General features: G+C 40.9%; 2 protein-coding genes, 2 long non-coding RNA genes and 1 pseudogene across 4 annotated transcripts; 2 read left to right on the plus strand and 3 right to left on the minus strand.

Annotated features, from left to right (window-relative positions):
- Positions 1–16,866: 16,866 nt before the first annotated feature.
- Positions 16,867–21,065, minus strand: LOC148700439 (uncharacterized). The gene is made up of 2 exons (XR_015971946.2): positions 20,787–21,065; positions 16,867–20,576 (listed from the first exon to the last, which is right to left on the minus strand). It is a non-coding gene; the product is annotated as an uncharacterized LOC148700439 (long non-coding RNA).
- Positions 21,066–22,308: 1,243 nt separating this feature from the next.
- LOC103697393 (coiled-coil domain-containing protein SCD2-like) lies at positions 22,309–38,777 on the minus strand. Its single transcript, XM_008779239.6, has 17 exons — positions 38,185–38,777; positions 37,238–37,407; positions 36,474–36,549; positions 36,321–36,362; positions 36,175–36,237; positions 34,032–34,081; positions 33,920–33,947; positions 32,374–32,448; positions 32,115–32,225; positions 31,958–32,018; positions 26,786–26,902; positions 26,539–26,660; positions 26,201–26,270; positions 24,881–24,922; positions 24,492–24,532; positions 23,069–23,195; positions 22,309–22,794 (listed from the first exon to the last, which is right to left on the minus strand). Exons 1-17 carry the CDS (start codon positions 38,548–38,550, stop codon positions 22,688–22,690), a joined length of 1,668 nt encoding a protein of 555 aa, XP_008777461.3. The 5' UTR covers positions 38,551–38,777; the 3' UTR covers positions 22,309–22,687.
- A 17,287-nt stretch (positions 38,778–56,064) lies between these two features.
- On the plus strand, positions 56,065–61,253 carry LOC103697392 (uncharacterized). The gene is made up of 2 exons (XM_008779238.6): positions 56,065–56,893; positions 60,190–61,253. The coding sequence occupies exons 1-2, from the start codon at positions 56,357–56,359 to the stop codon at positions 60,868–60,870; spliced, it is 1,218 nt and encodes a 405-aa protein (XP_008777460.2). The 5' UTR covers positions 56,065–56,356; the 3' UTR covers positions 60,871–61,253.
- Positions 61,254–77,561: 16,308 nt separating this feature from the next.
- LOC120112070 (small nucleolar RNA R71) lies at positions 77,562–77,659 on the plus strand (annotated as a pseudogene).
- An 8,682-nt stretch (positions 77,660–86,341) lies between these two features.
- On the minus strand, positions 86,342–87,910 carry LOC148700440 (uncharacterized). The gene is made up of 4 exons (XR_015971917.2): positions 87,599–87,910; positions 87,360–87,521; positions 87,134–87,264; positions 86,342–87,007 (listed from the first exon to the last, which is right to left on the minus strand). It is a non-coding gene; the product is annotated as an uncharacterized LOC148700440 (long non-coding RNA).
- Between the last annotated feature and the right edge of the window lie 20,957 nt (positions 87,911–108,867).

The following is a 108,867-nucleotide window of genomic DNA, read 5'->3' on the forward strand; positions in this document are numbered from 1 at the left end:
CAAGCCTCATAGCTGAGCAAAATATTGGAATGCAAATAGAGTTGTCAACCAAATCGAGCAGCTAGAGCTTGGCTCTAGGTTCAACTTGAGACAAGCTCAAATCAAGTTTGTTAGAAGCTAACATACCAAGCTTGAGCTAGCAAAACAAGCTCGAAATTATTTCAAGCCAAACCAAAAAAACAGCCTAGCATGATTAGGCTATGTTGTATAAGTCAATATCTTTGATATATCAAGTTATATTAGCTGAGATAATAAGGACAAAATTTTCATGCATATTATATTAGTATGTGCTGATGCAGGTACAACCCAACATTTCCATCAAATTAAACACCTCGATCCCTAAGAAGAAGCAGAAGGGCCATGGAAGAACAGATTTTCAGTAAAATAAATATCTATAAGGGCCATCAAGATGATCACCTTGGTTGCCATCAAATTTTACTAAAACAGATATCAATAAAACATGATTTTTCAAAGAAACAGGTTATGAACAACGGGGAGGCCTATTTTTCGTAAATAGATCACAAAGCATCTCCTTCAAAGTAGGATTCATGCGATGTGTAACACTCTAGTATATTGAAAGCACTAGATCAGAAAGCTTTACAAATGCATGGATCCTTCAATAATAAACTGTATCACCAGAAACTTTGGAAGGTAGTGATAGCAACCAATCCTGCTACTGCAATCCCACAAGCATCTCCTTTCTGGTTTGGAACCTAGCAGGCTTGTCTGGAAACCTAGTGGTGGAAATATTAATTGAAGTAGTCTTGGAGACAGTAACAACCTGCATAAACGAGTTTTAGAGCTTGGAAAATGATAGCATTACCTCCTGGATTATAGAATGTTACAACACGTAACCAGCTCCCATTTTCATAAGGAAGTGATGCCGAACACTTTTGTAAATCGTATTGTTCAACACTTCCACTTGATCATCTAGATTCGCCAAGATTTTTTAACCTTATGAAATGCTTTTTAACTTAAAACATAAAATAATCATCAATAGAAAATAATAAAATTTCAAAAATAATATAATTATTGACTAATATCAATCAAAATCTTTAGAGAAACGAAAGGAATTTTATAATTCCACTAGAAGATGACAGGTGGAACAGGGCAAAATAGGTTTGGCGGGGAGTGAAATAGTCGAATGGATAGTTCGAGATGCAGGCAGCTCCTTTCAGATACACTATTATTTGACTTACTAGACCTGCCACGTCCCATCCATCAATTTCATGTCTCCTTGGCCGCACGCCTTGTTTCCAAGGAATAGATACTCACCAATCTTGACCGTCCATCACCGGACCATCATCACAAACTACAAACAAACGAGCCATATAAATATGGTTCATTTTTGAGTTATTGTTAATGTTTAGGGTTAATGAAACTCCATGTTTAATTAGAGTTAACTTTCTTTCCCTTTTTTAGTCTTTTCTTTTCTAAAATCTATAGATCCCTTTATTGCCACATTTTCCTTTTTACAATGAAAATTATGTGGATGAATATTTTTGCTGTTGAAATTTCTTGTTTTTATATATTGTAACACTATTACTTGTTATGAATTAATAAATGCTTTTCTTTCAGACATCATGTGATCTTAAATTTTCATAAAATAAAAGATTTCTTTACTGACAATATATTTTGTTGCCATTTCAGAGGTAGAAATCAACTTTTCTTGGAAAGATTTTTAAAATAATAAAGTAACACCCTTATTGAAAAAAATAAACCCCGTATAAACCTGGTTATGTGCTGGGTAACAAAAAACAGAAGGGCAATGCTACAGGGAGCAAACCTGTAACCAAAAATCTTGTCGGAGGCACAGGCATGGAGGCCATCGCCCGTACCTGAGAAGAGAAGAGCAATGCTATGGATATCCGAAGGGGAGGGACTAGATGCAGTCAGAGTGAGTTTGGCATGAGCCACCCACATGATATGCAGAGGAGTGGCTGGAATAGATGGATGTTACGTCACTAATGAGAGCAGGGGGTGCGGGTACTAAAGCCCAGCAAGGAGAAATGCCAGCCGAGGAAACCGGAGATAGAACCCCGGGTGAGCGAGATTGGCAGTGAACATCAGGCCACCAGAGTGCCCAGATCTAGAGCATCTCGGTCCACGAGCAAGGAGAGTATAGGAAGGAGGTAAAGGGTGTGTGTTGGGTGGAGTTGAGGCTGCTGGGTATTAAGAAAGGGAGAAGGGTAGGTTGTGTCAGCAGTTGGGATTCCGAGACGGACAGGGGTTGTATCTTTCGTGTGAAAGAAGAAAAGAAGAAATTCATCTCCCTTCGCAGGAATCCACCGTTCGATCATGCCATAGTCGCGTAGAGATCTATTCAAACAGATGAATGAAGTAGTTTGGAGCATGGTATATCGTACCATACCATACCGAACCGGATGGTACCAGGCATACCATACCGATTCGGAATCGGTACCGGTGGCATATCGACGCTCGGTACATCAAAAGAACCGTGTACTATACTAGTGTGGCACCGGTACAGAGTCCGATACTGGCGAACCTTGGTTAGGAGTGCTTTGAGATCTATGCAAATGCAATCCAATGATCGACATTGCGAAAGAAGATTCTTCATTTTGCATGAAAGATACAACTCGGAACCTTTGGGGACTTGTTGGGTGGAGTCGTGGCAGCATGTGTCAGTTTGCAACACTAGCGCGCCACGTCACTAGTAATTTAAAATTTGCTGGTGGTAATAGTGATTTTTAGTTCTTAATAAAAAAAGCCAGAATCATATTCGCTTTTTAATGTATTTTATTTTTTTTTATTTTTTTTGCTTAGGGAAAAAGGAAGAGGGGGGTGAAGAGAACCTCACCTACGTAGCAACCCCCACTGGGCCCCCTCCCTGCTGGAGAGTGTTCGATGCGGGTAGAACATTTTTTACTCAAACTCTCCCCACCCGTGGCAGAGCTCCACCAGCATAGTAGCTCTATCCCCGTGTGAGTACGTCACACCAGCACCAACTAAGTAACGACAGACCAAATAGCAACTTTACCGAGCAAACTAGATGGAGGGCATCCGGTCTCCGCATTTATCGATGCCCGGGTGTTTCGAACCTGGGCCACTCCGGTGAAATCAAAGCCCCGTTCCCACCGTGCTACCACCTCGGTAGTGGTATTTTATTTTAGTTTGTCAAAAAGACAATGAAAAATTTAGGGCCAGCTATTTTTATTTTTTAAAAATTATTTTCATTAATTCAAGAAATCTTTGCTTCCACTATTTTCAAAAATAAGAGATTCAGCTTTTTTACGCCACAACAAACGTTGTCACTACCATCCCCGCTGCCGCCCCACACATCATCTTCACCATCATTTGCATTGTCATAGTCTCCACCAACACCCTGTCACCACTACCACCTCCGCCACCAACCCCACCACCTCCATCACACCATTACTACCATTTCCACTATCTTTGCTGCATCACCAATGCTTCTATCACCACCATCTCCGTCACCATCACTATCATCTATGCCACACCATCACTACCATTGTCACCATCTCTACCACACTGCCAGTCCCTCTTCCCTCTTCCCTCACCAAGCCACCATCATTACTACCACTGGCTTCACTGCCATCATCATATTTTATATTTTTAAAAAAATAATTGACTACACCAAACATATTTATATTTTTCAAAAATAACTAGAAATAAAATTTAAATTTTATTTTTAAAATAGAAAAATAAAAGTGATGCCAAATGCTTCCATCGTGGCTGTTTTGTTAAAAAAAAATGTCAGCAATGTCATTTGAATTAATATTTAGCCATCTATACAATTAGTTTGGAATTTTGCATACAATTATTTTATAAGAAAATGTAGAATAGGGATAACCATGTGGCCATGCCTATGTGAATAGCTGCTGCACAAGTTTTTCCTTTATTTTTTGGCTAAAAGTTTTGGCTGAGGGTATTTTTGTTCATAAAAAGAAAACAAAGCTGAAAAATAATTATGCCAAAAATAGCTTACGACAGCTTTCCCTTGAATTAGTTGCCCAGCATAAGCAAGTTCAGCCAGCATAAGTATCCTAGCTTATGTCTTCCTTTTTCTTCCCTTTTTTTTTTAGGAAAAAAAAACTGTTTGTCAGACACAAGGCTTGTTCCAAGCCTCCTGCCTGATTTATTCCTGAACCCAATGCTGCCCAAAAGAATAATAAGAAGAAAGATAAGTCATTCCAGTAAATTCCCAAAAATCTAAAAATCAATTCATCCATGTAGCAAACAAAGCAAAAATCTTATCCTAGTTCCAGTTAACTTATTGGAAAATTCAAAATAATAATTAAAAAATGACATGAAGCATGGTAATGAACAATGAAGCACCAGTCTCTTATCCATTCGACATGGCACTAATGCATGAATGCAACCTAAAGCCTCATTTAAGATCGGCTAATAAACAAGCCAAGCTTCAACACTGATTAAAGATTTTAAGAATTGATAAAGGAAAGACTAATTACAAGAAGGTAAGGAGGCCAGTGTTAGTATGTTCTCCTGCTTTCTAGGGCTGTTTGGTTGACAAGCTTTGTTAAAACTGGCAAATAAAAAGACTCGACATGAATGTGTTTGACAAAAAAGAAAAAAGGTTTTTTTGGTTCTTTTCCTTAAAACCAATCCTATTTGGTTCTTTTTGATAAAAACTGTCTCGCCAAAATGACAAGTTTATCTTTAAAAAAAAGAGTTTTATGAAGAATAGGTCTCCCCATGTTGTTCATAACCTATTTCACTGAAAATCACGTTTTATTAATATTTGTTTTTAGTAAAATTCGACGGCAACCTTGGTGATCATCTCAGGGGCCCTTATAGATATTTGTTTTACTGAAAATCTGTTATTCTATGGCCCTTCTACTGCTTCTTAGGGCTCGAGGTGCTTATCTCGATGGAAATGTTGGGTTCTACCTATACCAGCACATACCAATATAATATGCGTGAAATTTTAGACCTTATTATCTCAGCTAATATAAATTGGTATATCAAAGATATTGACCAATGTGATATTGTCTCAGCTTAAAAGTTTTTGTTAGTGCTGCAAACAAAATGCATGAACTTTAAGCTGGTTGGACTGGGTTTGTTACATAAAAGGGGTGTTCAGGCTTGTGTTTTTTCCTCGTTATAAACATGAATGAACTTTTTGCCCAGCCAAGCCCAAGCATCTACTTATCTTTGTGAATCATAGAAGAATCATAGACCAACAAAAGTTGGAAAGGAATGAACTTAAAAACAAGGGACCTTGTGTTTGAAAGATAAAAAGGAATGAAGAAGCTTAGAAAGGCTCAGATTTGCCTTTGATCCATCATTCATCTTGGTTAACGACCAAAGACCTCAACCGAAAAGGGCTAGCTATAAAGTTATGAATTGGCATCCTTGGCCCTGCCAGGACTTCCCAAACACAAACCCGATGTGGGACTAAACAAACACCCACATAGATCCTCACATCCTTTTGCTGCACTCCTCTCAACAAGTGACTGCAGAGGTTGTCTGTGAAGAAATAGATCATCCAAGCTACCATGCACCGTTAACGACCATCATTCATCTTTGTTAACGACCAAAGACCTCAACCGAAAAGGGCTAGCTATAAAGTTATGAATTGGCATCCTTGGCCCTGCCAGGACTTCCCAAACACAAACCCGATGTGGGACTAAACAAACACCCACATAGATCCTCACATCCTTTTGCTGCACTCCTCTCAACAAGTGACTGCAGAAGAGGTTGTCTGTGAAGAAATAGATCATCCAAGCTACCATGCACTGTTAACGACCATCGTTCATCTTTGTTAACGACCAAAGACCTCAACCGAAAAGGGCTAGCCATAAAGTTATGAATTGGCATCCTTGGCCCCGCCAGGACCTCCCAAACACACACCCAATGTGGGACTAAACAAACACCCACATAGATCCTCACATCCTTCTGCTGCACTCCTCTCAACAAGTGACTGCAGAGGTTGTCTGTGAAAAAATAGATCATCCAAGCTACCATGCAATGTTGCAAAAGAAAAACAGAGGGAGGAGATGAAAAGAGGTTCCATCAGCATTGCCTCATCAGAAAAGATAGAGCAAGTTAAGGAGAAGAATGAACTCAAAACTGAGAGAACTAAAAATAACAGCCATGTTATATTGTGGATGAGGGCAGCTCTTGGTAGCACCAAGGCACCAACTGACGAACACCTAATTCCACTCCATCAAGGCTCGTAGCTTAGCAAACAGACCTGTCAAAGGAATTCAGCAGCTTGAGCTCGGCTGTAGCTTCAACTTGAGACAATCTCGAATCAAGTTTGGTTAAAAGCTAAACAAACCAAGCTTGAGCCAGCGAAACAACTCGAAATTATTTCAAGCCAGGCCAAAATCAGCCAGGCTTCATTAGGCTTTACTCTATAAGGCTTTATGATAGTCCCTAGACTCTATCACAAGTGCATGGGTCGTGACAAGTAGAACAGGGTAAAAAGAGTATCATTTCCACGAAAAGGTGATTCAAGTACTAATTTATAAATTTCCTATATTATTTAGACGACCCCAAATTGATGTGACTGACTGCAATTTCTTAACCTGAAAAATCAAATATGAAAGGTTCCTAGGGCTTGGATTTCATCAATTGAATTCCTTCAATGAATTTAAATCTGATTGTTCATATTGTGCTAATTACAATGACCGAATCCTTTTTTTTAATGTGATGTCCTCTTTCAAGGTATAATACCTATACCTATATTAATCCTATGTCTACTTTCGTGATCATAGAAATTAATATAAATTCATTATGATCTGTGAAATTCTTGAATATAGGTCACAAGGGTGTGCATTTATTTCTAAACTACACCGCCAATGTTTGATAAATTCACCAACTAATATTGAACTTCAATTTTCGTTACTTCATTCAACATCTTAAGCATGCAATTCATGGCCAGTAAATTGCAAGAATGAAAACCAAAATCATCAAATTGCAATTAACAAAAGATATTCAATACAACCATACTCAATTCATATCAAAAATTCAATGACAACGTCCTAGCCCTAGGATAAGAAAACTAGCAAATCATAACTAATAAATCAATCCAATTATTTCTCAAACATAAATTCGCATTCAACATCCTTAATAACAATTCAACAAATAAAAAAAAATATCAGAGAAAGGAAAATAACTTTGTATTTGCAAAAATCCTTCGTTCCGTTCTTTCTCCCAAAATTTCAGCTTTTTCTTCCTAGAATTCCTGGCTTCTTCCTCTCGGAATTCCAGATTCTCTGAGTTTTTTCTTCTTTATCTCCTTCCATTCCCGTCGTATCTGCTGGCCCTCCTCTTCTCCTCCCAACCGATTCTCCTTTTTTTTTTTTTGAATTTTGAAATAGATTTCCCCCATATCTGTTGGCTGAAATCCGAAATTCTAGGCTGATTTTATGACTCGACTTCCAGCTAGCTTTCGAGAACCAAAACGATAAAATCTGGAGTCGGACCCTTCATGAAAGTTTTAAATCTAGTTCTCAGATTTCCAACGCACCTAGGTTTGCTTTATTCTGACTTATAGAACTCTAGATACAAGCTGAAAACCGAAACAGGGTCTGGGCTGCAGTAAAATTCTGGACAGATTCGGACTTATCCATTTCGGATAAGTTTTGGACTTCAAAACGGCAGAACTTGGTTTTGCGATCTTCATAAAAGTTTTAGGTCTACGTCTTATCTTTCTAGCAAGCCAAACAACACATGAAACGGAGATCTGTAGCTCCACTTAGAACCCAAAAACAGAACAGTGTTCTGGGTTGACTAGACCAGCCCAATTTCAACCGATTCAATAATTAAACACCTGCAAAATACTAAGAATTTTCAAGAATTAAATAAATGTAAAAGCACCTAAATTCTAGACAAATGAGCTAAGAACATACAAAACACTCTAAAACAAAACAATTAAGACTAAGAAATGTGTGAAATAAATTTCCACATCACTTTACTTGGTGTTTTATTTTTATTCTTTGGATCAATTAATAATTCAGGTTTGAACCATGGTCAAACCAAGCTTGAACCAAACTTTAATTCAAACTTGAACCGAGCTTCCCTCAAGCTTGAATTTATTTCAGTGCAATTTAGGATTATCAAGCTTTAGGTTCTTGTTTAGCTTGGTTTGAAATTAAGCTCAAATTGAGCTTCAAATAATGGTAAACAAATTAAGTAAATTTGATATCTAAATTCAAGCTTGAATTTAATTTCAACCCAAGATTGATCAGAATCAGGCTCAATGAAGCTCAGTTTGATTACAACCTAGCTGCAACAGGTTTTTCTCCCATTCAAGGATCACGCTCAGACCAAGCTCGATCAAATTCCTATGCGGTACGTGAGGAAATGGCTCCACCTGGTTTCCCACCAAATAGCAGACCATCCAAGTCATTTCTTGCCAACTGAACAAACAGCACCATATTCAGATGAGGAACTTAAACCATGACAACTTTATGAATTTTTTCTCCCATTCAAGAATTGGAAGGGCATAAGGCTGTCAAGCAAGCGAGCTGTTTGGAGGAAGCAAGGTTTCAGCAATGAAATTTTTCCAATTCTAGCAGACCCGCATCAAAACCGTTATCAACTGTTATGACAGATATAATGGCCACTATATGCCCCATAATATGTGATCTCGAATTTTTAACATTAGAATACAATTAGGGTGAAAGTGGACCGGTTAATATCCATCCAGATCCGTTTTCTTATCAAAATCTCTCCAAATACGGATAAAAAAGTTAAGCACCCGACTAATATCCATATCCATATCTACCAAAGAAAAACTGATATAGATATGGATAGATAACTATCCGATTCATATCCAAATATCCTATTCTATTGATAATCTTATTTAATTTTGCATAGAATTCATAAACCGTTAAGAAAAATGAATGACCACATTAACATGCTATTAAATTGATTTAGCTTCTATTTAGTAATATCTTTAATTCTATGGTCATAAAGTTTAATTATCTGGCTTATATCTGTATAATATCCATATTTTCAGTATCTATTTTGTTTTGTATGTGTTTAAAACAAACATAGATATGAATTTTTGCATCCAACTAACATTCATATTTGTAGTTGTGCTCATCTAATAAAACAAATATAGACATAGATATACCGCTATCTGATCCATATCTGATCCGATTTCAGCCCTAAAAACAATTGTATAACCATATTAACAGAAAATAACAGAAACGAATCAAAGAACAACATTTTACTTTCCAATCATTGTTCATTTACTAAAAGCACTTTTTTTTCAAATGGTACAAGCTCTTTTAGAGAGAAAATCAGTACAACATTTTGAATTTTGAAAACAGTATTTTATTTAGCAGGAAAATGAACACGAGAATAACAACCGTGTTGTGATGAGCCATTGTACCACTAAATAACCAATTGTGCGAGCCCCTATTCATTTTATATATAATTTAATGGAAGGGGCCTAAGATGCTCGCCCATTATAACATTACAACATGCATTATTTTAAACTTTGAGAGGAAGGGTATGATGATAAATATTAATCTAAAAACTATTCAAAATGCTTTAATAGCACAAGATCTTTGCGCCATTTATAAATTTCTTCCCAACATAGAAATCTTTTATTTTCCTAATTTAAGGGCCTTATATATGATATTTTCATAATCACAATCTAGGAAAGGTATAAAAAGGAGTAGAGAATAAGAGTATTAAATTCAGAGAACAAAAAGGAACAAAAATGCTAGTATATCATGCACTAATCTTATAATCTCAGTAAATCCTATAGCCTGTGAATAGAAATCTAGGCTCCTCCTTTGACATGCCAATATTTTTCTTTCAACCATTTACTCGTATATTTGAACTCAAAAGGACAATGGGATGCTATTTGGATGGTAGTTAAAATTCCAAGAAAAATAAAGAAGATAAACATCATTGTGACAAAATCCTATAAAAACATTTAAAATCCATCGAGGAAACAAATCTTCTACAGATCACTTCAGATTTGCATGATTTCATCATAAAAACATCATAAAGAAAAACTAGTATTTCAGGGGGAAAAAAAGAGAATAAACAGGGTACTTATCTCAGAATATAAAAAGAATAGGGACAAGCGGGGAAAGGCTCAGAGTTTCCTTTGATCCACCATCCCTCCATCTGCATTCTTTGCAATAAGTAGCTGCAGAGGTTGTCTATGGAGCAGCAGACTGTCCAAGCTACCTCACAATCATCACCCGAAAAATAGCAATGAAGCCAAAAGAAGTTTCATTATCACTGCCTCCAGAGAAAGGATAGAACAAGATAAATACATATAGGGAGAGGTCTGGGGCTTAGGAGCCTAGTTCAGATGATCTCCAGTTCATGACCTGGGAGACGACCAGCAATACAGAGGGCACTCTAAGAAGTGTTCATCTTATATAGCAAAGAATGGGGCTACTCGGGGGAGCACCACAGCACCAACCCTTATTTATTTTTCCCTAACCCATATTTACTTTCCCAGGAGCTCTCATACCTCAACAAATGACATAAAGGGCTGCAAATGGGTTGGATCAAGTTGGGTCGGGTTAGGATCCAGCTTTGACATTAAGAAAAGAAGAAAAAGAAACCAGTTAACTACAAATCATTCAGATAAGTAATTTCAACATTGAAAATTTTGAAAAAGAAAAAGAAAATTCTGAAAAAGGAGTGGACAAGTGAGCAAGGGCTCAGCTCTTAAAAAAGAAGGGGAGAAGCAGAGGCTCAGATTCACTTTTGGTCTGCCAGATATTGCAGCCACATCACTTTTCTCAATGAATGGCTTGCCGCGGTTGCCTGCAGAGCACCAGGCCATCCAAGCTGACCTGCCACCATTGTTCAGAATGATAGGAGAATGCAGGGCTATGCGATGGTAACTCAGAAAAATCTCTCAAAAAGAGCCACTCAGCTGTCTGGCACCATTCACTTTGATTCATTATGTGGCATACTTCATTAGGATCGTAGTTGTATACTTCGGGGGAAAGAAGGATTCACCCTCCTTCGCACAAATCCACCATTGGATCATTCACTGCTTGCTTTAAGATTTGCTCAAGTGGATGAATGAGAGTTGGGGTTGTATCTTTGGCACAAAAAAATGATTGATCTTCGTTCACGACATTGATCATTGGATTCCACCCCACATAGATCTCAAAGCAATTCGAACTCCACCATCCATCTGCCTACACAGATCTCGAAGAGGCCATTGCGCGATCCAACAGTGGATTCACATGGAGGGAGGTGTATCCTTCTTTCGCGCAAAAGATACAGCCCCCATCCGATGAATGACAAAGTTCAGAGTGCTTTGAGATCTGTGCGATGGGTGATCCAACAGTGGATTTGGCCGAAGGACACAACCAGCCAAGTGACTTTTTGAGTTACAGAACAGTTACCAATCTGGTTTCCTATCCGCACTGCCATCACATAGCTGGTAGGTTCATCATCACTGCCTCTGGATTCTCCCCAGCATCTCAGTAGGTTAGGCAAGGTGACAATTAACCATAAAGCTTGAAGTTTCAAGTCCCCTGATATTTATCATTGAAAATGCATTGTTTCCTATCACATACCCCAGCACATACCTAGGCAGGGTTTGGCCAGACCTCTATGGGTAAAACGAGCATTAAAGCCCCACGCAAATCCGCTACCCCTGTGTATGGCACACAAAACACAGGTTGGCACTCACTCTGGGTATGCAAAGGTGAAGCAACATTTTTTGTTGTTACTTATATGGATGGCTAAGAGTTGTTACTTGGTAGAAGAGGTCAGCTTTTCAAGGCACCAAGCCACAATCCCTTCTGATTTCTCTCCCCAAAGCCTAATTCTTACCAAAAACTTCTACAATCTTTCCAGGGGCACTGTCAAAAAAATGTAGCAGCAATCTGATGAATATAACAAGGAGATGCAGCAGCAGCTTAAAGGTGACAGTGCCATGGACTTCAAGATGGGGACAGCCTTACCAGTAGGGGTGTTGATGGAGGCCAATAACCTGCTAACCTGAAACTTGACCCGACCATATGAATCCACACAAGCATGCGAATATACATACTCGCACACATAAAACATAGATACATATAAATACATGTCTTTGTATATCTGCCATTTTTTTTTCTTTTTGATCATAAAACAATCCCAAAAAAATCAAATAGAGTGCAGTGAAAAACAAAAGCCCTCTTGTTCCACCAAATTCCTATATGTCCTTTGTGGTAGTCTTTTTGCAATATATATTTACTATAATTTAATATTCATACCGAGCTTGGTTATGTAGCATCTTTGTCATAATATCATTCTTCATGTTGTTTGTTGATATGGATGTTTAGGTAGCTGCCCTCTCTTAGATACATTTTTTAAAATTTTTATATCATTATCATATTTCGCGTTTTATAGTTCATTAGGTAGCATTTTAGGTGTACTAAGTAATTTTAGAAGATAGTACAAAAGTGTAACAAACTTGATCGTAAGAAAATATAAAATATATAAATAAATCTATCTCATCTTATAAGCTTAAGCTTTTGAGACAAGTGGTGATTTTAACATGGTATCAGAGCAGAGGTCCTGAGTTTGAACCCTGTCTCCGCACTCTTTAACCCCATTATTAAAAATTTCACATATTGGGCTCACTCATTAATAGGGGTGCAAATGGGTCGGGTCGGATCCCTATAATTTTTAACTCAACGGGATCATTCGAGTCTGGTCCGAGTCGGGTCCGGATCCGATGTTAGCACTTTCTTTGTGCTTTTGGGAAAGAATTTGGGCAAATCTAATTTGGTCATATCATAATTATAAGCTGCTAGGTGACCCATGACTTGAAAGACTTGCAATTAACCTCCAGTCAGAACAGGTGACCCATGACTTCTAACTAAGTCGGTCTACAAGCCAAATTTCATATCACACTATTTTTTATCTATATGACTGATTGGACGGAACTTGGTGTCTCCCTGCTCCCCTCTCAGGAGGACAAAAAAAAATCCCAGACCTTCTTCCAAAATCCAATTCCATTGCAGAAAACTGGCACATGACCCATATTTAGTTCAGTGTTCCCTCACTTTCTCCCTTCAAAAGTTAAAAGAAACAAAAACCAAAAAGCAGAAGGAAAAAGAAAATGCCAGCTACCGAGACACCAGAGGTATTAACAGTGTAATAGATCGAGAGAGAATCCTGACGGGCCGAGGTTCCTTTGGATTCTGTGAACCTATGCTTGTTGCTATCCTTCCACACTTGAACCCTACTCCCCTTAGGGCTTTTCCTCCTCATTGGCTGGCATTTCCCATCCCTTAAAGAATAATAAGGCCATGGGAGCAAGCTAACAAGCTCCTAAGAAACCCATATCTCCTTCCTGTCTGCCTTGAAAACCCGCCATAAATTCACTTAAAAACGACCAATAGTACCACCACCCACACATAAAAAAAAAGACGAGACTCTCTTGCTTGTTATCACAAAGCAAGCTCATTTCTCTGAGCTTTCGCTGGATTTTAGGTGGCTTTGTGCAGCCTTTATCTTGATTTTGTTTCTCTTTATCTGTTTCCATTACCACCAACTCAGTGCTGTTAAAGCCACCTACTTAGCATCATTTCTGGTCCTTAGACAAGCCACCTTCTTTCCAACTCAAACCAGCAGTCTCTCTCTCTCTCTCTCTCTCTCTCCTGGGCCCAAGAGATTTTGAAGCAGAGCACAGCTGTGTGGAGCTCCTGTCTTCTTCTTCTTCTTCTTCTGGCACAAGAACATATCTGAGATAGCTCCCATTCATTAAAGCTTGAGAGCTCATTCTCTTCAGGTGGACAAGTGAGCAAGGGCTCAGCTCTTAAAAAAGAAAGGGAGAAGCAGAGGCTCAGATTCACTTTTGGTCTGTCAGATATTGCAGCCACATCACTTTTCTCAATGAATGGCTTGCCGCGGTTGCCTGCAGAGCAACAGGCCATCCAAGCTGACCTGCCACCATTGTTCAGAATGATAGGAGAATGCAGGGGTATGCGATGGTAACTCAGAAAAATCTCTCAAAAAGAGCCACTCAGCTGTCTGGCACCATTCACTTTGATTCGTTATGTGGCATACTTCATTAGGACCGTAGTTGTATCCTTCGGGGGAAAGAAGGATTGACCCTCCTTCCCACAAATCCACCATTGGATCATTCACTGCTTGCTTTGAGATTTGTTCAAGTGGATGAATGAGGGTTGGGGTTGTATCTTTGGCACAAAAAAATGATTGATCTTCGTTCACGACATTGATCATTGGATTCCACCCCACATAGATCTCAAAGCAATTCGAACTCCACCATCCATCTGCCTACACAGATCTCGAAGAGGCCATTGCGCGATCCAACAGTGGATTCACATGGAGGGAGGTGTATCCTTCTTTCGCGCAAAAGATACAGCCCCCATCCGATGAATGACAAAGTTCAGAGTGCTTTGAGATCTGTGCGATGGGTGATCCAACAGTGGATTTGGCCGAAGGACACAACCAGCCAAGTGACTTTTTGAGTTACAGAACAGTTACCAATCTGGTTTCCTATCCGCACTGCCATCACATAGCTGGTAGGTTCATCATCACTGCCTCTGGATTCTCCCCAGCATCTCAGTAGGTTAGGCAAGGTGACAATTAACCATAAAGCTTGAAGTTTCAAGTCCCCTGATATTTATCATTGAAAATGCATTGTTTCCTATCACATACCCCAGCACATACCTAGGCAGGGTTTGGCCAGACCTCTATGGGTAAAACGAGCATTAAAGCCCCACGCAAATCCGCTACCCCTGTGTATGGCACACAAAACACAGGTTGGCACTCACTCTGGGTATGCAAAGGTGAAGCAACATTTTTTGTTGTTACTTATATGGATGGCTAAGAGTTGTTACTTGGTAGAAGAGGTCAGCTTTTCAAGGCACCAAGCCACAATCCCTTCTGATTTCTCTCCCCAAAGCCTAATTCCTACCAAAAACTTCTACAATCTTTCCAGGGGCACTGTCAGAAAAATGTAGCAGCAATCTGATGAATATAACAAGGAGATGCAGCAGCAGCTTAAAGGTGACAGTGCCATGGACTTCAAGATGGGGACAGCCTTACCATTAGGGGTGTTGATGGAGGCCAATAACCTGCTAACCTGAAACTTGACCCGACCATATGAATCCACACAAGCATGCGAATATACATACCACACATAAAACATAGATACATATAAATACATGTCTTTGTATATCTGCCATTTTTTTTTCTTTTTGATCATAAAACAATACCAAAAAAATCAAATAGAGTGCAGTGAAAAACAAAAGCCCTCTTGTTCCACCAAATTCCTATCTGTCCTTTGTGGTAGTCTCTTTGCAATATATATTTACTATGATTTAATATTCATACCGAGCTTGGTTATGTAGCATCTTTTTCATAATATCATTCTTCATATTGTTTGTTGATATGGATGTTTAGGTAGCTGCCCTCTCTTAGATACATTTTTTAAAATTTTTATATCATTATCATATTTCACATTTTATAGTTCATTAGGTAGCATTTTAGGTGTACTAAGTAATTTTAGAAGATAGTACAAAAGTGTAACAAACTTGATTGTAAGAAAATATAAAATATATAAATAAATCTACCTCATCTTATAAGCTCAAGCTTTTGAGACAAGTGGTGATTTTAACATGGTATCAAAGCAGAGATCCTGAGTTTGAACCCTGTCTCCGCACTCTTTAACCTCATTATTAAAAATTTCACATATTGGGCTCACCCATTATTATAAGGGTGCAAATGGGTCGGGTCGGATCCCTATAATTTTTAACCCAACGGGGTCATTCGAGTCCGGTCCGAGTCGGGTCCGGATCTGATGTTACCACTTTCTTTGTGCTTTTGGGAAAGAATTTGGGCAAATCTAATTTGGTCATATCATAATTATGAGCTGCTAGGTGACCCATGACTTGAAAGACTTGCAATTGACCTCCAGTCAGAACAGATGACCCATGACTTCTAACTAAGTCGGTCTACAAGCCAAATTTCATATCACACTATTTTTATTCTATATGACTGATTGGACGGAACTTGGTGTCTCCCTGCTCCCCTCTCAGGAGGACAAAAAAAAAAATCCCAGACCTTCTTCCAAAATCCAATTCCATTGCAGAAAACTGGCACATGACCCATATTTAGTTCAGTGTTCCCTCACTTTCTCCCTTCAAAAGTTAAAAGAAACAAAAACCAAAAAGCAGAAGGAAAAAGAAAATGCCAGCTACCGAGACACCAGAGGTATTAACAGTGTAATAGATCGAGAGAGAATCCTGAGGGGCCGAGGTTCCTTTGGATTCTGTGAACCTATGCTTGTTGCTATCCTTCCACACTTGAACCCTACTCCCCTTAGGGCTTTTCCTCCTCATTGGCTGGCATTTCCCATCCCTTAAAGAATAATAAGGCCATGGGAGCAAGCTAACAAGCTCCTAAGAAACCCATATCTCCTTCCTGTCTGCCTTGAAAACTCGCCATAAATTCACTTAAAAACGACCAATAGTACCACCACCCACACATAAAAAAAAAAAGAAGAGACTCTCTTGCTTGTTATCACATAGCAAACTCATTTCTCTGAGCTTTCGCTGGATTTTAGGTGGCTTTGTGCAGCCTTTATCTTGATTTTGTTTCTCTTTATCTGTTTCCATTACCACCAACTCAGTGCTGTTAAAGCCACCTACTTAGCATCATTTCTGGTCCTTAGACAAGCCACCTTCTTTCCAACTCAAACCAGCAGTCTCTCTCTCTCTCTCTCTCTTCTGGGCCCAAGAGATTTTGAAGCAGAGCACAGCTGTGTGGAGCTCTTGTCTTCTTCTTCTTCTTCTTCTTGGCACAAGAACATATCTGAGATAGCTACCATTCATTAAAGCTTGAGAGCTCATTCTGTTTTGCTCATTCTCTTCAGGTGGACAAGTGAGCAAGGGCTCAGCTCTTAAAAAAGAAGGGGAGAAGCAGAGGCTCAGATTCACTTTTGGTCTGTCAGATATTGCAGCCACATCACTTTTCTCAATGAATGGCTAGCCGCAGTTGCCTGCAGAGCAACAGGCCATCCAAGCTGACCCGCCACCATTGTTCAGAATGATAGGAGAATGCAGGGCTATGCGATGGTAACTCAGAAAAATCTCTCAAAAAGAGCCACTCAGCTGTCTTGCACCATTCACTTTGATTCATTATATGGCATGCATCACTAGGATCATAGTTGTATCCTTCGGGGGGAAGAAGGATTCACCCTCCTTCGCACAAATCCACCATTGGATCATTCACTGCTTGCTTTGAGATTTGTTCAAGTGGATGAATGAGGATTGGGGTTGTATCTTTGGCACAAAAAAATGATTGATCTTCGTTCACGACATTGATCATTGGATTCCACCCCACATAGATCTCAAAGCAATTCGAACTCCACCATCCATCTGCCTACACAGATCTCGAAGAGGCCATTGCGCGATCCAACAGTGGATTCACATAGAGGGAGGTGAATCCTTCTTTCGCGCAAAAGATACAACCCCCATCCGATGAATGACAAAGTTCAGAGTGCTTTGAGATCTGTGCGATGGGTGATCCAACGGTGGATTTGGCCGAAGGACACAACCAGCCAAGTGACTTTTTGAGTTACAGAACAGTTACCAATCTGGTTTCCTATCCGCACTGCCATCACATAGCTGGTAGGTTCATCATCACTGCCTCTGGATTCTCCCCAGCATCTCAGTAGGTTAGGCAAGGTGACAATTAACCATAAACCTTGAAGTTTCAAGTCCCCTGATATTTATCATTGAAAATGCATTGTTTCCTATCACGTACCCCAGCACATACCTAGGCAGGGTTTGGCCAGACCTCTATGGGTAAAACGAGCATTAAAGCCCCACGCAAATCCGCTACCCCTGTGTATGGCACACAAAACACAGGTTGGCACTCACTCTGGGTGTGAAAGGTGAAGCAACATTTTTTGTTGTTACTTATATGGATGGCTAAGAGTTGTTACTTGGTAAAAGAGGTCAGCTTTTCAAGGCACCGAGCCACAATCCCTTCTGATTTCTCTTCCCAAAGCCTAATTCCTACCAAAAACTTCTACAATCTTTCCAGGGGCACTGTCATCAAAATGTAGCAGCAATCTGATGAATATAACAAGGAGATGCAGCATCAGCTTAAAGGTGACAGTGCCGTGGACTTCAAGATGGGGACAGCCTTACCATTAGGGGTGTTGATGGAGGCCAATAACCTGCTAACCTGAAACTTGACCCGACTATATGAATCCACACAAGCATGCGAATATACATACCACACATAAAACATAGATACATATAAATACATGTCTTTGTATATCTGCCATTTTTTTCTTTTTGATCATAAAACAATACCAAAAAAATCAAATAGAGTGCAGTGAAAAACAAAAGCCCTCTTGTTCCACCAAATTCCTATCTGTCTTTTGTGGTAGTCTTTTTGCAATATATATCTACTATGATTTAATATTCATACTGAGCTTGGTTATGTAGCATCTTTTTCATAATATCATTCTTCATGTTGTTTGTTGATATGGATGTTTAGGTAGCTGCTCTCTCTTAGATACATTTTTTAATATTTTTATATCTTTATCATATTTCGCGTTTTATAGTTATGAGGTAGCATTTTAGGTGTACTAAGTAATTTTAGAAGATAGTACAAAAGTGTAACAAACTTGTTTGTAAGAAAATATAAAATATATAAATAAATCTACCTCATCTTATAAGCTTAAGCTTTTGAGACAAGTGGCGATTTTAACATGATATCAGAGCAGATATCCTGAGTTCGAACCATGTTTCCGTACTCTTTAACCCCATTATTAAAAATTTCACATGTTAGGCTCACCCATTAAATAGGGGTGCAAATGGGTTGGGTCGGGTCGGATCCTTGCCTGTAATTTTTGACCCAATGGGTCATTCAGGTCGGGTCGGGTCGGGTCTAGTTCGATTCGGGTCGGGTCGGGTCCAAGTTGGGTCCGGATCCGATGTTACCACTTTCTTTGTGCTTTTGGGAAGGAATTTGGGCAAATCTAATTTGGTCATATCATAATTATGAGATGCTAGGTGACCCATGACTTGAAAGACTTGCAATTGACCTCCAGTCAGAACAGATGACCCATGACTTCAAACTAAGTCGGTCTACAAGCCAAATTTCATATCACACTATTTTTTATCTATATGACTGATTGGACGGAACTTGGAGTCTCCCTGCTCCCTTCTCTGGAGGACAAAAAAAATCCCAGACCTTCTTCCAAAATCCAATTCCATTGCAGAAAACTGGCACATTACCCATATTTAGTTCAGTGTTCCCTCACTTTCTCCCTTCAAAAGTTAAAAGTTAAAAAATGATATGGAAATAGATAGCTGTCAAGTACACTATTTCAACAAAGATGCATGAATCTAACAAAGATAGACAAGAAGCCTCTTCAGTTTAAAATAATTCTTGAATGGAAGCACGGAAAAGTAATTACTCTAAAAGAAGGGCCCATGAAACTGATTAAATAACTGAGATAGTGCGTGGCAATACCGTTTACCGTGTCAAGCAAGAGCAGAATAGGAAAAGGTTATCCCATGGCACTTCATGGTCAAGGTGAAGGAAAGAATTTGTCCAGAAAGGGACCTCTCTATAAGAGAAAGTACGGGCATTATGGGAAATTCACTCCATCTAATTAATAAAAGTCCCATCCCACCATCTCCCCTTCAAGTGAGTACCCAAGCAGCAACTGCAACATCACAGCACAGCAGCCATTCAACCCCCTCCCTCCTTTTCTCTCTCTACCACCCAAGAGGGGAGAAGAAACCGAGAGGAGAAAACTAAAAGAATCTCCACCCTCCAAGAAGTCCATCTCCAATCCCCCTATCTTTCTTCCCGATGGCCCAGCTGGATCAGGAGTAATGTGAGGGAAGGAAAACCAAAACCAAAACCAAAAAAGAGAAGGGATGAAAGATAAGAGTGGCTTCAGGCGTGTATCAAGACAACCAAATCCCTCCTCTCTCTCTCTCTCTCTCTCTCCACCAAAAACAAAACTACTGTCCCCAACTTCCCAAATTGCCCCTCTGCAGGCCGGGAAACTCTCCACCTCCCTTCCATCAAGGGGGAAGACTCATAGCCAGCTCCTGTTCCTGGGGCCTTTGCTTCCTTTGATCCATCATCTCTTCTTCATCAACCCTGGACTCCTCTCATCGAATGGCTGCAGCGGTTGTCTGCAGAGCAGCAGACCTTCCGAGCTGCCCTGCCACCGTTAGAAGAATCACAGGAGAATACTAAAGAGACGAAGGTTCATCATCACTACCTTGCCCTGTTTGGATACTTCGGAGAAAGGCAAACAAAAGAAGGGGACTTTGGGCAATCTGTCTTCTCTCCTCGAAACCTCCTAATTCAAGAAAGATTCACCTTCATTCGCACGAATCCACCGTTGGATCACCCACCGCACAGATCTCAGAACGCTCCGAGCTCCGTCATTCATCCACCATACATTTGTTTACTAAAGCAGCAGCAGCAGCAGCAGCAACAGTGCCAAACCTTCTAATTCTTCTCTCTCCGGAATCATGCTTTCGGTGCCTGGCGGGTACCCAGCGCGCGAACTAGGAATTAAAACCCCGAATAAACCACATTTCCCACGTCAATGGCGCAAAAAACCCGATCCGACGCTGGGTAACAGAAAAGGGAAAGGTAATGGCTACGGGGACCAGATCTGTTACTAAATAATTTTCTCGAGCGACGCGGGCATGGAGGCCACCGCCGAACGGGAGGAAAAGAGCAATGCTATGGATATCAGGAAGGAAGGGACTGAATCGCCTCACAGACACGTGCCGTTCACGTGATAGAAGGAAAGGGACGGGGAAATGGGTGGATGTTACCTCACTAACCAAAGCAGCAGGCGCCGGTGATGAAGTACGGTGAGAAAAGGCTCCGGCGGCCACCGGAAGTCAGTTACCGCGGCGCAGATGTCCGGCCGACGGGATACCGAGATCTGGCAGCTTCCGGCTCCGGGTCTGAGAGGGAGCGTACAGGGAGGAGGAAGGAAGGCGTGGGGGGCAACTGGAAGAGAAGAAGGGGGATGGAGGAATGGCCTGCAACAAGGGTTTGGGACTTTGGGGATGGTGATGAGCAAACCGAGTCACGTGTCACGTCATGTCAGTTCCGGCACTAGTGCGCCACGTGTGCAAGAAGTAATTTAAAAAATTTTATGATGCTATTCTCTTTATGATTCATGGGGAAGCTAAAATCAGGGTCACTGGGTCACGCTCGCACCCAAGAAGAAAGGGGTAAGAAATAATATTTTATTAGATTTTATTCCAATTTTCCAAAAAATAAAAGTTTAAAAATAATTTATTTAAAACATGTTAACACATATAATTTGAATATTAATTCTTATATATTCAACCATTTTATATAGCTAATTATTTTTTATATTTTTTGTAAGAATCAGCATGAAGAAAGAAAGGTCAAAATCAAACCAAACAAGATCTCATTTGTCTTGGCCAGTTTTCCATCCAACCAAATTAATATAACAATTATGAAGAATAAACCTGCGATGATTCACTTGTAAATTCCCATCATTTCTCATTTTTTTAGAGTAAATTAAGTCAATCAACGATAGGGTCAAGCTATCTCAATCCGCTAAACACTTGGTTTTAGTCTTCAATCAAGTGACTTATGTAAGAATCAGCTTGCAAAGTTTATGTCGCAATTGAATATTTGTTCGGTGCAAGATGTAGGTTTTTTTTTGGAAAAAAAAAAAAAAAAAACATCACCCGCATAACAACCTCCATTGGAGCCTCCAATGCAGGCCACAAGTTTCCGCAAACCCTTCCCGACCCGTGAATTTCTCCACTAATTCATTACCCACGTGTGAGTACATCACCTCGATACCTGCAGACCGCATGACAACTCCATCAAAAAAATGAAATGAAAGGCATCCAATCCTCACATTTAATCGACATTCATGCATTTCAAACTTGGATCACTCTGATGAAATCTTAGTTCCATTCCAACCATATTACCACCTTGGTGGCAAGATGTAAGCTTTTTATATTTTTTCTATTAAACATAGCAAGAACCCTCCAAACTACAGAGGGCAACAAAAGCCACCATACAGAGCTCAAATCAAGGTTTCAATAATTCATTTGCCTAACAAATCCCTTGCTCTTTTCTCCTTCCTCCCCTTGGACCTTTTAATGATCTGAAGGGGGAAAAAAGGTGTAAACTGTTGCAATAAACAGGAACGATCGGCAAATGTCACCTTTTAAAACTCACATCAAATACTCCGGACAAGTCTTCATAGTTACAACCATAACATGGCCTTTTAAGAAAATAAAAAATTTTAGAAATAATGCAAACCACTAGTAAATTCCTTTGCAAATTAGAGACGAAAACAAGTTTAAGAGGAAACAAATGGTCCCTTGACTGCTTATACGACAAGGTAAACAAGGTAGTAAGCGAGGCAATACAGCCATGTCTTTTTGACGAAGATTTAGCCAAGCTGCATGCCGAATAACATGAATAACCATGTGTATGTTTAACAATGATACATAAACCAAAAAGACTGAAGCCTGTCTAAATTACACACATTCACAAGAAATCGACCCATGGATATGGGAGATATTGGCCGCCGACCCCTGATAATTATAGCCATTGGTTATTAACCAGGAAGCCTGCAGCCGCGGAGATATGTGGATCCCTAACCTGGCAAGCTGATGACGGATGCCACAAAATGTAAAATTAACAAACGGAAAGAACAGGAGTTGACAGTCATCACTTAAGAGTTCTCTGTGCCTGAAGAGGCTTGCTCTATATCTCTTCGGGATGCTTCCCACAATTGCTGCTCAATACCCAGCTTTCTCAGCTCTATCAGACCTCTCTCCACTGCAATGATAAAGGCAAAAGATAAGTCATAGGTATCATCTTCACAAGCAATAAATTCCCAAGATGAATGAAGACTATGGTTCCAAAAACTACGAGAACTTAGCAATGCAACCATGCTAACTCAGCGGATAACTGGAAACCATCCCATAACTTTCTGATGAAATATTAAAAATTGAATGAGAATTGTCCAAAAAGATTATCAGGGTGAAAGGCCACATTGGCCCAATAAATAAATAACACTGATTGTTCGATGGCGATGAATGTGAAGATTTACCGTCAACAGCATCATGAGAAGTTGGTGGCTGGCCACTGCGACTGATCCAAAACTGCAGCCTCTCTTCGGCGATATCTTCTTCTATGCCATGGACTTTGGCTCTTCTCCACAAATACACAAGCCATGCCTGCAGAAGGTGCAACATCAACGACTGAAGATAATTAGCATGCATACTGGATTATGAAGAACTACTATCAACAATGGCATTGCCGCAAAAAGTTCACGTAGCAAGCTCCTAAACATCATAAAATTCGTGAGGGCATCACTATAGGGGTTAATATTAATTACAAGCTTGCTATATATATTTCTGAAAGCAATAATAAGATGTAAGTTATAGCAAATCATGAGCACTCAACAATATGATTAAAAAGCATATATTTTAATAGAAGGTCTAGCACATCATGAATGGGCTTTCCAATAAAAGTAAAAATTGCCATATAAGTAACAATGTCCTATTGAAGTTCAAAGCTTATTTACCTCCATCTTGCCAAAAATCAAACTTTAGTAATTATAAATAAATTTGCCGTATTGTTTCATTCAGAATTTGATGACCACAAAGCCTAAATACCAATTTGTGGTCCAAGCCAAACCGGGTCCACAGTTGGAATATTTAAGAATAATACAACTTGGGCTGAACTCACAACATTCAAATTAAGAATAGCAATGTTTCATTTAAATTTGAAGGATCCAGGTTTGATGCCTAAATGAAGCCTCTCACCTTGCATATAAATTTCATACCCACAAATTTGTTTCCTTTGTTTCTTCTAACCTCATTTGTTTAGATCTCGAGATCAAAGGTAAAAATTAAAGGACTAGAGTTTTTAAACTTTTTCATCTGCAAACTAGAATATTGCAATTAAACAGTCATTAGCAGTTGAAATTCCCACAAGATCCTGCATCTAATATGAAATAGATGTATAACTGGAGCATCCACGTTTCATTTAATGTCCATGAGAACTTTGGAAAATATGGTGCTTTTTATCCAAAAAATTAAGGCAATTCAAAATGTACATTCCTTTATATCTATACATGTTTCTTAGCACTTTTTTAATTAGTTTACAACTTTTTTGGACTATAAGCAAAACACTTCACATCAAGTTATTGTTTGGCTAAACCACCATGAACAGTACCTGCAAGCTAAGAATAGAGGGCATGGAAATAAGATGACATAATGAATTTTACAAGCAAAAGTATGTGCTTCTCATTTAACATGGAGATATCCAGTATAAATTTGTTGTAAAAAAGGAGAAAAGCATCAGATCTCAGGGCAGCAGAAAATATAAGAAAATTCAGAACATGGTGAGAGTGAACTGCACAAAGCACAACTATTCTGATAAATAATGAATAATGCTTAGCTACAATAGACCAAAATAAAAGTGATGCACTCAATTGAAGCCTCTCAGAAAGTTCTAAAAAAAAGGACCTGCTTAAAAGTAACATCTTCCGACTCCTCTTGGTTTAGTTCTGCAAGAAATATCAATTTCAGTTAATACCAAGCAACATGCATAGCGAAGTAGAAACTTAAAAAATCAGCCACGTGGATGCTGATGAAAGATAAGCAATTATGGAAGTCAAACAAAACATCATATTTTGAATATGCAATTGTTCGTGCGCAAGCCCATAGACAAGAACTGGCCTGCCCACCAACGACCAACCCACATAAGACATGCACGCACGCACAAAGACACAAGCACACAAATAGGGGTGTGCATGTATATTCAATCCATTAGAAGTGATACGGCAATCCTGTAGGTAAGCACAAAAAACAGTAGCACGTAGTAGTATTTGGGCCAGATAAAACATGGTCTTTACCAAATGACTCCAAGAACTTTGGATCACCAGGTGATTTAAAATCTGCATACACAAAAAATAGGGAAATAGAATGTATTAGTTGTGATAGAAGATAAGAAGCCAGAATATTTAGATTTATTAGAACAGAAGTCTTCCAATATCTGTTGTTACACAATGAAAGAAAAACTGTGTAGTAACAGCCTGTCAGCCTTCGAAATTGGCATATTGTATTAAAAACATCATGAAAGGCATATAGTTGTGTTGAACGACATGTGAGTTATACTCACATGAAGGTAGTTACGAAAATTTTGAGTTAAAAATCAAGCTGCTCCCAAAAATCAATTTGTGAACCCAAAATAATACATCAGAATGTATTGCATTTGTTACTTGGAGATACAAACATTCACTCGCAGCATTTCTAATCTTGAATAGCATTTGCGAGCATAATATCCAATTAGCTACCATGTGGCTTGTGAAATCTCTCAGCAAAGGAGGGGGAAAAACTGGAAAGCTGTCTTTGTATTGACACCGTACTGGTCAAATCAAAGTCATAGCAATATTGCCAACTACACTGATACATGTCAGTATTGTTTATCAATTATCACATATTTGATGGCCTCAGAATATAAGGGGTTTATAATGTACAGGTAATTGATGGTTATCAGCCAATGATTAACAATATACAATGTTCTCTGTTTCTGTGGTGACCGAGACAGTTGAAATCATGGGAAATTGATAGTAATCTACTCATATTCATAGCAGTTGCAGAGTTGTCCGGTATTTTAATATCTAGAGTTATAGGGTCACTTGTTATTGCGGCATAATCCTACACCAGAACATATGCTGGCGAAAAATAAACAGTCCCAAGTCTTGCTTCTTACAGTAAAAGCAGCTACTGAGTGAGAGAACAAGAATCATATCAACACAATGGCATCAACCATAGTGAGCCCTGACTAATTTGATAGACCAAGAGCAATCTTGCATACTAGCCATTTTTCAAGGCTCAGCATTGCAGAACTTGAACCAAATTCAACAAAAACTTGCAAGAAGTCAAGATATTAACTATTTTGTATTACCTTTAAGGCTTTAATAAATCCTGAACTAGAAAATGAGGAAACATGAAGGATAATACAAAGAAAATTTGATCTCTTTCAATCTTAGAAAATAAACTCAAAGATTACCAAATTTTGTGTAGATACTAAAAGAAAAAAAGCAGAAAGAAAGAGTCAGGCAGCAATCAAATAACTGTCAGCCCATGATGGTGCTAGCTTGGCAAGATCAACTGTCCAAAACAAGAAACTGTGCAGAGGCTTGGTGCCATATTCTAAAATATACACAAACCTGAAGACAGTTGTCGAAGCAAATTTGGTCTCCGATGTTGAGCCAGCGCAAGCACAACAGTATCCTCCACCTTCAGGTCAATGTTCAAAAGCATTAAAAAATAGCTTGCAATAAACAGTTGGGAAAACTCGGTAGATGGGACTCAAAAGGTGGAAAGAATGAGCCAGATCTGTGAAGGTTTTAAGAAAGCTAGTTTTTACGTAAGCATAAAGGGATACACATTTAAGAAATATGTGTGCATGTGTGTGTGTTTGTATGCGCGTGTGTGGTACTCTTGAATATGCAAGACTTTGTGTGTGCGTGTGTAGTACTCTTGAATATGCAAGATAAAAGAGGACCTTCAAAGATGCAAGTTCTCTTAGACCCTTCTCAACCGAAAGCATGCTCTCTATGTTGCCTTCTCCTGTTATGTCACTCAAGTCCCGTAGAAGTTTATTTCTTCTCTCAGAATCATCTTCATCTGTTCAATATTTAACAATACAAAAAAAAGAACTTTTGAAATACTTTGTCCTCAAAAAATAATAATAACTTATGATTAGTTGTGATAGTACTAGTAATCATATTACTAGTGATAAATTGGCTTACCTTGGTTCGATGATTCTTCCTTAGCCTTTTGACCAGCAGAAATGACGACTTCAAGAGGAAGAGGTGCTAATGATGACCAGTGCTCATATTTTGATATAGCAATCTCTGGGTAGAGGCCTAAACAATGTATACAATACCAGAACACATGAGGTACGTAATAAACAACAATATGAAGATAAATGAACAGTAGTCCTGGGACATAAACAGAATTGGTTTGACAGATGGTGTAACATTTATCTTTTCCTTGCAATCTTAACACCCTTAGATTTGAATATTATGTTACAAGCCAAGGTTCTCAAAATTGATCCGACCGGAGCACACTGTACCAAACCAATGAACCAATGCAGAACCAAATGGTAAGGATGTTCGGATCACACCAGCACTTGTCGGTTCCAAGCTAATAATTGAAGAGGGAGAGGAGAAAGGGCCTTCCCAACCACTTTCTCCTCTCCTTTTGACCTTCAGACGGCTTGAAAATGTAGAGTAAGCAGAAGGTGAAGGAGGGATTTTGCATGCCAGCATCTCAGATCAAAGAATCATTTTCCCTCTCTTCTCTCCTTTTTTTTAAGCCTAAAACAGGCTGAAAATTGCTAAAACAAGGGGAGGTCATGAATTTTTCTTATATATTTTCGCATGATTTCATGATATGTTATAGATTTAAGAATGATCTACACATTGAAGAAGATATCATGATTTTTTATTGATCTTATCATTTTTAGATTAAAAATATATTTTTGATTTAAAAATAAAAATAATGTTCGAGAAGTAAAAAAAGGTAGCATATCTGGTGGTGCATGTTACATGTTGTCTTTTCTAAGCAAAAAATTTGTTTAAATTTGGGTATGTACCAGAATTTAAGTCCAAATTCAAATAAATTTTAAACATAAGTGGTATTTAAGGCATACCCATGGGCTATCAAATAATGTGGTATCCCTGGTACATTAATCCAAATTAAAATTAAGCTTTCAGGTAATTTATAATTAAATGTTAATTTTCTAATTAAAAAATATTAAAAATATTTCAAAGTTAGAAGAAAAAAAAAATAAAGTTGCTATGCTATGTAGAAGTATTTTTAGAAGAAATTCAGCTATTTTTTGCATTACCATGTAAATTATTAAAATTTTAAGTGTTTAATACTTCAAAATTATTAATTCAACTAAAACATAAAGAAAAATATCGCAACGTGCATTGGTAAATGGGACATATTTTCCAAGACAACATACATAATTTAGATTATTTTATGAATTACTGCATATATTAAGTGAAATTAAATTATAAAAGCCAATAATATGTCTGAAATATGGGATATTTTTTTTATTTTTAAAAGGTAGATCCATTTTATGTAATAAGTGAGGTGATTTATAATGCATGGTCAACTTGCAAAAGTGGATTCAAAAAGGAAAAAGGATAAGGATGCTGCATTGGTTGAGAGCATGATGTAATACTCTCGGGCCAACTATTGGCAGTGAACATTGCGCAATGCAATATGGAGGGCAGGTGAGATGACAAGATTGAAGCAACATTTCGCTTGTGGTTACCCCGATGTGATTGCTTGCAAAATGTTAAAAAAAGTTCGACAGTTGATGAAGCACTTTTATGACTTTACAAAGGGTAGAAAAAAATGCAGAGAAATAGGCAGAGATTGATCATTAGGCAGTCAAACTACCGTCATATCACTCTAGGCATCTAGAGGACTATGAGGCATCAAATCCAGATGACATGGAGAGGTTGCTTTTTGAATGGTCAGTGGCAAAGGAAGGAGGTTGCCAGGCATAGGGTACAATTTGGGCCCTCACAGTATAAGAGGGATTCTGATTCACAGTCCACCAGGTCATATGCAAGCTATAGGAGCAGCCAATCAATGAGAGTTGTTAGTAAGGGTGACAATTGGATAGCATCTACACTTGGGGCTTTTAATAGCAGGAAGAGAAAGAAACCTAAAGATATACCAGCATAGACTACCATTCACGATTTCACCAAATGCCTTCCCAAGCAAAGACTTAACTAAGGATTGATTCTATGTTCATCAAGGATAAGAAAAGGGACATGTGGAGAGCTATTGCTTCTTGGTTCTACTCCAGCCATGCAAATGCCATGGACAATATCCACTACCATTTTACTATCATCTACGCCTAGAAAGCGGGTCAAGATGCTGATCCTCTTGAACAAATGATATCAATGGTGAGTTGCTTGATGGTAATAAGGAAGAGCTGCAGAGATGGATAGCCTCCTATTAGAGCAAGCAGGGCACTTATGGATAGCCATAGATGTACGACTGTTGAACTACACCAAACAAGCGAAGCATCGTCCATTTTTTGACATATTGTGACAAGACATTCTTCCATAAATCAGTTGATTCTAACAAGGTGCAGAACACTCAGTACATCCCGAGCTTGATGAAATTGGTCATTTATCAGATAGAAGAACATGTCTTGTAGATGGTTATTGATATTGGACCATAGTATAAGGCAATCAGAATATTCTGATGATCAAGAGACATTTTCTGGACCCATGTATCGTCCCTATATAGACCCAATAGACATAAACAAGATCTGCTTGATAAAATAGGTAATGAAGATAGCCTAGACCATTACTAAGTTACGTACAACCATACATACACGTTGGCTCTAAGTACACTAGGAGTGACATACTAAGGCCATTGATCACCTTCTTTGCCATGCACTACATTGCATTCGATAGTCTCATTAAGAAAAAGGCATGCCTGTGCCAAATGTTTATGAGGGCAAAGTGGCAGGATAGCAGATATGTCAGTACTAGCACAGAACAGAGCTATATGGAGGGGTTAGCGACAAGCTAGCAGTTCTGGAAGTTGGTTGAGAGAGAGAGGGTACTCACACTTATGTATCTAACTCTTAAGGCTGTGAATAGTGAGAAGTACCCCAATATGGGCTTCTTATATCATATAATGTTGACTGCCAAAGCTAAGATTGGGCAGGCAGATCCAAAGCATGCTGGCAAATAATTAATATCATTAAAAAGAAATGGAATTGCCAAACAGGCAAGGAGTTGCATATAGTAGGTAATCCACGTACAATCCTCAATGCATGTTTATTCTTATAAAATACAATTGTGCAATCCTTTATTTGCTAATTAAATCAATTGCATGTCTTGACAACCTATTACCTTGATCCAAGATATAATATAGAACTATTGACTGCCCTACGTCATGTTATCTACAAGAGCCCAATACCATCACTAAAGCCAGATGCTTGGAGAAGGTAAGTTAAATTTAATGAAAATAATATTTTGTCAATTCAAGTAGAGATATGATGCCATATGTGGAGTGTGTTTCACAAAACTAAACCTTTTAGGGAAGATTCACACAGCTTTAATAAGAAAGCAGCTATATGGCAAGCAAAGAAAATATGGGTGCAAGTTTTTCGGATGCTTTATCATAAATGATGTCTAATATACAATTTATTTAAATGCATTTGTAGATGAATGGTTGTTCTATTTCAATTGTCATCCAAAAAACTCAGGAAGTTAGCAATCCGGATCCTCTCACAAACGAACCCCTTCAATGGTTGCAAGCAAAACTGGTCAACTTTCCCATTAATAGACTACAAACAAAGGAATCACTTGATGCAGAAGAGACTGATGACTTAGTATATGTGCACTACAATCTACAATTTATATTGAAATGCATCCATGAGGCGGAACTAAAATACGATGACCCATTTCATAATGACTTCATGATAAGGATCCCATAATTAGTTGGTTTGAGGACCATCACTAGCAACCGAAGCTTAATGAGCCAGTATCACCTCTCAACTAGCTAGTATCTTAGCAAAGAAAGTTGGGGTGAATGTAGAGTAGTTGGTAGAGCACGCATGTCACGCCCACAACGAACCAATGCCCCGCAGCAGCAGCAACCACAGAGGTTAGGGGAGCCAGGCAAGATCGCAAGACTTCATATTCTAGGTCACCTAGAGATATGAGAGGGAGATGCTAAGGAAAGGTCACCATAACACTTGACCTAGAAGGGGAGGAAGGGCCCGTCAGGATGGTGGGCCTAGTCAAGCCACCCAGCAAAGTTAATCAAGTAGGGGAAGCCAGAGAAAGAAAGTAGATCGTCAAAGTGAAAATAAAAGAAAGATGCAAATTCATTGAAGAGGGTCAATGAGGAGGCTGTTTGTTTAGATCCTAAGACCACTGGACCATCGGACAACCAGTTGCCTAGATCATCTTGCAATATGAGTGACAATGTCAATGACAATCCAAGAGATGATGCATCTGCTGATAGGGAGGTGGTAGTGTAAATGATTTGAGTCTATCCACCAACGAGTTTGGTTTCACTTATGCCACATAGGATGCAAACTACAGTATACAACATAAAGCCTGCGAGGGTACAATAACATACAGAAGACGGGCCTCTCAAGGTGGTTCAGGATCTGACACTGCTTCAACTACTGATGCAGCACATGGAGTAGGATCCTTGAATGTCCAAAGATCCTTATCATACACCGAATGCTATTCTACATAGCCAACATAAGACCCATATGCATATCCTTCATTTGAGGCATTGTATTCAAGTGACTACTACCCTCCATAGCCTCAGCTTGATTACAAATTAGATTCGCTACTGCCGTGATTCGCCATACCACCCCGAATCGCCTGATTCGGGGCATACCAAACCGTATTGGGAGTAGACTGACATAATTCCACCCCCCAGTTCAAGAAACCAGTGAGGGAGGGGGAGAGGGAGACGGGGAGAGAGGAAGAGAGAGAGAGAGAGAGAGAGAGAGAGAGAGGGCGGAAGGGAGGGAGAGGGAGGGCTTGAGGAGGCTGGAGGAGAACTGGAGGAAGGCTCCGCCCTTGGTTCCTCTATTTCGGACGAAACAGAAGCCCCAAAGTTGACATGGGCTACCAACTTGCACAAGGGCCCTTCTTACACTAATGCCAAACAAAGTCGAAAGGTATAATCCCTCAAAATAGTTGTTCAATCAAATTAATTAACCACCTTGCACATGCAGGGGATTCTATGAGAATGCAAAACTAGCAGCACTCATTATATTTATTCGATGAAGATGAGAAGGTATTTATATAATCATCTCAAGGACAAAGAACAAGAAAAGCTCTGAGTTTAGAAAACTACCAGTATATAATCAATAAGTCTTTATACAATGAAAGTGTCATGATGAAGTAGATTACCATGCTTTACAGCTAAACCCCAATACCGTGCAAGCCAGCATCTCTTAAGAACAACCTCTTCCTATAATTTAGAGCACACAAATAGCGTGATTCTAAACAGATGAGCAAGCATATAGGAAAGATAACCAGACGACTAGCTTATGATCAAAGTTCAAACCATCTCTTCTTGTGTTAGAATCATTCTGTGTGTCATTGAGCGTAGAGCCCTGGCTTCCAATTCAGCTTCTCTGAGTTGTCCAATGGCTGTTGCAACCTCCTCTTTAGCAGACTTACACATATGTAGAAGATGCAAAAACCAAAGACAATTGAATAAATTGCCTAATTGCAATAAGTTGTTTAGCAGAGTACAGCACACAGAAGACATGAAAAACCACAGTAAATAGACCTAAATGCCCAATGAAATTTGTGAAAAATACCTCAACTTCTTGTTTAAGTGATGTTATTTCCTCATCTCTCCCATCCTTCATTTGCTTGGTAGCCTTAAGAGCAGCCTGAGGTGAAAGGGAATCAACTTTTGTTAACTCAAGGAAAGATCAGCAGGCCCATAAAAGTAACCACATTTGGCCACTGTTGTATGAGGTTAAACTTCATTTTCTGCTCAAATCATACAACCAAATTTGCTAAACATCATCTTCGCACTAACAAAAATCTATCAGAACAGCAACTGCAATTACAATAATTAAATTGGCAAGTACACTTGAAACTGAAATATCAAAAAAAATGTTGCCAAGCTGAAAATGTCATCAAGACATGGTAATAATATTATCAAAAGAGGGTTCATTCTTTCCCTTGTTCACAAAGCATTTTTCACTTTTAATTTGTAGATAAAACTATAGGACCACTATCAAGATATGCTATACCGTACCAAACCGGACGGTACAGAGTGTACCATTCCATACTAGTTCAGTACGGATATGCTGTATGAGGGGCGCACAGATACTTGGTACGTCGAACCGGCCCCTGTACCGAACATACCGACAGTAACAAGGTGGCACCGGTACGGAGCCTGTTACCAAGGCAGCATACCTCGACCACGATAGTTACCGCATAAAGCACTAGAACCTTATGCCAAGGTATCTTTAGGCATTATTGATTCAACATCAATGCTTTTCAGTAAATTTATTTAACTTGATTGGATATTCACTCGATGTTTGTCCTAGTCCTAATGAGCATTGGATAAAATACAACCCGTAGAGCGTTTGAAGAAGAATTTGTTGAAGAAAGATTTTCACATGTATGGTTTCTTAATTGGAAAGGGATGGCACATCATGACCTTTTCCATGGAGGACTTCTCCACCTGGAGAAACTACTTATCCCCGCCCCTTATGGAAGCTAGCACCTGTCCCCACCACCCCAACAAAAGGAGAAAAAAAAAAGAAAGAAAAGAAAATCCAAGCAATAGAAAATTAGATAGAATAGACAAAATGATCATTTTACTGCCTTGTTGAGAACATAATGACATGTTCTACAAATCTTGATACCAAATTTGAGTATGCTAGTTCCCACAGAAATAAGTCTTGCTAGAGCCATGTAGCCAAGCTAATCCAATAAGGGAGGCAAGTTCTTTTTTTCCTTTTTTATGGATGGATGCACCAGAAACAGAAGAAACTTCCACTTCAAAGACAACATCCATCACAAGCCACTTGTTCATGCCTCGGTCAAGAAGAACATAAACCACAGGTCTCATCAAATAAAGGCCTCCAACAAGCTTTTAGAGCTCCACTAAGCTTTATGTAAAGATATTGCATGGCATACATATCAATTAACAAGGTTGAGAATGAGCCATATCAGAAGTCAATGACATGATCCAAAAATTCACGTAAATTGTATCAAAAGCAAGAACAAGTGACAAACTCAAGCTGATACCTTTAATCTTCTAAAAGAGTTTTACTTATAACTTATCTGGGAACTAAATATTATGCTTGCTATGCTAATTATATACAACTATCACTGCTAAGTTACCTCTCTTTGGCGGAGAGCTGCTTCCTTCCTGCAAATTAATTACCTAGAATGTCATGGTGCGAAGATTAGAGCAATAGGTAGCACATAGGTAAGCACAAAGCCTAAGACCAACCTGCTCAACAATCGAGCTTCCAAAGATACCCCTTCTCCAAGAGCAGCAACCTTCAGAATTAAAATATTCAGTAATGAGAGCATCTTACGCATTGAAGCTAATCATCCATAAATTATAGTAAGCAGGCATATCTTAGATATTTGACAAAATAAAAGATTAAAGATAAAAAAATTGTGATATTCACCACAGCAGTGATTTGAGATGACGAAAGTTGCTATTCAATATGATGTATGTATGCAGGCGCTTTTATTCACTTCTCCCATGTGAATGAGCATCAAGAAGAACATGCATTCATTTTCAACAAAATGATAGGATGGCATGATAGTGAAGCACACGTGCACAGGCCAACAAAAGTTTCAAGTGAAACAAAACAGACATGATTCAACCGGTAAATGAAAAGGAAAAAAAGGTATGGGATTATGATTGCTATAAGCAAAAAAGAAGTTCAAAAGCTGTAACACAAACAAAAGCTGTGATGTACAATGGCAATCTAGAACTCTGTTTATTTCCTTTCATTTTTGGACTCGAGTTTGAGCTTGATGGTTATGAAAGGCTTCTAAATGAGCCTATTTAGTCATTGTTTGCATCAATTATAATTTATACAAACTGCCCCTATCTCTTTGGAAGATCACCATGGCATTCTACATTCTTATAAAAGCTGGTGAAAGAGAGAAATGAAATTCAGTTAAAAATTTGTGAACTATGTATGAAACATGTCAATGCATAGAAATGTCCTCCTTCTCACCCACATATTATTCTCATTATAGCACATTTTCGCATTTAGATCTGATCAAAATTTAAAATGGACCAAATCTGAAAATCATACTAATCATTTCCTTCCTCTTTTTTTTTTGCTTTTCTTTCCTCTACTCTGTGTTTCTCATTTCTCCATCTAATACTTGACTCTTCAACACCAAAACTGTGACTGATCAAATCAGAAATCTGATTATGAAACATGGCTTTTTGATGAAAGATAATGAAGCATATGTCACTCTTTCTACCATTTTAACTTGCCCATCTCTTGATCACTCAGCATCAAGGTTCGCCGTACCGATACCAGACCCCGTACCGGTGCACACTAGCATAGTATCCGTACAGTATGGTATGAAATTTTTTGGCATACCGACCTCGGTACGCCATCTGTATCGGTACCGGTATCGGTACCGAATGGTATGGTATGATACGTCCGGTACTGTCCGATACGTCCGGTACCGTCCGATACGGTACGGCATACCATGCTCAGCATTCTACTTATTAATCTATAAGAAAACAGATTCACCCCCTTTCAACCCTCACTTCACATACTTTCTGTTTGAACCTGTTCTGGTACATATTTGGAGAAGAAAACATTAGAACAACAACTCTAGCATAGTTTTTTTTCAAATTCTAAATTATGCAAACATTCTCTATATCATGACACCATCTCACAGTATCAATATGCCCAAAATCAGTTAAACAAGGCCTTGCTTTTTACAAATGGACAAATAAGTAGGAGTCCTGAATTGATGCATATTTGAATAGTTCCAAAGGAACCAACACAATTGCAAATCAAGATGGTCATACGACACCATTTTGCATAGGATGCTAGTTCTACAAAATCTAACTGCTGATCCTAGAGAGAAGGCAAGATAAGCTCCCAGCGTTACGTAGACTATGATTGCCCTCTCATAATCTTAAGACCAATTAACGGACTCCAAGTGGGGGATGGTGTTGTTTGTGCTCGATTGGAGACGAATACTGCGCCCCAAGCCTTGAGAGCAGGGCGAGCCTTACCGCAACTCAAAGAGAGGTATGGGTTCCAACGGATTGAGGGACTACGGTTCTTTGCCCAAGAAGCTTCCAGAGCTGTTAAGTTTCATGCACCGTAATCTTGCACATGCTATGCACGGTATTAAAGAATACAAAAATAATTCTCTTTCATGCTAAAACTTCAACTAATATCTATGATTGTATATCTGCTTGCCTGATAACATGCCAATGTGATCCAGTAAAAGAAGACCGTGGGGTAGAATGCATGAGAAAAACGAGGTCTTCCAATATAAACATCTAATTACTTAATCACCAAGAGGTCATAAATAACATCCACAATCTCTCATTAGCTTATCAGAAATAAATAAGGTCCAGAACAAAATTAAAAAGTGACCTGTTTCTCAAGCTCCTTGGCCCGGGCCTCTGCTTCCTCGCATCTCTCTTCTGCAAGCCGCAACTGGTTGACAAATATTAATGGTATGCTTTATTGCCTCGTACAAAGAAAGGAGTTTACTTTTATGATATAACAGGACAGCATACCTTTTCATGAATATTCTCATTCTCTTCTTGTAGCATATCAAACTGCAGGAAGAACAAAAAGCCAAATGGAATCATCAGCCATTATTTGTCAGCAACTGGTTCCATAGATCATGACCAAAAGGAAAGATGGCTTCATAGACTTCTTGTGCATACCTCATCTTGAAGCACAGAAGCCTCACGCTGAAGTCCTGTTTCCCTTGATTTCCGATGTCCCACATCTGCTGGAAACCTGTAGCATATTTAATCAGCTTAAATATAATTTGGAGCCATGAATAATGATGAATGGAAGACTTATCAATCTGTATTATCATGGGAAAACTATAAATATATGAATGTCAAAGCATTCATGCACGGTGTCCAGAGAACTAGATGTAAGAACAAACTATAAAGACTGGCATTGACAGGTACAGATAAGTGCAACATCACAAGTGAAGAGATGCAGAATAACATGTTCTACATGCAAATAGATACCAATGAGGTCAAAGAAATAAAAGATGATTCCTAGTTACAGTTTAAAGAACCATGAGAACTCAGTTGGGCTTTCTTTTTCCCCATGTATAGATATATTAAAAAATGATTTTCATTCTACATGCATATCGGTTCATAAATGAACTGAAAAGGCGATATAATCCTTGAAAAATATCACAGCTACGGGAAAGAATGATTTAGGACAGATCTGCCGCTCCATTTCCTTGTGGAAGGTTGGTATATTGCACAGCATACTATAAAAAGGACAATGAAACTAAACTTTCAACTGAGACAAAAGAGTGCATACAAACACAAGATGCATCTAAACATGAAAGAAGATGTGTAACTTAACAATCATCATCCTACTACCAGTCCAACATACGCAGGTTGCAACTCAGATATCCAGCAACTATTACTGTTTGCAATGTGTGAGAAGAACAAGATGTCACCTCTTCTCTCTGCGCCTGTCATGTGAAGGTTCAATTGCTGGAAGAGGTGAAGGGGTCCTAAGAGTTGTTTTACTTGGGGGCGCTAATGGTGCTGGACGAACAGAAACTGATGGCCTTCCAGCTGATGTAGAGCGGACTGCTGGAGTATGCTCCACAAAGTTCCGACCTAACTAATCAAAAGGTCACAAAATCAAATTAGCAAGCAACCAATTTACAAAATATACTTGCAACAGACTGACTTCTACCATCTACAGCAATTGTTTGATCCATTGGCAAGAAAGAACAACTTTAAAACATAATTATTAAGGTTAAATAAAATTCTCCTACAACCATTCTAAATAACAAACTTTAACAAGCATTACAGTAAATCCAAGAGCAGTTATTCTCTTATTGGAAAGGAGGAACTTTTTGTTAAGGCTAGCAGTTAATAGATATTAGCAATAAAACTATTACCTGGTTCTAATATTATCTTCACTACATCCAATATTTAGACTATTGCAATAATTTGCAGACGATTTCAATGCAACTAGTTATTTAATTAGATCGGATTCCCTTCATCTTAAATTGAAGTCCAATATGTAACGTTTAAGCAGCAGAACTTAAACAATCAACAATTTCAAAGACAATATTTGCCCTTAAAAATCGGCCATTTTCACGTCCATAGAGGCAAAATATCAAATCATCAAAAAATACATCATAATATCACAACCACTGCCAGAAATCTTGCAATTCCCATTTCCAGAAGAGCTGTAATAACTGCAAATTTTAAAATTAAAAAACAAATCTTGTTAACAGGCAAACTTAATTCTAAGAAAAATACAGTCGCATGGTACCTACTCCAAATAAGTTTGCTCGCTAAGTTTAAGACAAAACTATAAATAAAAATTTACAAAAAAATATTTCACTAAATTTTACTCAAAAGAAACACTCAAAAGTTCCGAACTTACCGCAGGCGAGGGAGATCTAGTCGACCTCCCGAGCAAAGAAGCGCCACTACCGCCGCTGCTGCCATTACTGCTAGCCGCCGGCCGCGACGCGCCGTACCGGAACCCGACGCCACTGGCCGCTGAGGGGATGTCATCCTCGTCCTCGTCATCATCGCCGGCGGCGCTCTGCGACGCCATCACCTGCGCGAGGCGCGCAGCGGCGGCCTTGGCCGCCACGTTCTGCGTCCTCCTGACGCTGGACAGCCCGGACACCGACGCCGACCGGTGGTGCGCCGGCGACATCCCCGGCGACGACGAGCCCGTGCTGCTCGACCCCCCGCTCCTCTGCCGCCCGTACACCGGGCTCCCCGCCCTCCTCCGATCCATCCTCTTCTCCGTTATTTATAGGCGCCGGCTGAGATGAGCCGTCGTCTCTCCGGGTGAGCGGGGCTTGGGGCAGAAGGATGGCCGTCGGCTGGGGATCGGACGGAAAAGGTATCGAGGGACGAGGTTAAAAGAAGGGGAAGAAATGGTGGAGGCGGCGTGGGAAGTGGAGAGGACCGAGGTGGAAATCGAGTGGATCTCGAGACGGGTTTAGTGCTCGCGGAGGACGCGGGTCGTCTCCAGTATCCCGCGGAAATTTAGCTTCTCCTTCCACTCTCATCTGATACACGTATGAATTCAGAATTCGTGTCTGCGTGCACGGACATTAAAGTCAACCGTGTGCTGTGTTTGCGGACGTGGTAAGATAAAGTTTAAACGGCGCCGTGGCTGGCTGGCGGGGTATCGGAACGATTTGGAGGGTTGCGGGCGAGAGATGGGGACAGCAATTCGGCTTTGGAGAGGGGATAGATCTGATCGAGCGTAAATTAATTTGGTAGTTGGAACGCTGATTACCAACTGATGAGAGGCGGGGGCGGAAACGATAGATTTAGGTGTTTCTGCTAATTAAGCAATGATTAGATAAATTTAATGATATGATTATATTGAATACATAAATACAGACGACATATCTTATTGTTAAATTGAAATCATCGATTCTAATCATGATTGTCTTAGAATGTGGTGGATTGATGATGTAATGACTTAACCAATGAATCAGTTTAGATATCCACTTGATATTTTTTGGGTAGATGACATATATATATATATATATATATATATATATATATATATATGATATTTGGAAAATCCTTCGTAGTGCTGTTTGGCATAGTAATTATGTGGGTGGATGTTTAGAAACTTAATATATTTATGTGGGACCCATATTGGTGGCTGGTTTGCCATTTGTTAGATGAGTTATGGTTAAGGTACCAAAAGGTTGGTGGAGAGAGTATTTACACATATCGGTAGGTAAAGGTCTTTGTTTCCTCTCATATTGCTCCAAAAAAACCTATTTATTCCTTTTGTGCTGTTTTATATATTTATAATGAAACCAAATGTAACAGCTCATCTTTCTATTGGCACTTTTCTGATCTATCTATTCAATTGTGATCTTATTATCACAGTAGAATGATATGGTCAAATTTGGCTTTGGTACCAATTATTGTTCTAATATAAAAGTTTTAATCCACTTCGCCTCTGTAAGATGGTATCTAGAGTAATCAACTAGACCTCCATGGTGCCTCGAGATATAATAGTTTGCTTGAAAGATTCTTAAGCTATAGCAACACTGTCAAGAAGAAACAGATAAGTGGTGATTGAGATTTAGAGAATCGGTAATCTAGTTTGTATCATTGTAACCATCACTGCCTCAAGATATCTGATACATAATAGAGAAAAATCAAATGTTCTTTTATGATATTGAAATACTCTTTGATTAACATGTTCATCTTCTTCTTTTTTTAAGATGGACACTAGAATCATAGGGAATGGATACAGGTTTTCGATCAGAGTAACCAAATTTTTTAATATTTTTTTAATAAAATGAGCAAGAAAAAGAGCTGTCTCTTCGGGATATTTACTTAGCTTCATCCTTAGGATTGCATTAGCTTTACTTAGATCTTTTATATTAAATTTTTTTCATAAAAATGACTTGATATCGGATATGATCTTAAAGGGCATTCTAAAGATTAAAATATTATTGATGTACAACCAAAGAATTACACAATCACCATCAATGACTTCGGAATAGACTTATTTATCACGATCATTTATAATGAAACCAAAGGATAGAATAGTTTGGATGAAATTGGATTAAGAATTTGGTTTGTAAAGGAAAAAAAATATTGTCAGATTAATTAGGATGTCTAGCCTCTATAAGATACTTGTTAGAGATATCACTCATATCTGAATTTTATACTAAAAATCTATTGGTGTTACTATCTAAGAGTTCTATATAAAGATTGTATATACTATTTTAGGATAATTTTTCTTTTTTTAGATTCAGGTATACATATCTTAACTAGGCATCCCTATACTTTGATTTAATCTAACCTTGAAGTTCTACCTTTCAAATGTTCAAATAGGGTTATTATTGCCATCCTCAAAAGTACTATATTTAGGATATAATAGGCTGCTAATAAGGCTTCCCACCATAGGTTCTTAGGTTTGGTTAGGTTGGTTTTGACTCCTTAGAAGGTTTGGAGGAAGCGGGTTGGTTTGATCCATTAGAGGGTTCTTCTTTTTGAAGTTCTTTCTCCGATCTTTAAATTTATTCTGATTTGATTCAGTCATGTTGATCTGGAATACATAGTCTAATTTGTTCTTGAGCTCAAGTTGGTGCTTTTCTTCAATTCTAACTGTGTTAAAGACCTCCATTAGGGTTAAGTCACTTTGATTGTGATTTAGTTCTTGTGAGAAATTTGATCGGGATAGAGGGACAAAGTCGGTTAAGGCTTGAACCCTATAACCCTTAGAAAATTTGCATCCAATCAACTCAGTTTTATAAGAAGATCTTGGAATTCATGGATCTGGATGCTAATAGATTTAGATTCCACCATGGCATACTTGTGGAACTTGAATATGGTGAATAAATTGAGACTGGCAGCATTCATATTATACTTTAGCCTCTAGAGCATCCCACAATTCCTTATCTGTTATGGTGGTAAAGTACAAATCATAAAGAGAATGGATAGGGCATTGAGGATCGTATGGCGATAGTGGAAGTCTATTTCTTTAGAGGTCTTAGGCTCTTAATTTGGGAATTAGAGGATCTGTGGCTTGGAAATTGGAAGCTGAGGCTAGTTAGGAGGTTGATTCAAAAGATGGTGTAGGATTAGATAACTCTATGATTAAGATTAAACCTAGAGTGGTGAGCCAGTATCTCACTTTGCTCTGTCATCTTTTAAAGAAAGAATCATCAAACTTTTTTAAATTTGATGGTAGTATGATTGTCAAAGAAGTCATTTATAGAGTTTTGGTTGATTAATTAGTTCTATACACAAAGAGGTTTTTAAGGTTTAGTCCTATATATTTAACTATTTAACTAATAGCTTTCAATAATATTTTACCGGATTTTGAAATTCAAAATTTAAATGTGATAAATGTACTACCTAAAAAGCAAATAATAGCAGCAATATTAAATCATTTTGCACTAAATAATGAGACAATGACTCTAATGCATAGTTTTGAAAAACTTGAGATTTAATTAAAACACCATAAAGTGTGTTTGTAGGTTTTTTCCAAATTTTGAATTTAGATTTGAAATTATTTTTCAAAATTTGGATTTAAAGCTGAAAATTAAAGAGATTTCCGATTTTTTCCCCAAATATTGAAGTAAACAAACTTTTAAAAACTTTGGCATGGCTATCAAAGCAATTGAAATGATTTGTTTTAGATTTAAATAGATATTTAGAAATTTCTGCACTATTTTCAAAGTAGTGGAAAGATTGACTTTTGTCTCGAATTGATTTAATAATTTTCGTACAAATTCAGACAAGCAGGTTTTGAGGATTTTTATTAAGATATTCTACATATATTTCAGAGCACTATTTAGATTTTGTTTTGAAAATCTAATCTAATTTTTTCTGTATAGATTTTAGAGCAGTAATTATTTGTATTTTATCTTGAAAAACTAGTCTAATTTTATACACAAACTTCAAAGTAGAAAGTAATAGAATTTTGCTTAAGAATTTAAACTAGTTCTCTATATAAATTTTGAAGCAACATGTTTTTCTTTGAAACAGATTTTGTAAAATATTTAAACATATTTATAAAAAAAGATAATACTTACTATAATATTCAAGTATACAAATATTAGTAATTTCTGAGTAAAATGGAATTTGTTCATAGATTGTTGGAGGTGTGGTTTATAGAAATTGCTAATAGATGTATAAACTAATGATTTCAAATATTAATAAGATAAATATTAAAAAAATTAATCTAAAGGTGTGCCTAGAATGAGATGTGTGATTACACTACTCTAAAATGAATTTTGCCCTCTTGTGTAGTTTCTAAGGTACAATAAATTTGGCTCCACCTAAGCCTCCTATCGGAAGCATAATCACGTGGAAGTTTGACCTGATAGACTCCTTCAATTATTCAAGAAGGAAGAGAAAACAATAGTGCCTTAATAAAATTGGAAGAGGAAAAAAGAATTAGGTGGAAAATAAGTGGGGCTATTTTACTCTCAGCAAGGCCTATCTCATATTTGTGTTTTTGCACTCAAGACTCATGACTTGGGCTCAATCTAATAACCACCAAAGTGGCTTATAAAGGCCTCAATGGCTCGCGTTTTATAATAGGCCAATAGCACTTGATGTAATGTAAATGCTACAGTATATAGATTAGTTGAGAGATAGTGATGGGGGGCGAAATGAATCGTCCAGCCCACAGCTAAAAGGCCGCCTAGCGTTGGCCCAATAAACGCCAACACCGACCGATTGAACCCTCGGTCCAACCCAGAATCAGCTCGACCTCAGACTTCGGCAAAAGCTTCATCAGTTTCGGATATTTGCCAATTCGCCCCGACCAAGTTCGGAGCGCCCACTACAGTAGTACGCCCCAACCCTCAAGCTCGAGGTGCTTCATTGAGCACACCTCGGAACCCGAAGAGTCGAGCTATCCTCAGCACCCGTCTAGCTGACCTTGCCGAACGCATGACGCGACCACTCAACCAGCTCGGCCTCGCCAATAACCGCACCTATGTGCGCGCTTACACCCTCCTACATGGCCGTACATTACAACACCACCATGCCACGCTTCGATAGATGGCCCTCAACAGTCAAAGGACGACACCAAGACTACTCAGGCCATACCCTGTTGTGTCTATCAATATCTTACAGTTCTCGAAAACGGACAGCATCACACGCTACCAACCAGCCTAAGCTGTGCGCCATTCGGCTCAGAGCCACGCCCCCTCATGATGAGGGCTGACAGTGCCTCTGCCATCTAGGCCTCTTCACCGGGACTATAAATAGCCCGATCAGGTAACTTCTAAGGGACTTTTTGGCTGGACCAAATTTATCCCACTTTAACTTGATCGTCGGAGGGCCCTCATCGGAAACACCGGTGAGGCTTTGTGCAGGTTCGCCGTCGTCGTGCAGGAGTTGGGCCCCATCTTCTTCTTTCAACAACCATCGGCTCCTTCGACTCCTCCGGCGTGGTCACCCTCGGGCCAAATATCAACCACAACAGATAGTGTTTTCAAAATTCATATATACCTTCAAATTACATCTATGCATAATGCTTACATTACGGTTATCAAGCCAAAAAATGAATTCAAACTTGATTTGTAAATGCTTATATTACATATGAGAAATCAATTCAAATTTAAATTTGGTTGAGCATAGGGAAAAATGTGCTAGACGCATGCATGTGCGTTGTGCAAGCACACCATGCCATACCATGTACACATACACATGCATGGTATGGTCAGCCAAGCAAAGCCAAGCAAGCGCATATGTGTGATCACTAGCCCAATATCTCTAAAGCTTAGCTGGGCTTGGAAGAACTAGACATCACTAAATACAAATATACTTGCATTTAATTATCTAATATGGGAGTATTAAGAATGTGATTTTAATATTTTGAATCTTTTCAAAAAGAAAATAATTAAAAGTTCCATTTAAAAATTTTAACATTTTCTTACAAGAAAATTAAATTGTCCAACTAATTAAATCGAAATAGTGATATTGTCATTGGATTTTGTTAAATCAACTGATAAAGTAATTTTTATAAATAGTTCCAAAATTCTTTTTACTGATATCTCCACCAAGATAATCTAGAAAATTCAATATCTTGATATCTTAATTGAGATGAAAAAAAATGGTGCATGTAGTTATATGTATTATTTTTTTTTCTAACTTGAGTATAGACATTCTTAACCTTGATTAGTTATTCTAAGCCAGGCAACTTCCAAATTGGATGACAAAATGACTAATTCATTTATGGAATTATGAAATAGCCCAAGTTTAGCTTTATTGACCAGCCCATTTGATCCTAGTTAAACAATAGTTAAACTGACTTTGATTTATTTAAATTTTGATATCTCACTTTCCTACACGCCTCCAAATTACAAAATCTCAGCTTAATCTGAACATCCTAACGACCTTTTTTATAGCATAAAGAGAGGTTGTTGGAAGTCTTAATATTAGGTCAATTTCTTTACTGATTTTGGGAGCACTCAAAGTGGCTCACTTAAGCTTTAAGTTACCTTACCTTATTAAGCTAAATTTGACCTTTTGATTGACTGAAAGTGGATTAGACCTTCATAGATCCATGAGAGCTACTTTATACTAATCTATCTGTACCAGGGCTTGTTTGTTTTAGACTATCTAGCTACTAGGCAGCTATCTACTAGCTAGTTTGGACTTGATTATATATCCAAGGGATATCTTGTACTATTGCCTATCCAAGGGCTACTCTATACTGGATTGTCTATACAATTGTTAACTTTTCTTTCAAAAAATTAAGAAAGGCTTGTTTTTGACTCATACAAGAGAATTATGATGGTGTATTTCTAAATAGTTTGAATATAACCATGAGTTTTTGTGATTGATTGAGAAAGTTAGTTTTTAATATATAAATAGTCTTAATTAGTCACATTTTCTTTGTAAGATTTGGTGTATTTATCCTTTTTGCATCTAGATATAGGATAGATACTCTTGCCTGTAAGAGTCATTCGATGGGACAAAAATCTGAATGCTACAGGATATATAATCCAAGCATCCAAATAGGGATTTAAATAGTCATAGCTAGATGTTTGAGCACCCTTTGTCGTACGGTCACATAGAACTAACCAGGCCTTGAAAAACCAAACTGGCTTAGTAGACTTTTTTTAGCTTTTAAAGAAGACGTTGTTTCTAAATTTTTTAATTAATACTTTAAAATTATCTAAAAGAGTTTTTGATCCTCCAAGAAGTCCTCTTTGGCTCTCCAATAGCAATGCCAAAGGAGATCTTGATCTTGAATAACTTGGTTTAGATCATTGTAGGTTTCAACTTGGATTGGGCACATTTCTTTTAATCTAGATTTTAAACAAATTGGATATGGATCAATCCTTTGACTCATCTTGGATTGGAGGTAAAGTTTTATCCGAGTCAAGTTATTAACATTGAGCAACGATAGTAAGTTCATCTTTTACTAATTGAAAGGAGATAAGGGGCTTTTCTCTTTTAGTTTGCGTAAAATGGTTCGAGTTAGATTAAATGTGCATCCAACCACTTTGAGCAGGGCCTGTACCATTGGTTGAAAGTTGATTAATTCGACATTAGGGTGACAAAAGTGAAAACCAAAGTTATTTGTGGTCACCATCCCATATTCATCCTACTTTTTTTTTGGCAAAAAATTGTTGGGAATTGTATCATAAAAGTCAATCATCGGTCTGTTGATGATTGAATTGTATATGAATTAATGAATTAATAAAAGGTTATTTGGCATTATTCATCGCATATATTCTGTACATCTTTTTGAACTCTTGTGATATGATGAAGTCTTTAGGACTCTTTTAAGAGATAAAGGAGGATTTGTCAATGAGTCCTTAAACCAGTTCGTGACCAAACGATATGCTATTACTAGGACATTAGCATTATCAAGAATAGATCGTTGTGTGCCATATCGTTGGTTGTCCTCTTAACCAAGAAGTGTAGAGATACTGATATGCCACACCGGTGAAGTGTAGGAGTACATTTCATTGAACGTGACCAGTTTCAGAACGCTCTGTTGTCAAGAGATGTTCCGAGTGGATATGGGTATATGTGCTCCTCCGACCTGAGATCATCATGGTGACTAGCAAGCAACTCACTATACTTTGGTACCGGACTATCTAAATTTCTAATTCAGTGATGAAAGGTTACTGGGTGCAGTCAACTACTTGCGAAGTTGGTGTGTGAGTCAAGATGGAATTGACCTCTTCTGGTGATAGGAGATAATGCCCTTGTGTTCAATTTAGCAAAACCTTGGCTAGAGTAATTCTTGTGAGGAGTCACAGAATTTGTAAAGTTGAAACACATTATGGATGAACTGATTAAAGAGTTGACAGTGAACTCTGAAGTCGTCCTGAGCATTTGAAGTCATAGGGATGAATTATACGGTAACCATAGTCCAAGGGTTCTTGAATGTTGCTTTGCAATCATTCAACCTATCCGGACATCGGGTACCATTGCTAGATGGTCATTTCGATTAGTACAAAAAGTTGTTCTTGTGCTACCGATTTAGGTTCGAACCTATGGGGTCACACGCATAGAAGTTTCTAGGTTGATCAAATGGTTGATTGATGATTAAGAATCATTCAGGGATAATTTGGTCAATTCGATTGACAAATTATCCTAAGCAAAAGTTACAGTAAAATAATTATTGAATTATTGAAGGATTAATTAGAAATTAGATTGCTAATGAACTCAATTTGATTGAGTAATTGGGCTTAAGTTGAGCAAAATTGAATTAGATTCGATTTGAGCTACATCAAGGTTTGACCTAATCGGATTAGGTTCAACCCAAGTGGATTGAGCTTGACCCAATTGATCGGACTTGATCCAATTAGATTGGGTTTGACCCAAATCAATTAGAAGACCTTATGTGATAAGGATTACGAGTCCAAATAATCAGAATTGGATAAGGAGAAGAATCCCTAAATTTTAGGAGCCCATCCTTATCTTTCTTGGAGAAGAATGATACCTTGATTTATCCCCAAAATTCTCTAAGCCTATCCTCTTTATTTTTGGCCAAAAATTGGTCCGAGAATAGAGGAGGCGTGGGGCTATATTTTCTATAAAAATGGCATCTCAAATCTTCCTAAAAAGATTAAGATGAAATTCCTAATTTGTAGGGATTGCATGGCACATGAAATAGGGTGGTTTGCAACTGAATTTTGGACGCATGAATTCCTATCTTTTAGGGATTCAAAATGCACAAAATTAAGATATGTTTATCTCCTCTTAGCTGCCGAATTACCAATTTTTTTTGAAAATTTTATCAGCAAATTAATTGGCTAAATTAGGTGTGAGGCGTGGGGGGGTCTTTTGGCTATAAAAGGACCCCCACACCTAGGGCTCCATATATACAATATTTAGAGGTTTCAAAAAATTCTGAATTCTTTTTTTAAGAACCGCTATCCCTTCTTCTCCTTCTTTCTCATGTCCAAACTCCATCTCCTTGAAGAACAATCAAAGGTTGAGTGTTTAGAAGGAGAAAGCTTCAGCCATTGTAGCGATCCTACGCGAGCTAGTACTTTCGCGGAAGACGATCTACCTAGGGCTTCGCGTGGACAATTTATAGAGGCCGGATGCGTGTGCGGCTGCAAAGCATGATGAAGGAGTCATCCAAAACCTCCAAAAAAATCATGTATGAGATTTGATCTCATTAAAGTTAAGATTAGATTTTAAACATTGTTATTGAAATTTTAGAATTATATGTTAGACATACAATCATTGTTTCATGCTTTACATAAACATTTAAATCATGGTTTTTATTTTTATTGTAGAGATTTGATCTCTAGCATTCATGAAAATTAAATAGTTTAATTTTTAAATGCTTCTGCTGTAATTTTTGAAAATAAATGCATGCAGCCCGCATGGGTTCCTTTCAATAGTATCAAAGCCAAGGTTCATTGAATGTTTAAACTGTTTATGCTTAAAACAATTGTGTTAATATGAATAGTTTAGTAATCTAATTGGATTAATTACCAGGCCGTCCGGTCATAGAAGAAAGAAGGATTCGTTACCCTCTTTTTTCATTCAATGGGATCTTCTATGGCGTATAGGGGTGCCACTGTGATTGATCCTTGAAGATGAACAACGAAAGGTAGATTTTAATCTTTGTAATTAAATCTGAGATTTATAAATGTGTTTAGATCAGATCTAAAGAGTATTTATGAATAATTTAGTTACTAATTTTGCATGATTAATCAGATCTGAAAATCAATTGCATATGATGCATGAGATCTAGATAAATTCATGTTGATGTATATATAATATAAAGAACACGAACAAATCTGAAATCATAAATTTATTTAGATTAGATCTAAATAAAATTTATGTTTCATTGTTTTTTGATTTTGTATAACAAATCAAATCTGAAAACAAATGCATATGATGTATGTTGTTTAAGTTAATTCATATTAGTTTGTATATGTGATATATGAACATAAATCATCTAAGATTTAAACATGAATTAAATTTGAATTAAACATAATTAATTGCAAATCTCAGATATGAAAATAAGTTTTAAGAACTGAAACTTTGTAATTAATATGTAATTATAAGAATATGCAATGATCTGAAATTTTCATAAGCTTACACTTAATTAAGAATTAAGTAATATGAAAACCTAGATCTAGAATTGTGAACTAAATTCAATGACATTGCATAATTCACATTGCATAATTCTTGGGATTTTGGGTTAGCTCAAGTCAAGTTCTATAATTGGGTTAGACTTAAGTTTAGAATCAAATATGGTCTAATTAGAGTTAATTGATCAAATCTAATTAAGTAGTAATTAGATTAGGCCAAGAAAACTCCAGATTAAATACAATAGTTGTAGCTGATCAAATTCCATATCTTTGATTAGACCAAGATGGAACTTGATTGAGGCTCAGAGGTTGAGCTCGAGTCATTTGAGTAATCAAATCAAAATTGATTAACCAGTCCGTGTCTAAGGTAAGTTTGGCAGTCTTAACCGGTGGTTTTTAATTGGAAGCTAATTGCACTGATTTGTTTTTGTCGAGTTAATAACATATCCCTTCCATTGATCTCACTTATCTGGCCGACTTGGTCAATCATTTTTTATTAGATCACTTAATGATTTGAGTTGACCCATCACTTTAAGAAAAATCAATCTGACTGATTTAGGTGCCTCCTTAACTGAATTGAATCTAGTTCTTATTAATCTGACTTGATGAAGTCAGTGGAAGGATCTAGATTAACCGGTTCTTCTCATCTTTTCTCAATTAAATCAAATCCTCTAAAATTATTAGGTCTCTAAAATGAAATAGTTATAAAGATAACTAGCTCAAAGCCTCCCATTAAGTTGAATGATAATGGGTCCAATGGTTTGATAATCATTGGAGGCGCCGCACGCCTGATGCTTATCGGCCATTGAAATTATCATCCATAATATGATGATTCAATAGTACTCTTGATAGGTAATCAGGTTAGCCGAGCCACACTCAAATCTTGTCATCTATTAGTAGATTACACTGAATCCTATCATGTTAATGGTTGGACCTAACCAAGCTTTCGGTGGAGGCGCCACACGGCAACCGAAGAGGTGCCTAGAGCAAAATTAACACTAGAAATTATTTGGATGAAACAATTGATGCATATGGGTTAGCCGAGCCACACTCGAGCCTATATGTGATCAAATGAATTCTAGTGCCCACTAAAGGATTAATAGTATTTCTTCGAATTGGAGATAAAGGCTACCAATTTGTATAAAAATAGTGGAAGAATCTTTAGACCAAAGTCTAAGTCTTTGGGTCTAATTAATTCATATACTAATTAGGTTCATAATTTTTCTTTATGCAGAAATGGCCACAAACTTGTCGCTCCAATCGCTATTGGATAGTGATAAGCTGAGAGGACCCAACTTTAATAGCTAGCTTAGAAAGTTGAAAACTCAGCATAGTCAGACCAAAAAAGATTAAGGCTGACCAGAGTCAGGCAGGCTTCTATTGCAAGAAGCAGGGGCACTAGAGGAGGAATTGTCCTCAGTACCTTGCCTCACTTGACCCGAACAAGCCAAGAAAGAGAAAAAGGAAATCAGTTGCTGATCAAGATATTTATATGATAACACCTTGTAATTTCTCTATATGTGATAATTCGACCTGGGTATTAGATACTGAAAATCCGTTTAATATATGTAATTCGTTGCAAGGACTTAAGGTCAATGAGAGATTTGGAAACAGCGAGAGATTTCTGAATGTTGGAGATAGAAGATCTGTTCTAGTTCTAGATTTAGAAAATCTCAAACTTGTTTTCAATTCTCATGTAGTTGTCTTGAGTGATTGTCACTATTGTCCTACGTTCTTATTGAATGTAATTTCCGTAGGCCTTTTGGCCATGAACGGTTATGAAATTTCAATAAAAAAATGTTCTTGTGATATCATTATGAATGATGTTAATGTAATGAATGGACGATTGAGCAATGACATCTACTTGTTATCACAACCTGTTAATGTAATGTACACGTCAAGTAAGCACCCTAGAATAGATAGAGTCTCCGATGTTTACCTTTGACACTGTAGGCTAGGTCACATTAACAAAAAAAGGATATAGGTTAGCTCAAGAGGGTATCCTCAAAGTTGATGATTGTGAATCATTGATTACCTGCACATCCTGTCTTCTTGGAAATATGACCAAGTCACCTTTTACTAGAAAAGGTGAACAAACTAATGATATATTGAGACCTGTACATTCTGATATATGTGGACCAATGAGCACAAAAACCAGAGATGGATATTCGTATTTCATTACGTTTACAGACGACCTATCTAGGTATGGGTATGTCTATCTTATGAGATATAAGTCTGAATCATTTGAAATGTTAAAACTATTTCGTAATGAAGTAGAGAAACAAACTGAAAAGAGTATTAAAACTCTTCGGTCAGACCGAGGAGGTGAATACCTCACCAATGAGTTCATGATATATCTGGGAGAGAATGAGATTCTCTCTTAGTGGACTCCTTCTGGAACACCACAGTATAATGGTGTGTCAGGAGGAATCAAACTTTGTTAGACATGGTTCGATCCATGATGGGCAATGCTAGTCTGCCGATATCCTTCTAGGGATATGCACTCGAAACAGCATGTTATATTCTTAATAAGGTTTTGAGAAAGTCTATGAAGAAAACATCACATGAGATGTGAACAGAGCGTAAACCAATGCTCTCTCATCTTAGGGTTTGGGGGTATTCGGCCTACGTCAAATGTTTGAAAGCGGACAAACTCGAACCTAGGTCTGACAAATGTTTCTTTGTCAGTTATCCTAAAGAGACTAAGGGGTATTACTTCCACCTTATTAAAGAACAAAAGTTGTTCGTCAGCAATAGAGCTATCTTCTTGGAGAAGGAACTAATGGCTCTAATGTTGAACTTGAAGAAATTCAACATATAGAAGAACCGACACCACCCACTGAACCTTTAGAGTCTGAAGTGATTAGATCAAATCCAAAACCCGTTATAGAGCCGTCCTTGAGGCGATCTGGTAGAGTACCACGTCAGTCGGACAAATACTACAATTTTTTGGTCCGACACGGAGATCCTGTTGAGCTTGATGAAAGTGATGAGGATCCGATCACCTATATGGATGCAATGCAGAGGTACGACTCCGATAAATGGCTGGAAGCCATGAATTCCAAAATGGAGTCCATGAAAGTCAACGATGTGTGGACATTGGTTGACCCACCCGAAGGAATAAAACCCATAGGGTGTAAATGGATTTTCAAAAGAAAAAGGGGCGCAGACAGAAAGGTGGAGACCTACAAAACCTGTTTGGTTGCCAAGGGATACCGTCAACATTATGGTATTGACTATGATGAAATGTTTTCTTCCGTGGCAATACTCAAATCCATTCGGATTATGCTTGCTATAGCAATATATTTAGATTATGAAATCTAGCAAATGGATGTGAAAATTACCTTCCTAAATAGAGATTTAGAAGAAAAGGTGTATATAATACAACTTGAAGGTTTTACATCTGCGGATGAATCTAAAGTATGTAAGCTTCAGAGATCCATATATGGATTAAAGCAAGCTTCACGGAGTTGGAACATATGTTTTGATAATGTGATTAGAACGTATGGCTTCATTAAGAATAAAGAGTAAGCCTGCATATATAAATGGGTTAACGGTTCAGTAATTGTATTTCTTGTTTTGTATGTAGATGACATTCTCTTAATCGTGAATGACATCCCTGCATTACAACGAATAAAAGTTTGGCTTTCGTTACAATTCTCTATGAAAGATTTGGGAGAAGCATCCTACATCCTAGGGATGAAGATCTATAGAGATAGATCTAAAAGGTTGCTTGAGTTATCCCAATCGACGTACATAGATACCATGCTAAAGATCTTCAGAAGATCGACGGAAAGAAAAATTTGGCCAACCCATTTACTAAAGTTCTCGGTATCAAGGAGTTCAATGATCATAAGTCGAAGATGGGTATACGATACGATTGGCTTTAGTTCAAGTGGGAGTTGTTGGGAATTATATCCTAAAAGTCTATCGTCGGCCTGTTGATGATTGAATTGCATATGAATTAATGAATTAATAAAAGATTATTTGGCATTATTCATCGCATATATTCTGTATATCTTTTTGAACTCTTATGATGTGATTAGGTCCTTAGGATTCTTTTAAGAGATAAAGGAGGATTTGACTATGAGTCTTTAAACTAGTTCGCGACCAAACGACATGCTATTACTAGGACAATAGCATTATCAAGAATAGATCGTTGTTTGCCATATTGTCGGTTGTCCTCTTAACCAAGGAGTGTAGAGACACTGATATGCCACACAGATGAAGTGTAGGAGTACATTTCACTGAACGTGACCTGTTTTGGAACGCTCTACTGTCAAGAGATGTTCCGAGTGGATATGGGTATATGTGCCCCTTCGACCTGAGATCACCATGGTGACTAACAAACAACTCACTGTACTTTGGTACCGAACTATCTGAGTTTCTAATTCAGTGACGGAAGGTTACTGGGTGCAGTCAAGTACTTGCGAAGTCGGTGTGTGAGTCAAGATGGAATTGACCCCTCCTGGTGACAGGAGATAATGTTTTTGTGTTCAATTTAGCAAAATCTTGGCCAAGATAATCCTTGTGAGGAGTCACAGGATTTGTAAAGTTGAAACACATTATGGATGAACAGATTAAAGAGTTGACAGTGAACTCTGAAGTCGTCCTGAGCATTTGGAGTCATAGGGATGAATTAAACGGTAGCCATAGTCTAAGGGTTCTTGAATGTTGCTTTGTAATCATTCGGCCTATCCGGACGTCGGGTACCATTACTAGATGGTCATTTCGATGAGTAAAAGAAGTTGTTCTTGTGCTACCGGCTTAGGTTCGAACCTATGGGGTCACATGCATAGAAATTTCTAGGTTGATCAAATGGCTGATTAATGATTAAGAATCATTTAGGAGTAATTTGGTCAATTCAATTGACAAGTTATCCTAAGCAAAAGTTGTAGTAAAATAATTATTAAATTATTGGAGGATTAATTAGCAATTAGATTGCTAATGAACTCAATTTGATTGAGTAATTGGGCTTAGGTTGAGCAAAATTGAATTGGAGTCGATTTGAGCTACATCTGGTTTTGACCTAATCGGATTAGGTTCAACCCAAGTGGATTGAGCTTGACCCAATTGACGGAACTTGACCCAATTATTTTGAGCTTGACCCAATCAATTTGAAGACCTTATTTGATGAGAATTATGAGTCCAAATAATCAGAATTGGATAAGAAGAAGAATCCCTAAATTTTAGGAACCCATCCCTATCTTTCTTGGAGAAGAATGACACCTTGATTTATCCCCAAAATTTTTTTATGCCTATCCTCTTTATTTTTGGCCAAAAATTGGCGTGAGAAGAGAGGAGGCTTGGGGCTATACTTTCTATAAAAATGGCACCTCAAATCTTCCTAAAAAGATTAAGATGAAATTCCTAATTTGTAGGGATTGCATAGCACATGAAATAGGGTGGTCTACAGCTGAATTTTGGACACATAAATTCCTATCTTTTAGAAATCCAAAATGTACGAAATTAATATATATTTATCTCCTCTTAGCTGTTGAATTACCATAATTTTTTAGAGATTTTATCCGCCAAATTAATTGGTTAAATTAAGTGTGAGGCGTGGGGGGGTCTCTTGGCTATAAAAGGACCCCCACACCTAGGGTTCCATATATACAATATTTAGATGTTTCAAAAAATTCTGAAAAAAATTTCTGAGGACCGCCATCCCTTCTTCTGCTTCTTTCTCGTGTCTATCCTCCATCTCCTTGAAGAACAATTAAAGGTTGAGTGTTTAGAAGGAGAAAGCTTCAACCATTGTAGCGTTCCTGCATGAGCTAGCACTCCCGCGGAAGACGATCTACCTAGGGCTTCGCGTGGACAATCTATAGAGGCCGGATGCGTGTGCGGCTGCAAAGCATGATCAAGGAGTCATTCAAGACCTCCAAGGAATCAGGTATGAAATTTGATCTCATTAAAGTTAAGATTAGATCTTAAACATGGTTGCTAAAATTTCAGGGTTGTTGAAATTTTAGAATTGTATGTTAGATATACAATCATTGTTTCATGCTTTATATAAACATTTAAATCATGGTTCTTATTTTTATTGTAGAGATCTGATTTCTAGCATGCATGAAAATTAAATAGTTTAATTTTTAAATGCTTCCACTGTAATTTTTGAAAATAAATGTATGTAGCCCGCAAGGATTCCTTTCAAAAACAGCATTCATAGAGCTCTTACGTGGGTACAGCCAGCCAAGTCAGAAGAAATAAAATGACTAATCTGACCTCATATTCACCCTACTTCAATCTATTATAACTAATCTGAGCTCAAAGTAACTTCAGATCCACTTGATCTGGTGATACTAAGCTTTAGACTGACCGTCAAAAACTCTCAATCCTTCCTTTTTCCTTTTAGGGCTCGTTTGGTTCGCGGGAAGCATTTTCCTCCCTAGGAATATGATTCCTGGGAAACAAATTCCTAGGAAGAGGATGCCTAGGAAAGTACTTTTGGCATGTTTGGTTGACCATGGAAAAGTGACAAATTTCCAAGGTGCTTATGTTTGGTTGGCCATCCACTTTCCTAGGAAAGTTATATATAATTCCTATTATGCCCTTAATAAAAATTAGTTTTTTAATGCCTCTTTAATGCTTCTTTAATGCTGAAGGGACGTTTTGGGAAAAAATAAAAATGGAGTGATTTCCGCCTCATGGGAAAGTAACTTTCCCATGTTTCTCATGGGAAAGACTTTTCCATGAAATATGGGAATCACATTCCCATGGGAATACAACTTTCCCTTCTCTCTCCTTTGAAAACTCCAACCAAACAAGAGGCATCTCATTACTTTCCCGTTGACCACACTTTCCCCCCTTCTTTTCCCGCGAACCAAACGAGCCCTTAGGTAAAAGTAGGGTTTCTTACAGTGGCCCAACTTACACAACCAACACATCCAACATAAGCTCGAAACTGGGACAAAACATAGAAGATAGCTCAATCTGAGGTTGCATATGTACTGAAGAGCCTTGAATTGTAGTTTAACCTGGACCTAACTTTAACCCTCTAATTACCACACCTAGTTAGCCATATGCCCGTAGGACACAATCTGAGTCCAAACGGCGTACACCGACCACCTGACCTTGTAACGCATGATGCCAACCCGGCAAAATGCCATTTGCTGTTTCTACATATAGGCATGCAGCGGACAATGACCAAAAACATTAAAACACTCGTCTAACCAAAAAAAAAAAAAAAAAAAAAGGACCAAGAAGAAGGATCTGATCCAAGTCAACACAAATACCTTCCCTTCGTTCAGACTAGACCATAGACAAGAACCACTGAGCTGTACCGATAGCTCCCTTTACTCTCTCTCTCTCTCTCTCTCTCTCTGTGTCTGTCTGTTTGTGAGATCTATACCCCTAGTCCAACCCCTCAGATCCTACCATTAAATGCGCCGCCCGTCTCCGCCGTGCTCCACCGCGGAATGCGGTAGCACCGCTCCCGAAGGCTAGCCCGGCCGCCACGATCGCGCCCCCCACCCCACCCACCACCAGATCCACCCACAATTCTCCCTCCTCCGACCTCCGATGGGCTCCGCTCAGTCCTCCCAACCCCGAGGCGAGGAAGACGAGGAAGAAGAAGAAGAAGAAGAAGAAGAAGAGGAAGAAGACGAGGAGAACGGGAGGGCGTCCAAGCGCTCGAATGAGAAGGTTTTGGAGCAAGAGCCGGAGATCCTCCCCTACCATACCTCCGCCACACCCCTCACACCCCAGCTCTCGACCGCCAGCTCCCCCCGCCTGCTCGGCCCCTCCATCAAGGTCTGGGACCCCTGCAACGTCCTCCTCCAGCCCCCTCCACCGTTTTTATATCCCCGGAGCTTCGATTCCGATGCCGCTGGGGATTCGTCTGCCACCGACGTGTTTCTCATCAACCATGGCGAGAGTGGGGTTAGCTTGCGACCAGATCTGGTCGGAGGGCGGTGGCCCGCCGCGAAGCTGACCGCCGCCGGGGAGCGCCAGGCCAGGGCGTTGGCTGTGTTCCTCAATTCTCAAGGTATAAGGTTCGGTGCTGTCTACACTTCGCCGCTGGATCGAGCAAGGTCGACTGCACTCTCTGTTTGTCGGGTAATTAGTATTTTTGCTAGCCTTTATTCTTGCTTAAAGTTCAAATTTTTATAAATTGCAAGCATGAAATCCTACCGCATTGCCGAAATCTTGGATTTTCTACGGTAGCACATAAGTTGGGATTTTCAATTCAAATCCATGTCTTGTAAGGTTGAATTATATCCTATACTTTAGATTACAAGTGCTTAGCAATTAGCGTTCGCAATGTTGTAGATATATTTGGATCTTTAGTATACATTTGCTCTGTCCGTGTATTCAGATGAATGCAAGTTAGTGACATGTAGATCACTGTGGTGTATTAAAATTTATTATGTGCTCGCTGTATTCCATGTATTAAGGGGTGAAGTGGAGAGATGATTTCAGTGGGAGGTCCGAACGGTGAAACACACCTTTTGTAGAGTTTGGAGAAAGTAGCATAATAATTGGAAATAAATTCGGTACTGCATCAATGATTCTACTGAATTCTCCTCCTGTGCATAGATAATGTTGTGCTCTGGTTCGGTTGATAAATTTGTCAAAAGGGCTTTGAAGTATATAGGTATCTACATTTTGATTTAAAAATAAAGTTTTGTTATATTTTTGGTTAGTTCAAAATGTATATGTTTAATTTTGTCTGTAGTTATCTTGTTCATGTTTGATACTTCGACTCATTTAGTAATTCGACCAATGTTTAACTTCCTTATTCTTGGCGACCATTACTAATCTCCGCACAGCTTGGAAGCATTGTACGGTTCTCTCTTTTCCAACTGTGATGTGCCCGGTTCTCCTTGGTTCTTATGCCTTCCTCAATCTTCACCGGTTCCACGCTTTACACCACATTTACAGTAACATTGAGTGGACTGTCATGACTTCATCTAATTTATACGAAACAATGCCTATTTCTTGAAGGTGCCAGCTATTGCCGTTGGTAAAGTTTTTGGAGATTGGTACCTAAGACCTCGATTCAAGTCTTGCCTTCTCCGATTTGGCCAGGATACTTCCCATCTTTTTTTTTTAATCTTATTTTCTTTCTCAATTTTGTGAGGCATTCAATTAAGTTTTTCGTGAGGGTTTCTTGCTGGTGCGGGCTCGAGGTTTAAAAATGTCTTCTGCTCTTCTGCATCAGGTTCTTAGATATCTCAAGATGGTGCAAGTGGTCTTGATAGTGAGATCTGCACCTCGGACTGCCATCTCAATATTATTTCTGGCTTTCATTTTTTATTCATTTTCTTTGTTCTAACAGGTTTGATACTGTTGGGTACTTGACCATCTCATTTAATGTAAATTCATTCTTAAGAACGAACATCAAATTGCACATAATTGGAGGCTGTTTTCATAGGATGCTTCATGACTTGATGTAACTTGCATCAGAATCTTAATTGTGCAGTCATTAGCAGTGTAAAAAATGAATAATGATAATCAGAACTTTCAGTCGATAATGTCATATTGTTTGATCTATGCTTCCATGAGTTATGCAGGTTTAAGATTCATACTTTTTCATATTGTCTTTCAAAATATCAAGCTGACATTGACAATGAATTACCAAGCTATTTTCCTTTTACAATTATTCTAAAAGCATAGATGGGAACCACACACATTTAAAAGCATAAAACCATGATTTGGCAAGGGGTTAGGTAATGTAATTTAGCGACCTCTGCTTCTAAGTCGGAAAATACAATGTAAAAGCAGAAAGAAACAAGCTCGTTCTCATATAGTCAGCATGCTCAGTAAGGATCCAGGGGCTCAATTATGAATAAGCGTACACGAATTGGCTTCTTTGAAGGGGAATTGCTCTTTGGGAGAATTTTTTATGTCAATAGGAGCTATTTTAACCAACCTACCTCCATGCAACTGGGGCTATGATCTAGTGATTGTAGCCCTCCATATGGAAGAATTGTGGGTTCAAATCCTGGTGGCTTTTTGTTGGAAAAAAATTGACTTTGGTCATTCTAAATGTGGTGCTCCCACTATCATTCTAACTGGTCTTCATTTTATTAAATTTTCCGGTATGTCAAGAACAAAAGTCTTAAGATGGCTAATGAGAATCCTTGTAATTGGTTTGTATGTTAAGCTATGCTCAAAAGTCTTCTTTTGTTGGATGTCTTATTCCTATAACATACAGATTCCTCTGGTGGCATTGAGTGCACTGTTGGGAGAAATGAGTGTATGAAAGAGAATGGAGATTAACTTTAGAGTGGTTGGTATCCATACTTCCATAGTCAGATTTTGTCTTCATCTGTTATATATCATTAGTCTTGGATCCCTTGGATTTCCTTTCTGAATCCAAGTACTTTTCAAATGATGGTGCTTGCTTTTATAGTTCAGTGACGAGGACATTTGTCTCGTCATGGTGCTCCTCCTGCGGATGCAAGAAATTGTTATAGTTAACAACTTTTCTAAGCCTTTTGGAGTTTGTCTTTACACTGTAGCATCTACAGGATTGATGCTTCTTTGTCTGTAAAGGAGATGTTAGGTATCTTTACCTTTCTTTTCCTTTCTTTTCAATAAAATTTTTGGGGGCGGTCTTCTCAATATGTTTTGATATCTTAATTAAAGATCTTATTCCCTTATACATTTATAGATTTTGTTTAAACATTTCCTGGAGTTTAGAATGGTGTAGAACTTTAGTGTTTAAGGAGAATAAATACAAAATGAAAACCTGGCTTTTACTGTTCTGTTACCATGAACTAGATATGTGCACTTCTGTTTATTTGATTAGAATGCAATTATTTTAATGCTGAACATTGCATTACTCATTCATCTTTTTACTTGATATATATCAGGGTATGGCTTTTCTTTCAAGAAATTTCAGAGGTAAAATGCATAATAAATTTAAGAAACAATTTTCACATGCATTATAGTTCTTATTCTGCTGTTATTAGGAAATTTTCCTGGCAGGCTAGTCATTAATGCTGAAGATTCTAAAGTCACTTATATTAGCTGAGGTCTGAGGTCAAGTCAACTCATTTTATCCAACCCCTTGAAACAAAATAGAGCATTCTCACAATATGTTTAGGACTAGTAGGCTAGTAGCTATTGAGAAGCAATGCAGTGATTGAAGTTTCTTTTGAACAAATAGGAGATTGGTCACTGAATCTTGGCTTTTTCTGACAAGACTAGTAACATCTTGAAGGCATTTTTGCTTGATCATTATCAATCAATTTTATCTGATTTTACCAGCTGCTTTGTCTTAAGAAATATCAATGAGTTTTGTTTAATTGCCATTTTCATAAGCTTTAGATTGTCGAAACCTTCAAATTACTACTCTGTTAAATCATTTCCAGTGAAACTAACCAATGCGTAACCCAACCTTGCAGGAGTTAAATTTCCCAGAGGAACAAATACAATCTACTGATGCTTTGCTTGAAATGAATCAAGGTCAGTGGGAGGGCTGCTTGCGGTCAGAAATCTACACCCCCGAAATGGTCAGCTTGATTGATAGATACCAACCGGACTTCTCAGCACCTTCAGGTGAATCAATTAGACAGGTGGAGTTTCGTGTGATTGAATTCCTCAACAGAACTGTTGTAAGGCTGCATGAAAAGATGAGCACCGGAGAACTTTTAATGCATCAGAATGAGACCAGGGCTTTCTCACGCCACAGCTCAGCCAATTCGGTGCAGGAGCGAGAGGGGCCTCACTGGGTTGATTTGCCTTACAGGCTCAACCGACAAGGAATGACGAGGAAGAGATCCAGTAAGAGCAGACTCCAGATCGTGACCACTGTGGATAATGATATTGAAGATGACTTCTCCCCAAGAGAGGCCAACCATGGGAACTTTCATGAAGCAAATAACAGAAACTCCACCAACTCCATTGGGGTCTTCACTCATGCAACCCCAATCAAATGCCTTCTCACCAGCCTATTAAATTGCAGTCCAGTTATGTCTCATAAGATCTGCATAGATGATTCTTCTGTGACAGTTCTGCAGCACTCTCTAAGAACAGGATGGCGTATAAAGAGGCTGAATGATACCTCACATCTCAGGCTTCTGTAGGCATTTAAAGGATATCCCTCTTCCTCATCTCTGTTAGGCTTAAAGGCTTTAAGTTTTACATATCATGCCATGTTCTTCTGATTAATTTGGTTTTGTGCTAGATTTCTTGCCGATTGAGAGCATTGTTTTGTTATTTAATGTGATGATGGGAACTGGGGTAGCTGCATCCATGTTTGAATAATATGCAGTGCTTGATGCCCCAAAAGAGAGGAAACAACAGTGGGATATGGGGAAGCTGAAGCAGTTATTTCTGTTCATTTTTCGTAGCATTATTAGCAGCAAAAGCTAAGGAGTTGGAAGTTGTTCTTTGAGTTGTTGTATGTGCAATTTTTTTAATATTTGAACATTACCTAATTTATAAGTGCATTTTACTAATTTCCATATTTATTTTGTGTATATTTTGTTTTTGATGACGCTGCAATATGAGTCTATCTTTTAAAGCAAATTTTTTTTCTTAAATGAAACAGTGGAATTTGAGCCTATCATATTAAGAACAGCGACTAGTGGAGTTACTAATTGCATACTAATGATGTCTGATTGTTAGTGTAGTTTCGGAATGCAAAATTTATTACTAAGGCTCTATTTGGTTTTGCAGGGTCAGAAAGTATTTTCTGTCTCTCTAAAAGTATTTTTAGATGGAATAGAGGTATTTGTCAGAAAGTTAAAACGGAACTCTATTTTGGAGCTTCTTTAAAAAATCACTTTTAGGCTCTAAATTTTTTTCTCTTTAGACTAAAATACCTCTGATAAAACATAATAATTACAAAAAATAATAATATTAATATATAATAATAATTATGATATTTATATCTTTATTATTATATTATACTATAAATATAATATTATATCACATTATAACATTAATATATAGATATATTATGTTATATAATATCAAATTATATTATATTATTATATTATAGTATATATTATTATATTATAATATTATAATAATATTATGTTATATTACAATAATATTATACTATATTATATATTTATATATTAATATATATTATATTTTATTATGCTCTATTGTATATACTATGTAATACTTTTTATGGTTATTTTGCCATACAAAAAGTACTTTTTTTAGTTTATTTACCAAAAATATTAAAGTTTCACAATATTTTAGAAATGTAGTTATCAAACAACAAATAGGTTTTTATAAAAGCTCTACTTTAAAAAGTTCTTGCCAACAGCTCTGCTAAACGAGGTCTAAGTCATTTAATGACCTTGTGCCTATATTCAAATGCTAAAACGTTTATAAATTATTGTTAATTGATGAATTTTGTACAGCACTTCATTCATTTCTCATGGGACATTTGTAATTACTTTTTGGTATAGAAATTGACCAAATTGGCCGCCAAGTATATGTTGGACTCTCTCTTTATCTAAACCATATGGTTCGGGGGTATATCCTATAGGACCTGTCACCTTCCAAACCCAACACTCGAGTTGGCATGTGACAAGGTTGTATATCCTTTGGGATAAAGTCCGAGAGAATGAGGCCTAAAGATTGAACCGATTTTAACGTTACTAGATGTAATCCTTATTTCTGAGCAAGATAAAATATTTCAATAACAAGTAACAAGAGCTGTTCAATTACAAATCTCTAGATAACTGATTGGTATTGGTGATAGCTTAACTATTTTTCTTTTTACAAGTAATACCAAAGCATAGTCTAGCACTAAGAATTTTGCAGCTCTGAAAGAAAAAGTGAAGTAGTAGTATTAACTAATAGCTCAATAAGAATTTACATACTGTTGCTGGAAATTGGACCCGGGGGCGGTCGTCGGCTGAGGAGGGGGAGCTCCGGTGGGCTCAGGAGGGTGGCGATCCGTCGGCGAGCGGCGTCCTCCACAGGAGTGCTTGCAAAAAAGCCGGTGGCCGGGTCTTCTGGCGCCGGCCCTCCGATGCTTAAGTCAGAGGGGGGGCTTTGTTTTTTAAAGATGAGAGGAGGAAGATCTGTTTTTCTCCGAGTTTTCTTAGTTCAACCCCCCTCGGGAAGGAAGGGTCCCATTTTTATAGGGGGGTCGGATTATCTGTGATGTATGCCGTCGTACGACTCAACACGTTGCTTGAGTTGGCGTGTGATCAGGTGAATCATTGCATTGATGTCGGAGGTGAGGCCGGGATCAGAGAGTTGTCACGGCCGACGGGATCCTGCTGAGCCGATTTGCCGTGGAGAGCTGAGGATCCGTCGATAATAGGAGCCACGCGCATTAATTGTTGAGTGAGTCGGAGATGTGCATTAATTGTTGAGTGAGTCGGAGATGTGCATTAATTGTTGAGTGAGTCGGAGATGTGCATTAATTGTTGAGTGAACCGTGGGCTTGCAGAGATCATGCGTATTAAATGCTGGAGGCGGTGGCAGAGTATGGCTCCGGGCCAGACTTCGGAAGGGTACAGCCGTGGTAGGTGGGCGGCGAGGACGGACTTCCGAGGTCGGGAGCTCTTCGGGTCGGAAGTTCCAAGGTCGGACGCCGACCTCGGCCGTCTAAGGTCGGCCGTCATGCGGTCTTCTGGTGACAAGGTTCCCATGTACTGGGGGGGAAACCGCATTCCCCTAACACTACCCCCCGACTTCCGAGTTCGAGCCGCTTGCGAGCTCGGACGCGGGAAGTAGAAGTCGTTATTATGGTTATCGAGGCCGAGGGGGATTGGACCAGGTCGGCGTCCTTATGCGTCTTGAAGCCTTTATGATGGAGGTTGCGCCCTTTGGCCCTTCGAGGTCGTTTTATATGGTGAATTTATGATGGGGTCTGTGTCCTTACGCATCTCGAAGCATTTATAACGGAGGTTGCGCCCTTTGGCTCTCCGAAATCACTTCATACGGCGAACTCATGATGGGGTCCCTGGACCCGATGGGGGCGGCGCCTCGATTTTGTATTCGACACATCGGTCCGGAATGAATGCGGTGCTTCAGCTTCCGAGGCCGACACGTGGCGCAATCCAGACGGGGGGTGGAAACCGAACCCGCCGATCTGAGCCGTTAGAGGGGTCTATATAAACCCCCCAGCCCTAAGAGGAGCCTTGTCTGGTTGCCTTTTCTTTTTCGCCGTTTCCATCTTCGTTTTCTTTCTCAACAGAAACCCTACCGGCGGTGCTCGGAGCGATTTCCGGCGACTCCCCCCGTAGGTTCCTTCCTTTTGCCAGTTAGGGGGTTTCTCCCTCTTCTTCCGTTTTTCTCTTCATCTCTTTTGTCTCCGCACTTTTTCTTAGAAATGGGTTTTGACCCAGATGAAGTCGGATCTAGTTTGTCGGGGGAGGAGCTGGAATTAATCCGCTCCCGGTTCTTTTTCCAGCCCGGGTTTCGTCTCGAAACTGCAGGGCCGGAGGATAGGGTAGTGCGGCCGTCCCCAGGTCGGATCGCGATTCATCGCGAGACGCTCTGGGCCGGTCTGCGGTTCCCCTTGCACGAGTTTGTGAACAGCTTGCTGATGGAGTATCAGCTCGTCCCAGCACAGCTCGCTCCGAACTCGTGGAGGACCATAGTCGGGTTTTTATCCCTTTGTCTTGCACATGGGATCCCGACCTCAGTGAGTGTCTTCCGCCGGTGTTTTCTGTTAAAGAAAAACCCGGCGGATGGAGAGTGGCTATACTTCGCCTTTCGGGACGGTATGTCACTCTTCCAGGGTGCCCCTTCCTCTATTCATGAGTGGAAGGGGAAATTTTTCTTTCTCGCGTCCGAGGTGCCGTAGGGGTTTAACCCGAGGTGGGGGCACCCTCGGCTAAAAGCTCTCAACAGGCTCTCCGAGCCCTCGGCAAGGGAGCTGAGGGTCCTGGACGCCCTACGGGGCCTCGGGAAGAGGTTCAACCTGGCCGAGCTCCTGAAAGAGGACGCCTTGGTGAGCGTTGGCTTGAGTTCGGTGCGTCCCGAGGGTAAGAGTAGTTGTATTGTTTCGTCTTTGCTTTATTTGTTTCTTCCTCCTTTTTTAACGTTGGTCTGACACTTAGAAAAAATTTTTCCTGTTTCAAACATTCCTCACATGCCGACTAGCAACACATCTCTCTTCTCCCGATTGAAGAGGCGGGAGGCCGAGGCCGGCGGGGCTATTCCCCAGCATCGGAAAAAATCGAAGTCGGCCGACGCTTCTACCTCGGCCGGGGCGAGAGGCCCGGAGGCGGGGGTCTCTACAGCCGCTCAAGGGCGGGAGCTGGCTGCAGGGGACGCAGCCCCGAGCTTCACGAGGGCGTCGGATTCGGCGGCCCCTCTCTGCCCCGCTCCTATCTCCGAGCGGAAGGGGCGGGCGACCGTCGAGTCGCAGCGCTCGAAGCCCGAGCAGAGCAGGGGCTCCGAGGTTCCAAGCTCGGGTGGGCCGAGCTCTTCACGGGGCCCGGGGGGAGAGTCGGGCGAGCCGGGGTCCCCGCTCCTTGAGGGGAGCTCGGCTCTTCATGACGCCGACGTCGCACGTGCGGTATTTCGGCGCGCAATGCTTCCAGCAGATCGGGCCGAGTTCCGCAACTTGTCCCTGGAGGAAATCGTCGACAGTGCTTATTGTAACACTGTTCGGGTAAGTTATCCCCTTAATTTTCCTTCAGCTATGAGTGTATACGGATAATTTACTTACTGCCTTCTGCCTTTTCTTTCTCGCAGCGTGTTCACGAGGTCGACACCTTGGTATTCATCGCCCAAGGGTGTCAAGAAGAAACTCGGCGACTCAGCCGACAGCTGGAGCCGGCCAAGAAGAGGGTCGCCGAGCTGGAGGCCGCGCTGGCCGAGGCCGAAGCGCGGAGGGAGGCGACAGAGGCCGGGAGACTGGCCATCGTCGAGGAGCTCGAGGAGGAAAGGGCTGCTCATTCATTGGCTAAGTCGGCCTTGCGTGCTTCAGAGGCGCGCCTGGCGGAGGCCCAATCCGAGGTGGCGGGTCTCAAGTACGAGGACGGAGTCCTGCGCCTAAAGATCGGGCAACTCGAGGCCCGGGAGAAGAGGGCGCTCGAGCGGGCCGAGCATGCCGTGGACTTCTTCAAAGACTCGGACGAGTTCCGCGATATGCTCGAGGAAGAGACCGTGGATGGATTCCTCCGCGGTTTTGACAACTTCCGGAGGCAGATGGCTCGGTACTGCCCCCAGCTCGACCTCTCGACAATTCGTCCGAGGATGAGGTTGAGCGCCGATTCTGACGACGACGTTCCCGCAGCCCTTGCGTCCGAGAAGGAGTCCGCCGAGGCCGAGGCGGACACAACCGCGCCAGCGGGGATGGAGGCTCCCCGCGGGGGAATCACCGAGGATGCTCCCAAGGCGCCTGCCGTGGTCCCCATCGCAAGCTCCGAGCCCGCGCTCACCGAAGGTCCTCAGGTCATCGCCATAGATGACCCTAGAAATGACGCCGGCGGGACCGCTGCCCCTTAGGACTTAGATTCTTTCTTTTCCTTTTTGTAAGTGAGGTCGGCTTCCAAATTTGTTGGACTGCCGACCTCCAATCTTGTACTTAGCCTTCTGGCACTTTATCAATGAAGAAAGAAAAAATTTCTTTCGCCATTCTATGTAGTTTTCCCTCTTACTTTTTCCAATTGTAAGCAGGGCTGGCGCTTTGACCTCAATTTTGTATTCCAGCCTTTAGGCTGCTTTTCAATAAAGACATGTTCCTTGGCTATGTTTTATTTTTCTTTCTCTCGACTTGTCTGAATGTCCACGTTCCGATTACGCTGATTGGGGGGGCTCTGAGCTTGGATTCTAAGAAGTTTTATCAAGTCTTGGAGCTCGGATTCAAAGCTCGCAGAGGCTACCCGGTTTGGTTTTTGGATTTCTGAGGCACCGGGCTCGGGCCTCGGGCCCCAAGAGGGGCCTTGTCAGACTCGCATAGGTCGCTATCAGGGTATTTGACCGAGCCTTTGAGTTTGGCATTTTGGAGCATAGGTCCATAGAAATGTTAGGGCTGTTCCCTAAAGGGGAGCGTGAGCCAGTGGTCAAACCATCATCGGGGCTTTCATGATTATTGCCCTCGGGCTTTACCGAGGTTCCGGCGAGAGGGGTCGGAACCTGTAGAGGGTACCTCAGCCTTCTTGAGCTTAATCGGTACGTCCGTGGTCGGGGTTATCTCCACGGGTCGAGATCAATGTCTCGACATATGGGGGCTGAATTAGGCCCTTACTCACGAAGGTTTGCATGAGTTGTCATGGGGGTTATCGGTAGAGGGAGCATGCATGAGGTCGGTGGGACCTTGGTCTTAGACCGACTTGTAGGGGCAACCCAGCCTTGGCCGGGATAAAGTCCCGATCTCAATTGGGATTTCGCTGGCAATACGTAGATAGATAAATATAACAAGGCGGGCGTCAAGCGGGATGTACCTTTTGCACCTCCGAAATTACGCACCTCGTAGCGGAGTGGGTCGCCTTGTTTCCTCGCCGACCTTCTGAGTCACTTTTTGGCTCGGAGTCGAGGGAACTTGGGCTTCTTATGAACCCGGTGGCGCCCCCCGAGGTCGAGGGGGTTTGGGAATGCTCCATCGATCTGCGACGCTTTCCGAGGTCGAGAAAGTTTGGAACTCTATGATCGATCCTCGGGGCATCCCATCGAGGAATCGTGCGCCAGGTCGATGGGTCTGGGAACGCTCTATCGACCTGCGACGCTTCTCGAGGTCGAGGGAGTTTGGGACTCTACGGTCGACCCTCGGGGCATTCCAACCTTGATCGAGGTATCTAAGGATCACAAACGACCCAATATTAGAAGAGATAATCATAATTATTGTAAAGAGACGAATCATTATAAAGAGGAGACTGAATCCATGTTCCTGATTGCCTAGAACCCCTTGGGGTTTTATTGGTAATACATCCGTAGATTCTCGGAGTTCCAGCTTCGCGGAATAGGAGTCCCTTCAAGAGATTTCAACTTGTATGCTCCGGGTCGTTGCACTCGGGTGATTTGATACGGCCCTTCCTAGTTTGGGGTGAGCTTTTCCCGCTTGGTTGGCTGAGAAGCCTCGGCTCTCCTGAGGACGAGGTCCCCCACCTTGAAGAGCTTGGGCTTGACTCTGGAGTTGTAGTACTGGGCCGTTTTCTGCTGGTACCTTGTCATGCAGACCCGGGCGACCTCTCGTGTCTCTTCGACGAGATCCAGATTATTTCTGAGCCGGGAAGAGTTGGAGTCGGGGTCGTAGTGCTCCATCCTTGAAGAGGGGAGGCCGATTTCCAGCGGGATGACAGCCTCCGTGCCATATGCCAGGTTGAAGGGGGTCTCTCCAGTGGGTAATCGAAACGTAGTCCGGTATGCCCAGAGGATGTTGTACAAGTCCTCGACCCACTGTCCTTTGGATCGATCAAGCCTAGCCTTAAGTCCCTACAAAATGGTACGATTAGTTACCTCAGTTTCTCTATTTGTCTGGGGATGGGCGACCAAGGTGAAGTGGTGATCGATGCCGAGCTCGGAGCAAAATTTTCTAAAGTGGACGTTGTCGAACTGCCGGCCATTGTCAGATATAAGGATACGGGGGAGTCCGAATCTACAGATTATAGACTTCCAAACAAAGTCCCGCATCTTTTGCTCGGTGATCCGGGCCACAGGTTCAGCTTCAACCCATTTGGTGAAGTAGTTGATGGAGACGACCAAAAATTTTTTTTGCCCGGTGGCCAGGAGAAAGGGCCCCAGAATATCGATCCCCCACTGGGCAAATGACCAGGGGGCGATAATTGAAGTTAGCGGGGCCGAAGGTCGGCACTGGATGTTGGCGTTCCGTTGACACCGATCACACTTCCGGACGAAGTCCGTCGCGTCTTTTTGGAGCGTGGGCCAAAAATATCCTTGTCGCAGGATCTTATAGGCTAGTGCCCGACCTTCCAGGTGATTTCCGCAAATCCCTTCGTGGACCTCTCGGAGGGCATAGTCTGCCTCCGAGGGGCGGAGACATCTAAGGAGAGGAGAAATGAATGACCGACGGTAGAGCCTGTTTTCATATAGGACATACCGGGAAGCTTGACGCCTGATCCGGCGGGCCTCGATCTCGTCGTGAGGGAGGGTTCCATCCTGGAGATAGCGGACGAACCCGTCGATCCAGCTTGGGTCGAGGTCGATGCACATGGTTGGTTCAGGTTCCTCTGTGCTAGGTGTTCGGAGATATTCGAGCACCGTCGCCTTGGAAAGCTCGCTCATGTGGGAGGTCGCCAGTTTAGACAGTTGGTCCGCCCTGAGATTCTCCGCTCTGGGAATGTGTTGGATGCTGAAGGAACCTAAGACGGACGTGAGTTTCCGCACTTTTTGGAGATATTTCCGCATCGATAGCTCCTTTGCTTCGAAGTCTCCCTGGACCTGGCTTACTATCAGCTGGGAGTCACTGAAGGCCTTTAGATCTTTCACCTTCAGTTCCTTCGCCAATTTGAGTCCAGCGATGAGCGCCTCGTATTCTGCCTCGTTGTTTGAGGCTGGGAACTCGAGGCGTAGGACTTGCTCAGCCACCACTCCATCCGGGCTAGTGAGGATGAGTCCAGCTCCGCTACCCCCCGAGGTCGAGGACCCGTCTGCATATAGGACCCATGGCAGCCTCAGGGTCTCCTCTGTAGATGTAAGCGATTGCTCGAGGTCTGATGCAAAAATAAAATTGTTCTCCCAAGTGCAGGAGAATCGCACAAGTAGTAAATTCTCGGGAGTCCGAGGTCGAATCCTCAGGGAACGAAATATATATGAGATTACTTAGTATAATTTCAGATTAATTAATTCAATAAATTTATGAATTAAAATGATGTTTTAATTTTCAGAAATTAAAAGCAGAAAATAATATATCAATAAACAAAGTTCTATGAAATAAAGATGGTAGGGATCTGGAATCCCCCTTGATGATATTGCATCCAAGAAATAAACTCTATGGTTCTTGATTAAAAATGAATTGTAGGATAGATCTAATCATGGTATATGTTTCATGAACATATGAACTCAATTTCAAAGCATTCGTCGTGCTTTCTACGTCTACGACGAATCAAATACTAAAGCAATCCATATATCAATAATCATAATCCATTAAAGTGCTATCTACGAAATAACTATGCATGGATCAAAAACATATCAGTAAATATAATTCATTCAAGGCAAAAGTTTAGAGTTTACTTCAAAGAGCAACACATCAAAGGTTCCTCCATCTCCTTTCCTAAGAAATCAGCCACTCATTTTAAAAATGAGTCCCCCTTTCATTCTCCCCTTTTCCTTTCTTTCTTTTCTTTTCAGAAACAGGGGAGGCCCTCCTCTGTTTTTTTTTTCTTTTCGGATGGCAGAGGCCCTCGTCTGTTTTTTTTTCAATGGGAAAGAATGAGCCCCCCTCCCCCACCGAGAGAGACCTTATATATCCCCCTTGATGGATCTCTCATGCCAGCTGCAAGATACCTGGATGCGGAATCATGGAAGCTCGGACATGGACGGCTGGATGAGGGATCGACGCTCGGATGAGAGCTGATCGCGGAAATCCCGGGATGCTGATCATCTTCGGACGCGGAGGGACGGCTGGATGAGGCTGTGATTGCGGGTGAATCGCCACGGACGGCTGCGGGATCTGGGGAAGAGATGCGGAAGAGGCTCGCAGGATGTGCTGTGAACGCGGACGCTGGGATCACGGAAGAGCTGAAATCACTGAGGAATCCAACGCTTGAGATCTGGACGTGGAGGAGTGCTTCGCGGACGGCTGGAATGCGGAGATGCTCGCGCGGAAGCTTAGTCGCCGATGCTGAAATCACGAGATGCCGACCTACACGCGGACGGTTGGAGCTGAAGCGCGTGAGGTGCGTGGGATCCTGATCTTCTTCAAATGGATGCACAGAGGCGCTCGGGAGCTTGCATCGCGGAAGGCTTGTTGGGACTTGGATGAACGCGTGGATGAGCGGAAACGAGCTGATCACGGGAGGAAGCTAAGATACAGGGTGCTGAAATCGCTGGGGAGTCCAATGCTGGCTCACGGACGGCTGGATCTCGAGGTCGGGATGCTGGGAATTGGTTGCATGCGAATCCATAAGAGATAGACGGTGAATGAAGCCAGGAGATCCGATCGCGGAAGACTGGGATCTAGATGAGATACGGATCCAGAAGCATGGGATGCACGAGATGCTGGAAGATAATGGGCATGCTGTTATGAATCCCACGGACCGTTGGATCCTTCCGGATAATGAATCTAGGCCCCTTTGGCTACTGCTCCATCAGGCTGAACTTGGTCTGCTAATACTCCTTTTAGTGTGCAAATGTGGCTGACCCATACGGTTGGCTGGTCACATATGGTGATGCATCTTTTTGGACCCAATGCGTATTTTAACTTTAATTTACGATCACCTGCACCCCACAAAAATATAATATTAATATAGCACTTCTATCATCATTTGTTAGCAATAATACTAATTTGAGTGATGTGTAGATTGCACTTTTGTGCTCTCATGACACCCCCCAACTAGCTTATTGCTAGTCTCTAGCAATTAACGAGCAGATAATAAAATGAGAGTGCAAAAGGTGTTGGTTGATTCTTTGATGTTTTATTAGAACTAATTGCATAAAATTAAGATAAGTACTCACTTTCGTAGGAATCACGATTGCACTTAGCACGTGCAACAAGCCGTTAAACCCCTAGGTTACCCTAGTGGACGAGTGTTGTCTCGTGAGGGTTTTCAGGGATGTTACCCACAAACATCATGAATGATATGACATGAGATTCTAATAAAAATATGAAATAAATCCTAAGCTAATATACATGTAATTAATTGATATATATTTTCAAGCATGGCAACTCTCAAAGCAAAGAAATATAAAAATGTAGTGTGCATCAAATCGTATGACTTTCTCAGAGTACTAATACCTCCACCATAATCGGGCACCGCCTGAGTTTTAGGTGCACTACTCAAGCTCACAAATGTTTTCTACAATTTGTTAGAACCTGATCCATCAAATTTTCAGAATATCACATGTTGTCTAAATTTGTCAAGAATGGTTCGCATGTAAAGAAAGAGCTATCAATCCCAACTAAACAACCCGGGTACACAGAGGTCCAACACAATGGAGTCAAACCAGTCATTTCCACATGTCACTAGGTTCAGCCTAACCAACTCATTCATGCTTATTTTTATTTCATTTCATATATTTTTTTTATTTTTTTTTTCAATACACATGACAACTACAGCTATCCAACCCCATTAGGCTCTAGTAAGGTCCATGTAGCGAGCTTTCAGTCAATGGCCCCCGATCCAGTTGGCTCAAGACATTAGGTGAAATACCCCCTTGGACTTAATTACTCAAACCAGACTACGCCACGAGGCCAGAATTGTCATCATAAGTATATATATATATATATATATATATATATATATTTTTGAATAATAATTATGCAAGAAAAGAAATGGTAGACTGAACCATATAAATATTTTTATTATATATGTGACTGCATCGTGACTATAGGTCAACCAAAGTCGGATCATAAGGCACCTAAGTAATCTAGTCGGGATGTTCAACCTCTATCTTTATGTGAAAACCAAATCCTGAACCTTATGGTACGAACAAGGATACTCATACTTCTTTTATGGATAAGGCTAACAAAAATGCAGTTAACAAATATGAACTCCTGAGGCCTTCCTATTGTCATTAAGTACACGTGTGGGGATCTAATAATAGGTCTCTGATCAGTCATAGTATGCATGTGTTCCTTGCCTTAATAGTTGCACACACTCAATATGAAAATACATGTGCATTTGCTCAGAAAAGAAAGTAATAGAATAAATCAAATGCAAAAACAAGTTTTTTTTTTTTTTTTGATCAAAATATTTCCCTCCCCCCAACTTAAACATTGCATTGTCCTCAATGTAAAAAAAATACAAGAAAACTATATATGAGAGACAATAGAGAAAATAATAGAGAAAAGAAGAATACCTTTAGCTGTTGATTTTCAGAAAAGAAGACCTACAAAATAAGAAGAAAACTAGAAATAAAAGAAAAAATTTAATTCTAACTAATATACACATACCTTGACCGTCATGTTTAGTCATAAGAAGGCTCCTCCAAGGGACAGGAGTCCTCTTCATCTGCAAAATTTTCAAGAAAAGATTTTAATCTGTGTTCATTAACCTTAAAAATTTTGCCATCCTGTGGATTCTTAATTTCAATTGCCCCGTGTGGAAAAACAGTTTTTACAATGAAGGGACCTGTCCATCTTGATCGTAACTTTTCAGGAAACAGATGTAAGCGAGAGTCATACAAAAGAACTTTTTGTGCAGGTTCAAAAGATTTTCTTAGAATTGAGTTATCATGCCGAATTTTCATTCGTTCTTTACAAAGTCTAGCATTGTCATACGCATCCCGTCGAATTTCATTCAATTCACTTAGTTGTATTTTTCTGGCTAAACCAGCATCTGACAGTTCAAAGTTTAATTTTCTAATGGCCCAATACGATTTATGCTCTATTTCAACAGGTAGATGACATGCTTTTCCATAGACTAGCTGATACGGGGACATACCAAGAATAGTTTTATAAGCAGTACGGTAAGCCCACAATGCATCAGAAAGTTTTAAAGACCAGTATTTGCGTGATGGATTCACCGTTTTCTCTAAAATTCGTTTAATCTCTCGATTGGCTAACTCTACTTGGCCACTAGTCTGCGGGTGATAAGGAGTTGCAATTCTATGAGTGATACCGTACTTTTGTAACAGAATCTCAAAAGGTTTATTACAGAAATGTTTTCCCCCATCACTAATTATAACCTTGGGCATCCCAAACCTAGAAAATATGTTTTCTTTAAGAAATTTTAAAACTAGTTTGTGGTCATTTGTTCGACAAGACACAGCTTCTACCCATTTGGACACATACTCAACACCAACCAAAATGTACTCATATCCAAAAGATGGTGGAAATGGGCCCATGAAATCGATGCCCCACATGTCAAAAATTTTAATAGCAGTAATGGGCTGAAGAGGCATCATTTGCCTACGAGTTAGACTTCCAACACGTTGACATGGGTCACATGTCCTACAGAACTCGTGGGCATCTTTAAATAGTGTAGGCCAATAAAAACCACATTGTAACACCATAGCTGCTGTTTTCTTAGATGCAAAGTGTCCTCCGCAAGCACTGGCATGACAAAAAGAGAGTACACTTTGTATCTCATGATCCGGAATGCATCTTCTAAAGATTTGATCATTGCAATACTTGAACAAATAGGGGGCATCATAATAATAACTTCTTACTTCATGTAAGAAATTATTCTTATCATTCGATCCCCAATGCTCCGGCATCCGGTTCGTGACAAGAAAGTTTACAATATCAGCATACCATGACATAGTAGAAAGTGCAAACAATTGCTCTTTAGGGAACGAGTCCTTGATGGGCAACTGTGGCATTGAATCATTAAAAACTAGCCGTGATAAATGGTCAGCAACTACATTTTCTACTCCCTTTTTATCTTTGATAGTGATGTCAAATTCTTGGAGTAGAAGTATCCATCGTATTAAGCGTGGTTTGGCATCTTTCTTATCCAATAAATATTTTAGCGCTGCATGATCTGTAAAGATAACAATAGGAGCACCAAGGATATAAGAGCGAAATTTGTCTAATGCAAATACTACTGCAAGCAATTCCTTCTTGGTGGTGGTGTAATTCATTTGAGCATCATTTAAGGTTTTGCTTGCATAGTAGATGACATATGGCTTATTATCCTTGCGTTGTCTTAGGACAGCTCCTATTGCATAGTCACTAGCATCGCACATGATCTCAAAAGGTAATGACCAATCAGGTGGTCGTACGATGGGTGCAGTGCTAAGCATAGCCTTCAATTTTTCGAATGCCTCTTGACAGGTTTTGGTCCAATTGAACGGTGTATCAAGGGATAGGAGGTTACATAATGGTCGGGCTATGACACTAAAGTCCTTGATGAACCTCCTATAAAATCCTGCGTGACCCAAAAATGATCTAACATCTCTAACCGTTTTGGGTGCAGGTAGCTTGGCGATTAAGTCAATCTTGGCTCTATCAACTTCCATGCCCTTTGATGAAACAATATGTCCTAGGACAATTCCCTTTGGCACCATAAAGTGGCATTTCTCCCAATTTAGTATCAGATTCTTTTCCATGCATCGAGCTAAGACTGCTTGTAAATGTGACAGGCAATCATCAAATGAATCGCCAAAAACAAAGAAATCATCCATAAACACTTCTAAAAATTTCTCGTTCATTTCTTCAAAAATGCTGAGCATACATCTTTGGAATGTTGCAGGTGCATTACACAACCCGAATGGCATCCGACGGAAAGCGAATGTGCCAAAAGGACAAGTGAAGGTAGTCTTCTCTTGATCCTCAGGTGAAATTTCGATTTGGTAGTACCCGGAATAGCCATCGAGAAAACAATAGAATTTGTGTCCTGCAATTCTTTCCAAAACTTGGTCTAGGAAGGGTAGGGGAAAGTGATCTTTCCTAGTGACCAAATTCAATTTTCGGTAATCAACACACATGCGCCAACTCGTCGGAACACGAGTTGGAACTAGTTCACCCTGATCATTTTTGACTACCGTCAGACCTGCTTTCTTGGGCACAACTTGAGTAGGACTCACCCACTTGCTATCGAAAATTGGGTAAATAATACCCACGTCAAGCAACTTGAGGACTTCTGTTTTAACCACATCTCTCATCGTAGGATTCAGCCTACGCTGCATTTGCCTTGTGGTTTTGGCATTGTCCTCCAAATATATCCGGTGCGTGCAAATTAAAGGGCTAATCCCCTTCAAGTCGGCAATAGACCATCCTAAAGCTTCCTTATGATTCTTTAGAACACCAAGTAATTTTCTTTCTTGGGCATGATCCAGATCAGATGAGATGATTATAGGAAATGTGTCATCGGATCCAAGAAAGGCCTTGAGTTCCTTCGGTAAAGGTTTCAACTCGAGCTTAGGTGTTTGTTCATGGGATGGTACTATCTTTGCTTTTCGAGGTGGCAACTGTTCAAATTCCTCTATTCGCGGTCTCCACCCATTGACCATCATAACATCCGAATTATCTAAACCAGGTGGGACCTCATCATTAGCAGTACCTTCAGAACACCAATCTATCAAACCATTGTCGGCCGATTCAGTAAATGTTTCTTTTAACAAATATTCTTCCGCAATGGTTTCAACCCATTCAACTTCTTTACTTTCTTCATGATCACTGGGTTGTTTACCTATACTAAAGACGTTCAGTTTCAAGGTCATATTGCCAAAAGAAAGCTTCATGACACCATTCCTACAATTGATTAATGCATTAGAAGTTGCAAGGAATGGACGTTCTAAGATGACCGGAATCTGAGATGGTGAATTGGAAGCCGGATGTGTGTCCAGTATGATAAAATCAACAGGAAAATAGAACTTGTCTACTTGGACCAACACATCTTCGATAATCCCTCTAGGGACTTTCACTGACCTGTCAGCTAATTGTAAGGTCACAGTTGTTGGCTTCAACTCACCCAAACCGAGTTGCTCATATACCGTATATGGCAACAAGTTCACACTCGCTCCTAAATCTAGCAATGCTCGCTCAATCCTAAAATTGCCAATGATGCACGAGATAGTTGGGCAACCTGGATCCTTATATTTAGGAAGAATGTTATGCTGTAAAATTGCACTCACATTTTCAGCCAGAAATGCCTTCTTCTTGACATTTAAACGACGCTTGACAGTGCACAAATCTTTTAAAAATTTTGCATAGGAAGGCACTTGTTTGATTGCATCAAGAAGAGGTACATTGATTTTTACTTGCTTAAAAAGCTCAAGAATTTCAGAGTTTGGTTCAAGCTTTTGCAAGGGCTTTAATCTTTGTGGAAATGGTGCAGAAAAAGGACATTCAATTTTTTCAGTGGATGTTGGTGCTTCGGTTTCTTCATTATCCTTTTCTTTTGTCTTGGGAGGGTCAGAATCAGGTATAACTTGTGTTTGTTCTGGGACTGGTCGGTCAATAATCTTTCCACTTCGCAAAGTTATTATACTCTTTGCTTGCTCTTTATGCGAAGTTGAAGATGATGCATTGCTACTGCCGTAGACTTGAGGGTTAGGTTGTGGTTGAGCTGGTAGCTTATCCTTCTCTTGAGCACTTAAAGCAGTGGTCAGCATTGTCAGTTGATTTCTTAATTCATCATTGATTTTAGCTTGACCTTGCATGAAAGATTGCAAAGTTTCTTCGAGACTGGATTTTTGAGGGGGTGCATGTGCATAATGAGGGTGCGGAGGTGGAGGAGTTGGGTTATATACTTGTTGAGGTTGGTCATTCCTCCACCTGAAATTTGGATGGTTCTTCCATCCAGGGTTGTAAGTACCCGAAAAAGGATTATTGAAAGATTTTTGATAGGTATTCATAACATTGGCCTGATCGTGCAAGACTTCCTTGAATGCAGGTATTGTGGGGCAATCAGTGATGAGATGGCCAGGCATCTCGCAAATCCTACAACACTCGCTGTTATGTTCTACGGTCTTGACGGGTTCAATCCTTCTAAGTTCAATTTCCTCTACCTTCCTAGTACGGGCTGCCATTTTAGCTTGAATATCATCCTGAGTATTAAGGTTGTAAAGGCCCCCGTGTGGAATGCTAGTAGTCTTAGGCAAAGGTTTATTCACTCTATCCCCTGTATCCCATAATTGTGCAGTCTCTGCGAGAGAGTCTAAATAGTCCCATGCCTCATCGGGTTGCTTTTCCAGAAATAGACCATTGCACATAGTCTCTATAAATTGTTTCAACTGTGGAGACAACCCTTCGTAAAAGAAACTAATGGTTCTCCATGTTTCAAACCCATGATGAGGACAAGAGAGAAGCAAATCTTTAAATCTCTCCCAGCATTCATAAAATGTTTCATGGTCTTTTTGCTGGAAATTACTAATGTGCCTTTTCAAAAAGTTAGTCCTTTGTGCGGGAAAGAATTTTTTCAAGAATTCTCTTTGCATATCATGCCATGTTCCTAGCGATCTAGGTCTCAAGGAGTTCAGCCATGTTTTGGCTTTATCCTTTAAAGAAAAAGGAAACAAGGTCAATTTAAGGACATCTTCCGATACATTTGGCACTCTAAATGTGATGCTAATTTCCTCAAAATCCTTAAGGTGAAGATAAGGGTTCTCGGATTCCATCCCATGATACTTGGGCAGCAATTGAATTACTCCTGGTTTGATTTCAAAGTGTCCTACATTTTCAGGAATAATCATGCATGAAGGTTGACTAGTCCTAGTAGGGTGTAAGTATTGTCGAAGTGTCATAACTGGGGGTCTACCTTCATCACCATGGTGACTTCCTACATCATCAGCCATCTCACCAGATCTGAGATTTTGCGTAAGATTTTCAATATTATGATCTAAGGAATTGTCAAATGTTTGTCGATTCAGGCGTCCAGTGTTGTCCCTATTCCAACCTAGCATACAAAATTTTAGAGTTTATTTATTTGTTTGTTTTTTTTTCAATGATTACCCTTGATCTTTTCTTAAAGTTCTTATCAATTTTCAATTAGCAACAAGGGTTAATGAGATATGATGATAATAAAATTCTGATTCTAAAAAAAATTAAACACAGAAAATTCAAAGCAGACAGCAGCAAGGTTGTATATTAATTTAATGGTTGTAAAAATCTCAGAATATCAATCAGACCGTTCAGATGAAAGAAACTTGTGTCCTACACCAGCCGACAAAATTTGAGTCCAATCAGACGGTGCATTACACAGATATCAGAGTTTGATGCAGACTGTGCAGGAAATAAAAACAGCAGAAATTTTTTTTTTTTCAGTTTTAGTTTTACTATAATGTTCAATCTAACTGATAGGGTACTAATTAAATCTAAAATTATACTAATAACTAAGCCGTTCCCCGGCAACGGCGCCAAAAACTTGATGCAAAAATAAAATTGTTCTCCCAAGTGCAGGAGAATCGCACAAGTAGTAAATTAAGGAGTCTGAGGTCGAATCCTCAGGGAACGAAATATATATGAGATTACTTAGTATAATTTCAGATTAATTAATTCAATAAATTTATGAATTAAAATGATGTTTTAATTTTTAGAAATTAAAAGCAGAAAATAATATATCAATAAACAAAGTTCTATGAAATAAAGATGGTAGGGATCTGGAATCCCCCTTGATGATATTGCATCCAAGAAATAAACTCTATGGTTCTTGATTAAAAATGAATTGTAGGATAGATCTAATCATGGTATATGTTTCATGAACATATGAACTCAATTTCAAAGCATTCGTCGTGCTTTCTACGTCTACGACGAATCAAATACTAAAGCAATCCATATATCAATAATCATAATCCATTAAAGTGCTATCTACGAAATAACTATGCATGGATCAAAAACATATCAGTAAATATAATTCATTCAAGGCAAAAGTTTAGAGTTTACTTCAAAGAGCAATACATCAAAGGTTCCTCCATCTCCCTTCCTAAGAAATCAGCCACTCATTTTAAAAATGAGTCCCCCTTTCATTCTCCCCTTTTCCTTTCTTTCTTTTCTTTTCAGAAACAGGGGAGGCCCTCCTCTGTTTTTTTTTTCTTTTCGGATGGCAGAGGCCCTCCTCTGTTTTTTTTTCAATGGGAAAGAATGAGCCCCCCTCCCCCACCGAGAGAGACCTTATATATCCCCCTTGATGGATCTCTCATGCCAGCTGCAAGATACCTGGATGCGGAATCATGGAAGCTCGGACGTGGACGGCTGGATGAGGGATCGACGCTCGGATGAGAGCTGATCGCGGAAATCCCGGGATGCTGATCATCTTCAGATGCGGAGGGACGGCTGGATGAGGCTGTGATTGCGGGTGAATCGCCACGGACGGCTGCAGGATCTGGGGAAGAGATGCGGAAGAGGCTCGCAGGATGTGCTGTGAACGCGGACGCTGGGATCACGGAAGAGCTGAAATCACTGAGGAATCCAACTCTTGAGATCTGGACGTGGAGGAGTGCTTCGCGGACGGCTGGAATGCGGAGATGCTCGCGCGGAAGCTTAGTCGCCGATGCTGAAATCACGGGATGCCGACCTACACGCGGACGGTTGGAGCTGAAGCGCGTGAGGTGCGTGGGATCCTGATCTTCTTCAAATGGATGCACAGAGGCGCTCGGGAGCTTGCATCGCGGAAGGCTTGTTGGGACTTGGATGAACGCGTGGATGAGCGGAAACGAGCTGATCACGGGAGGAAGCTAAGATACAGGGCGCTGAAATCGCTGGGGAGTCCAATGCTGGCTCACGGACGGCTGGATCTCGAGGTCGGGATGCTGGGAATTGGTTGCATGCGAATCCATAAGAGATAGACGGTGAATGAAGCCAGGAGATCCGATCGCGGAAGACTGGGATCTAGATGAGATACGGATCCAGAAGCATGGGATGCACGAGATGCTGGAAGATAATGGGCATGCTGTTATGAATCCCACGGACCGTTGGATCCTTCCGGATAATGAATCTAGGCCCCTTTGGCTACTGCTCCATCAGGCTGAACTTGGTCTGCTAATACTCCTTTTAGTGTGCAAATGTGGCTGACCCATACGGTTGGCTAGTCACATATGGTGATGCATCTTTTTGGACCCAATGCGTATTTTAACTTTAATTTATGATCACCTGCACCCCACAAAAATATAATATTAATACAGCACTTCTATCATCATTTGTTAGCAATAATACTAATTTGAGTGATGTGTAGAAAGTCCTTTGGCCGCTTAAGGATCTTGAAGAAAGGGAGGCAGCGCTCAGCCGACCGGAAGACAAATCTCCCCAAGGCGGCGACCCGCCCGGTGAGCCGCTGCACTTCTTTGACTGTCCTCGGAGGCGTCATCTCTTGCAGCGCATGGATTTTCTCGGGGTTGGCTTCAACTCCACGCTGGATCACTATGAAATCCAGAAATTTGCCCGAGGTAACTCCGAACGCACACTTCGCTGGGTTGAGCTTCATTTGGTACTTCCTGAGCTTGGAGAATGTTTCGTTGAGGTCAGCTACATGGTGTTCCGCCGCTCGGCTCTTCACTAGCATGTCATCCACATAGACTTCCATATTTCAGCCGATCTGATCTTCAAAAAATTGGCTGATCAGCCTCTGGTATGTGGCTCCAGCATTCTTCAGCCCGAATGGCATTACCTTGTAACAATAGGTGCCCTTGTCGGTGATGAAGGCCGTCTTCTCCTCGTCTTCTGGCGCCATTCGGATTTGATTGTATCCCGAGAAGGCGTCCATGAAGCTCAGCAATTGATATCCTGAGGTAGAATCGACGAGCTGGTCGATGCTTGGAAGGGGGAAACTATCCTTCGGGCAGGCCTTGTTCAGGTCAGTGTAGTCCATGCATATGCGCCATTTTCCGTTGGCCTTCTTTACGAGGATTATGTTGTCGAGCCAGTCTGGGTAGGAAACCTCCCGATGAAGCCGGCTTCAAGGAGTTTATCTACTTCCTCGGCTGCGGCTCGCTGTCGTTCCGGGGCAGAGCCCCTCTTTTTCTGCTTTACAGGCCTGCAGGTTGGCTTCACTTGGAGTCGGTGGACCATGACCTCAGGGTCAATTCCTGGTACGTCGGCAGGCGACCAGGCGAAGACATCAGCATTGTCCCGCAGAAAGCTGATGAGGTGATCCCTCTCGCGAGTGCCAAGGCCGGAGCCGACCTGCACAGTTAGCTCGAAAAAATTTTCTCGTAGAGGAACTTGAACGAGAAGCTCACCGGGCTTTACTTGCTTCTTCCAGAGGTCGTCCCTCACGTCCAGGGTTTCTATGGGCAGCGAGGGGCCCGTTGCCTGTGTTGGCGCCTCTGCTGATGACTCTCGCCGACTCGGCGCTTCAGTTGGTTGCTTTGCTCTGCGGGTCGCCATGTAGCACTGCTTGGCAACCAGCTGATTCCCGCGGACCTCGCCTACTCCTTGGTTGGTGGGGAATTGCATCAGTAGGTGGCGGGTCGAGACCACGGCTCGGAGGGCATTTAGCCCTGGCCGCCCAAGGATAGCGTTGTAGGCTGAGGATAGACGGACCACAAGAAAGTCCGTCCTCACAGTGCTTTCTTGGGGAGCGAGGCTGACCGTAACAAGAAAGCTGACCTCGCCCTCAACTGGGACCGAGTCTCCGGTGAACCCGACCAGCGGGGTATTAATTTTCCGAAGCTGGCCTCCCGGTAATCCCATTTTTTGGTAGGCGTGGTAGTACAAAATATTGGCTGAACTTCCATTGTCAACTAAGACACGTTTTACATCAAATTTGTTTACAATCATGGAGATGACCACAGCATCATCGTGAGGGGTCTCAACCCCTTTCAAGTCCTCGTCCGAGAACGAGATGACTTTAGAAATGCGCGGGCGCTTCGGGGAGATTCCTTTTTGGGCTGATCCTTCAGCCGAGGCTCCTCCAATTACATTGATGGTGCCGGCGATAGGCCCGTTGTCATCCGAATTTTCGAACGGTGCGGCGTTTCCCACTGACCTTCTTTCCTCATGTCGGTTCCTTACGAACCGATTGAGTACTCCGCGGCGAATAAGCGCCTCAATCTCATCCCGGAGCTGAAAACAGTCCTCCGTGTCGTGCCCGCGGTCTCGGTGGAAGCGGCAATACTTCCTGGGATTGCAGAGAACTTCTGTATCCCACATAGGAGGCGGAGGTCGGAAGAAGTCCCGACCTTCAATCTCCATCAAAATCTCGGCCCGGGGTGCATTGATAGGAGTGTAGTTCTCGTACCTCCCCGAGTGCGTCCGAGGTCACAGTGGGGACCTTGGCTGAGGCGGGGTCTTCTGTCAAGGCTGTCCCTGCTGTCGAGGCGGGCTTCTCAGCCGAGGGAGGTTCTTCTCTCGGCGGGGGGATCGGCTTCTTTGGCGGCCGCGCTCCTCGCGGCGTTTCTTCTGTTTCTTTGAAGTTGGTTCAGTTGCACCCCGCCTGGAGGCGATAGCCTCCTCTGCCTTAGCATACTTCCGAGCTCGGGCTAGCATCTCGGTGAAGTCGGCAAGGAAGCTTTTCTCGATAGAGAAGAGAAATCGGTAGGAACGAGCTCCAATTTTTAGTGCCGACATGGCTATTGACTGGTCCAGCTCATGGACTTTCCACGTGGCGGTGGTGAAGCGGTCGAGATACTCCTTGAGGGATTCCCCCTCCTTCTGTTTGATATCTAGGAGGGAGTCCGACGTCCGCCGCTGGCGTCGGCTGGCAGCAAAGTTGGTAGCGAACTGCCTGCCGAGCTGCTCGAAAGAGGATACCGTGCTCGGCTTCAGCCCGGAAAACCAAAGCCGAGCTATCCCTCGGAGGGTCGCCGGGAACGCCTTGCAGAGCACGACCTCCGAGGATCCTTGCAGTGCCATGAGAGCTCGGTAGCTTTCCAAATGGTCGAGGGGGTCGGTAGTTCCGCTGTAGGGCTCCACTTGAGGCATCTTGAACCTCGAGGGGACCGACTCGTCCTCGATTTGGCGGGAGAAGGGAGACTTGGTGGTGAATTCGAAATCCCCCTCCCGTCTTGCCTTCTTGCTGTGGAGCGCTTCAATCTGGCGCTCCAGGTGCTCGACTTACCTGTCGAGCTCCTCAATCCGGGGAATTGTCACTGTGGTCTGCTCCAGCTCATGGTGGTCCGGGGCCGACTCAGCTTCGGAGAGTTGGGGTCTTCTGTTGAGACTTCCCTCCGGCAGCTCTCTCTGGGGGGAGACCCGCCCTTCGTTGTTGGCCCTGGAAGAGCCATGAAGGTTCTGGCCTTGAAAAATCGGGCCGTTGGGAGGAAACTCCGGCGGGATCTGGGCTTGTGGGGGGAGCGTAGGTATGGCTTCCTCACGTTGCAGGCCTTGAACGGCAGCGGCCAAGGCCTGGACTTGCTGCACCAGGGCGTTGAATTGTTCCGGCTGGACCTGAGGAACCGGGTCAGCCGGAGTAGGCGAATTCTGGACGGAGTGTCCAGGACTCTGCGGGGGACGTCGGAAAATGTTGGAGGCTTCCTTACTTCTCAACTTCATGATCGCGACACGGTCCCTTCCTCTAGCGCCAACTGTTGCTGGAAATTGGACCCGGGGGCGGTCGTCGGCTGAGGAGGGGGAGCTCCGGTGGGCTCAGGAGGGTGGCGATCCGTCGGCGAGCGGCGTCCTCCGTAGGGGTGCCTGCAAAAAAGCCGGTGGCCGGGTCTTCTGGCGCCGGCCCTCCGATGCTTAAGTCAGAGGGGGGCTTTGTTTTTTAAAGATGAGAGGAGGAAGATCTGTTTTTCTTCAAGTTTTCTTAGTTCAACCCCCCTCGGGAAGGAAGGGTCCCATTTTTATAGGGGGTCGGATTACCTGTGATGTGATAGGGCGATGCCGTCGTACGACTCAGCATGTTGCTTGAGTTGGCATGTGATCAGGTGAATCATTGCATTGATGTCGGAGGTGAGGCCGGGATCAGAGAGTTGTCACGGCCGACGGGACCCTGTTAAGCCGATTTGCCGTGGAGAGCTGAGGATCCGTAGATAATAGGAGCCACGCGCATTAATTGTTAAGTGAGTCGGAGATGTGCATTAATTGTTGAGTGAGTCGGAGATGTGCATTAATTGTTGAGTGAGTCGGAGATGTGCATTAATTGTTGAGTGAACCGTGGGTTTGCAGAGATCATGCGTATTAAATGCTGGAGGCGGTGGTAGGGTATGGCCCCCGGCCAGACTTCGGAAGGGTACAGCCGTGGTAGGTGGGCGGCGAGGACGGACTTCCGAGGTCGGGAGCTCTCCGGGTCGGAAGTTCCGAGGTCGGACGCCGACCTCGGCCGTCTAAGGTCGGCCGTCATGCGGTCTTCTGGTGACAAGGTTCCCATGTACTGGGGGGGAAACCGCATTCCCCCAACACATACATATATCAATATAAATTAGTAAAGATAGAAAATAGCAAAAAATCAATACTTGAAATGCAAATATCATAAAATTATATACCAATTAACCAACACTGCTCAAACAAACCGGTATATATATACATGCATACACACACACACACACCAGATATCATTAGATAATCGTTCTAGTCATGAATAGTATATCATATATCATCAAAATAATTATTTTTTTCAATACTGATATATCAAATAATAGTTTACCTACCATTTTCTGATTAGCAAGATTAGAGTCGATAATAATTATCTTTTCAGCTTTAGACTATCTACAATCATACTTCGACTTGTGATTGACAATCCATAATCCCATGCTTTGGTCCATAGTAGCAATCAAAATTGTTACACTTTGGCTTGTGATCACAATTCATACTCCTACACTTTGGCTTGCAATGACAAACTAAAATATCAATCTTCAGATTATGACTTGAGAACCTTAATCTCATGCTTCAGCCTATAGTAACAAACCAAAGTGTCACTTTTTCACCCATGAGGGATGATCCATGATCTTATGCCTCATCGTGTGATGACAAATCATAGTGTTATGCTTTAGCTTGTGATTGCCAAACCATAAGAACATGGCTAATCTAAAATCCTTCTTACTAAACCATCGAATTATTTAATTTTATTCTTACCAAAAAAAAATAATCTAATGCTATATTCTTTACCGAATCTCAAAGCAATTGGTATCATATTCTATCACAACCTGAACCCATCACCTAGGTCGACCATGTAATATAGCCATATGAGCCCTGGAGCAGTGCCCTAAAGTTCATGCAAAGCTTATGATGAACAAAAATCTAATAACTCCACAATTAATCAATTAATCCAAATGAATAAATATGTCATATCCAAATAATCAAACTAGTTCAGTTACATGATCTTCAAATGTTCATCATTATCAAAGAAAAATAAACTAACTAGTTGATAACTCTGATACTTGAACTCCGTGCCCAACTCATCAAAACTTGCATCTTGCGACTTTGAAAAAAAAGAAGTAATGTAAGCTTTACAGCCCAATAAGAATCTCCATATATCCACACTAACATAATAATAATATAACTTTAAAAACCATAAGAAATCATTACACACTTCATGAAATCACAAATTGATTATGAATAATGCTTAAATAATCAGTATAAATATATACATCAAATATCAATAGAAATCTGACTACTCAAGAGTGATATATTATATGATATCTCATAATTCTTTAATAGTATTTTCAATGCTTTTCATTCCATTCTTTTTTAACTTTATCCGGTTCAATTATCTTTTCGACTTTGAGCCAAATTTCGGTCGCGTTTCTAGCTCGTGACGGCGCAACCAATAGTTTCACATTTTCAGCCTGTGATAGGACAACTAATAGTATCGCATTTTCAGCCTATGATGGAGCCTGCCAAGATATTGCATTTCTAGCCTTTACCAGGGCCTGCCAAAGTATCACATTTTCAGCCTGTGACGGGGCTTGCCACAGTATCACATTTCCAGTATGTGATGGCAAAACCGATGATAACGAGATAAGCCCAAAGTCCTTATTCATTCAATCAAGTTCATATTCACACGTCAATTTCTTTTTATTATCGGCTTAAAACTAACTATGGTCACATTTTTTGCATGTGATGAATCAATATAATATGATTAGTCCAGAGCACCACATCCATTAGTCCAATTATGCAAGTATAAGTTATACTCGTATATACGTCCATCATACTATTAATCATAAGCACATTTGATCAAAATATGATTTAATACAAACACCATCATAAAACTATTTTTGCTTCTTACTTATCTGGATCATTAGTATAACATACATATATAGGTACAAAAATATCTATATCATGCAGGTCGGTATATAAGAATTCTTATCTCTTTGCTGACAACTCAAACAAACTGATCATTTGCCCGCACCGCGATCTACAAACAGGTGTGCATAGAACCTTGCTCAATGTTCTCTTGTCCAAAAGATTATTCTCCTACAGAACTAAATCAACATCAAAATTTATATGAGGTATCCAATAACCCAGAACCCTCTACTGATCCAGTAAAGGATCCACCATCACATAGCAACCCTAGACCATCCAACAACCCTTTCAACTAAAGATTTATTCGGATCAAGTTAGAGAGAGAAAATACCAATAGAAAGAGAGAGACACTAGAAAGAGGAAAGAGAAATTAAGAAAAGAGAAAAATAGGACCGAGAGACTCTCTCTCTCTCTCTCTCTCTTTCTTCCTTCTTCTTGAAGGGAGGAGGGTGCTCAGCGGCGGACAGCTGCCCATGGTCGGCGACGACTAGGGGTGGTAATCGGGTCGAGTCGGACATAAACAAGTCGGATCAGATGCAGGTCGGGTCAGAAAATCATAAATCCGATTTGATCTGCTTATTAAATAGACCAGAAATTACAACCTGAACCTGTCATGTTTAATAAACAGATAATTCGGCCTGTTTAACCTGTTTAATAAATATAATTTCAAAAAGTAGTTGCTCGGTCCTAGAGAGAAATCTAATTAACATAAAAGGAGGCAAGAAGAGGTGAACCTGTACTGGACAAGCCAAGATGATAAGCATCGTGGGCCGCCAATAGATTTCCTATGTAAGCATGAAATAACGACTCGTAGAGCAGAGAGTGGGTTTGACAAATTCCTTTCACCTCCAGCATCTCGAGGACCCTTTTGAAATCTTGAATCGCGTCACCCTACCACACCAACAAACAGAAGAAACAGAGCTTACATAGTTACATCGAGGAGATGGGAGGAGGGCTTACATAGTTACATCGAGGATCCAGATCTTGAAGAATCTGATGTCGTTGCGGTAGCGCTCGTCATCCGCAAAATTGTTGATGCAGTCTTCCAAGAGATTCTTGAGGTGAGCGGCGGTGGTGCCATTAGGATCTCTTCTGAAATCATCGAACGCCTTGCGGATGGACCTGAGACGAGCGAGTTAAACCCATTAATGAGGGGAACGGGAATAGGTGTTGGAGAGACGGGAAGAGAGGAGGCTCACTGGAGCCAGGGGAGAATGGGATCGGCAAGGGAACGGGGGAAGGAGGAAGGAAGAAGAGTTAGAAGAGTTTAATCCAAGTCACTGAGAAAGTCTAGAAGTCCTAAGGCTGTAATGATGGGCGATGGCCGCTCTACCGACTGCTGCTCTAGTCCTCTGGACCTCTGGTTATCTGGTATGGTCCTATGGATAATGGATGGGCGGGAGGACCGAGCCACCGAGGATGGCTACTTTTCCATCTGGTCATCCCACGTCTTGTCCTGTTGAAGCGAGTGGAGAAGACCAGCTTTGCTGGAGCAGCTGGACGCCTCGATTGTAGCTAGGACCCTGTTCCGTCGATTTCGCGAGAGGCGATCCCGAGAGGCCTTTTAAATGGATTATCTGATCCAACCGGATCTATATATTAAACGAATTAAACGGATCAGACATATAAAATATGTATCCAATTTAATTAAGAAATAGATTAAACTGGTCAATCTGTTTACGATCCGAATTTGTTTAGGCCAAATCCAAACCCATTTATAGCGGATCGAACACTGGTCGGATTGGCGGGCCGAATCATATTTTGCCACCCCTAGCGACGACTCGTGGTCGACGACCCATGGAGGTGCCGGCGATGCACCACACCTGGCAACGGTTGACCTAATGAAAGAAGAAAAACACCAAAATAGAGGAGTCTTGTTTAACATCAATTCGGCAGTTTGCTGGCCAGATTCAAGGAGAACAGTGGTCCAAAGACCAAAAAAAGGAGAGGTAGCTAACCTTGCTTCCGACGAGCTCTTCCGGCCAGATCGACGACGAAAACCCTGAGTTGCTCTTACGGAATACTTAGAGATTTAAGCCTCTAATGGAAGAGCTCCCAAGGTTGATGCCAAAGAAAAAGGGAAGAGATCCTTTTGTAGGTGAAGATCGGCTCAAACATGGTAGGTTTCGATTGCCCTAGACCCCTCTTCCGATCGAATCGGAGGGAAATAGAAATAGGGAAAGAGAAAGACTCCGATTGGGAGTCTCCCTCCCCTGCCACATGTGCCAAGCACGTGACGAGTTTGGGCTTGGCCTATTCGGGCCAGCCCACAAACCCATAGGTTGGGCTAGGTGCGCGGGATCGGGCTAGGCTTGGCCACTTCGGGCCGGCCCACGAGCCCCCAAAAAATTCTAGGTTATTACATATTCCATTCAAAAACAAAATCATCAATGTATTTGTGTGTGTATACAGGCGATCATGCAACAAACCATAATCACATCCCATGTAGAACAAATTCATTGATACATGATATATAAATACATAAATAAATATATACACACAGAGAGATGCATATACATACATATACACATACATACATACAGGTGATCTCGTATAGAGGTCTTTACATCTATTGGCAACAAATCTAGATATAACATTTACTAGTTTGCATCTAACATGTCTAATTAATTTATAATTAATGTAGATCCAACTCATCCTTGATCAACTATGAGCAATATCAATTAATAAATTGTTGGCTAATTTCCTAACTTCGGAGTTTAATGTTCAAATCATCCTTAACCCGAGATTTTACCATCTTGCCTCAATTCAAAAATTAAATAAATAATGAAGTTAGGATTTTACCTACACAACTTCTTGTTTGGATGATGTGTCACTATACAACCAAATCAGAAAAAATTATAAAGTGATTACAACCGATGGTGGAAAAGTATGAGATAAAGAAAAAGGAAGACACAACTGGCTGAGTAACGATGTCTGATAGCCCAGAGGTCAGATCAAGGTGAGTCAACTAGTGGATGACGAAGCAAGAATCCGATTGGGGCAAAGATGCTATGAGAGGGATCGTCAATGATAGGTTTTAGAGATGCCTGAAAGCTAGGTTGGAGGTTGACATGGCAGGCAGTTGCAACAATGCTGATTTAGACACTCTATTGGGGTCAACCTGAGGTCCACAGTGGGAACCTCCTGTTGGGGTCAGCTGAATCATGTAGAGAGAGAAAGATACAGGAAGAGAAGAGAGAGAAAGGAGAGAGAGAGAGAAAGAGAGAAGGAAAGAGTGAGAAGGCAAGAAATAAAATCGGGGAGGGTTGACATTTGAACTAAAGGGTAAAGGAAGGCTAGTGATGGTGGTGATCGGCATCAGCCAGAGGTCCAATCTCCAACAAAGGCTACGACGACAACGCCAACATAGATGGTTGATGGGTAGACGAAAGAAAAATAGAAAGAAAACTGATGAATAAAGGTCAGCCTGAAACAGAGGACTGGTTTCATTGCAGCTCGATCCACTCACTAGCAGCCGAAGCTCCATCGTGCAGTCATAGGCAGTCGCCAAGAGGACTCGGCTATGATAAGGAAGTGGAACAGGGCGACCAATTGGCAAGGAGAGACTCCCATCTAGAGTCTGCTACTGTTTCTAGTATGTGCAGAACATTAGCCCAACCCACAGTTGGGCTAATTAGCTGGTAATCCAGTCCAGGTGGACAAGGTCTTATTGAACCAATGTCAAATCGGATCTTTTTTCTAGTTTGATAAATTGCTCTAGACTAATCAAAACTGATCTATATCTATACTAGTTTGAACTGATCCAAATTGAGTAAAACTACCCAATTCAGCTTGGTATCAATCTATACCGCCTGGTATAGATTGATACCAAGCTATCTTGTTATGCAATACGCATCATAATGAACATATCACACCAAACCAATAATGTAATAATATGGTAACAGATACTAAGATTGTAGCTCCTTAACGGTCTCAATCCAATGGTTGAGCAATTGATGAAGGATAGGCCAGCAGACCTAAAATCCCAACACAAAAAGAGCAAAGGCTAGAAAAGGCAACACTGGAACTAGTGAAGGATGTTGACACTCTTACCCATGTCCCTTCTCGAATCCATATGCATTTTTTTTCAAAAGTCCCTTTTGACACTTGCCAGGTAGAAGGGAAACAAAGCCGCTACCATCCCTTGGAGTTTCCCCTCGACACAATCGATTAATATGAAGATGCCCCTACATGTTTGCATCCCCTAGAACATAAATCTAGAGTGCCTATTTGCCTGATTTTTATTCTTAATGACTGGATAAGGATGGTGCCTTTCTAAGAGCTTTTAGAAGTATAGGTCGATTTTTAATCTTTAATTGACTTTGTGATGTAGCTCTTTTTCCTTCTCTCACTTATTTTGCTACCTACATTGTCTTACTGAAATTAGGTTCAGATTGTCTCAACCTCCTTTCTAAAAAAAATAATAAAAAAAAGACAATTAGATTCTAGACCACAAGCATTATCATTTTCATTTTACTCATGGGCATAGAATTCAGAATTGAAGCTTCATGAATGTTTCCTTCATTTCAAATTGAAGTATCTTTGTTGAAAAATGCCATATTTCATAAACAATATATAGAATACATATTTTGATGGCTTCCACCTCTCAAACAGAAACCCAGCTATCAACACAATGTGAGGAAAAAAGGGGAAGAAATATGCTTAGGAGAAGAATTATAGAGACAAGCTAATAGAGAGGCAGTGTTTAGGTCCTGTTTATGCTGATCGAAAATGCCTAACCTTGTGGATACATGACCTTGAAGACTCTTATATGTCACCAAGGTGGTAGCACGGTTGGAACGGGGCTAAGATTCTACGGAAGTGACCCAGGTTCGAAATGTGCAGGTGTCGATTAAATGTGGGGACCGGATGCTCTCTGTCTGGTTTGTTCGGTAGAGTCTCCATCTGGTCCACCGATACCGAGGTGGCGTTGGAGTGACGTACTCACACGTGAGACAACCCACGGGTTGGGGAGGGCACGCGAAAATTTGCGACCCGCATCGAATATTTTCTGGTGAAGGAGGGCCCAGTGAGGACTGCTACGTGGGTGGGTTCGTCCCTCCCCCCTCCCTCATATTTTCTCACCAAAAAAAAAAAAAAAAGACTCTTATATTAAGGAGAGAGAAAAACCATTCGCCATAGAGATCCTAGTTATCTCTTCCACCATTTTCGCCATGGCCAACAAGCTCTATCCCCCTATCAAAGCCAAAGCAAAGACCCTTACCCACCCCTTCTTCCCACGCTCAAATCCGTACCCCATGCCCGCCCATGTCAGTCCGTGCACTTCATCAAACCACCGCGACCACTAAAAAGGAGGTATGGACTATTGTATCTCGGCGTCTTCACAAAACGACCTTCCAAAGGAGTGATGGTGGTTCCCGGCGACCGAAGCGGAGGTCAATAAGTTCGGTTGGAAAAGAGTGGCCACGGCAAACTGATCGTTCACCAACGTGCTCAGGTATGCATGCTGCAGTGCCTCATAACCTGCATCAACAGTACAGTGCATAGACAAAAATAGGACGCATGTTTAGTTCCATATTGATTATTTGTTAGGTAAATTTTGAATATTTATGTAAGATGAAGAAGTTTCAATAAGCCATTGGATAAGGTACTAGATTGTTATAATTGGTATGTTGATGGTATGTTGATGAACTCCTCGCACTTGGTAATGAGATGGGAGAGATCCTGAGACAGCAATTTTTTGGTGCCATCTTTAAATACCTAGTACTCAAGTCTTCAAAAAGATCCTTCATGCCCTAAGTAATGAACCATTGCAACAAGAAGACAGTTTTTTAACCACCCTAGGCAATCCTAGCTAGAACCCACCATGCCGTTAGCCACCACCTAATTACCGCATAGAAACTGAAACCACATCACCCCCAGCACCAAAAGAAGTGCAAGACATAGGGCGAAGAAGCTCAAAATCTTGAGCTTGAGGAAACGAACTTACACCCTCAGGATATTCTATTTTTGAACTCCCTCACAGCTGCTGAAATGAAGTCGCTTGGCAAAAAGTGTGGCCTACTTTTTTCAGGTTCAAAAGATTTTAGGTCAAGCTCTAAGAAGTCAAACTTCTCCACTGCGCCAGGACTGGCCCAACTCTTAGGCGACTGAGGTGGTTGTTTAAGACCTTGGCCTAAAGAAGGCCCACCGTAGGGAAGGCCTCAAAGACAAAACAGAAAAAAAAAGGCTCTTTTAGTGAGTTTGCTTTAGGCCGGCCCACTGCAGAGAAGGTCTCAAAGACAAAACAGAAAGAAAAAAGGTCTCTCTTAGTGAGTTCGCCTTAGGCCTCCAAATACATTGGGCCACTTCTGACTACGGGGCATTTCTAATCTTGGTGCCTTCTTAAGCCCAAGCCCATCGATGGTGTACCTTCACTGTAGTCTTTCTGCAAGTTGCCCCCAGTCAGGCCCTAGATCTGATGAGAGTTCAGAGAAAATATTGTGTAATGCTCTTTTATATCAGAAAATGCAGTGGAATAGTAATTCTCTCCTTTTTTTTTCAGACTTAAGAGATAGTTGTCATTGTGAAGCTTTATTGTGATACCCTGATGACCCTTTGCATTTAAGCCTGCTGTCACGACCATTTACTGAAGACGAGATTAAAATTGCAGTCTTTAGCCTAGCAAAGAACAAATCTCATGGATTTCCAGCACCCTTCTACCAGAAATATTGGGACATTATTAAGCCTGAGCTCATGCAAGTAATTGTGGACTTCTACAACTCCTCAACGGACTTATCCAGATTAACCTATATCTTTATCCATCTGATACCAAAGAAATCTACTCGCGCAACCATCAGTGACTGCAGACTTATTAGCCTTGAAAATGGAGTGATCAAGATTATCACTAAAGCGTTGTCTATTCAACTAAGACATGTTATTAGGTGTTCGGCATCGGAGTCTCAAGCCCAAAATAGGTTGATCTTTAAGAGTTTTTGTCATGCCTTCAATCCGAGATCGTGAGCTAGGGATCGCGGCAACCGCCGCATACTCATAGGAGTTCTCCCCACGAACATGCAAAGCATCTCAACGTGATATTATTAAATATGCAACAGAATAATTTAAACCAATAATATATAATATTTATTTTATTAACTAACTGGACTTACAATGTTTCACAATTCCAACATTAGTCTAAGGTAATGCATTAATTTACATAAACTCTAATTTAAGATAACTTGTGCCACAGTTCTTCTAGTCGCTCTTCCATATTGTAAAACCTCGGGTCGAGCTAATTCTTCATATCTGTAAAAATAGTAAGCAACTGTATAATGAGCTAGAAAACCTAGTAAATGATAAATATCTTAACTAGACAATTCATATGATCACATAAAATATAAATACGAATTATGATGAATCAATATAAAAACGTAATCAATTTTGTTTTAAAATACAAATTCATTGAAATCTATATCTTTTAAATATCTATATACATAATCATAAATCTGATTCGAAACAAATCACATTCAACTCAACGGTCTTTAACTATGGCCACACTTATACCCTGTGGCTAAGCTAGAAATAGAATCACACTTATACCCAGTGGAGTGGGCCAAAAAACTATATTTATACCCTATAGTGGGGCTAGAATTGCCAATGCATAATCTTCAATTGGCAGGATTTAGAACATAGTCTAAGAGTTCAAATCTGATGCACATCAAAATTTTTATTATAAAATAATAGATATATCATAATCCAATCAAAATATGTATATACGATGTAAGAACAGTAGATAATTTAATAATAGTCTGAAAAATATTATTCCAATGTGCATATCTATTTTTCATTCAAATTACTATCTCGTAAAATTCATAAATCATATATAAATCCATTAACTATTTATTCGATGTAAGAATAATATTATATAAATGAAGAATCTAGAAAAGACAGATCATTACTTATCTTACAAATGCAATCTAATTAATAGATCCAATTGATTCCGAAAATCCTTCTCAGGGCCTAATATTTCAAAATTTTACTTTTCATCAAAATTTCATCATAATTATTTTAAAAATTAAAAATCTAAATTTTAACATCCTCATAGGGTTGACTAAGTAGGAGTGCCTAACATCCGGATCGGTCCGATCAAAATGATTTCATTGAATCATGTTCAGATTAGGGAACAGATGGTTCAATAGAGATCATGAATGTTCAAATCTAATAGTATTAGCAACGACCAGGGTGGGGGCTGACACGCCAACCAACGACTATATCATTGTGAAGAGTTTCTACTACATCCAACTACCCTCGAGAGAGAAAGTCCGGTAGAGAGAGAAATTTTACAGAGAGAAATGATGGAGAAAAGAGAGAATTTCAGTCCGTGTTCAATCAGGAATCTGAGTTTGGTCGTCAATGGCATAGGTTAACCTCGATCAATCAACAAAGAGAGAGAGTCCAATAAAAGAAAGAAAAGAGAGAGAGAGGAGGGAGAAGAGAGGAGAAAGAGAGAGAGCCTCTCTCTTACTCTTCTCTAAATAGGGACCTGCCCTCTTCCTTATCGATCGAACCCAAGGGAGGTTGCGGTGGCTAGCCCTGATGGTGGTAGGAGGCGACGAGGCATGCTTGACCAACCCCGGTGGTCGACGGTGGCGAAAGAACGCATGCCGAAATAGGGCACCCTATTTTGAATCAAATTCCGGCGATCTGCTGGCTTAAAGCCACGATAATTCTTGGCCAAAACACCAAGAGAGGAAGAGAAGAAGACGAGGAATACTTACCTCGATCTGATGAGGATCCTATGGCTCTCTCTCTTTGGTAGGGCTGGAAGTGGGCCGGGCCGAGCCGGGCCACACCCCTACCCAAGCCCGGCCCGAAATTATTTTTCGGGCTTCGGGCCAGGCCTAGGCCTGAACAGTTTTACAGAAACTCGGCCCAAGCCCGACCTGAGCCCAATCGGGCTGGCCCGATTGGGCTAAAGTTCGCCCGGCCCGATCAGGAGCCCGACCCAATCACGAGCCCGGCTCGAGCCCATTTGGTTCCCATAATAGCTTCCAACATGCTGTCAACCCTCTATAATAGCTTGAAAAGGAAAGACAAACTACATGATGTTATCTAAAAGAAAAAAAGAAAAAATAGCTTCAAATATGACATGCAGCTTCCAAGATGGCATGGATTTTTCAAGAACATAATAACATTTTTATCCACAACAAACATCGGAAAAACTATAAGCTAGTAGAAATGCAATAACTAAACAAAATATTTTTCAGCAAATAGTTTCTTCCATCTTCATTCATCCATTGTCGTGAATACCTATATTTTAAATAAAGTAATAATTAGAACATGAACAACATTAAATATGAAAACTTGTAACTTGATATAAATAAAAAAAATAAAGATTATTACGAAATACCCATGTTCCATATTCGTTGCTTTGCCGGTTTGCCTACTCCTGGGTGTCGTCATCTACATTTAACGTTACAGAACTCAAGCAATTTGCAATTGTTAACACACAAATCAATCATAAATGTTTAAATTATAAGTACAATAAGCAAATAAAAAATATTAGATAAATTTAAAAGATTTATATACCTCATCATATTGTTCACGAAGCCAATCTTGGGTACAAACTAAGGCTTCTACAGTAGATGGGCTCAAAGAGCTTTGATACTGATCCACAACTCTACCACCAGTGCTGAATGCCGACTCAGATGAAACAGTGGAGACTGGAATAGCTAGAACATCTCGAGCCATTCTTGATAGTATAGGATAGACTGTTGCATTGCTCTTCCACCAAGCCAAGATGTCAAACTTCTTATTCTCCAAATCAGGAAGCACATCATCATCCAAATAACTATCTAACTCAGATCTCTTTGGGCGTTTTAAAGAATTCTAACTTCTAAACTGAGCAAAATCCATACCAATTTTTTTTTTGGAAGAAACTGAACTTATATCACCTTGTCCACCAAAATTAGATGTTCGCTCACTTGAACTCATAGAGGGTTGCATTCTTGTTGCATCTACATACTCATTATACAATTTAAAAAGACAAGCACGAATATTATCAATCTTTTTCTTGCACTCCTCCAACTCAAATGCCTTTTGATAACAAAACTCTACAAATATCAACTTTGATCTGGGATCCAAAATAGAAGCAATTACCAACAAATTATTGCACTGAGACCAATATTTGTTAAACTTCTTTAGCATTTTATTTGTTAATTGCTTCACTGTTTCATCAGTATTGATACTTTCATCCATCAACAAAGCCTTAATTTTCCAAACTTCTTTTAGGTATAAATTGGATGTAGGATACTTACAACCAGAAAATACTTTAGTGGCATCAAGAAAGGCTTCTGAGAATTTAAGAATTATAAAAGCCTTTTTCCATTCATCATTGGTGGGGCATACACATGAATGCTCAGTTGCATATCTAATAAGAGCATCTTTATAACCAAGTGCATCATGCAACATTTCATAAGTAGAATTCCACCTTGTAGGAACATCCAAAGTGAGTCCTTTTCTAGCAGAAAGTCTCATATGTTGTACAATTTCATTAAATGCTTGTATTCGAGATGGGGATGTAGAGACATATCTAACAATTTCTCTTATACATTCAATAGCTTCATGAATGATTTTCATGCCATCCTGAACCATAATATTTAATATATGTGCACAACATCTAATATGACTGTACTCCCCACTAAACAACATTGTATAACAAAAGTGATCTCGGAGCCTCCTCATTATAACATCATTTGTGGTGCAATTATCCAAAGTAATAGCACATATTTTAGAATCCAATTCCCATTCAACAAGACATTTTCTTATAGCATCTTCAATTGCAAAGCTGGTGTGAGGGTATGGGAGTTTCTTGAAACTAATAATCTTCTTATGTAGAATAAAATCAGAATCAATATAATGTGCTGTAAAAGAAATGTAACCAATTTTCTGATTTGATGTCCAAATATCAGTAGTGAAACTAACTTGAGAACTTAGGTTCTTGAATACATCATGCAATTTTTTCCTCTCTTTTTGATACAAAGCCATACAATCATGTTTTACAGTCTTACGACTCATAATTTTAAATAATGGCTGAAGAGATCTCATAAAATTCAGAAAAACAATGTGCTTAATAATACGAAATGGAAGCTCAGCACGTATGATAAATTTTGTAAGAAATTTTCTACTCTCTTCTTGATTGAATTTGAAAGACTTTATCGGATCTTTTGAACTTGGTACTAAGAGCAACTGATTAGTCGGATTCTTATGATACTTCTTGTAAACATTTTCAAGATGGCGTTTTAGATGACTCGTTCCTCCTTTAGTGCTCCCACTTAAAATTTTTTTACAATATTTGCACTTAGCTATTGACCCTTCAGAATTTTTTTCCTCGATAAAGTGATTCCATACCCAAGATCTTTTTCTAGAAGATTTGTCACAATCATTTTCAACAGTATCTTCATTTCTATCATCTTCATTTCCTAAATCTTCAACAATCTCATTTTCACGCATTTTAGAATGAGACATTAGTAAAAATAATTTGCCTAAATAACAAAATAAATATCACAAATTTAACCTATAACAAAATAAATGTCATTAAATTTAACCTATTTAAGAAAGAGCTTAAATCTTTCCAGTTAAAGCCTCAGATATGTACGAAAATCCAGAAAATACTCTTATGGTCATGCTTCAATAAAAATACCAGTAAGAAAACATAGAACTAAACTGCTAATGCACACAACAATAAGCTAGAATAACCCTAAACAGCAATAGGTATACCAGAACTAATAAAGATAATGATATGCTCAAATCTTCTCTTCACTCTTCTGAACATTTGCAATTTGTTTTTGCTATTACTCACTTTCAATCCCAAGTGGCCTTGTAAAGTCAAACAAGATGCCCTTTAATTCAACATTTACACGGGACATGCATACACACATTAAAGCCACCTAAAATAACAAATACTATATGGGAGTAATTTTGAGCAAAATGAGCGAACATATTGCTGGCTCATCCCTTCCCATTTTCCAGCTACCACATACAACATAAAGGCTTCATAATTTCTGTACATTACCAAGATAGAGAACTTAGTCCAAGCAGCACCAATTTAATCTTCTATCGGAAGGGGGGCGGCAGGGGAGGGGGAAATAAAAAAACACCCCTGCTTTCTTCTAAAAATCAACAGATGAACCCTAAAATTAACATAAAACATTAAAAAAGGGGAAAAAGAGAAAGTGACACATGTATCATATTGCTTTCATAGTTTCATCCATCAAAGAATTCAAGAATTTTTTTTTCAAAACAAAATTTTTTTTTTAATCCTTATACTATGCTAGACTAACACAACACCACCATCCGACTCCAGAACCAAAATTCCAGACAAAGAGATCATAATTCTTGCGTCCAGACAAAGAGATCAGAGAGAAACAAAATCCAAATTCTTCCGTGAAGATTCCCAAGTTCCCATTTGAAACCTAAAATTCGAGTGCAATTGAAGAACCTAAAGATAAATTTCAAGATTTGAAACCTAAAATTCGAGTGCAATCCAAGATTTGGACGGTCGACAAGCCCACAGATCTAGGGTTTCACCACTTCGCCGAGGTTGCACGGTCAACGACGACGACTAGCAACCGGCGACGAGCCGACAAGGAGAAGCGAAGAAACCCTAGCTCCACACCTCCATTGCTCGTCTGCTTTGCACCTCTGCAAATCCCAACCAAAAGGAAGAAGATCATCCGTGCCTCAAAACCTAGCTTCGCTGACGATAGGGTGGTCGGGGCTCCTCTTCATCACTTCGCCGAGCTTGGACGGTTGACGGCGATGCCTGGCGACTGACGACGAGCGGACAAGGAGAAGCGGAGAAACCCTAGCTCCACGCCTCGTCGCCTCCACCGCTCGTCCACTCTGCCTGCGCCTCTGTAAATCCCTCGGGCAACAACCAACTGGCTGACTGGGTTTAACCGTTTAAGTGTTTAACTTAAACCGCGATTCGACAAACACATTTGGTCAACGCGATTCGGGTTGGAAGTGGCCTTGGGCTGGGCCGGGCCTGGGCCAGGCCAATGAGATATCCGAGCCCGGCCTGAAATGCATTAGGCCTAGCCCATAGCCTGGCCCGCGGGGGGCCCAACCCGATGGGCTTCGGGCGGGCCCGAGCCACTTCCAGTCCTACTCTTTGATGACAAACCGAGGAAGAAGAAGACTTGAACCTAAGGAGAAGTTGGAATTCGATGGCTCGACCTTGGATGAACTCGGAGGAGGAGGTCTCTAAATAGAGGATCCCGGCCTTATCCGACCGGTCTTCGGATTGAGGTGAACCTTATCCTCGTCACGATCGGGGAGGAAGAAGACTCTAGCTGGAGTTTTTCTCTTTGTCACCCTCATGTGCAACACATGTGAGGCCCAAGTCAAGGGGCTGGGCCGGTCAAAATGGATCAGGCCGGGTCATTAGTGTCTCACAGTTTTATTATGGCATCAGAAATTATAGCCTTCAGTAGGAGAACAGGGACGCTTATGAGATCAATTTTCAGAAGGCATTCGATAGTATTTCTTGGGACTTTCTTATCAAGCTTCTCCAGAAGAGAGGATTTAACCAGCGATGGGTTGCTTGGATCTCCTCCCTTCTCCATTCTGAGTTCATCCCTCATTATCAATAACTCTCCTGGAAGATGGTTTCGAAACCGAAGGGGGTTGAAACAAGGTAACCCCCTATCCCACTTGCTCTTCATTCTCGTCACTGACACTCTCAATAGAATCCTGAAGATTGCAGGCTTTGAAGGCCTCATCTTCGGCATTGGACTTTTTGAAGTCACTGGTCAATGCCCATGCTTACAGTTTGCTGATGACAAGTTGATTTTCTGCAATCCCATATAGTCATCTTAAATGATCAAATTTATTTTACATGCATATGAGGTGCTTACAGGCTTAAAAACAAACTTTCATGAGTCGCAGCTTGTTAGAATAAGTGGCTCATATTAAGTGGTATTCTTATTTGAGTGGTACACTGGTATTCTAACGGAGCGGAGCGAAGCGACGGGATATATTTATCTTTGGGATAATTATGTAATATTTTATTTTACCAGGGATGCTGATAGGGATTGGGACTCTAGGGTTAGGGTTTAGCTATAAATATCTTGTAACCCTTGTTATTTTGTGACAGAAGAAAAGTTACGGTCGTTTCGCTCCCGTGGACGTAGGCACATTGCCGAACCACGTAAATCCCTGTGTTCAATTTCTTCTTCCTCTTCCTCTCTCAATTCTGTGCATTGTTCTGTTCGCCGTTTGGATCCTGTATTTTCCGCAATAATTGGTATCAGAGCATCAGGATTCCGTGGGTGTTTTCCTTCACGCGAGGAAGAGGAGTTTCGGCGTCTTCTGCTTCACGTGGGATCTCAGGCGCTGTTCCCAAGCCGTGGGAGGGCACGTAAGAGGAAGGGATATAGTGTTTTCTATTCCCTTTCACGTGGAGTAGGGCGCTTTCTCCAAGGCGTCTTCTTCCCCAAACTCCCTTCATCCCGTGAGCGTTCCCTGGTGTCTGTGGTGACTCCCGTGGAAGAAGGGGAAGAAGGCCTGTCGCGCCGCCGCCCGCATCCTCGCGCCGCCGCCGCGTGAACAGATCCAGAGGAGAAGAACCTCCGTCGTGGAGAAAGGGGGAGGCCCAAACCTCCATCGCCGAGAAAGGGGGAGGCCCAAACCCCGTCGCCGATCGGCCGCAAGCGAGGAGAAAGATCCTCCCATCCCGTAGCGCCGCCGCACGCCGGATCCGGAAGAGAGGAGGCCTGATCACGGTCCGGCGCCACCGTTCGTGGCCGGAACCAGAGGAGATCGACACCCCGTTCGGATCGCCATTCGGAGGAGAAGAGGAGGCCACGTGCACGGTCCTCCCGTCACCGTTCGCACGCCGCCCGCGCCAGATTTGGAGGAACCGCCGCACGATCCGAGCAAGGAGGAGGAGGAGAGCGTCTCCCTGACGCTGTCTGTGGCCGGAGAAAGGAGGAGAAATCTCTGCCGCGTCTCCACCAAAGCCGCGCATCAGATCCAGGGAGAAGGATCTTTGCCACGCGCCGCCGTCTGCCTTCGCCCACCCGTACGTCACCGTAGACGCGCGAGGAGGGGAGTTCTACCGTCGCTAGCTCGCGTTCTGACCTAGGAGAAGAGGGGCGTTTCTGGTATTTTTTATTTTCATCAGATTCTATTTTCTATAATTTATTTTGCAAAAAGATAAGATTGTAGGGATGTCTTCTGCAAAGTTCGATGTGATAAAGTTCGATGGAACTGGGAATTTCGGGCTATGGCAGAGGAGGGTGAAGGATCTGTTAGTATCACAAGGTATGGTGAAGGCCTTGTATGGAAAGAAACCAGATGACATGGATAATGCAGAGTGGAAGAAATTGGAGGCTAAGGCTGTTTCAAATATACGACTTTGTCTTGCTGATGACGTGATGTATCATGTCATGGACGAGGAATCGCCGGCAGCAATTTGGTCAAAATTGGAGAGTCAATACATGTCCAAGTCGTTGACGAACAAGCTCTATCTTAAGCAGAAACTGTACGGTCTTAAGATGATAGAGCGTGCTGATTTAAGCCAACATATCAACGTGTTCAATCAGATTATCAGTGATTTGCAGCGAGTTGATGTGAAGTTCGAAGACGAAGACAAAGCGTTGATGTTATTGCATTCTTTACCTGCTTCTCCTACGTACGAAAATTTGGTTACAACTCTGACGTGGGGAAAGGAGACCCTAGAGTTAGAGGACGTCATTGGAGCCTTGTTAGGTTTTCATCAGAGGAAGAAAGCCAGTGCTGAGAGTTCTCAAGGAGAAGGCTTAGTGGTGAAGGGTAACCAGGAGCGTGGAAGAAGCAACACAAGGAATGGATCAAATCGCAGTAAATCTCGGTCTAAATCCAAAAAAAGAAGAGCATAACGTGCTACAAGTGTGGAAAACAAGGTCACATAAAGCGGAATTGTCCTGAGAAAAAGAAGGGTAAAGATGATGACAGATCTGAAGGGTCCAAGTCTGCAAATATAGTGAAAGAAGACACAGAGAGCAGTGATGGTGATATACTTTCAGTTTCGTCCAGTTCAGATCATCTCGCGGATTCTTGGATTCTAGATTCAGCATGTTCCTATCACATGACGCCCAATAAAGATTGGTTTGATACCTACAGGCTAGTTAATTCTGGTTCTGTTTTGATGGGTAATAATGCATCTTGCAAAGTCATTGGAATAGGGAATATCAGAATTACTATGTTTGATGGTGTGGTTAGAACGTTGTGTGATGTTAGACATGTTCCAGATTTGAGGAAGAATCTAATTTCATTGGGTACCTTAGACTCTAACGGGTTTTGTTACAAGTCTCAAGGTGGAGTAATGAAGGTTAGTAGAGGTGCTATGACAGTGATGAAGGGGCAGAAAGTAGCAGGGAACATCTACAGGTTGATAGGGACTACTGTTGTAGGTGGAGTTGCTGCTGCAGAATCTGAGTCTGATAATACAGTCTTGTGGCATATGCGTTTGGGTCATATGAGTGAACGTGGTATGCTGGAACTGCATAAAAGAAATTTCCTGAAGGGTGTTAAAACTTGCAAACTGGATTTCTGCAAGTATTGTGTTCTTGGAAAACAGAACAAGGTTCAATTCAGGACTGCCACGCACAAGACAGAGGGTATTCTTGACTATATTCATACAGATGTTTGGGGACCAGTCAGAGTAGCATCACGGGGTGGACATACATATTTCGTAACTTTTATTGATGATTTCTCGAGAAAGGTCTGGGTGTACTTCATGCAGCACAAGTCAGAAACGTTTGCCAAGTTCAAGTTGTGGAAAGCTGAAGTAGAGAATCAGACAGGGAGAAAGATCAAATGCCTCAGGTCAGACAATGGGACTGAGTACACAGATTCAAAGTTCATTGAGTTTTGTGAGCAGCATGGGATTAAGAGACACTTCACAGTACGCAAGACACCTCAGCAGAACGGTGTGGCGGAAAGGACGAACAGGACTATAGCTGAAAGAGCACGGTGTCTCAGGTTAAATGCAGGGCTTGCAAAGAACTTCTGGGCAGAGGCAGTGAATATGGCATGCTTCTTGATTAACAGGTCACCTAGGGCAGCACTAGATGGTAAGGTTGCAGAGGAGGTATGGACAGGTAATGAGGTAGACTACTCAAGTTTGAGAGTATTTGGATGTCCTGCCTATGTGCATATTCCTAGTGAGGAGAGGTCAAAGCTAGACCCGAAGTCTAGACAGTGTATCTTTCTGGGATATCAGAAAGGGGTGAAAGGGTACAAGCTTTGGGATTCGAAGGCAAACAAGGTGGTGATCAGCAGAGATGTGGTTTTTGATGAGAAAGCCATATTGAAAAGTACTCAAGAAGAAGAGAAGCAGATGCCAGAAAGTTGCAGCAGCAATAAGCAGGTGGTGCAGGTGGAGTTAGAGAGTTCTGTCAAGGAGAATAATGTTCAGAATACAGAGACTTCTACCTCAGCCGATCAAGAGCAACATAATATAACCACAGACAGACCCAAGCGTACTATCAAGCCACCAACTAGGTATGGTTTTGAAGATTTGGTTTCCTATGCATTAATCACTAGCAGTGGAGATCCTACTACTTTTCAGGAGGCAGTACACAACCAGGAGAAGAGTAAATGGATGGGTGCTATGATGGAGGAGATGGAATCTTTGAATAAAAATCAGACATGGAAGTTGGTGGAGCTTCCAAAGGGGAAGAGAGCGATAGGATGCAAGTGGGTGTTCAAGAAAAAGGAAGCAGTATCAGAAAAAGAAGGGAAAAAGTTCAAGGCACGTCTGGTAGCAAAGGGATACTCACAGAGAGCTGGGATTGATTATGATGAGATTTTCTCCCCAGTGGTCAGACACACTTCCATCAGGGTAGTGTTGGCATTGGTAGCACATTACAATATGGAGTTAGAGCAGATGGATGTAAAGACAGCTTTTCTTCATGGTGAGTTGGAGGAGCAGATTTACATGCAGCAGCCAGAAGGGTTTTCGGAACCTGGACAGGAGCACTTAGTCTGTAAATTGAGGAAGTCACTTTATGGGCTAAAGCAGTCTCCGAGGCAGTGGTACAAGCGTTTTGACTCCTATATGATTCGGATTGGCTACAGAAGATGTGAGTATGACTGTTGTGTTTATGTGAGGAGCCTTGATGATGGTTCTTTTATTTTTCTGTTACTGTATGTGGATGATATGCTGATTGCTGCGAAGAGTATAAATGAAGTCAACAAGTTGAAGATTTTGTTGAGTAGAGAGTTTGATATGAAGGATTTGGGCGCGGCTAAGAAGATTCTTGGGATGGAGATTCGCAGGGACAGAGATTCCAGAAAATTGTGGTTATCTCAGGGTAGTTATATACAAAAGGTGTTGGAGAGGTTCAGCATGGGTAATGCGAAGCCAGTGAGCACACCTTTAGCGAATCATTTCAGATTGTCTACCTCACAGTGCCCAAAGACAGAAAAAGAAATTGAAGACATGTCAAAGGTTCCATATGCTAGTGCAGTGGGGTGTCTGATGTATGCTATGGTTTGTACCAGGCCAGATTTGGCGCATGCAGTTAGTGTAGTGAGCAAGTTTATGGCGAATCCAGGGAGACAGCATTAGGATGCAGTCAAGTGGATTTTCAAATACTTGAGGAGTACTACAGACCATGGTATCATGTTTGTCAGACAGCAGGATGATCCTTCAGTCATAGGGTATGTTGATGCAGATTATGCAGGGGACTTGGATGACAGGAGGTCGACTACAGGCTATGTATTCACTCTTGCAGGAGGGCCTATCAGTTGGAGGTCCATGGTACAGTCTCTAGTTGCACTATCTACGACTGAGTCAGAGTATATGGCAGTGGCTGAGGCTGCCAAGGAAGCATTGTGGTTAACGGGATTAGTCAAGGAGCTGGGTGTTCAGCAAAGTAGAGTTCAGTTGTATTGTGACAGTCAGAGTGCGATCTATTTGGCGAAGAACCAGGTGTATCATGCGAGAACCAAGCACATAGATGTGAGGTATCACAAGATCAGGGAGTTGGTTTCTTCCGGTGATATATTGCTTGAGAAAGTTCACACTTCTGAAAATGCAACAGACATGTTGACAAAACCCGTTACTGCAGACAAGTTCAAGCATTGCTTGGACTTGGTTAATATCTCTAGATGCTAGAGAGGATGTGTTCCAACCTATCAGCGTCCGGTGGTGTCCCAGGTTATTTTTCTCCTAAGGGGTGAATATTCGCCAAGGTGGAGATTGTTAGAATAAGTGGCTCATATTAAGTGGTATTCTTATTTGAGTGGTCCACTGGTATTCTAACGGAGCGGAGCGAAGCGACGGGATATATTTATCTTTGGGATAATTATGTAATATTTTATTTTACCAGGGATGCTGATAGGGATTGGGACTCTAGGGTTAGGGTTTAGCTATAAATATCTTGTAACCCTTGTTATTTTGTGATAGAAGAAAAGTTACGGCCGTTTCGCTCCCGTGGACGTAGGCACATTGCCGAACCACGTAAATCCCTGTGTTCAATTTCTTCTTCCTCTTCCTCTCTCAATTCTGTGCATTGTTCTGTTCGCCGTTTGGATCCTGTATTTTCCGCAATACAGCTCATAGGTCTAAACATCACTGAAGGGATACACATGGTTGTTCAGAGCTGTTTGGGTACAAGGTTGCTAGTCTGCCAATCCATTACCTTGGTATACCCCTTCATCACTCGGTCCTCAATCAAGCTGAGTGGAATTTTTAGTTGGAAAAACTGGTGAAGAAATTAGGTGGATGGAAAAAGGAGACCCTAACGATGGCTGGACGACTCACGTTGGTGAATGCAATGTTGAGAGCTGTTTTGATTTATTGGATGTATGTCCTTCAACTCCTAGCAGTGGTTATCCAAAGGATCAATAGAATCAGCAGAGATTTTCTCTGGGGGGATCAAGCTCCATGTAGCAAAATCAAGTGTCTTGCTAGTGTTGGACCAAGTTTGCCGCCCCAAGAAGCTAGGAGAGAGAAAGGTTCTGTTCGTGCAGACACTGTCTTGTGGAATGCAAGACATGAGGGAGGGGGTTCGGTAGCGTCAATCGCCACCTTAACCCGAGCAAAGCCCATGGCTCGTCGCTCCTCTGTGACTCCGTCTACGGCCATAGGCCGCCTTGCCTTGGCTGCAATATCCAGAATAGTTGAAGTCGACTAGTACTCTGGGAGAAGCCCAGGTAGTCGGAGCCAGACCACCACGGTCTTTACTAGGGACTCCCTAGGTAGGAAATCCAGAGTCCACGACTCCATGGCTAAGAGTTGCCCCGCCACCACCCAGGGCCCCTCCAACAGGGCACGGTCCCGGAACTTTGGCGACCGGAGCCGCAACGCAAAGTGGTATTTGGCGAGGGTAATCGCCACCACCTCCCCTGTTTTCTTCAACCAGGCAGCCACATCCTCGACCACCTACTCGACCGGCACCCATCGGCCGAGGCTCCGACCGACCAGCGTTAGTCCATCCCACTCCCGGCGGGCAGCCTCGATGGGCTCCTCCGGGAGCTCGATGACCGACGAGAAGTGTTGGCTCAACCGAGCCACCTCCGCCTCTGTCAGCCGGTGGGTAACCCAGGGCCCAGGTCGCACCCGGCCCACTGGTTGCTCTCTTTTTCTCCACGAAGTCATACCTTTTCTTGAAGCTGGCACCTCCGCCCACGTCCTCGTCGTCAACGCCGCAGCCTGCTTCGTCGAAACTTTACCTTTGTTTGCTTCCACCGTCGACAACCCCGATGCCTGCTCCCCTACCGAGCCCATCGACCCCACCATCGGCTGCTTCCCCCTCGTCAGATCCATTAGATCTCCCTGAAATAAACGAGCAATACACAAGAGCAACCCTTCGTGCACATAGAATGTTAGACAAAAAACCTCGAGTCGCAGTAGAGCCCACTTGCCCCCACGAACCCTTGACAACGGACAGAGGAGACGCTCGCCGAGCACCAGAATTACAGTAGAGCCCCCCTTCCGCCGAGCACCACCGGCGAAGAACTAGCCGTTAGGGCACGAACAGAACCTTTCTCTCTCCTCAGAGTTTCTCACTCTAAAGAGCCATTCTCTCCCATGAACTAGCTTCTTGGGGTGGCAAACTTAAGTTTTTGGGACAGATGATATTTTTAGCAGAGTATAGATCCTGAGTTCGAACTCTGTCTCCGCACTCTTTAACTCCATTATTAAAAAAAATTGACATGTTGGGCTCACCCATTAAAAGAGAAGCTCGGCCCACATGTGAGAGAGAGTGTAAGAAAATATAAAATCTATAAATAATCTATCTCATTCTATTAGCTTAAGCTATTAGGATAAGTAGTGATTTTAACATATGATGCAGACAACAGAACCTGAAAATGGAGCTCTTCTTCCTCTTCTTCTTCTTCTTCTTCTTCTTCTTCTTCTTCTTCTTTTGATACACCGATGACTCACACTAGACGAGCGTGAGTACACTCAGAACAATCCAACAAAAGAAGTTGACAAAGCGTAGGAGGAACCACATCAAGGCTTCTCCAAAAAAACTCTTCTAAGTGATGCGCAGCAAAAGAAGCAACCAAATCAGTAACGCTATTTGCTTTTTGAAAGATATGAGTGACTCAAAAAGTGTCAAGCCCTCCCAAAATTCTACAGATATCCTGAAGCAGCGGGTGCTGATCGTCACTATTGTGCCGTCCTTGAATCCAGTCGATCACCGTGGCCGAGTCACCTTTTATGCAGATACTGTTATGTGGTTTGGGCCTTTTCCTTTTGGTCCAAGCCCATGAGGGCTCCTTAAGTCATTTTAAGCCCAAACTTTAAAGCCTGGGTGCTGTTTTTTCTAGATAAAAACAGAAGCACGAAAATCAGAGCTCTTTGTGAGGAAAAATGGCTAGGGTTTGAGGAGGGTTTGTGTGTCCTACTCCTATGTCCCTTAATACTCATTAAAGCTTGTGTTTTCAAGGGTGTAGTTTCTTCCAACAAGTTGTTTAGAAGATTTTGTGTTGGAGTTGGCTTGTTCATGCTTATGAGGTAACCCTTCGTTTTCTTCTCTTTTTGGATTGTGTTAGCTCAAGTAATATATGTTGATACTTGAGTAGAAATCACTATAATTTGTTTATTATAGTAGAAGTTTGATCGGAGCATGACCCGTGGATGTAGGCTATATGCTGAACTACGTTAAAATTTGTATCCCTTATGTATGCCTTCTATGTATTTGATGTTTTGCCACTTAGAATCAGTCCATATATTTTGCTCGTCTAGCATTGGTATTTGTGGTGACTAGCTTCCATAAACTTTGTATTGATAAACTTACACTTAACTTGCCACATTTGATTTAGTTTGTGATCTCACCAAGTGAGGAAGAGTTTTCCCTACAGATACTATCTGCACCTAATGCCTAGCATGCGCGATGCCTTCCCATGCAGCTCTTAATTCTACTCCAATTACCGACTCATCGAAGCTGTGCCGACTGCCAGCTACTACTAACCTGGATTCGTGGTCTCGAATCACAAAGTCCACTCCTCTTCTGCTTCCGTCCTC

This window comes from Phoenix dactylifera, chromosome 12 (assembly GCF_051530095.1).
Source record: "Phoenix dactylifera cultivar Ajwa chromosome 12, Ajwa_hap1_PhDact_Kaust_v1.1, whole genome shotgun sequence".
Lineage (NCBI taxonomy): Eukaryota > Viridiplantae > Streptophyta > Magnoliopsida > Arecales > Arecaceae > Phoenix > Phoenix dactylifera.

What these genes read in the sequence shown, in the direction of transcription:
- LOC103697393 (XM_008779239.6), bottom strand. Translation starts at nt 38,550, where the DNA reads ATGGATCGGAGGAGGGCGGGGAGCCCGGTGTACGGGCGGCAGAGGAGC. An exon ending in GACAGGCGCAGAGAGAAGAG is followed by an intron (nt 36,550 to 37,237) that starts GTGACATCTTGT and finishes AATATGCTACAG; the next exon opens with GTTTCCAGCAGATGTGGGAC. An exon ending in TTCTAACACAAGAAGAGATG is followed by an intron (nt 32,019 to 32,114) that starts GTTTGAACTTTG and finishes TCTAAATTATAG; the next exon opens with GAAGAGGTTGTTCTTAAGAG.
- LOC103697392 (XM_008779238.6), top strand. Translation starts at nt 56,357, where the DNA reads ATGGGCTCCGCTCAGTCCTCCCAACCCCGAGGCGAGGAAGACGAGGAA. An exon ending in CTGCACTCTCTGTTTGTCGG is followed by an intron (nt 56,894 to 60,189) that starts GTAATTAGTATT and finishes CCAACCTTGCAG; the next exon opens with GAGTTAAATTTCCCAGAGGA.